The sequence below is a fragment of the Diadema antillarum genome, unplaced genomic scaffold, assembly GCF_040938485.1.
Source record: "Diadema antillarum isolate AM-2024a unplaced genomic scaffold, OU_Dant_1.0 seq00001136_RagTag, whole genome shotgun sequence".
NCBI lineage: Eukaryota > Metazoa > Echinodermata > Echinoidea > Diadematoida > Diadematidae > Diadema > Diadema antillarum.
The window spans coordinates 1-126,438 of record NW_027271948.1 but is presented as its reverse complement, the minus strand read 5'-3'; the positions used below and the strand labels follow the sequence as shown (position 1 = coordinate 126,438).

General features: G+C 38.5%; 5 protein-coding genes across 5 annotated transcripts; 3 read left to right on the top strand and 2 right to left on the bottom strand.

Annotated features, from left to right (window-relative positions):
- Nucleotides 1-32,110: 32,110 nt before the first annotated feature.
- LOC139744087 (uncharacterized) lies at nucleotides 32,111-34,748 on the bottom strand. Its single transcript, XM_071654544.1, has 2 exons — nucleotides 34,418-34,748; nucleotides 32,111-33,228 (listed from the first exon to the last, which is right to left on the bottom strand). Exons 1-2 carry the CDS (start codon nucleotides 34,746-34,748, stop codon nucleotides 32,111-32,113), a joined length of 1,449 nt encoding a protein of 482 aa, XP_071510645.1.
- Nucleotides 34,749-64,419: 29,671 nt separating this feature from the next.
- Nucleotides 64,420-84,773, bottom strand: LOC139744098 (acyl-coenzyme A synthetase ACSM3, mitochondrial-like). Its single transcript, XM_071654554.1, has 15 exons — nucleotides 84,461-84,773; nucleotides 80,542-81,152; nucleotides 79,831-79,927; nucleotides 79,052-79,164; nucleotides 78,500-78,695; nucleotides 76,904-76,958; nucleotides 76,050-76,171; nucleotides 75,198-75,354; nucleotides 72,320-72,448; nucleotides 71,368-71,442; nucleotides 70,450-70,632; nucleotides 68,128-68,255; nucleotides 66,656-66,755; nucleotides 65,505-65,624; nucleotides 64,420-64,685 (listed from the first exon to the last, which is right to left on the bottom strand). Exons 2-15 carry the CDS (start codon nucleotides 80,999-81,001, stop codon nucleotides 64,593-64,595), a joined length of 2,028 nt encoding a protein of 675 aa, XP_071510655.1. The 5' UTR covers nucleotides 81,002-81,152; nucleotides 84,461-84,773; the 3' UTR covers nucleotides 64,420-64,592.
- Nucleotides 84,516-94,868, top strand: LOC139744086 (xaa-Arg dipeptidase-like). Its single transcript, XM_071654543.1, has 8 exons — nucleotides 84,516-84,733; nucleotides 87,550-87,778; nucleotides 88,942-89,148; nucleotides 90,484-90,632; nucleotides 91,312-91,454; nucleotides 92,335-92,489; nucleotides 92,995-93,226; nucleotides 94,705-94,868. The coding sequence occupies exons 1-8, from the start codon at nucleotides 84,516-84,518 to the stop codon at nucleotides 94,866-94,868; spliced, it is 1,497 nt and encodes a 498-aa protein (XP_071510644.1).
- Nucleotides 94,869-99,702: 4,834 nt separating this feature from the next.
- Nucleotides 99,703-106,144, top strand: LOC139744084 (xaa-Arg dipeptidase-like). Its single transcript, XM_071654542.1, has 7 exons — nucleotides 99,703-99,888; nucleotides 100,422-100,628; nucleotides 101,381-101,529; nucleotides 102,006-102,148; nucleotides 104,401-104,555; nucleotides 105,074-105,305; nucleotides 106,005-106,144. Exons 1-7 carry the CDS (start codon nucleotides 99,703-99,705, stop codon nucleotides 106,142-106,144), a joined length of 1,212 nt encoding a protein of 403 aa, XP_071510643.1.
- A 5,597-nt stretch (nucleotides 106,145-111,741) lies between these two features.
- On the top strand, nucleotides 111,742-118,818 carry LOC139744097 (xaa-Arg dipeptidase-like). Its single transcript, XM_071654553.1, has 8 exons — nucleotides 111,742-111,819; nucleotides 112,518-112,724; nucleotides 113,344-113,547; nucleotides 114,301-114,449; nucleotides 115,304-115,446; nucleotides 116,219-116,373; nucleotides 117,277-117,502; nucleotides 118,062-118,818. The coding sequence occupies exons 2-8, from the start codon at nucleotides 112,554-112,556 to the stop codon at nucleotides 118,220-118,222; spliced, it is 1,209 nt and encodes a 402-aa protein (XP_071510654.1). The 5' UTR covers nucleotides 111,742-111,819; nucleotides 112,518-112,553; the 3' UTR covers nucleotides 118,223-118,818.
- The last annotated feature ends 7,620 nt before the right edge of the window (nucleotides 118,819-126,438 follow it).

Here is a 126,438-nt window from a genome sequence, read left to right as displayed (position 1 = left end):
ATTTCAGGCGAATGAAGTAAATGCGACAAGCAAAACACAAACGTCGCTTCAAGCTGCTGGAGGTCCGTATTTTTTAGAAAAAAACCCCACAAACAACACGTACAACGTTTTTCCTCTGTCATCATCAAATATACAACGAAACAGTTTCAATACTGATTCCAAGCCTTACCAATTATCTTGCAAAATGATTATCATAAATACAACCTTTGTAGATAATGCCAAATTCCTTGAGCAGAGACCATTAAATGACGCGTCTTAATATCAGCAAATGGCAGAAGAACGCAACAACGTTGCTCCAATCTGAGGCATTTTATCAGCACTTAACTGTTCGGACAACTTCAGTGAAAGTAAAATATATGGACGGATTAACCTCGCAATACACGCATACATGAACACATGGAAAATAATTCTTCATAACGGCAAGATACGATGACATTAGATGAATTTTTAAGAAAGATAATTAGAGTTACCAGAATCACACAGGTGCAAAATATAATGTTAACAGAGTTTAAATGATTTAACCCTGTCCAAACCCACTATTCTACTTGATACTCTTGACATTAGTGCAATTTCTAGTGGTGCTGGCAGAATTAAAGTAATGCCAGACGGATTAGTAATACTATTTCTTTAGAGGAAAAATTCAGTGAACCTTTGTCCAAAATATTCAGAATCTAGAATGACATTTCATTTATGCCTTGAGCATCCTTTACAATCACTAAAAACTAAATTCTAATCGATGCACAATCTTCTACATGTCATAGGATCTACCATCAGTAAGTCAGTTCCTTCATGTTGATCAATTAAATCTAACAACGAAATACTATAACAACGAAAATACACTACTAATGATGAGACACTATACATGTGATGTGGACGGATAATATTTCTGTTATTTTTTGCAATATATATTGACAATAGTTAACTCAAGTCGTCGTGAAATGAAAATGGAGTGTACATTGTACGCATATTTTTTAGATAATATTAATTGATTACAAATATAGATTGCAATCAATAATGTACTACATTCGACAGTGCATTGAATCGAATTTGTGACATCAAACGTGTCAAATAATATAACAAGTTTTATTCATTTAGGTTAAACAATAACTATAGTTAGTATTAATAATTGTCAGTTCAGCGAACCTTGTCTCTGCCACGCTCTCATTAGATGGCGAGGCTGCAAGATTTTCTGGCTGCTTACGACTACGCAGTCGAAGGACGGCTCCCACAGCGTCAAGGGGATGGCGGCATGGGGCTGCTTTCGTAATCGACCTTTTCGCTTCGCTTTGCACGATGGCTCTTGGAGTCCGTCGTCGGCATTGTTCGTCGGTAGGGGTTCGGAAGATGATTCGGCTTTACGTGGCAACGCTTCGACTCCGTACCGGACTCCGTCCCTGTCATTTGCTTGGTTGAACACGTCATCATAACTTTCGTCCTGAGAGGGGAGCACGAGAATTTTCGACGACGGCGACTTCCTCGGCGTCGTAAATGGGGAGTCCTTCGGAGGAGAGGTCAGGGATAAGGGGGAGATTCCTACTTCTTCAGGCACACTCGATCGCTCATTCTTACCAATCGAATGACCGCTCTTTTCGCCGGCGTGATTTTTCGGCGACATCGTCGTCAGCGGTGGGAAGCGAGTTTCCGAGCCATTCGACGCGAGCGCTGCTGGTGTTGATTGCGGCTGGAAGGTGACTTCTTTGCGAGACGATCTCGGTGGCGAGGAGTGAGTAAGTTCGCGTCTACCTCTCGGCAAGGATTCGTAGAGCGATCCTAGCGTGATGCCGTCCAGGTCGAGCTGGGAAGAACCACTCTGGCTCCGATGTCTATCCTGACGCTTAGCTTTCGACCTCCATTTCTCGATATATACGTCTGTCTTTGATCTGTGAAGCCAGGTGGGTGTTGAACCTTCACTCAACGTTTCCCTCGGGTCTGTGAGGGGCAGTTTTCGGAGCTCACTTTTACTCCTGGTTAGGCCATGAAATGTCTTTTGCCTGATCACCATATACTTGTCAAGGCGCTCGTTCACCGACCGCCCGTAGATGTCACTATCCGAAATCGTCTTCGACATGTTGGACACCGAGTTTCTCGCATTCGGCTTCAGTTGTATCCGGGCGAGGTCGATTGGGTAGTGGTGGTGATCGCGAGAAGTCCAGTCCGATGGCGAAAATCCAATTGTCTCTGGTACGCTTGACATCGTTGAATGGGCACCCGACATAGCAGAGGGCATCGGGGTAGCCAAGGCCTGGTCAGGGATGGAGTTCACGTTCCCCCCGCCCTCACCGCCCGACAGGCTCCCCGTGGGCAAGGAGTGTCGGTACATGGATCGGTAAGACGAGATCGGAGGCGCTGTGGAAGTCGACTCAGCATCATGGACATCGGCTGGAGTGCCGGCATCCAAACTCCAGCGAGTTTCAGCCATCGTGGGTCCACGAGTCATAGTAATGTCATTTCCTAGCTATTCTCATTTTGCGAAAAATAAATGAGTGTTTAGCGAGTAAACGTTCCAATTCTCACCTTCTACGAGATTCTCAAAATCAATTCTTGCACAACAGTGAAATTGTAACCGTAATTTCCATGGGAAAAATAACTGTTCAGTGTGTACCGGCTTTCTAATGGTGCTGGATAATGGATTTTCAAGAAAGATCAGATCGGAATAGATTCGCCGATATCGTCAGGTTGTTGAAATCCATTGGTTAATCATTTCACTTTCCCGGTATACTCACACATTCCCATCATAACGGGCAGTTACTGGGTGGCACATTAATATTTCCCTTTCTTGCAATTTGATTTTAAGTGTGGTGTCCAGCAATGTCCTGCAATGATGGCAAATTATTCCTCTACTGGTGTCGAAGATCAACACAAACGTGAAAGCAATCACACAGAGTGCACCAAGATATATTTATTCTTCGCGCATATCAAGTACCACTGAGGCTTACTAGTATTTGCTTTGTCCCACGAGTCCGGTTTGACGTCTTTGTCCAACTGATAAATATCCTCCAATTTTTAGAATAAACAGTGGTCAATGATTCCTATAAATGCGTGATTGAAGTCCTGTTGCCGTTGGTTATCAGATCGATGACACAGAAATTTTGTTTCCACTTCTGAACATGGTTAAGTTATACGATAGGTCAGAGCTCGCGTATACAACTAAGCAAAGGAAGGGTGGACGCACACACTCCAGCGGTTACAATGTGCACGGTCGAACGCTGTCGGCGGACGGAAAGCATAGCGTAGCCGTAGCAACCACTATGCTCGCAAGATGTGCACAGCGCTGAAGGGGTACGTTGTTTTGAGGTGGCTTTTGTTCCGTGTTAAGCGCCCATTCGAAGGGACTAGTGAAGCATATCTGAACTTTGAGCCCCTCTACCGATCCCCTCCCGCCCTCCTCCGCGGAGTGTCAGGGGTGTAACACGCGTGACCTTAGGGGGTGAAGTGCAACTGTTCGCTCATATATCGGTGACAGGAAAATTATGCCATTCACGAAATTCTACGCACTAAATTGCTTGCATGCCACAAAAAAAGTTTTGACTTTGTTTTCTCGCGGGCACGTTCGAACTCGATGGATTTTCTATCCAGCGCCGATGATGGCTCAAGAAGTCTTCTTCAATCTCCACCAAAGAGAGCACGGACTCTTGTTACCAACCTCGCTCCAACCAAGCTCCTTGCTCCAACAAGTGTTTTTCTCCAATCTGATGACGGCGAGAAGTATTCTACCCCCTGTTATGTATCCTTCAGCAGCACTAAGAAAATCCAATCCCTGCGCAAACCTGCGAATTTAGCCTTCAGGCGGTTTTCCTCTTCTCTCCCTTCTCTCTCTTTGTATGCCAACAAGGATACAATGCACTTTCGCTCAGTGAGACCTTCTCCCCTCTCTGTCTCAACAGGAACCACCTCACAGCCGTTCGCACCCCTCGAGAGCTATTGTTGAGTTCGGCTCACCTATTCATGACCGATATTGATTAGATGGTGGTTTTTACCTGTCTTTCCCTCTCTTTTTTTCCTTCTCGCCTAACAAGATTGGACGAAGAGGGTCCTTCCTTAGGAGGAAGAAAAATAAGAAGAAAGAAAGAGATGTGTCAAGAGTGGATGCCCGGAGGAGAGAGGAGAACGCATCGTGTAAACATCTTGAGATGAGCTCCAGAAAATTGTTCTTTCGTGGCACAGAGAAATCACTTTCTCAATTTTAATCTACAATTTAGAGAGAGATACGAGGGGTGCGAAGAGGAGAGAGAGGGGGAGATGGGGGGGGGGGAGGGAGGAGGAGAGCCATTATCGCATTCAAAAAAGATATGCTGAATATACGCTTCACTCATATGAGTGTATAATGTTGTCATTATTAACCAACGGTATCACTATCATCATACAATCTTTGTCATCGATAGTTGTAGCAGTATCACTGTCGCCATACCTCTACCAGAGCAAAGGTTTATTCATATCGATTATGATTATTACTATCACTGAAATTAAGGTTAGTTTGCTTCACGCTACTTGGTACTAAAACGGCTTTGATAAGCAATTATTTTAGATTTAGTTTTTATTTTTCATTTTGAGAGAGAGATAGAGAGCATTGTAATGCAAGGACTAGAATTCTCTGCAACTCCCACATGATATTATGAGAGACAGACAGACAGCTTGATTGGTGGATGAATAGATAGATAATAATAGAGAGGGAGAGAGAGAGATGGAAGAAAGAAGAAAGGAGAACTAACTGCAAAAGTGCATGGAACTTAGATTGGTTAAGAAAATAAATGGTGTCTTCGTACGTCGAAATTGATACTATCAATTACAAAAACATGGAGAGATTAATGGGGACCGCATCACAATTGCAAGACTAATAACAATCACCTGGGGGTGTTTCATAAAGCTGTTGGTAAGGTTACGAACGACTGGTGATCAGTTCTGATGTGCTATACTTATTAGAATTTTAATAATCAGCACAAGAACTGATCACCAGTCGCTCGTAAGTCGTTCGTAACTTTACGAACAGCTTTATGAAACAGGGCCCTGGAGGCATCCATTTCTTTATATGATAAAGATCTCGGATGATGTAGCAGAGTTTTTCCATGGCTACACAAAATATTTACACCAATGCTGCGTTGTAATTTTCTTTTGGGTTTTTAACCTTGCATGGGACTGATTAGAAATAATCTGGCCATCTTTATTTGGCAATAGTGATGGATTACATTGCCCTTGAGTGAGAAAGAGAGGGAAAGTGAGACAGTCTTTGTGCTAGTCATTAGCCACTGGTAGATTATTATAATAATGGATGTGGAACTTGTGAGTTATCAGGAAGCCGTTAAAGGTAGAATAGGGTGCTATCTGCCAAGGTAAGTTTGGAACAAACGATCAGACAGAATGCGGGTTGTTTAATACTCGGGAGAAAGAAAGACGGTGGTAGATAGAAAGGGAAAAAAGAGGAAGAGGGGGTGAAAACAAAACAAAAGAAGAAAAATCGTTCAGGAACCCATATCACAGAAGAGACTGGGTGGTTAGGATTTATCCGCCGGGAGGATGTGTTCGCAGTATTATTTTATTTTCTCTCTCTCTCTTTTAATAAAATAATTTCAATTCAATTCATTTATTTTTATTCGCATCTTTTTTGTTGTTGTTGTTGATCTGTTGATTTGCCGAACTTGACTTCGTAATATGGTATGCAGGCATGCAGTCACAAATAAAATCATATCGACTGTGAAACTGTTCTGTGTCTTTTCTTTTACTAAAGCAAGTACGCCTAAAGTGTGTAGAATAATTGATAAATACATTTAGAAAAAAAAAATACTGGTTAACAGATGAAGGGCTTTTCTTCTGGTGGTTTCCAGCATAATTTTATTAAACGCCTAGGTGTTGATGTTCTGTGTCGTTTTTGTTATTATTATAGTGTTCGAATCGTAAAGTATGTCGTGTATGTGATTATGTAATGGGTCATATAAGCTGGACTAAATAAGTTGTAACTTGTTTATCCTGTCGTCGTTCTAACACACAGACATCCAGACAAACCGTGACGGATAGGGGGTGCTTGAGGGGGAAGGGGTGAGGCCTTGGACAAAGTGCAACCCCGCCCCCACGGGGAAAGAAATATCAAGATATACACGTTATACACTGTAATGCCGTAAAGTGTATTCAATCTACATGACAAACAATACGAGGGGAAATTGCAAGAAAACACAAATAATAATTAATCAAGCATTGAAAAAAAAAAGGTTAACGGGGAATCAGAGACTACTTGTAATTCATGCTGCTATATAAATTGGCAGGAACAGGTATACAAGTATGCCTTTGTAATGTAGTCCAATCGTAATCTCCAAATACGAGATTGGAGAACTAGCAAAAGACGCTACTCCTTAGAGACAGGAGCAATATCGCCAATGCTTTAGCAAACAATTCTTATAACAAACCTATCTATCCTGTAACTGGTAGACACCTCAAGAAGAAAAAATGAGAAATATTAGCCCAGCGTAAAGCATCCATACATTGTATATTATAGTTACGATGAAGCCTCTGCAGCGAATTACCGATGCCGATGAAATGTGAAACATTTTTTATATGAAAATTTATCTACACAGATTTTGTTTTCTCAAATAGCATTAACAATGATAAAATGACAAATCTGCACATATGCACTTGCACCCTAACTCACCATTGCACTGATGCATTTTATAGCTACCCTATTTGGTTACACAATTTGATATGTATTAAATGATTTGTCAAGAAATATAAGCCATATGCTTTTCCAGAGGCCGCCATCAAACTCAAGCTTCAGCTTTAAGATGACGGTCTCTTGCATTTTGTATGTATTAACTCGATTGAATAATCAATGATTTTCCAAATGTTTTTGTATGATTATAATTCACCTATACTATATTTCATTATTAGTACATTATGACTGTATTTCTATTCATCTTGTGTTGGAAATAATATGATACAGTATTGGAAAATTGTTTTTTATGTTGTATATACTTTGTGAAAAATGTAGAAATAAATCAAATCAAATCAAATCAAATCAAAGTATCAGTTTTTATTACCCTGAACACTGAAATGATTAATGATTCAAATGATAATTAACTTTCATGCCCCATGTCAATATAATTACAATATCTTAGCCATGAATTGGGTACTGATACAACCGAGGGTTATCTTATTGAGATGTATTGTCTTTATCATCTTTGGCCGTGAGATGTGAATAGCTTTGTTGTCATAGTAGTTGGTATGGAAATTCGAAACGAAGCTAGACCTGTAAGTCATAGCACATTATTTGTGGAAGGGTTTCTTTGACATGTCAACATAGGCCTACTTGCACCACTCCAGGCAGGTGCGACAGACTGTTTGCAGACGATTGTTACATTCGTTTGCCGCGCAAATTGACTTTCGCTGGTATCGTAGCGTCTGTTCAAGTGGTGAATAAGGTAAAGCAAAGTGAAACCCTTTTAACCCCACCTCGATGAAAAGCTGGGACATTGTTTCCTCTGAGAGGGGTGAAATGTTGCTGTTTGTAACACCTAGATCCCCTGGCAAATATTTCCCTTTGCTCCTTGTAGACGTTAATGAGTTTGCAAGATGTTTTATTTGAATTAGGACTTGCGTATTTTCTTATTTGACGATCTGTAAAAGTGTTTTTCTGAGTGTCTGGACTGAATCAGATCACCAGATTGCATTTCACCCAACCAGTATAGCATACGTGCGGCAGTGTCACGATCATCTCTGTTACACCGCACTCGTTAAAACTTGACTGTCAAATCTAATTGATTGAGGGAAATGTTATTTGGAATAATTGGTAATAAACTGTGATCTCCATATTTTATCAGCTAACACCGAACGCCATGATGGGACGAAATCGTTGTCGATTGACGAATCGACCACGGTACAACCCGCGCATTGAATCGCCCGATTTCCTCGTCACAAATTCGTTCGCTCTTCAGTCACTGATCTCGGAGTCGAGACAAACAAAGTTCTGCGGTGGTCATAGAGAAGATAACTCTGCCGGAGCAGGCAATCAAGTTGTAAAAACTAGTAGACTCACACGGACAGGCAGGGCTGGATTTCAGGACGCTGAAACTCGCCAAAGGGAAGCAATTGAGTCTTACATTCGACGTTATGTATCATCGGCACCGGCACAGTCCACTTCGAAAAAAGAATCTGCCGACAAGATCCATGGGCCTCGGATGAGAATCAACGATAGCGTGAGGATATTTTTCAGCGATGATCGACTACCGAAATCCTTGTCGACTTCGTCGCGCTCAACTTCAGCGATTCCGATTAGAAACTTTTCATCAATTCACCACATCGCCAATCACATACGCAACGTAAGCATGACATCCACACGACCCCGGAACAAGACGATATCAGAATCTCTATCGCACGATCCACTGAACGATATAAAACGTGTTTTATCGGACAAATCTACCGATCTGGACTCGCGTAAAGACCATGAGCAGACGTCCTCTGAGATAGCAACGAAAAAGAAGGGTGTGCAACCGATACTGGTCGCCAAGCGAATTGATTCCACACCAAAAACTGAAAGCAATGTCTTAGCTACAAACACAAATGGCCGACCAAACTACAACGACAATTCCTGTCATCATGAGGAGTTACCTCGTGAATTCCCAGATGATGCAAGGGCAGCAGACGGTGAATGGGTAGACATTGTCATGCCGCGCCAAATATTTACTCAAAATGAAATTAATGTAGATGATTCCCGTCATCGTAGTTCAACTGCTAGATCTACGAAAAATGTGACAGAAAATGACTTTGCTTCTAAAAGGCTGGGCTCTCCCAAGCAACACCGCAATCCGCGTGGAGTACCCATTGGTCCACATGATTTTACTGAATTTGGTATGAAAACTTCTGACATTGCTGTAAGTGGAACTGACATCATACAATCATCGTCAACTTTGATGTCTTCGCGGGATCAAAAATCGCCAAATCATCTCAATTCGTCACATCTGGAAGTCGAGATCTCCGATCCTGGGATGCGCATATCCTTCAGACTTCCATCCGGTATCGAGATCGAGGGAGAGAGTCTAAGCTGCTCTCCGAACGATAGCGCAGACGACATCGATGGATTCGCATCCGCAGATGACAAAGGGAAGACCGAAGCTGAAAATGACCCTTGTGCCACCTGCCCAATGTGTGTCGCCCAAAAGGCGCTTAATCAACAAATTCAACGCGTTAGTTACAGCGATGAGCAAGAAATAGACAAATCTATTGACGATGCCGTCATTCAATTCGAAAAGGACACGGAAGGCTTGAGGAAAGGCACTGAGGAAATCCATCTCAAACACGTTGAGGCTTACGACGTCGATACTCTGGGATCATCGCTAGAGGGCGGGGCAATGATAGGAGAGTCAGCTGAAAACAAGGTAGGATACAGACTCTCTTTGAAAGACGTAGGTTCAACGCATCAAAAGCAGACAACATCAGAAAGCTCGACACGCCGAGGGTCATCACCACGAGACTCAGATCAAATGTCACTCCGTGGCATTGAGCTTCAGCCCGCCAGCAGGTTCTCTCTCGTTGACGAGTCACCAATAGCCGGATTTCCCACGGCTTCCGCCAGGGGCAGACAGCAACTCCCGAAATTCAGCTCCAGTCCCATTTACTCCGAAAAGTGGGTTGTCGAAAAGTCCAACCCTCCTCCAAAGTTAGTCATGGCCGACCAGCAGGTTCTCGCTCCGAGTTCCACAACGTCCGATAAGTCTCGAACATTGCGAGAATCGCCACCGGCTCAACGGGAATCCATCGAGAACGAGATACTGAGCGTGAGGATTCCTTTCTTGATCTGGAAAAACCAGCAGAAGAAAGCGAACATGATGAAGATGAGGGTGAAGGGCACCGGAAGTTCTTTCACGCTTGCACCCAGAACCGTTCGGAGCGGTTCCCCGTCACGAGTAAGGAGTGAACGTCGAAGCGCAACGACGGATGCAGAACTCATGAAGGCGGAGGAAATTCTAAAGCAAAGAGACAAAGCCGAGAATGTGGACGATGCTCATCCATGTCCCCCGAACAGTCCCACACTCGGGCAATCGGCCAACGACACGGCCAATGCCGAATCATAAGTCAACAATATACTAAGAATAAAACAGGTTTTTTTTCGACATGTTTGTTTATTTACAGATCAGCAGTTGCGATCTTGACAAATTTAATTTGTAGAGGGAGACAAAGTGAAGAAGCTAGCATCTGAACCTTCACCCCTCTGAATAATATCTTTCTTTCAAAACAGTTTTTTGTTTGAAAATGCATTAAATAAACGGAAATCATTATCAAAGCATATTGAAGAGTCCCAACATGATTATAGCAGTCACGACACTTGCATGGTAGTCTCATAACAGATTAAAAATGAATTTCGATCAAGACGTTCTTGATTCTATCCTCTGACCGTAAGTTAAGAATTGTAAGTCATTAGCCTTTCCATTTCTAAAACAATAATGATTGTACGATGGAGCCCCATATTACTAGAATATTGTCATGGCTGTTTTGGCTGTTCCAACAGACGTCTTCAGAATGTTGTAACTAAATCTTTCCTTGATACGTCACATGGTGTCTTTTCTAGTCTTTAAATGTAGAACTTCACGTATGTATTAAGTTAGCGTTCAGCAAACATGTAGCCAAATTATAGTTAAATCTGTATAATCATATGCATCCGTCAAATATGTTTGTTATTATGTTAGTTTGACTGCGCAATCATGTTTAGTAGAAACCCCCCCCCCCTGCTGTCCAAAAGTCGTGCTAGAATGATACATAAAACCACGCTGAATTAATTCAATCAACTTCTCTCGCGATTGAAAAATTTCATTAGTTTTGGAACTGCGCTTTCACGATATAGCATCAAATGCTTTCATTTGACACATATTTCTGGTTTTTGTTCGCACTTCGTCACTGTTTAATATTCTGTAGTTGTGACATTAAAGCAGTCACAAGATTGTTCGATACGTATCATACTAATATCGAGGTAGGCCAAAACGGTGAAAAGAGTCTTTGTTGACATGATCCTGTCGTATAAAACGTTTACCTGAAAAACAAACAAACAAACAAACTGAAAACTCAGGTAAACTCCATGATGCCATTGATTTTCAACAAGACAGAAAAAAAAATGTTAAAGAGGTAATCCCAGGTTGCCGAGATCAATAGTTTCATGCAACAGGTCAAATGAAATCAAACTACCTGAAAAACTAAGAAGCTATCTCGATGATGATGACATCGTCGTAGAAAAGATTAACGTAAAACGGAAATGTAAACGAAAGTTATAAAATGAGGACTATAGAAAATTTGTCTTGACTTCACTGACACTCCTTAATACTGGCTGTTCAACGCGGAGCTTCTATTTCTAAAAACTTGGGCTGCATTTATTCAATCATGGTCATGTCTACGATACTGTCTTAAGAAATGATGCTATGTAAATGATTCGGATTTGAAATAATCATTATTATTTTGTTAAAAGAAAGGTGAAAATGTGTGAACAATCGGATTTACCAACTTCAGCTTTCCCATGGGCATTAAACCATTCAAACGTCTATTAGCTGGTAACAAATACCCATAGATGTCTCTATTATCACTGCAGAGCAATCTCTTCCAAATCAATGTGAACCTGAGTGTGCCTGTTGTTGTTTGTGTTCATTTTTTAGCGGAAAATTGAGCAAAGAAAATGGGATTCCATCGGGAATCCCATTTTCTTCACTCAATTTTCCACTAATGAATGATATTCATTATGGTCAGTTTTTCTGTTTGCGTTTGTTACATCTTTTTTTTTTAGTAACATTATGTATCTCAGTCAACCACGTTTGATAATTTTGTAAAATGCGCCAACAGTGTTACTGGCGTGTCATATACTGAAGTAGGTGAATATGGTGATATTGCATGATGGGAGGGCAATTGACAACTCAACGAACTCGCATTTTATGTTGATATCGCACTGACATGCTGATTATGTTGCTATTTTTAATATCCTATGAATTTGTGCACGTTTATATATAGCTAAATATTTGTTATTTTATTGTAAGTGAGAAGAGCATGAAAAAAGAAAACATGAAAGAAATTTGATTGAAGCAAGCGTCTTTGTTATCCCCTTTGTTGTTGTTGTTGCTGCTGCTGCTGATGTTGTTGTTGTTGTTGTTGTTGTTGTTGTTGTTGCTCGTCTACAAGAAAGAAGCAATGTATCGGACAGGTGAGCAGGCAGCAGGGAAAAGGAGCAGAAAGCTAGTTAAAGACACATATATGTATTTAAATGGACGAATATATACAGCTGTATTTGTAAAAAGTGTTTATATTATCTCCTCCTCTTCTCCCCGTCTATATGTCTATTTATCTCTCTGTCCGTCTATCTATCTATCTATCCATCCACCTATCTATCTATCTATCTATCTATCTATCTATCTACCTATCTATCTATCTACCTACTATCTATCTATTTATTCATCTATCTATCTATCTATCTATCTATCTATCTAAACACAAACATATTATAGACAAACAGACAGATAGATAGATATAGATAGATAGACGGGTAGGTAGCTAGGAAGACGGCTACGTATAGAAATAGATAATTGTATGGATGTATAAACATACAGAAAGAGACGGTGAAAGAAGGAAAAAAGAAGGAAAGAGAATGTGAAGAAACAACGCAGAGAGAAAGTGGTAAGAGAAGGATAAGTCAAGAAAAACGGAACTAGGAGACTCGGAGACAGAAAAGAAAAAATGCATTATGTATACAGGAGATGTCGAACCCTAACAGTATCATTTAGTGTAAACATGACTGAGAGGGAGAAAAGCAAGAGAAACTGTGTATGAGAAAGTTTGAAAGAGATAGATATCTATAGGAGAAAAAGCGTGAGGAAGAGATCGAAACACATATATACGAGGAAGAGGAGAGAGAGGGTTATGAAAATATAATAGAAATAAAATGAGAGGAAGATTGAAAATATATTGAGAGAGATAGGAATTGATTTCAATTTCAATTCACGTTTCATTAACTATGTTTTATTTTTCTCCATCTCAACATAATCAATAGCATGTATACGTACAACATTGCACAATGTACACGAAAGTAAAGAAATATCAACGTTATAGACTTAAAGATAAAGATAAACATAAATGGTTGAGAACATAAAGAACATGATCAGTTGAGAAGAAGAGTGATGAGCAAGACAAGTAATGCATCTACGTAGCTGAGACAACATAACAAAGACAACTGCAGAAATAACAACGACCTGAGAGAAGGATTTCATTAAAGGACACTGTGATTTAGCAATGATACTAACCTTGATTACGGCCGATGATTGGTTTGGTCAAATCGACTGCGATCATTGCTGTACTGGCATTGAGTGAGCATTGATTGACCGACTGATCACAGGCTTGGTCATTGTGATTCTATCATAGTGACCTCAACAGATCAATAGAACCGACTGAAAACAAGTTCAAACTCATCAAAACACATCAGCGCGCACGCACAAACACATAAACAAATATTACACAACCCGCTTACACCTTTCGCTCCTCTGTGTCTGAAAGAAATGTAAATCATTATAATGTTGGTACTTAAAAACAGGTTTTGTTTTTTTTTATTTTCATCCTTGCTAACCTAAGCTCTTTATGTGATTTTCGTTTATAAAGTGATCGGGTGGAGAATTCATTCGATATGTTACACTTGTAGACTCGTATTTGTGAAAGCGGAGACAATGTTATCATGTGGACTCGCTCACAATTTTTCATACGTCGCTCAATAATGTTAATAATATTCACACACATTATTTCTCGTTAATTCTCGCATGCTTACTCAAAGATAGTACGGAAGGTTTGCGTTGATACAGAAACCTCATAACTCTCTACTCTAGTTAAAATAGTTCTGTGTTCTATTTTTCTCGCGACCTATACTCGGAGATACAATCCAAAGTTTGAAATTCAGTTCTCCGACGATCTTCACTAGATTAATTCATTCATGACTGCTAGTCTGTATAATTTCTTCCACATAATCCATTGGTTCTGTTCGCTTACAACTCTTTCCTTCGACTCTGTATCAAAGTTGAAAAAATGGACGAAGAACTACTTTAAGGTGGTTATCTAATAACTGTCCATTGTTCAAATGCCTCCGATTAAAAAAAACAAGGTCAAGTTAAAGGCATAATTGTTATACCAAAATCACATTTTGAGCTGCGGGTGTCTCGAATTTTGTGTCGACGCTATTGTTGAAGTCTATTAAGAGTCTGGAAGTGAATAGGCGCTCACTGACGTTTTTCATTTCCCCCTCCCACCGTTTTAGGCAGCAGGTGACAAGAGGCACCTCATAATCGATCATCGTGTGAAAGGGAAGAATGCACGGAAGACGAGGCCCCGCCCACCGGAGTATTATCAGACGTGAATAAAAGATAGGTTGTCCGGAGACGCGACAGGAATCAATACGGTATCTAGGCAACGAGACGCCACCTGGTTCTTGTTCGTACCGCTGATGATCGACTGCTTTTGTTGCCCCTGCAACTGCTGTGTTGGTTATTTTCTTTACACCCGCAGGCAGAATGGAATGCTCCGTATCTTCTTCATTCGAAAGTTCTGGCAGAGCATTGAGCTTGAGATGGAATGAGGGTGGGGTAGGCGAGACTTGTCTACCACAGAATCTACAGAGGGCGGTATTGCAAACGAAGCAAAGTGCAATTTGGTACAAAAGAAACTGGTTCTGTAGAAACGTTATCCTCTAGTGAAAATCGACTCATTGTTTAAGTTCACCTCCTGAATAGAGTACAACGGAAGGTAACAGTGAAAGTAGGTTTTTTTTTTGTTGAACTCTTATAATATAAAAAAAAAAACGTTGTGAAATTTGATAGTCACACACATGTGCAAGAACAGTGATATAACATCGATATCTGTCCTTAGGATTCTAAACTTGCAAATGAATCTTTACAATACATGTATCATGTTTCAAACTAATTAAGAAGAGAATGTAACCTGTACATTTTCTTCTAATAGCTATAGTTGTAACGAATCAGGGTTTATAATCATGTAAAGTGTTGGTTCTGGCAGCTGAAGTATCAACAAGGGTACCATTATATATTTCCAAACCAGAGGAAGAATTTTGAAGCAATGACATTACAGTATCGTCTTCTCAGATTTGCTCATACAACTGTGGACAGTGTCACTGTTTTCTGCAAAATGTGTCCGACTGCATAATCCCACAACTTTCCTATTTTTAGCCAGAGTTTTATATGCTTTGTGACTCCACTGATAGAATGACACAATGATTGACGATGTTTCCAGTTTGTAAAATCTGAGTTGCATGCATGGTATACATACTACCAGATATCTCCAATGTTCAACAGATATGAAGCTATGAAAAATTAAGCTTAAAGCCTAACTCTAAATGCTAAAAGGAAGGAAACTATTCATAGTGATAGACCGATTTATGATACTCAGTATTTTCCATAGACAACATAGTTAAAATGAATGCAGATCTCTTGTTAGCGGCAACATAATTCTCAGGTTTTGGTATAATGGAGCGTCTGCTTTCTTTTCAGACATTTTATGTCATTGTACAGCTCAATCAACAAAACTTGGCAAATTTCTGCAACTAAGCCACACTTTAAAACAGTCTTTTATCAACATGCAGTGAAGTTTCCCATAAGGGCTAAAAATATATATTTTTATGCGCATGGCACAAATTTGCGAAAGTCTCTTTTTCCAACAGGGGATATCTGTTTGCGCATATCTCTTTTCACATTGAAAACTTGAAACAATAACAATGCACTCAAAGCGAACGTTTAGTCCTAGTGCTTTTGTCTGTCCACAGAGCCGGTCTCTATTTTCCACGACCTCTCTGCCTGTCCACAAAAGAGCGCCATCAGACGTCCAGAGCAAGTAATACTACCCCATGCATTGGATAGTAAGTGTTCTGTCACCACAAACATTTTAGTCATGCAACTCGAGTAAGAAGTATCATGACTTTGTCTGGATGGACAGATTTGTTGAGTCTGATGTTTGGCCCCAATTCGAAAGAATGTATGTGTGAAATGTGTGCGAAACTGAAGACTACAGTTTGAAATAAATGCGTCGGTCAAAAGAATGTTATATCGAATGTTCTAATTGTTCTCAGTCGTAAGTAATGTGAGTTTCCTTTTTGAATTGCAATTGGAGACTAAAGTCGTTCTTGGAAAGCAAAGAATTAAAAGAGTTTATAACACGAACTTCTACTAACACACATCTCCCTAAATAGACTGTTCCACTGGTAATTTTGACAGCTTTATAAACACCCACACCCACCCACACACACACACACACACACACACACACACACACACGCTGATATCAAAGTGCTCAATTGCGAATTTGCCAATATCAACAACAACAACAACAACAAAAAGGTCACGCCAAGTAGGAGTCAATCTGCCTTTTAAGATGGTTGCATAAACCATATAACCTCAAACAGGACATTATTACTTTTGTGTGTGGAGAGTTTGTGGTGTGATGCTATGTGATACTCCTTGGAAAGACTGGATGGGATCTTTCTAGGTAGCTCCAGCCTCCGAGAAGAGATCATGAGGAAGCTTTACCAAAGTTTTTTAGTAGCTGAGGACCTGCTCAGGAGTGTAGACGTTTCGGAACAGATCGACTGTCCGTCGTCAGGTCTTGTAAGAGATACTTAGAAAGTCAAACAGTCCTATTCAAGAATGACAGAAGGTGCACCGCAAATTTTTCACAAGTTCACACATACATGTTAACAGTTCACGTCCTCATCATGTAAACCCATACTTTAGTGTACTTTCAAACATTACCTTTGTGGTTGTAATCACTCAAACTTGCACAACGTCCTCTCAAAGCAAAGTGAGATAATGGGTACAGTCTTTTCATGTAATAAGTTGTGACATTATCAATCCGTCACAACATTAAGCAAAATAGGGAAAATCAAATTGAATAGAATAGGAAATAAAGTTTTCTCACGATTCGATTCAAATCATCCTTTTTTATATACAAACGAGCTTTTCAATTAAGAATTACATTTGCTTCTTTACGAAAACTAAATACTTTTCATTGTTCTACCCTACACTTCATTTTCAATAGAGATATTATTGATGAAGTAGTGATAAGCTTTCAAACTTTGGTCTCCAGAACTCCATGGAATCATACAATGTCACTTTGTATTACATCAAAGGCAAGAAGGTGAGTGAGTTCATTGTTGATTCAATTCGCTAACTTAGGACAAGAAAGGCAAATACCACATTTACAAGATCGATCAGTACAGAGATTTCAGATAATTTAATCTGTCACATCGCAGGTGCATGGACGGTAACAACGACAGGTCTACGAGGCACTTCACTACTCTCATCGAATCTATTCATAATGGAACACATTTACCGTGGGGAAAGTACTACAGTACTGCACAATTATACACAGGAAACATTGGCTTAATAGATTATTTGTGTGTTCTACTCACTTCAAAGGAAGTCTATACATGCAATCGTTAATATTTGTTGTATTTGTACAATCAAATTCGAAATATTGGATACTCAGTTTGAATTCATGTGTAACAATAATGCCTGTTTTTGATCCGTGGTTCACTGTCAAACTGTCAAACGGCTTTGGAAAACAAACTTTTTCCTTTGGTTGACAAGGGTCATGATTTCTCCACCTCGACCGTGAGTGCGTATTGTCCACTTTTCGAGTATAGGATAAAAACAGATTGGATTCTCTCTCAAATGGAAAACACGGTATAAAAAGTTTTCTATTTACGTTTACCTAGTGAATTAATTCTTGATAAACCAAAACAATACACTGTCATTTATTTTGCAATATCACTATACTCCAATAATGACCATAATGTTTGAGAAGTATTCCATGAAAAGTATTAATCCCATCAAAATTGATAAGTCATTTTGAAACGTAAGGCTATTGTCTTCTTATATCTTTTTATCTATTGCTTTTGGTTCTACAGGAGAGGAAGACACTCGAAAAAAAAACCCCTGATATTGTGATCATTACCTAAAATCTGATATGACATTGTGGTAATGCAAAGTCAACATTGGCGCTAACAATCTTTCAATTGCAATTCAAAATGCAAGCGAAATGATAAACAGGTGAAATGTTCGACACTACGTGCATGACGTGTGAAGTTGAAAAAAAAGCAAAAGATTAGGCTCGTCTATTTTTTGAAAGGTGGTTGCATTAAATTGCGATAATGAGATATTTCTGATTTTAAGTTACGTGATAAACTGATAAATCATGCTCCCTTGCAATAACACATTCTATTCTATGGCATGTCAAATAACAGTGTTGAATGAAATATGCGAAAATAGTGAGTACACGTATGTGCAGAAAAGAGCGATAACTTTTTGATAACCTTAACATTATCAGTCATCGTCGTCATCATCATAAAATCGCCCAACTAACCAATAGTACCTTCACCTATACTTCTAAACAACAGTACCGAAAGACTCTATTCTCTTCAAATTCTCTTCATTCCTATTATATATTCCAGAAAAGAGAAGTACACAGAGTGATATTGCACTAAAGAATACTAATGAAAATGATACTACATTACACTTGCCCTAGCAGCAGCATCTTATTTCGTGCCGAATTCTAAAGAGTTACGCTGGAAACCTTGGAGATAGTATCGTTATGCAAATCTTAACATCACACTGCCACATTCAGTTTATGCATTGAAGAAGATCTTCCGCCCGGAATAAGAGCTCAGCAGCAGTGCTATAATCAGAAATAAAGCAAAAAAAAGTCTGATAGGACAAGGTAATTGATTTGACATGGTTTATACCATTGTGTTTGCTGCAATATAGCGACGACGCTGTATTAGAATAAAGACAAAATTGTTGTGATTTTTTGTGAATACGTGATCCTTTTCAAAATAAGTGAATGCATGATCCTATGCAAAATGATTAGCTCATTATTTCAAATATTACCTCTTTAATTCCGACTCTACTCACTTCATGATGGATTTTATTTTACACTATTTATCAATGATGCAAATATAATGGCATCACTCTTCATAAGCGGCAAGATTATACAAACAGAAATTTTGAGATTGAAATCTGTGATACCCTTCCTGGGGGTGTTTCATAAAGCTGTTCTTAAAGTTACTAACGATTTAAGAACGACTGGTAATCAGTTCTGATGTGCTATACTTATCAGAATTTCAATAATTCGGCACAAGAACTGATCACCAGTCGTTCTTAAGTCGTTCGTAATTTTAAGAACAGCTTTATGAAGCACTCCCTGAACAATTACAATTTTATTATCATGATAGTCTGGACGGACATAATGAGACGCTTTACAGCTGTTTCGTCGAATTTGGGGAATTTGGTGGGCAAAAGTGTCCCGCATCGGATGATTCAAAATCAGAACACGGAGGGCGCCCATCGCTGCCATGGCTTGCGGTATGCCACTCGTCCATCGAACCATACCCTGACGTCCCGCATCGTGACGCCGTAGAAGCGCTGGTGTGTGCCGTCGACGCTGATGTCGAATCCGTCGACTGATGCTTCTCGAGAAGTTTCTGCGTGGCGTTATCGATGATGTCGTAGAATTCATCGCCCCGCAAGACACTCTTCCGCGTCCGTATCTTGGCGGGAATGTTAGTGAGAGTTGTGAGATGGATGCAGTGAGTTGTCGGAAGGAATTGATCGAAGTTGATTGGCGATGGCGATGGGTTAGCGTCAGCATCGCCATGGGAAGTGACATTGGTGCAGCTGTGCTTGCGTGAACCCCGAAGATTTGCTCGCTTCCTTTTGGCCGCCAATTTGTTTAGGATTACCCTCTCGCGTGGCGATACCTTCTCGGATCCTTTATTAGAGATGCTGGTGGACGGGAGTGGTGACAGTCGCCCCAACGGCACCTCGCTGCAAGGAAGCATCGTCTCTGGTTCTGATTTCAAGGGCGTTGTCACCGGGGTCGAATATTTTAACCTACCCACTGGCCATCGAATAAGGCGGCCGAGTCGCGAGCTGTCCGAGGGGACGTTATTTGAAGACAAGCCGCCAACTTGTAGCGACCCTACAAACTCGGACGGCTTCTCATATTTTCCCGACGTCCGCTCCAGCCTTGTACTCAGCGAGTCGACGTCCGCTTCGCGCTGCTCGATGGTAAGAAACCCGCCACGTTCAGCCATCTTCTGCGCTTCCTGGACGAGACTGCTCGTGTTACGGTTCTTACCGCGGCGTTTCTTGCCCGGTTTCCACGATTTGCTCGCGACGTTATTATCTCTCTTCCACGAGTCTCGGTCGCGAGCTTCGACGGTGAGGCCACATGCCTCCACTCGAATCTTTGGCAAGAAAGGCTCGTTGCTGCTAGTCTGCTGCTGGCCAGAATCTCTCACGGTCCTAGAATCATCGTCGCGTTGGACGGCCATGAGAGCAAACGCAGCGGTAGACGCGCGAGTCTCGTAGTTCGTTCGCACCTCTGAAGCCATTGCCATGCCGACAATTCTTCTGACATACAGCACTCATCCCCGCAGCCTATATTTCATGTCCATTGCATCAAAATCAAATAACGACTGGTCAATCTCAGTATTCACCCAGACGCAACCGATTCAATTGCTCTCACTGCCATAGACGAACGCTAGTGACTGGCACCTAAATGCAACAATCGGTTGCTGTGGAGGCGCGATCGACTAATTACTGTTTGTTCAGAGCTCAAAGCATTTGTATCACGCGTTTGCTCATTGATATCACGTTAGAAAGGTGTTAATTAGGACGCTAAATCCAAGATATCTCGAGATCTTGTTTACCCTGCGTAGCCGATGAAATCCAGAGCAGACCTATCTGCTTTGTTTGTCCAACTTATCATTCATTAAACATAAACTGTTATGTCACTTTGAAAAATGATATTCGGCACAAGCATTGAACACGTGACCATGAAGCATCAATGTTAGCAATAGCAGTGACACTTCTACCTTGGCTTATTATTTTTTTCTGGATGATATCAGAAGTCAAATACAGGCATGGCAGGACTATCAAAAGTCAACTTGGGCGTGAGGTCAGCACGGCAGGTGTAGTGGAGAGTGCAGTGCGGTGCACGGAGGTAAGGCTCTCACCTTACCGCAGTGTGTCGACAACGTTCAGTAGCAAAGTACCATCGCTTCACGTACCCACCGCGATACCTCTCGGTCAGTCGAAGGCGGAATTGATGATCGTTTTTCACACGAGACAGACACAGATATGGCCAGGTACTCGTCTGTTGGTAATAAGAGGTATATTCCGTACAATAGGCCGTCGGATGTCCGTGTTTGGTAACGTCATAGTGATCACCACTCATCAATAACCGTCTCCGGTCCAATCCTGTTAAAAAAAAAAACACGGAAAATTAACACAAATTGATGATCAATATTTCAAAGCCATAATACTATGACTTTAGCATTAAAGGGCAGATTATAATTATCATGTGTTTATGGGGTCCTCTTCCTCTTCAGGAAAGCTGATTATGATCAATCATCTTGATTTCAGCGGGATGACGTCATTTCTGACGCAGATGTTACTAACGAGTCTGAGCTAATTATGCTTGACATTTTGAAACAAAAAAGGCAGCAAAAGAGACGTAAGTTTACCATTAAAGAGAAACCTTCATCTGTATTGATCCCTGGAACTAACTTGTTCAATCTCGAGTGATCTGTTCTCGTGTTTTGTTTTGTTTTTTGTTTTTTAGTGTGTGATTTGGCTCTTGCGTCGAATTTTGTGAGGTCTATCAGCTGTATCTGCAACGAAGCTTCGTCTTCCCACGACATCGCGATGAACTAACAAGACATGGAGAGAATAATCAATCAATCACGTCGATGCTAGGTCCTTTCGATGAACTGATAAACTTAGTCGGAATCCTTCCCAAAAAGATTCCAGCATGAAAGGAAGACAATGAGTATTGTTTTCTTGTCAATTGAGTGTTGTATCTGTTTGTCGCACGGACGGATGCTCACACACAGAGCGGACCGAACATGATAACAACAGTGCTTCCCACAAACCTTATACCTGATACTGACAAGATCTCTCCATTCATTGTCAACCTCACGACTTGTTTGGCCGTGTAGAGGGTAGATTACACATTGTTCATTAACCAGTTCGCCTTCTTGAACCTAAAGTGGCGTCTGTACAAAGTTTAGTATCTCGTGATGGGGATGGGGTTAACAACGTTCCCTTGGATACCCATCTTTCTCCCCATGCACTCCCTCGATGGGTGCAAAGATGAACGAAGATAAACTTTGGGGCAAGCTCAGGGGGGTGAAAATAGATATCAAATTATGCAAAACAAACACACTTGAAACCAAGCAATCGAAAACAAACACCGAGCAGAACACCACTTCTGGTGAAGCGTATCACGAATGCCCACTCCCTCATCTTCATCTTCCAGTTAGTTATAACCAAGGTAGAATCAAACAAACAGGTTAACAGAACTTTTTTTCTTCTTCCAATATCGGACATTAAACCATTAATCAGACGTAAGATAAGGAATTTTAAGCACTTGAAACCTTCACATGTTTGTCACTAATCGTAAATATTTTAGTCGTACCCACATAATTATGCAGATAGAATGATATTATGTTGATCCACCCCCCCCCCCCATGGCTCCTATTGACCTAGACACAACTCTATACTACACGGATCAGAAAGGATAAAAAAAATAATCCCTACCTCAACATTTAATTAATATAATTATGCTGTTTTTAATAAACAATAATGGTAACTTCGAAAGGGTATAGGTTTAAGTGATACAGCAAATCTTTCATCAAACTTCTGCTCGAAACATTATTCTGCCCTCTTCAATTGGTTTGTGACTAAAACCGGTTGTCGCTATATACTTCACCAATGATTAAAAAAAAAGAAAACCTATATTTTCTTACATTGTCCAACACGTATGAAGTTTCTGTCATTATGATTTTGTTAGATTTTATTTTACTCTTTCTGTTAAAATCAGTTTAATAATATAGAGTGCAATTCTATTATCAACAAAACCAAAAAAAAAAAACCTTTTTCAACACAGATTCCTAAGGAAGAGGAGAGGATCCTCTTTTTTTTCTTGATTCTCATCCTTTATACTTTAAATTATTACAGTTAACACTACTTTGGTTTGCACTTTCTTTCTTCATTCTTGAATAAACTTTAATCATCGTACGTATGAAAAAGTGGAATATTTCTTTGGAAAGTTTGCAGAGTCCGTAAAAAGGCTCTGTCAAATATAGGAAATCGATGACGTCTGGTTTGTTCGTTTGTTTAGTTCAGTTTCAGTTATTTTTTTAGTTCACTTCATTTTGTTTAATCGTGGCAATTTATTTCGACAAAAGCTATCCTTCTGCAAGTCCTTGGACAACATAAAAAGAGCAAGAATATGTATAACCTGCACACAATAATAGAGTAAGTGAAATAACTCGAGTAAAAAAAAGATTAAACAGTACAACGAAAAAAAAAGACATATATAGGCCTACAGTATATAAGCTAACATTGAACAAGATTTTAAAAAGAACAAATAATTCCCGCGCATTTGCTTAAACTAAGAGAGCCGTTCATCAGTGAATGATTAATTGGTTGATTAATTAATTCAATTAATTCATTCATTCATTCAGTCATGTTCTTACTTATCATATCCTTTCATTCATTTATTCATAAGATATGGAATCTGGATGTAAATGTCGTCTGACATATTGATAATAAAAGAATTGTAAGTGGGGATAGATATCAATCAATACCTACATCCAATCGCCTCGATCGGTCCGATGTTGTGAATAAAGGTAATGAAACTGAATCTGCACGAATATGAGGATATGAGTATCATTATGTCAGTATATGTTAGCATACGGAAGAATAACGAGTTGTATAAGAAGAGAAAGTCTCAGACCCACACCGATCCCAGAGTAACAGTACCGTACAAGGCTATACACAGTCTATTTGCGGCGACTGATAATGAAGGAGCGAGAGCGCACTGTTTTGTGCAGGGGCTGTCTCGGCTTCGATCAATCGCCATGACCTCTCAAACACCTGCCTCCGGTGTCTAAAAATGGCGGAGTCGGTTCCACTGATGGTGGTACCATTGCATTCAGCAAATTTGCCATGAACTTCTTACATATCCTTCATTCTCACAGCGCTAAACAGACATGTGCTAGATATGATTTTCTGAAGAAGCTGATCAGGAAGTTTCTAGGACAGTTCTTATCTCCATATTCATTTTTAATCCTCAACCAAACGTTTGACGTTATAATGTTTGTGACGTGAATCCAGAGTCAACTTATCTTTTGCTTAGAATAATGATAATAATACTAGTAGTAATAATAATAACAATGATGATGATGATGATAATAATAATAATAATGATAATGAATAAATGATATATATTCTTTTCTACAGCGCATTTCCAGTAAGCTGATCAGTGCGCTTTACATTAATATTCAAAGTGAAAATAAAGATCAACTAAATAATATTCTTTTTAAATATTGAAACTGAGGGTGACAGGCGAATTTCCTTTAGTTAGGTATTCCAGGTTCGTTAGGTTCGTTATTCCGAAAGTTTGTTAATCCAAAAATGATAGGGTTCTAATTTCAAATTTGCGTTATTAGGCACCTTTTTTTCGGGGGGGGGGTGGAGGAGGGGAGGGGAGGGTGTTAGAAATGCCATTTCATTTTCGGATTAACGAACCTTGGAAATAACATACCTTCGGAATAACGAAGCTTATTTAATTTTCGGGAAAAAACGAACATCAGGCGAGCTGGAGGCCATGTGAGGAACGAACTTGTCACAAGTTACGTTCTTTAAATACTTGACTCTGTATTCAGTCACCCTGCTCCTCCATACATATTCAAGATTCAAGATTCAAGATTCAAATTTATCTTCATTTCCATCAAATAAACAGAGGAATTATGTACAATGTATAAGCACAAGATATTTGTAAAAATTGAAAAAAAGAGTGATTTAACAAAGTACATGTGAAAATGGGTAACAGATGAAGAATACAGATGAGGGATTGCCTGTCTCAAATGCACAACTGGAGGGTAATTTTTTAGCAAAGAGTGATGAACGCCAGTGGATTATCATGAAATGTTAAGACCAATGTTAGGCTATAGGTTTCATCAGTCAGACGCCGTTTTACTAAGATTTGCCATAATCATAAATCTCTTAACCAGGTAATGACGAGGCAAACCTTCGACGAAAATATTAGAAGAAATGATTAGCGAATTGTCTTCGGAATTTCGAGAGCTTTTGTACTTGTTTTCACTACGGATTAAATGAATAATAGAATATGAAATCGCTTTTAACAGCAAAATATTCTGTTTCTCTCCGACAGGGATAAATTGCCACTGATAAACACGTTGACAAAGAGAGTGTAGAGACAGGGTAGCCTGTTCGTGTTTCTTGATTATATTCACCGAGAAGATCATTCTTCTAGTAGCAGCTGCTGCTATCAGGCTAAAGTCTTTGGTTACAGCACGCATGCATGATAAAATATTCATCGCTCGGCTTTTCGGCTCCGTGAGACAGTTTATTCCTTCATATCATCGTCGATGGGTTTGTGCCTCAGTTTCAACCAAAAAACAAAAAAAAAAGATGGAAGTGGTGGGATTTTGGAGGGGATTATAACAACGTTGATTTCCTGATACTGCCAGAATCTTATTAATAACAATGATAACTAGAAAGGCACTTTTAAAGCGCAAACTTCCGCAAAGCAGCTCATTCCCACCCTATATCACAGTCCTACATTCATATCATCTGCATTATTAGATTCTCTACCATCAAAACATAACCTCATTATTTCGAATCACATTGACATGATTGTTAGTCAAATAGCTATCCACAGATGACTTTATTTCCCGATGATAAAGAATCCTTCAAAATAGAAAAAAAATCACTGAATTCAGACTGCGACCCCAAACACTTCGAACATTAGAACGTCTGCCATGTTCCTCGTGTCATGTTGAAGTTTTCCTGAAAATTTTATCCAAATCCATCTATAACTTTTTGACAAACAGACAAACAAACCAACGGCAATAAATAATCTCCATGGCGGAAACAAAATTTACAAATAATATTATGTGAATAAATATGTGTCAATAACAATGTGCACACACTGAATACAGAGAGGATGAAATATAAAAAAAATCAGCAAAGGATGACATAAGAGTTAACAGGCAAGTTGATATATCTGAGTGCAATATCTTATAATAATACTGTAACAGCAGATGGATTAATGATTCTCTGGTTCAGGAACTTACCAACATTGCTGTTTTTCCAGTCTCTCCGTCACGGCAATGAAAAATGTTTTTTTTTTTTTTAGATTTCACTTTTTACTCCAAACCCTGCTTTGTGGCATCAAGCTCCGTTTGTTTGGTTCCCTTTTCTTTAGTAGTCTCTCCTATATACCTCACCACGATGTATCTGAACCTCTTAGAAGAGATGAAGATTGATTAATTCCCAATGTATCAGACATGACAACTTTGCGGTGTTTGCGGCAATGTCGGAGGAACAATACTCTAACATATTCCCTGTCGATAATCAAGGATGCGCTATCCCGCGTAGTAACGAAAATCTAGAAGGGAGACCGTCGGGTAAGTCCAGTTCGCAGGGTCGGTTCTGTTGTTATACCTGCGCTACAACATCCAGGCGAAGTTGTACATATAGACCAAACTATGGTTCCCGTGATTGCAGCTCAAATATCAGAGTTCCAATTTGGTTGCCCAACACGAAGTATTTCTCGTGTCAAAGTTTCTGACTTCCGCGGCCCTTCAGCGGCACCTGTATCAAGCTCACTGACAACTTATTAACTCCCACCTCTCGACCGCAAACATTTGTCTTTGTGACGAGGAGTACACACACAAAAAAGGGGGTTTCGATGGTCAGAGATCTCACCGGGTGTGTTGGTTCAAGGATCAATCCAGTATTTGTAGATGGGCTTGGCTTTTGTTTCATCTTGAATTGTCCAATGCAGTCGGGACTCTTCTTTCCAGAGACGCAGAACGGTTATCCGAAGTTTACTGCCAGTTGGTTCGATGAGAAATGTTTGTTATATCCGCACCTCACATAGTGTCCTCAAGTCGATTGCAGGCAATATTGTACCTGCAAGAGGGGCTATCTATTACATTTCAAGCTCCAAGAGCTTTAGGAAATTGATGGATCACGCTTCTTTATCCTATGATTTGGGATTTGGATTATTGATAATCATGTGTGCACAATCGCGAAGGAAAGAACATCATGGCGCACACTGCTGGTCGATGAGTTTGCGGCTGTTTTTATAAGTTTATTCATATGTACTGGTCTTGCGAATAACAAATATTTGATTCCAGTTCACCGTGGGTGCACTGTAAGAAATCATCCTTCGAAGTGTCATGCTATCGATTTCGTCTCCGAAGAACATTTGTTTAACCGTCTCTCGGCGACTTTGCTTTATCAGTCGGTGTGCGTTTGGGCCTTGGTTGAGCATTGTTGAGCCACAATAAATCGATTAATGTGGGACAAAACAACGACAATGGCTCTCTTCAGAAACAACGAGAGCCGTCAAGTACAGTAGTCACGCTACGAGATATACGTAATCCTACCAGAAAGACTACTACTACACGGGAAAGGGAACAGCGGGTTTACCGTGCATGCAGCGACTCAGCGTCACCAGTTACCATAGCAACCAGGAAAGGGATATGCCGCCCGGAACAGCTCACGGTCTAGCTTCATTCCGGTCGCACATGTCCGCTAAGAATGTCGCCTGCTTGGTGAACTGCTTTGATTATTGGCGCGCAGCGTGCTTTTCTCTTTTTGTAGCGGAATACGGATAGGTTTCAGTTTGCACGCGAGTTGGATCGATGTCTTAGCATCGTATAACAAATCAAACACTTTTGGATTTGGGCTGCACTATAATTAAAGTGAGCCACGGACAAGAAAGGTTCGAGGCTTAGGATCCACATAAAAGAAATAGGTCGAAATCTCTGATTGCTAGAATAATACCGTCTGATACCATTGTGCGTCATGACATTTGATTAATGCTAACTTTTTTTTCTTTTAAAGAAACAAAACAAAAACAGTACTTTAAGTTTACTCTGACAGCATTGTCGTTTACACTGAAGACAACATGATCTTGGTAAAATGATCTTTCTCGAAACAATCGCGTTTAAGTGAATTTTGGCTACGCTTTCTAATTGTTTCTCTCTCCCTCTCTCTCTCTCTCTCTCTTTCTCCCTGTCTGTCTTTGGTTTTCTATGTCTTCTTTTTTCCCTTTTTCGTATCTCCCCTCTCTTCCTTTTTCTTTTTATGCCCCTCGTTTCTCTCTTTTATATTTCTTACTGTGTAAATACAAGGATAGTGACAAGTAAAAACACTACAAGCGTGACATAACAGCCATCCTGTTTTTTGTGCACTATATGTAACACCTGTTCAATTAGAGATTGACTATTTTAGTAAACACTCACAGTGTTTCATTTATATCATTTCCTCTCTCTTGTAATCGTGCGACAAGAATCTACTACAGTTCAGTTCATTTCAGTTGTGTTTATCTGTTAGAATTTATATAAAAGTCGAACAAACAGGATGGAAGACGTTTCACACAAATTGGACGGAAAACAATAAAGTTCTGGAATTTGAAAACATCATTGTGACCTATGCTATCAAGATATAGCTATGAATTCATATGGCCACACTTATCCGAAGTATGAACATAAGGTGACAAATTCAAATCCCATTACTTGAATTCCCCCAGTCGGCTTGTAAAAACACAAGCAAAACAGACATAACGAGACTTAATGTTTTTGATATCATTTCAGTAACTACAAACAACTCCCTCACTGAAACCCTCTCTATGTCACGACTGTATACAACTGATCTGAAGTGAAAGATACAATTATTGTTACTATTGATTGTTTGTTTTTTGTTTGTTTTAAAGGTGGCACTCTCATTGTGTATTTGTGACAAGCTCTGTAAAACGTACATTGCATTACTTCAAGGCATTTGGGGACATCCATTCTCATTCACTACCCCCTCCCCCCACTCCTTCCTCTCTCTTTCTCTCCTCTACCTACTTATACATATATATATATATATATATATATATATATATATATATATATATATATAATGTAATATAATATATTATACTATGTCATATTATATCATATCATATTATATTGGATAAGTTGTATTTAGTCATATCAATACTCCACAAATCATTAAAGAAAATGTCATGATATATCACATCCCAATTTGGATGAAAAAAAAAAGAAAATATATAATCTGACATACAGATTGCCATGTACCAATAAAACAATGTGGAGGAGTCTACTTGATCACTGAGCTTGGATATAGACCCCATTACGATGAAAGATATATGATTTCATATTCCGTTAAAGGCATATATATATATATATATATATATATATATATTAAAGGTATATATATATGGTATATATATATGGTATATAATATATATAATATAATATATAATATATATAATATATATCATATATATATTATATATACATATATATATATATATATTATATACATATTATATATTATATATATATTATATATATTACATATATATATGTAATATATATATATATAATGGTATATATATATGGTATATAATATATATAATATGATATATAATATATATATACATATATTATATATATATTATATATTATATATATATATATATATATATTACATATATATATAATATATACATCAATATTCAACAAATCATTGAAGAAAATGTCATGATATATCATACATATGTATGCATGTAACAAAATAAAAACAGTACTTAAAAGGGAAGATAAGGAACGAAAGAAAAAGAAAGAAATGCTAATACCCGAATTTGACAAGAACACAAACAGCAGAACTCTTTATTTCCTTCATCGCAAAGAAACGAAAACAGGTCACCTATAAGTAATCTGTCACCAAGAATGATAAATATTTGACACTCTGTTTAATGGCCTCCGTTTCGTGATTAAAAAGCAAACACCAACATATTGACATTTTTACACATAAGCGCCAGTTCCTCCGTAATTCTATAATTCTATACTTTTGTAATGTGTTGAAATGAATACACTCCAAATGTATTTCATAAAGTACATGCTTATTATTTACATATGCTGGAGCGATCGTAGAATAACCAATTTCCAAACTATAATAATAATATTGTAGTTTTTATTTTGCCACTTTTTGTTCGACTTTTGTTTCGGTTTTGTACGCTACTTCGTTCTTTTTTTCCTTCTATAGCCAGAGTTTATGATGGTATTAACGAGGAAATCAAGCAACATTCAAGCTTCAAAAGATCACAGTAACCATGGTAACTCGCAAACAAAAATAATGTTGCTCTTCTTTTTTTTTCAAAAAGCGTTATCGATACACATACACATTCCAAAAGTTTAATTGATCGTTGTGTTAGGACACCATTTTGCCGAAGAAGATAGTAAGAAAGTTGTTCACAATTTTCAAACGGTATGATGAATTGTTTTAATTGTCACAGGGATCACATAAATATTCACTGTCATTACTTTGTTCAGTTTGAAAGTAATATATTTCATTGATTTTCCTTGATACGTCGTAATTAAAGAATATGCTTGACAATACTTAATGTGAAACATAATTTCATGGTAATCGATGGGAGATGAAAACAGGTAAGTGACCAAAGTATGTTATTTCAATTTTCTGTTCTCCAAGTTAAATCATCGTTTTGACAACAAACTTTGGAGTGAATACTCATACTAGATGTTTATCGTGATTTCTATTACTTTACTTACTTTATTTCTCCGGAATGATGCTGTAAGTTTTAGCCTCTTCATCGATCAGGAGGGTATCCTCAGCTGGTTTTGATCCTTCCAATATATAGCCTGACTAATCTCATTTAACATCTTAATGTGATATTCTAAATTCTATGGGACATAGGTCCCTACACACAAGACATGGCAGGGAGGGGGAAAAACTGCTTGAGACCAAGGACCTATAAATGTAGTGTTACTCTACTCGTAATCAAATACACAATTGATTCTTCCAATGCTCGTCTAGCTTATTGTTAAAGGAACTGCACAGTACTGGTTGAGGTGGGGATTCATGTTTTGAACATTCCTAAGTGAGATAATGAGAAACCTCTTATGAAATATGAAAGAGCACGTAATCTTAAGTAGGATTCAACGTTTATTCGATGAAAATTGGCTTTCAAAAGGCTGAGATATCCAAAAAAGTGATAATAATAAAAGGCGACAGGCCACGCCTTTTATTAGGATCTCTTTGTTTCACCTTGTTTTTTGGATATCTCAGCCATTTAAAAACTGACTTTCATCAAATAAACTTTTGATACCCCTTAGAATTGCATGCTCTTTAACATCTCATAGAGTGGTTTCTGAATATCTCGTAAACCGTCAAAAGCTAAATCCTCACCTCAACAAGAACTGTACACACCCTTTAAAGGCATTGACAGAGCACGCCGAGACTACATCTTCTGGAAGAGAATTCCACATATCGACCACTCTGTTGGAAAAACAAAAATGCTTCCTCACATCCAATCTAGCATACCGTGTTTTTTTTTTTCAAGCTTCATCGAGTGACCACGAGTTTTCCCATCACTATTACTACACAACATGCCAAACTTAGTGTGATATTGACCGTGCAAATAGCTGTACACATCAACCGTCAATTATCAGTCACTGTTGTCACAAACATAGTCATTGTGTCAAGTCAAACATAGTACATAAAATACACAGAATCTTATGATGCAACGTATGGAGAATGCGTTGAACGTAGTAATTGTCATTCCAGACAGATCTGCTGTAAAACCATGCCTGAAGTGATTTAAGTATAATAACATTATTGTCTAACATATCAAAACTATAGAGGGTGAAATGAAAACTCTTGTGTTTTGAATTGATCAGATACCACCTGTTCTGCAAACATCTTTCAGTACAAAATTTTCGGATTGTGGACTAGGCTTTAGCAACAGAACCTTCTTCTTATCAGTTCAGTTCAGTTCAGTTTTTATTTCTGCTTTTCAAAATCAATACAAATCAACAAATCAACAAAATACTTACATACTTACGTTTGGATCACACATACATTTTCTTTTTTCAAGAACGAATATCATGTATAAAAGGAAGCAATAGGAAATGATAAAAATGAAATGCAGGGGACCATCATCATAAGCTAAGCTTGACGAGGAAGATGGCTACTTATGTTTAGTATCCGCCTACACAACCTACCCAGTCGGTTTTCGCATGTAGGCCTATACTCTGGGTGGGGTGATTGTATGAAAATATTGGTGGTAGACGGAGAGATCGCATATCAACTTTGATCTGCAAGCGTTTCCCCCTGTAGGAAACACTCGACGTGATTGGCGCATCCTGTAATGTGCTTGGAATTTCCGGAAAGTGATGCGCGTGGGTCGCAAATTTCGCTGGCGACGTTGGCTTTATGTACAAGCCTTCCTCAGATCTGGGGCGCAGCGAAACGGATTCGCTGTGGAGAACGTCGTGTAGAGCTGGATGCCACGCCAAGAGTCGCACGCTTGGGAGCGCTTCTCTTTCCCTCTCGGCCCTAGTGGGGCGATAGTCAATGACGTCCTGTGCACTGGCGACTGCTGCTATATGCCTATTAAAGTTTATGTCTTCTATCTCGCCTGCGGACCTTGTTTCTGCGGATTTGCAGATGACCGGAGTCGCAACCTCAAAACGCATTCTAGTTCCTGTTATAGGCCTACTTCGCGGGCTAACCCTCGGCAAATTCGAGGGGTCCATTTGCACCCTCGCCGGAGACAGTTCTGGCCTGACGCTTCGACAGCTGCTATTCCGTTGACATCTGTCGCTTTCGCTGCCGTCCTCCTTTTGACGTCCATCGTTGTCGTCAAGAGATAAACCGGAACAACCGTCTCTTTCCCTCTGGGGATCTGCTTCGTCAGCCTTAGGACCGGTGCATTCAGAGACTCCCGTAGTGCTCGCTCGACTTTGGTTTGTACGCTTATGGAGATTGTTAGAAAGGTCAAAGTCATCACTAGCTTCAAGGTCACTCGACTGATTTTTTACAGCCTTCGATGTCAAATCCATCGTTTGACCAGTGACTTTTAAGTTGTCGCGCCCTGCCTTGCCCAAGCGAAGAACGGGTGCGGATCCATAGAACCTCTTCGTTGATTGGACGAGAGGGGGCGCTGTACGACCACTGAATGCGCCATGCTCGAAACGATTAGCTCGGAGTCGCGGCACTCGCTGGTAGATCTCGGTCTCCGACAGACGGTCGAGGTCAACCTCCCTGTCGAGTTTCTCGGAGCGAACAGAAGTCTGATCGTCTCCCTGGCTCTCATCTGATATGAATTAAAAGAGAAAGACATATGTTACCGTTACTTTCTGCATGCTAATTGGGCAAAGTGCGAAAATTACAGCGTGCAACGTTGTTGGAGGTTGTGAGAAATAAATCCAACATTGTGTATAGTGACTCACAGACAAAGTAGCCGTTACCTTCTGCGCACTCCGAACTAAAGCTCTGTACAAGATACAACAGGGAGTGTCGGCGCAAGATGTAGGTTGTCTGCGACAGCCAGAAAATGTAATGAATACTGAACTTTTGAGAGCAGTCCCACACCATGTACAATACTTCAATAAGATTAGAGTTTATCGCATCAAAGAGAATGACAGACTTATCATTAATATCGGAAATAGTATAAGAAAGCGATGGGCTTTCATGTAGGCCCTATTCGCTAAATACATGCAACATGGAAGAGGACATAATGCCATACTCCCCGAATGGTTGGTACATGTACCAGAAATGATATCAGAATCATATTTTAGTCGCTTATTTTGTAGCTGCAATCTTCCCATATAAAGTCGTCGTTTCTGTGTTATATCAAAACTACAGTACAATAGTTTGATACAAATACCAGCTTATTCCTGTTCATTTAATATGAAAACAGGTAACTTTGTGAAGATTTGTGGACAGTTCAGAATTGCCTTGATTGATGTTTGAATAACCGGTGATGGCCTAGATGTGGGTTTGATGCAGACGGATTTTGGCGCTTAAAACGAATGACTGTGATGACGTGGCTTCCTGTTCATTGACTCAGAACTTTCATTATTATTTACCTGGAAATATTTGTTTGATTGACGATGAAATGAATTTGAAGTGGAAATAATGGAGTAGTTCTTTGACATCACTCTCTTTTATGTCAAACACAGTGTATATTTTGATGTAGATTATCATTCATCCAGTCAAAGCGTAAACTCCAAAATCAATATAAATCACAAAACTGGAATGGAAACTTACGTCATGCGACGTTAACAATCAGCTTCTTCTGGCGTCCTTCCAGCGGAATAATGGTCGAAACGTCGCAAGACGTAAGTTTCCATTCAGAATCATTTGGGATTTTACATCAGTGTATGTTCGTCTGTTTTTGATTGGAAAAAAAAAGTTTACGAATGACTTCATATCTTTACTTCTTATACCCTGAGCGTAATCTATGACTGCAAGAAGGTAATGATAGCTAGCAAATTACTTACCTTTTGGTTCGGTGCAGCTGCGATCGTCACGTACGGCTTTGATGTCACTGGGATGCATAAATTCTTCGCAGCCACCGGCTTTTCCGGACACGATCTCCGGGGCTAATTTCCCTAATGGTTTCTCGTAAGTTGCTGATGGCTCCCCCATAACCCGAGTCCCGTCACCGCTGTAGTGGCTCTTGACACGTTCTACCGTTGCTTTGAGATGCTCGGGACCGTAGGGTCTGGTGAGCTGTTTCTTCGTCGCCAAGACGGGCAGCGTGCAGCCCTGCTCCGATGTTGGAATACTGGAAAATGTTTTTTCGCGAACGCCCCACTTCAGGAACGGCATTGTTCAGCGATGTCGGCGAGATGCCCTTGATAAATTATTTACTTTCAGCAAACTCTGATGCAGACGAGTATTGTTCGAATCGTAGAGGTCAAGGCAGAAAACTCGTGACGTAACGATCGGGCTGGAATATCAGTGAATATCCATTTTGCCAGAATGACATCCAGTATTTTATTCCACGATTCGAGTTTTCACGAAGAAAAAAAAAAAGCGAACCGCACTCTTTGCTCTGCTTAAAGATCAACTTGATAATGGCGTATCAAATCTATAAGCGATAACATTCATGTTCCGGTCTCTGATAAAAGTACTTGTCTCCGTCCAACAAAAGACCAGTAATGTCGACCAAAATGTTGGCGCTACATTGTATGCAATGCCAACTCTGAAAGGGGGAAGCATCGCAATGCTCCTACGAACAAATTTACCGGCTGCGAGCGTACTGGCAGTGACAACACGACCTATCTCCGTTGATTGTGTGTTGATCTTTTATCCTAATGACTGTCAAGCGACAGACTAAAAGGTAGCTCTCTTTAATTCAATTAACGACTGTCATCACAGTCATAATTCACTCCGTCTTCATGGCGTATCACTTTGAATGGGACTAATTATATAATAACACTGCTTTGATCGACGTCACACTCATCTCAGAATCCCAGAATCACGGTATTGTTTAAACTCTGACCGATCTCTACCAACCAGAGGCGTGTGAATATTCACACATCCGACAACCCTAATGCATACAGCCAGTCCTGTGTAGCTAACAACTTTTAACAATGATTTTTAGCAATCTAAGAAGTCCATTGAACTGATTGGCACCTGCCCTGTGGTATAAGCGGACAGCCCCAAGACCGACAGCCAAGGGGGAACAATAGGCACCTTGCTGACCGTAGCCTGTCCTTCATGTCCGGAAACAATAAGACCGCAAGGTCAAGCACAATACGATGTGAAAGCCCCTAATGACAGATGGCCGGAGAGATTGAGCGATGGGAAGGCACTTGAACACCTTCTTGATTTCGTTAAATCCACGGCTTTTAGTGTTACCCTTACAATGTTGCCCCTTTACGATATAAGTGTGACGTGGAAGAATCTTGAATTTTGCGATGTTTTGCCGCCATTATCTTTGGGTCGCTATGGTTACTTGGCTTAAACAAGTCTTCCACAGATTAAATTCGCACCGGTAGTTTGTTTGCTTTTCCTTGTCTTTACGTTGCTTTAAATACAATTTTTGTGTGAATGTTGCGGAGATAGTAAGGCTGTAAACACTTTTCTAAGCTGTTGCGGAAAAAAAAATGTATAGAACTTACATCTCTGTTTATGATATCTGTGCTAACACATCGATATAATTTTTATTTGTTTGTTTCTGTAGTGATTCACATTACAATGTTATAGTATCACGGGATAGTGGTTAAGGCTCTGTACTTGTAAAAAGAAGGTCCAAGGTTCGGTCGTTTTCGTGTTTTCATCCTTGAACCAGATGTTATGTGCCCATTGTCCTTCTTTGAGGTCGTAGGTTAGTAAATTAATACCTGGCAATGATGGGGGAATTATGATCGCAAGGTGCTCTTGGAGATTAGGTAACGTAAACACTCATAAAGATGCTACCCTATGTAAAAAAAAAAAAATACAATAACAAACGTTATTATCATGAAAAATAGGAGCAAGCTGTGTGAAAATGGTTCACATACCAGATAACTGTAGGTATTCCATAAAGGCTGAACAGCGCCATCATGATGTCATCTCCATGATCTCTGCGCACTCGTTATCCAGTTAGTGCGTAACCAGTTGTAGTTTCTCTTTCTTTGCATACAACGTCACGTCACGTGTGCTGATGTGGATCGTGTGTGTGTATGTATGTGTGTGTGTGTGTGTGTGTGTGTGTGTGTGTGTGTGTGAGTATGTTTAGTTGTTGTTGAAGTTTCTGTCTATGAAATGGCAACGGGCACATACATAAGTACTTCACTCTTTGTCTTTTTTCTGTGTATACCCGCAGACACACATACACACACACGCACTCGCACAGACACAAACACATTCACTTATGTAATAAATAGATATCAAGAGTAAAAACAGTCGTATAAACACCGCAGGGGCCAGTTATTGGACTGACGTTTTGGTCAAAGACCTTTATCAAAGTCTTTGATAAAGGACCTGTGGTGTGGTTATACGACTGCTTTAACTCTTGATATATATATATAGATATATATATATATATATATATATATATATAGATTATATTTATATATACATACATGCCATATCCCTGTTTGTTATACAATATCATTCAAAGCTCACAAGAGAAAATGTAAGTAATGATTGTAGAAACTGATGTAACAATTATGTGTAATTATAAAGACAATTAAAACGATACAAACAATGACGTTTGGAAATATTTGCTATGAAAAAAAGTTCCCGAATAAAATAGTAAAATGTGTTTCAAGTGTGTGTTCCTACATGAGCTGTACGTTAGATGAAATAACATACCCAGCCGCAGCTCCACCCCCCTCAAAAAAAAAAAAAAAAAATGATGTATACTTTGAAAACATGAAATATTTCGGCATACCTATCGAGTACTTAGAACTAAACACCTTTCTTAAGTTAGTTAAGAGAAACGACTCGACTACATTAACACAACTACATGTAAATAAATCAGTATAAACGAATCACATTTAATGATTCATAAGCATACAAATGATTATACAATCATAATAATTATGTAAGCATACAAAATGCATTGTACGTTAAATAAACGTCATAAAATGCATTCATGTAGAATAGGCAAGCTCTTCTTTTACACTGGGGCCGTATATAGAGAAAGCTGAGACATTTCGAATTTGTCTGTATACTGAAACACTTGTTATCCGGTTTTTATCGTACTTTGAGTTTGAGACTCGATAGTTATTGCTTTCTTACACGGTATTGGTGAAAACTGCATCCGGACGACTTTATGTGCATGCCATTTCATTCTGACATTGTTCCCATATTCAACGTATACGTTTAAAATTGAAATGATACAAGTTTCATTGGATTCGAGCATAAAGTAGTAAAATGTTCGAGTGAATCATTCCCACATGTTTTCAAATAACAGTGATACTTTGCAGCCACATACTTAGTATATGAAATCATATAAGGTAATGACGTCACAACTTTACAACTCTTCCATTTGTTTGTGCATAAGTATTCTCATCAAAATTAAGGACATAGTATGATTTTGTAGCTGCAATGTAGGGATGAAATGTTTTAAGTGTTTCTGCTTAGATCCTCGTAAAAACAATAAAATAAAGGCAGTAAAGAATTGTGTGCAGGTCATGGTAAACACAATCATGAAGCGACTACATCATCCCTCCTTTAACTTGTACGTTATGTGGTTTCGACCAGGGCGACAAAACATATTAAAAAAGTAAATTCAGGGAGTGAAAAAGCATGGCAGCCAAATCATTATGAAAAATGGGATCGTCTTTTCCTTGACATGCCATGTTGGCTTCACTTTTATTTTGATTTCTTTCTTCTTCTTCTTCTTTTTTTTTTTTTTGGGGGGGGGGGGGGGTAAGACAGCTAGGATTATTTGAATAGGAAACTACTGAACTGATCACCTGAAAATTACTTGAAAAAAAAGTGATTTTTACCGAAATCTGAGATACAAGATGTTTCATCCAAGGCGCGCAATATCAGTCTTCTGTGAAAGCATGTGGATCTTGAAGAATACGTTTGATAATTTCGATAAAGCGTTGTGAATAAAACTTCTATACTTCTGTTCTTCCAGTTTAATTCTACTTATCTAACCAAATCACCTTGAACATTGAGTGGAATTTCACGTTAATCCTTTTCGTGCCTTCAAGGTTGATTGCCATAGAAAGACCCATAACATTCTTACACATTGTCCAAAGTCCCCGGCACAGAAAGAGTTAACCATCAACCATTACACACGACTGTGGTGATATTTCTAAACACAGGCAAGTATTTCAAATCACTGTTGGCATGAGTGCAATAATTGTGATGATTATGAGAAAATGAGAAGATGAAAATGTTATTTATGATATTTCTTTTCAGAAAGGATGCAAACTGCTCTCCAGAATTTATAGGCTGAAAAGAAAGCGACCTGTAGAAAGGCTATATAATAGTGAAAAAAGCGGTATAAGTAGAAGTAGAATTAGAAGTACAGGTAAACATGTTCAAGATAATAGTGATACTACCATCATTACCATCATTATTGTCAACATTACAAGAAGTGCAGAAGTAGATACTTGATTGTAATATTCAGAGCAATGTTAGCATTATTTGGCAAATGATTACGAAGTACTCTCAAACGGATCCTTCGTAAAATTGTTACGCCACAGGTCATGGTATTATAACGTAGCAAGTTTGCGTTTACATGGCCGACTGGGGTGCTTCACCATATATTATATTCAGTCGCATTATAGATTATCAAAATCAAAAATCAAAAGCATGATCCTTGTCACACCAAGTAATGCAAGAGTGCTGTGATCAAACCCTTGTCAAGGAATTCCACAAAGCTTTTAGAAAGATGATGCCTTCTAATCAAAATATCGGCTTACAAAAAAGTGATTATATGCTGCATAAATTACAATTGTGTCATCGTGTTCACACACACTTCAAATCGTGTTGTTTTCACAAATTCAGTAATATGTTGTAGTTATTGTATTTATCACTTTGGGGTTTTAACATAAAAGACACATCTTCATTTATTTATCGTGATGATAATTCTCACAAAATGAAAAAAAATCAGCCTATGTTTATATATTTAACACTTAAGGGTTTAAAGTAAAAAAAAAACAACAACTGTGTATCTTCATTAACTTATCGTGATGATAATTCTCACAAAATAAAGACGAGAAAATAATAATCGACTGCGACAATTTCATGATTATCCGTTCTCATTTTCAGTCTGTTATCAAACAGAAAGCTACATCCTAGTGTCCAGATTAAGATAATCAATCAAAGGACAATATCAGGTCAAAAAAGTTGCTAAAGAAATGTTTACAACTTTAACTTTTACAAGGACTAGAAAGTTGTATTCTAGTGAATTGGCAATATCGACTTGTCCTGAATAAGTAGCAGTGGTGGTGAAGTGGTATGTGCCATCAATTTTGTTGTAATATTGGAAATTTCATGAATCGAATTCCGAAATAATATTTCATCAAAAATCCGAGTAAAATCTTTCAACAGGATAGAACCCATAGTCTTTCCTGAGAAAATGTGTTGGACTGTTTGGTGGACAAATTTCTCCAAAGGCAGATGGCGTATAGACGTTGCAGAGCGGACAGTCGACACTGTGTGACGGGACGATGACGGGTGCTAAGCGAGATGGGCTGCCGTAGACGAACACGGTGTTGGGTGTTTTGAAACGATTGTCTGGCCATATAACATGGGGATGGGGCGGTTGTAGTTTCTTCATCACGCTTTCGGTGATGTTCTCCCTCAGCTCAAGGTTCTTGTTCGACAATGACCCGTTCATGTCTTTGATCACCGCGCTACTATGCTTGAAGATATCAAGCTTTCTCTTCGCCGAATGCGTCGGACGATCTCCCTCGTCGTTGCTTAGTGCCCCCTCCGATAGTTCCGGCGTCGAAATTTCGCTTCTTGATTGGCAGCAATCATCGCGGTCCTTGGCCGATGTCGTTGGTCTGGTCAACAGACCACTGACCTCCGCACAGTAGCCTCTCTCCTCACCTTCCCATGGGACTCGCTCTTCGCTATCGCCGGACTCCTGATCATTCTTCTCGCCTTCCATTCGCGCCAAGATGACGTCTTCCAAAGCTGCCGTGCTCAAATCCTCGTCAGTTTTTGTCCTTTTCTCATCAACCTGCGGCAGACGGCGGAAGGCAGATTTACACTGCCTCGCGGCGAGTTCTTCCTCGTCACAGGCCCACTTCTCCTTGATGGGAGATTTTGTGTGTTGCCTGTCCGAATCCTCGTCACTGCAGTTCGAGGCAGTGCTAGAACCACCTGTTACACTCCCTTTCCCCTTGATCATTCCCTCTGTGTCACCCCAGCACACCGAGTCCACTTTCGAGGCGGTGCATCTCTGCCTCCTCTCAACTTTGGCGCTCTTTCTTTGTAGTACTGAAGCCGTCAGCGACCGTTTGTGTTTCTGTATATTTTTCACCAAATCCACCCTGCTATATCCGGTTCCTCCTGTCCTCCGAAAACCACCTGTCTTTGCTCTTTCCTTCACTGACCCTTTCTCGTCCCCCTTCCCCCTCTCTCCCTCTTTACTCTTTACGTCACCATTAACTTTCTGCTTTTCTCTATCCCCCTTCTTCGATGGGGAGGCGGATACTGGTGGCACTGTTTTTTGACGAGTTTTCGTAATTTTCGGCAACTGGAGTTCGTCCTCGAGAGCTGGCATAGTCTGCGCCATCTTTGGCGGTGTGATGATGCCCGCATCTTTCCTGACTTGCTCCAACTCTTCGTTTGCCGACATCGTAAGCCGCATGAGCTGTTTTTCGCTCATGCTGCCGAGCGGTCGAAACTCGGCCCGTCGATCTCGATGACGACTGTGATTGGAATGATGACGGAGCTGTCGGCAGCTCTCCTCCTCGTCCGACTGTTCCGGGGCGACCACGCATCGGCGCCCTATCGACGTCGACGACGGAAGCCGAAACTGCTTCTTCCAACTCACATGGTTGACGGTTCGCTCCGCCGTCGACAGCGGGATGCGAATCGGCTTACAGAAAGGGTTGGTTGCCAACAGCGTCGCCGGCATTATTTCCATCTTGGATATCGCACACGGAAAAATCCAGCTCTTTAGCTCAGTAACACGTCTTCATACAGCATCAGTCTTTCTCAGAAACCAGGCATGGCAACACCTCATGCGATACAATCGATAGACATATTGTCTAGCCTCTCAAGGTCAATTTGAAGTTAGCCGAGCTCCTTTTCTTTCTCTAGTCTCTGTTCATCGATCCTCAGTAATCTGCAAGAGATGAAAACAAGTAAATAACTCATGAAACAATCGCCTGATTTCCGTTGAAATTTCATGTAATTAGTGAACATCAATCATAATGTTTATAACATTTTTATGTAAATGTACACAATCATAAACGCCGGATAGATTTACACAAAGTAATGCAACATAACAAGAAGGTTTTACAAGTACTAATAGCCATTTCAGTCATCTGACGCTTCATTTTATTAAGAGTATTCAACTAAAATACTAGTATATCCTCTTTTTATCTACTTGTATGAGATCAGTAAACTTGACGAACAACAGAACAACAGTGGAATGTTAAAAAAAGAGACTTATGCGTAGGACGTACTAAATGAAGGTCGCGAAACATATCAAAAAGTTACTTTTATTTCTATCATGAACATGTTGAAACCCTGTTTGCCCATTCAACTTTGATGAACTTCTTTGATACAAGATGACATGAATGCTAATTCTATGTTTCAAGACTTATATGAATACTTACATACTTGTATGAATTATCATATTATGTTGTTCTCAATGTATCTGTTTCATGCTTTCTGTGGCTTTTGTGGGGATTGTGATTTCTTTTGACATACATCATCATTATGAGGCGTTGTAAAATCATGCACTGAAATGAAATGAAGTGGACTGACATAACAGCTGGTCACTGCGAATCATGAATGATGACATTATTACGATTGATGCGATTCGGAAGCTGAAATGGTACGGACATTTTTTTTTTGTAAAGTTTAAGGCACGTTGTTGACAAGGCAGAAACCGAATCTCTCTGAGATTTGATGCGAGGAAGATATTGCTTCGATGATTGCTTTCAAAAATGGTAACTCCTCCACAAGAATCACGAATGTGGTTTGGAGACGATACCATCAGGGATGGTTGTTTTCCATTTCCCTTTCAAATATCATTTGTTTTGGTAACAGAAATAAATCAATGTTTTGTTTGAGGTTCGCACGGTATTCTCATTCGAAATAATCATTTCTTTCCACTATCCTTTTTACTTTGTTTGATGGCAGTTTCTGCTTCTTTGTCATTCAGTTCAATTCAATTCAATATTTTTATCTCATTTTTCGACAAGAACATATGAAAAAAAAATCACTTTCTTGTAACAGAAAATAAGGTGCGTAAAACTATGTAGGATGAAACGAATGTTCAGTGATTGTAGCACTGTACGATACTTATATATTACCATAAAACTCAAGTGATTAAAAGGAAGGAAAAAATGTGCATAATTCGAAAAATGGAGGGACCCACTAAAAAGACAAAGCTTGTAAGATGTGGGTCCCTCAGAAGAAAAACATCATTTGAAAGGAAAGAAAAAGTCTGGTCATTATCTTAGAAGGAAAGCAATAACATGAAACATGACATGCTGAATGACTTGAACTATTCACTTGTATTCACTTTTTCACTTGTATTTTAGAGAGATGTGGAATATAGGAAACATTCTTGAAAGAGAACAGCAACGACAATCTACAGTAATTACCAATGGCGTTTACAGACGTAGTCGGTCATTTCTTGTTAAAGCCAGGTTTTATGAGATCTTTAAAGACATCGCTTCACTGGGCCATAACTAATCGTCCATGGCGAAGTGTCACCCACCAAGACGACAAGAGAACTCATACCCACACTACAGAACACCTGCATTTTCTCTGAAGAGTGTCACCTTCCTAAAGCCTACAGGCTTTTACAGGGCGATGTCTTCACCGCCTGCTTTTGACCTAATCGCACCCTTGTATAATAATGAGAGCTCTTACGTTGTGGTATCATCTGATGAAGGACATATTATTCGACATGCCGAAAGTTGGTATTAATCAGGATAAGGGGCTTATTTAACCTGCATAAATTCACATAATATCACATGAAGGCCATATTCCACCTGCATAAAGATCATAATGATGAAGCCTATAAGTCTATGCACGCGTCAAAGACGACGCTTCATAGGATCTTTCCTAACTTCATAACTTTCACGTATACGCACCTTTTTGGCGGCTGCGCATGGTAAAAAGAAAATTATTTACTCAAAAGAGCCAATACAATGTGATTTCGTAACAGCCGAGCATTTTATGCTATATGAAGATGATTTATAGCAAGAGAGAATGGTATCAGTTACAAAATCAGTAAACTTTACAAGAAAGTCCGATAAAATTAAGGATAAACACAAATAATATGGGCATGACGTGCATTTCTGCTGGAGAATATGAATGGTTTGGTTTGATTGAACTGATGTATGTCTTGCATGCATGTCGGGTGTCCAGAGTGAACACTGGACTAAACAACAATGTGTATTTGGGTTGCAGGTAAAGGAAACACTTACCTCATGGCGTGTTTCTAAGCTGCTTGACCTCTTTATACCTACTTTTGATTGTCTTGAGAATTTGTAGATCATTTTTTCGATAAAATATTTAAAGACATTTCAGCATGATCACAGATTGTCAATCCTCGATCTTGACTTGGATCGAAAAGATTTGTAACCATAATGACAATGTCATCTCGTACTTATACACTTGGAACTAAGGAATTTCTATATACATATAATGCATATTCTAGAATAGATCAGTATATTTCAGGCAAATCCTTACCTCAGTACGTTGTCATCTCATCAATGGGATGATTCTTTGCTACTGTGAATCAGTCGAAACTTGAGGACAATTTCTGCCATCTCGAATTGTATTTGTGTCTTCACACTTTTGATCAGCCCTCTCATATCTAAAAGTCCGCGGCCATGTTTTACACTGACATGTACGAATGATGTCTTAAAACGTGCCTCACACAGGGCGAAACGCCTCTCCAATGTCCAAAGTCGTTATAGCTGTCATAATTTTCAAACCGTGTATAGATCACCAAACGATAAGCCGTATCATTTCTAAGACTTAAAAATGTCTGGAAAGGAGCCAAAAATGTGAAATATTTGACTTTCTTAAACTTGCAAGAGCACGGGGTCAGCGGCATCCACCACTAGCGGGTTCTTCGCAGGCGAGCAATGCTCTCTTGTCGTAACCAAAGCAATGCGCACGGCGAACACCGTTTTACATCTACGGGACCGTGTTTTCGCACTGTCCTGCTGAAAACGCATGAAAGGGAAATCGATGGGTTACAAACGCAGATTCTATGCTCCCTATCTCCATACGTTTTATTGTCCTCGAACGTTGAATCGATTTCTGCCGACCCTTTCAGATGAGTAACTATATTGCCCCGGCTTCGTTGTTTACTTCCTTTCTTCCTCTGAGATAATGCTAACAACGCATTTGGGCCCCAATAATCGTCAAATCAAAACTTGTTACGCTCTGTTTGAATACACGGACCCCGCTTGACGTAAGGACCAAACAATAACATTATTCATTTCGATATGGAGCGCGAGAATAAATATTTGTTTCCTCAACACAGATATCTAATGGTTTAATCTAATACTACCAGAAACTACCTAATCTCCGATAATTACATTGTGTGATTAGGCCAGTGACGTTACCTGCTGCTAAGAGCTCGTCATGTATTAAACAACAGCAACAGATTATTAATTTTAGTATACCAGAGCGTAGTAGAGCAACGTGTGATTTGACAGTACACAGTGCATTATTTTGATCGTAGTGATGATAATGATATTGACTGGCTTGATGTTAAAACATCTTTATGAGTAATCAATTTTCGCACTTAGATTGTAACTCGAGGTCGTCTCTGTCATTGACTTAATTATGGAATTTGGGGGAAAGAAAGAGGAAGAAAGAGAGAGCGAGAGTGGGAAAAGGAGAGAAGAGAGTTGGGGAGAAAGAAAAGAAAACGTCCACATAAGAACTGAGTGGTAGAACACGAATGCGAAATGTTCGTATTTGTCATATAGTTTACTATCATATATCAACATGACACTGCAGACATGCTAAAAATGCTAGCAATGATATTGATTTGTAAAAGTGAAAGTGAGTGTACTTTGGAGCTTGCTTCAGAGACACGGTAGTATAATTTGAACAAACAGTTGCCCAACAAACTATATCAACCTGCATTTATTTTCATTTCGTAGCTTTTCTATATTATTGGTTTGATGGAACACAACTCTGACTGACAAGCGAACTTTGTCTTATACCATCTTCGATACAACGTTGGAGAAAATATCTGAAACCGGGTTTCTCAGTACTAGCAAAGTATTTTGACATTGCTTTTTGTTTCAAAAGTATCCTAATACCACCAAGCATCCATCCATGACAAACATGATGCGATTTGAACTATTACGAATCAATATTAAAAGGAACGATCACAGGAGCGATACGAACGAAAGTTATACTGATGTCAGGATGTGAGTCACACAAAATGTGTAGATATCCAATATTTTTTTTTTGTTCCGAATGCTAGTGATTAACCAAAATACACGATCTTCGGCTCTTGACCACGGGACTATCATGCGCTTGCGTAGTACTCCTCTTATGTTCTGTATCAGGATGCAAACTTTATTGCTATTTTTTTTCAGAGCCTGCTGAATACTTTGACATCATACGCTGCTACGTTATCATTCAAAAACATAATCTTTATCTTTATTATTTTACACGCGTGCACAGTCACATCCACATACTCAAAAGAAACTTCGTCTCCAGGTACGCAGACTAAGTGGCAAATAACGAGAGAGAATAACGCTATGAGCATGGCAGCTGTGACAGATAACGTTTTCAGATATTTCCATGAGATGCAGTGACATTAAAATCATTAAAGCTTCTTCGTCATCAATCAAAATTTGATGCTATTTTAGCTGATTGGATTGTTTGCGTGTCATTACTGTTTTTTCAAACATCTCTCTCGCTCGTCCGGCCTTCTCATAAGATAAACTATCGACGGAATTGTGTAGGAAATATCTAGAAATATGTGACTACAAATACAAATAACTGGCTACCTGGAATTGAACAGAAGACATGGATGAATCGGTCTATTGTCTGTTTCAGTTTTTTCTTTTATCAATTAATTAATTAATCAATATTTTGTTTCAACACGGGCATTTGCTTAACCACAAGGCTGTTCTTCTACAAGTTCGTATATCTTTAAAAACAATTACATGACATGGTCCAGAAGGAACAAAAACCAACTTGAAATATACAATAAAAGCACAAACAACAACGAAAAACAACATCTAAATGTGAGATTACAGACTAATCCTATTAGCAGCAAATTAATCATGATAAAAGGACAGTATGGAATTCATCATTGAAGAACTGCAATAGTTTAGCTCATAGATATTTCATATTTCTTGCACGAAAACACTAGACTTAAATTGGGCATTGTCTTTCTTGCTTTGTGTAATAAGAATTTTGTCAGGCACAAACTCATTGAAAAGGGGTGAACTTCTGAATAGAAATTTGCGAAATAGACTATGAAGGTGAATACAAGTCATATGAAATCCCTAGAGAGCGATATCATTATTAGAAAGATAAATAGGATATTAATTAAAGTAGAGTTTATTAGTTGTTGCGATTGCCAAAGTGCTGTGTTTGAGAAACCTGACACATGCATGCAAAGACGTACCAAGTAACACTGTCAGTGACCATTGTTTTTCGAACTTGTCCCAAAGGAAGGGAAGAATTTATTGATAATGCCGACATTCAATTGATCTACTGTTGTGACCCCCGCGGTGCTATATTGTTCTCGGCGAGGATAAAGTGGTTAATCAAGGTTAAACACGTGGTGTCCTATTCAAGACCTCATTAAAGTTGCATCGATATCAGACGATATGAAAAAGGGCGCCGCTTACGCTCCTGACAGAGTCACGTTGACCTCTTGCCGCCACTTCGCACTTATTGTTTCGGACCTCAGCACTATACCAAGGAGGTGAGCCTCCCTGCATGGTGCTACCATGGACCTAAGGTCCATGGTGCTACCGATCAGATCGACATATATCCTGTCCACCCCCATCTCTCTTGTTCTTTTTTCTTCCCCCTCCCGCCGTTTTGAAGCATTAATTGTTACAATTTTTTTCAAAGTTTATTTCATTTTTCGACAAAACATATACGTTACACTTCTTTTGACAACAGAGAATAAGGTAAACAGAACATTATGTATCGAAAAGAATATAAAACAATTGAGGAGGACCACATAGTAATTATACATTGTAGTGAAAAAAAAACAGAAGTGATCGAAATATAGTACATGTATAACTTTGCTTAAAGTGCGAAAAATGGAGAGACTCACTAAAAAGACAGAGCTTGTAGAATGTGGGCCCCTCTGGAATAATAACATCAATGGAAAAATTAATTAAAGCATTATAAATACAATAGGAGAGGAAAAAAGAGGAAGAAGTCTGGAAGCCCAATGAGAACTAGAATCACAGATAAATACACTTACTATTACAGACGTGAACAACATAGGACAAGACTAGACAACAAAACAACTGCTGGAGAAAAGGCTGTACGGGACAAAACGGGATGGACAAGACTAACAGACGCGAAAAAACATGAAACAAGACTAGACAGCAAAACAACTACTGAAGAAAAGGCTGTACGGGACAAAACGGAATGGAAACGATGAACAAATAGAGGACAAAATAGCAAACGAAAATGCACAACAGAGACAGCGATCTTCGACAGAAGCGTATCAAGGGAAACAGAAAAATGGTTGTGGAGGGGAAAAAAGTGATTGTAGCGTCTGAAAGGAGAAAAGCAAGGAAATGAAGGGACGTGAGAACAGGAATAAGACAGACATTCATGTCTTTGACTCTTTTGGCGAAAGCGTAGATAGCAGCAGACATCCAAAAGATTAGAATTTATTCTTCAAAGAGGAAAAAGTAAGTCTGTATGTGAGAAAGAGGGCCAAATGGCTAGTTGAGTCCTGGAAAGTCATGCGACTGCAATAGAAAGGACTTCAGTCTCCTCTTGAAAGAATGTATGGATGGGGCGTTTTTTATATCATGATTCAGAGAATTCCAATAATTTGGGCCGGTATAAATAAGTGTATTTTTAGCAAGAATCGTGCGTAAGAGGGGTAAGTGAAATTCATTAGAACGCCTAGTGGGATATTCATGAAATGATTGGTTTTTTAGGAACATGGAATTAAAAATAGACGGAACAATCTGAGGATACACATTAATTTACATCATGCAGGCTTCATGAAAAATGCGCATGTTTATTTTGAACGTTAAAGAAAGTAAATAAGGAAAATTGCTCTTAAATTCATAATCAACCACGAGTAAACACAAATTATTCACGGTGAACAAGAAACGTCACTGTCCAACAGGAATTATAAGGCATGACTCTGAATCGGGTTTATTTGGAAACTGTGGGTAGGTTAGAAGTAGTGCATTCATTGTAATATATCTTTCAACGCGAGAAGATATTGAAAGTTTCTATCAGTCTTTCTTACTTAGTGTTATCAATGACATTTTTCATACCATTTGTCGAGCTGAAACGTTTGCATTGGGCAGGATTGGTGAAATCTCAACTTTTAAGGTTGGGTGAGAGCAACTCGTTCCTGCATATATTTTGCTTTTACCTTATGCATAGTAATACACGTCACAACAAAATATTTAAGAAATTGCCTTGTGCTCCTTGATCCACGTACCAGAGAAATCTATGGAGTATACGGAAAATTAATATAATGGAAGATGCAATGACATTAGGCAGGTGATCAGAGGAATTTGACTACTTCGTATTTGACAACAGATAAAAAGCCAAAACGGTACCGTCTGCATGCATACACCCCAGCAGTAATTACGTTGGTCGTGTGCAGTTGAGATAAAAATTCGCTCTATTTTTTTTCCCAGAATTGTACTTCTGCATGTTGAATTCAATGTCAGGGTTTATACTCTTCCTAAATAATTGCTCAGAAATATTCTGTAACAATTTACGTCAAAGATACTGTCAAAGGGAACTCATCTGATATGGCGCTACAGCAGGGACGGATCCAGGAATTCCGTAAAGAGGGGGCGCCTTTACAAAATTAAAGGGGATGGGCGCACGCATCCCATCCCAATTTCTTTCTATTTATTTCTTCTGTTTTAACCCCCCCCCCCCCCAAAAAAAAGGGGGGGGGGGACGCGCGTCAGGCGCGCCCCCGCATGGATCCGCCAATGTGCTACAGTCACACAATCGCCCTTGTATGCTTTGCTGACGCGAATAAGCAGTTACAGCAGATTAAACTAAACTAAACGTCACGTCACGTCACGTCCTTTAAAGGACAAGTCCACCTTCATATAAATAAGGATTGAGAGAATGCAGCAATATTAGTAGAACACATCAGTGAAAGTTTGAGGGAAATTGGACAATCCATTCAAAAGTTACGAATATTTTAAGTATCTGCGCAGTCACTGCTGGAAGAGAAGACTACTACAGTGTATGATGTCACATGCGTACAACTATATAAGGAAAATAAAAAGAGAATTTCACAAAACTTCACTTTTTGAATAAAGTGCACAGTTCTTCGACTTGTTACTGAGGTATGTTAAGGGTAATATTATTCCCCCTGCCTTCTGAAAGAGAGAAGTCAAGTGTTCTTTTGTTATGCGACAAAAATGGAAATATGTTGAATTTTCTTTATTCTTTCTTTATGTCGTTGTACTCATGTGACATCACAAGCTATAGTAGTCTTTTCATCCAGCCGTGACTGAGCAGAAACTTCAAAAATTCATAACTTTTTAACGGATTGTCCGATTTTGCTCAAACTCTCAATGATGTGTTCTACTAATATTGCTGCATTCTCTCAACCCACATGTCTATGAAGGTGAACTTGTCCTTTAACTTATAAATTGATTGTGTCACTTTTTGTTACCTTCGAAAAAGTCAGAGCAGGTGGCAATAACATTTGGTCTTGGTCCAAGGGTACACGGACTAAAGAATCAAATAATACAAGGAAAATTGTATCGTCTGCGTATCTAATTTGTCATGCCACCCCTCCCTCTGTCAACAAACAACAAAAATGGCTCTATTCATTATTGTCATTCGATGTATTTAAAAAAATAGAGAGTTAAACCAATACAATAATGAGTATTACTCCTGAGCAGAACTATGAGGAGGGAAAAAAAGGAAAGTCGAGGTGTCACAAGAGCTCTGATCTGCATCATAACAATATCCAAAGACTGTCAATCACGCATCTAATACAATGACCAGTTAATGAGGTTTGAATAACGGCGATTGCCAATGGTCATTACACAGAAGAACAAAACAAAAAAACAAAAAAAAAACACACGAACAATGGAACATCGAGAGGCGTCGGCCATTGTGCATTTCGGGCTTCTTTTTTCCATGCAACTTTCGTTATCTTTGAGGAGGTCATAGATTCAGTGTCAAGTTCAACCCTGTCCACGTTTGTTTTATTGACATCCTGTCAAGAAGATGATGATGCCGTCATTAAGAAAGGAGATCTTCTTGGTTTCAATAGAAAGCTTTCTGAGGAGGTGTCACCCGTGCCAGTAATTGACTTACGCAGCTGGTTGAGGAGCAAGGCGTCTTAGCTAAGCTGTCCCTCATCCACTTGCCGTATACACCCAACTTTTGTTTCGTTTTGTCCGTCATTGTTTTCATCGTCCATTCAATCTAGAGTCTCGGCGAAACTATTAACTTGACTTAGCATGACCTGCTCTTGATCAGCATCGTGATCAATGAAACGTAACTTATCCATTTTCACAGCTCGTCAATCAATAGTGTCAATCAAACAGGAAGAATAAGATTAGCTGATGGGAAATCGGATGACATGACGAATGGTTCTCAACTAGGTGTCAAGCATGTCAAGCGTGAATCAATGAAAGATTAAAAAGTGAAAGAACGACATTGTTCTTCCTTCTTTTTCCACTTTCTCTTCTGACAGATGAACTAATGAACTTCATCTCTTTGCACGTTCAAGATTACAATGCACAGCATTACCACACACACACACACACACACACACACACACACACACACATACACACACACACACCCACCCACACACACACACACACACACACACACACACACACACACACACACACACATCCTTACCCGGCAAAGTCAATTCTAATTAAGAAAAGAGGTGTTCTAATCTGTGATTTTAGTGCATGAAATATTCTCTGATTAAGGGCGAAAGAATTCATTTGATGGAAAAGAAAAACTGAGAAAACATTTTGTCGATTACAATAGCTTGAAAAAGAAAGAACTCATAAAATTTTTGAGAAGAAGTAGAGTATACTGAATTGACTGCATTTATACAAATCAATGACTTTCAGACCATCAAACAGTGTTCAATGATTAGGAACTGACTAGTACACATACTCTGCAAACATGATATCAAACGTTACTACAGGTGACTAGCAAATACTGTATTTTCTGCATCTCATCATAGACTATTGTGGATGAGGTAAATAAAATAGCAGGTCGAAATTATTTGTACGACATTGTGTGGCATCATGGAGGTGAAATTCCACGAATTAGAAACAAAGTTTCAAAGACAGACTTTGCCATCACCGAGTAAAACATAGTAATTACATGAATTGGAAGATAGTGCCTTGACTGTATGACAGACTATTCAAGATGAGATAATGATATGTTGACCGCATCATATCTCTCACGTCTCTGAGGACACAGACGAACGGCTTTGTGATTTTGATGAGTAGTACTATTCTAATGAAACTGATAATAAAGGCGATGAAATGCGTCATTTCGAATGACATAGGAGACATTGACTGTCTGGCAGAATATCTTGAGCAAGGCAGCAGCTAGCACATTGCAGTGTGTAACAAAATGCCTCTGACGTCATTGAGGAACCAATGTAAGGATTTGATGGGGTAAGAACCAATAACAAACAGGGGCAATTCTGTTTATGCGACCAGTTATTGCCCGCCTTCTTGATAGGCCCAGAACTGATCGAGTGCCTGCAGTGACGCACATCTTTCATCCGCAATTCTCGACTCGCTGAGTGGGTCTTTTTTTCGCGTACATCCTGAACAAAAGCCGCAACGGCCCCTGTCACGCAGGACAGTAATTACCGGGGGACAGGGGTGCTTGCATCCTTTGTGTTGCGCCTCTATATTTAAGGGTTTTATCCGGAAATAGAAAAGAAACCAAAACAGGATAATACCCTTGATTGAACAAGGCGAGAAAAGAGGGTGCGTGTGTGTATAGGAGGGGGATAATAAAGTGCAAAGTCGTGTAGACATGAAGTTAGTTGAGAGGTGTCATCAGCTGTGCAACGGTTGCTACAGGAGAAGTCTCGTGTCACGAACACTTCGCAATCTGGACCTATTTTCCACAATTTCTCAAAAGATTTCAGATCACTGAATTTGAGAGCACGAGCTTCCAACTTCATATTCTGAGACACACTTCCACAAAGCTGTACCGTCAGCCAGCACGTTACTCCTCTTTTTTTCTCTCTCTCTTCTGCCAATCCGTATTGAGATGACAGACTCAGGAGACATTCGTCGGGGTGCAATCATCGGCAAGCGACCCCGTTCACCTCCCGAGGAGAAAACCCGGTGCGAGAGAGACACCAAGCGAAAGGATGCGAGCAGCACGCCAAGAACCTCATCCAGACTCCGTAGTTTGCTTTCTGCGAATGACAAGACAGACTTCCACTTCGAATATGACGTCGACGGCGTCGAGACTCGAACACCAAGCCCGTCGAATCACAACGTCTCTGGCTCCCCGCCGCCGCGCAAGCTGCCCAGCAGACTCAAGCGCGTCCTCCTCTTCGAGAACGCCATGGAGCAACGCCTTCTCGATCAGCAAGTGCGCAGATTCGAAGCTCAGCAACATCGTGAAGCAGTTGCCATGGCAACGGACATCGCTCGTATTCGAGAGTCGTCGGCGAGGATGATGAGAGAGGCTGCGAGATTCACGAGAGAGAAATCGGCTAGCAGTACAAGGACCGGGTGTGCCAGCTTGCCTCCCATCCTTCTGGATTCAAGTAATTCGATGGTGTACAGTCCACAGCGTCTCCCGTCCAGCCCGACGGAAGTCATTCGTCAAAGGGCGTTGAAAAAGAAAGCGAACTCGGCAGGTCTATTCCTCCCCAAGTTGTCACACGACGAGAAAGCGTCACAGCGCAAAGGCACGTCCACCAACAAGCGTGGCATACTAATCACCTTGCCCCAGGTTTTAGACTCAAAATACGGCATCACCAGTATCACCACCCGCCCAGGGAGAGCATCACCCGAGGTGCCTCCTACTCGTTCGGAGCAGGACACGCACGCGGCCCTGACGGAACGATGTCTGAACGACGACCGCTTCAAACGACTGGAGGAAAGTCTGCTACCGATGTCGACTGTTCGCGACATCGAGGAACGACTGGGACCAAACATTGCTAAACATCCAAGAGAAATGGGCAGTACCGATAACAACAGTGGGTACCTCACCTACGACGAGTACTCCGACTTCGACAGCGAAGACGATGAGGACGATGAAGACGAAGACGATGAAGGATTGGTAGCTCCATGTCCATCACGAGCTCATCCGAACACACCTGTGACGGGACTGCGTAGACTCAGCTATGATATAACTGTGAATGAATTGTGAATTAAAACGACAGTTGATAATCACGAAAATATCGAGACTTTAAGAACATTGCAACTGCCTAATTCTGCTGTACCGTTGCATGAAACAGCGACGAGTAGCATTTGGAATTATCGAGATGAAGTTTAGTGAGATGTGCCAAACATTAATGATATATCCTGCGAAGTGGATATACCCAGTTGCTTTACTGAAATGTTTGTTATTACTAAAAGAATTATCATTACTTGCGTCGCCTTTTTGTGTATAATAAAAAAACCCCGAAAATCACTAAGTCGTCTATATGAATGTCAAGAACAATCGTGTGATGGGTCCGTCTTTTGAAGAAAAAGAAATAGAAGAAAAAATTATATATACTTTTAGGAATAGAAACGTTCAACTCGTGCATGTGTTGTTCAATTATTTTATCATGATTTTTGATTGAGAATCCTAGACAGCATCTGATTGCTCTGTCTGTGCTGTGCTGTAATTTTACACGTAATGACGAAGTAACCACAACTAGACTTTTGCTCATGATATGTGGCGGAAAAACAAAAATGTATGTGTATGTGTGTGTGTGTGTGTTAGATTGAGTTTGTGGTGTGTTTTAGAATCCCACGTCTGTGAAGCATTATGTGCGTGAGAGTCGAGTCTTGCCTTAAGTATGCTTGCATAGAGCTCATGTTTCGTCTGTTGAAAGTTGAAAGTTTATTGACTCACTCACCCCATTTGGCGTATGCGAGTTCAAAATCAATACATACACAAAATATGAAAACATACACAAAAATATGTATAGAAACGTTGCGCGGGCACCGCCTGTGAGCACTAAAACAAGAACTCATAGATATACAAAAGTAATTTCCTAATACCATAGGCCTACCAACTGAATCATCTTTAATAGTCATATTTACAAATGTATTATATATATATATATATATATATATATATATATATATATATATATATATATATATATATATATATAGTGTGTGATGATGCTGATATTCCTACCGCACGCCTCTGTCATCTTAAGTGAAATTATAGTTGAGACAATGTAGATAACAGAAGATGTCGCATGAAACCGGCAGAGTTGTGAAGCTTTCGACCGTGGTCTTCCTCAGCTTTAATATCTGTTTGTGAAACGAAATATATGTTTTTGAGCATAACAAATCTGAAGTCATAAACACAATATATTAAATATAAGTTGAGCATGCGTTAATAGTTACATGACATACTTGGCAATATTTTTTGGCACTTTGCAACACACTCAACAATGTATAACTGTAAATGAGTGTATAGTGAGTATATATAGCATACAAACATATCATACAATACAAATTATCAAACATATATCATAAATAAACTAAATAATATGATTACCTGCTAAGCAGACGTTTGCGTTGCCTGGATGTCTTGTGGCTGTCTTGTGGCGGGATGTGAGTGATCATGTGATACAGGTATTGGGGGAAGGTTTGTGTGCGGTGGTGCATGTCAGGCAGGAGTGGGGTAGTATAAAGAATTAGGTTCAGTGTTACAAGTGTGTCAGTCGTGTCAGTGCAGATAAAAAATTGTTAACAATTACGATACAATAAACATTCTCGCGGTCATTAACCCCTACAGCTGATTTACCAACAATCAAAGTAGCAGGCATGGAACCCGGGTACAGATAGAGTGTGGATAGAGAGTGGATAGTGTGTTGCCACTTGTCCCTAGGTACATAACACAGAAATGTACAATATACACATTATTTTATGTACCAAAATTATTGCTGAAACAATCTTCATACTCTTGCCACATAATATAACAAAATTGTGTCGCACAGTATAATTTTTCTGTGTACACCTCTATCAATCTATCTATCAATCTATTCATAATTCATATTTATATATATTCATATTGAGATCGTACATATATATATATACATACTCTCTAAAAAAAATCGAGTGAAAATATTCACTCTTAAAAGAGTGAATACAAAAAAGAGTGAATTTCGAGTGAAATTGGAGTGAATTTTGAGTGAAAATGTTCATTTTCACTCATTTTGGAGTGACGTCAGGGATCACTCCAAAATCTTCGAGTGATCCCTGACGTCACTCCAAAATGAGTGAAAATGAGCATTTTCACTCAAAATTCACTCCAATTTCACTCGAAATTCACTCTTTTTTGTATTCACTCTTTTTGGAGTGAAAATTTTCACTCGATTTTTTTAGAGAGCATATATATATGTATATATATATACATATATATCCATATATGCATGCATACATACACATAAACATCATATACACACATACATATACATATATAATTATATAATTCCTTCTATCCACATTATATAATACTAGTAACTGAGTATATAACAATACCTATCAGTTAACCAATACAACATCAAAAAATCGCAATCCTTTACAAACATTCTATCTTTTCCGTAGATACAGTCTCATTTTACATAAAACCCGGGTAAAGATAAGGAGGGGATGATGTTTTGCCACTTATCCCTAGGTACACAACACAGAAATAAAATATATGCCAAAATTATTGCTGACAAAATCTTCATGCTATTCCCACGTGATATAACAAAGCTGTATCGCACAGTATTATATATGCTGTTTCTCTGGTGCACAACTCTACCTCTCTCTATCTATAATCATAATTTCTTATACATATCATATGATATTCATGCACCCATGTTATGATCATATACACATGCATACATTATATATATACATATATATATATATATATATATATATATATATAAATAGATATCAAAGCTGAGGAAGACCACGGTCGAAAGCTTCACAACTCTGCCGGTTTCATGCGACATCTTCTGTTATCTACATTGTCTCAACTATATATATATATATATATATATATATATATATATATATATATATATATATATATGTACATAAACATGTTGAGAATTCAGGTATTGGCTCCACGAAGAAATGAAGAAATAAACTGGTAATGCATTTTTTTTTTTGCCAATATAGAATGACCTTATTCGACTCAAATTTGTTAGGACTCCTGAAGAAGGCGGAGGCCGCTGAAAATTTGAGTCGAATAAACTCATTCTATATTGGCACAAAAAAATGAATAAATGAATATATATATATATATATATATATATATATATATATATATATATATAATGATTAATCACTTATCAAATATTCAATGATAACACTTTACAGAATTTCGTCATCTTCACCAATATCTCTTTAGTAGTGCATGGGGCACATTTATTACTTGTGTGTGATTTTCCATGTGTGTGTGTGTATTCTGCGCTTGCGTGTGTCTGTATTAATGCGCATTGCCAAATTATAATTATTATTGTTTTTTTTTAATGAGAAAATGTTTGTGCTCTCAAATAAATACTGAAAATATGTTCGTAAAAAGACAAACAAATAACTGAAAGGAATCTGAATAAGATCATGGGGAGATAATAATGGTCAACACATTATTCTTCGAACCATACACATACCCGGCGTACTCGATTCGGGGTGCGGTACAACAAGTCACCTCAATGGTGTCTACATTGCTATTGGTCACCTGTACGGATAAACTGACAAATCAGGGAGCTTGAACAGCTTCCTGAGTTTACTATTGTACACTGTCTCCAGTTACACTATACCACGTCATACATTATACTCTACTGTCGTGTCTGCGTGTCAGTGTCTGCCAGTAAATCCACCTTTTCCTCCTTTATGTTTTCTGCTTGTCCATGCAAATACCTAATTATGCACAATTAACTCATTATAGCTTCACGAATATGCGCAATCCATGCAAACGCCCAGTCATCACAACAAAGCTCTAGGCCTATACTCTCATACCACTAATATTACTTACCGGGTATTTGATCAGTAACATTGATTTTGTTTGTTTGTTTGTTCGTTCGTTTCTGTGTCTTTTTGTGCGTGTGTGTTAATATCAGTGTTAAAGGGATTGTATAATTTTGGTCGAGGCCTAACGTCAGGTTTATAACTTTTTTTGGTGAGATAATGAAAAAGCTCTCATATATTGAAACATGAAGGATCACGTAATTTCAAGGATTCAACGTTTATTTGGTGAAAATTGGTCTTGAAATGGCAGAGATAGCCAAAACAGAGCGATCTTAATAAAATGGTGGGACCCACCTTTTATTATGATTGCTTTGTTTTACTTCGTTTTTGGATGTCTCGGGCATTCCAAAACCGATTTTCATCAATTAAACTTTGAATTCTTCGTAGATGGTATGCTCTGTAGAATTTCATGAATGGTTTCTTGGTATTTCGCAAAAAGTTAAAAGCCCAATCCTCACCTCAACCAATACTATACCATCCCTTTAACCTCAATGTCCCTTATTCTGTGTATTGGAATGGGTATGCGCATGTGGGATGGGTTCACAAATGTCAGGACCAGAAACAACAAATACCGTAATATGACTGACACATTGGTCACAGGCTAATCATTTGCTTGTACATTGCAAAGTCAAACAACCAGTATTACGAAAGTACCTATACAGTGATTTTATGATACTCATTGCATATTATAGCACCCAGGGTAGTGAAATTTTGCATTTTTATGACTCCATCAGATATACAGCCGCAAGCATGTGAGTGCCCACGTGCAACTCGATGTGGGAAACTCTGGAGAGTATCTATGCTTTGTGGTTGGTCGAAGCATACCTTGGTATGCAACCTGATATCAAAGGAGTAGCCTATTCTACGTACATGAATAATACGAGTCATTAAACAAAAGCGGATAGTAGTGCGCATGCCTGTCTCCATGCGGGGGTTCTCTGCAACCGGCCATTTTCGTGATTTTGTGTTTTGACGCGTGTGTTCCCACGTTGGTGCTGGTGCATTTTCTTGTACGATCTCATTAATTCCCGAAGTAAAAATATCGTAATTTTTACTCAGCAAATTGGCAACTCTAAAAAAGATTCATATCGCAGATTGGAGACGGAATCAATACATCAAATTTACTAAAATGAGCACAAAATCAGAAAACTACGAAACTATACAGATGTTTAAAACAGGAAGATAAACTTAAGGTTTAAAATGTGTTCCCAACTTTAAAAAGGAAATGAAAAATTTAGGAAATATAGAGGCTTTCAATAATCTTGCAACCGAAATAAACGTTGTATGACCAAAATGTGGCTGAAAGAAAAAAAAACTTTTTTTTTTCATCCTAAAAATTACTAACAATGGATGGCAAAAACAAGATATCATCAAGATGTATAAGAAGTTGGTTGGGGAATTTAACGAATGAAACGTTACAAGACTACTATCACCAAGAAAATTTGCAGTGGGAGTATCTTATCCTGTTCCTTTGCATGCTGAGTGAAGTAATCCACTACATACTTCATCATCATTAGTTATGCGACTAATGTTCTAAGTATTGTCTTAAGAAGGCAGTAGGGCACTCGAGGTAGGGTTGGGTTCTCTTTTGCCATCATATCTATACAGGTCTTAGCTGCAAATTTCAAGTTCATATTTTCTCTATTTACCCCTCTCTGTCGGTATATCTCACTATGTCTCCTTTCCTCTCTCCCTCCTGTTCATATATTATGTATTTTCCTACTCTCCTATACTCTCCATCTCTCTCTCTCTCTCTCTCTCTCTCTCTCTCTCTCTCTCTCTCTCTCTCTGTCGTCTCTATCTCAATCAATCTAGGATCTGCTCACGTATTTCATGCAATCTATCCAATTTATCTCTGGATCACTACCTTTCAATCTTAAGTCTGCCTGTCCCTCTCTCTCTCTCTCTCACACACACACACACACACCCACCCACACACACACACACACACACACACACACACACATACACACACACACATTCACTTCATCTCTTCATTTCCTACAGTGCAAAAACTGTACGACCAATTCTTCCTCCCAAACAAACATACAAACAAAAACCCAACAATCAACAACTAACAAGGTTCTGCCACTTTCGATACACGCCTCCTATACAAAGTCATATCCACCAAACGCTTGGCTCTGTGAAAGACATTATCAATCTATGACACAGAATAGATGGCAGCACCGCGTTTATTCCAGCTGTGTCAAACACATATCCATACAAAAATATAATTCCATAATTTTGGATTAAAAAACACACATCCATTTTGCAAATGATTGTTCTTTTTATTTTGATGACAAACTTAATGCATCTGATCATGTTTGGTTCAAACCTCCTCTTGAGAATTTGGCATTAACATAGTTTACATGAGATGTAGATACACCCGGTGTGTCCTTCAGTGTCCGTAATGGAGTGATCTTTACAATATTATTACAAGACAAGACAAGACAAAACCAAACTGGAAACAAGAAGAGACTCTTGCCATGTGGATGACACGAATGTCTGACATGAACAGCAGTAGACGCTAGGAAGAAAGAAACTGACGAGATTGATACTGGTACATGTACTGCCTGACAAAGTATCTGATTTCATCAAGGGTCTGCTGAGAAATACGGTCATTGTCTGTGCAAGATTGCTCACACTTTTTTTAATGTGTGTTTAGGCTCTTTCCTCTAGTTGCAGGAATTTGCATAACATTTACAGGTAGTATCTCGTTTTCCGTCCTTAAACGGGTAGCCATAAAACTTAATCATCTTAATGGCATGAGCCACTGGGCATTCTGAAGGAAAGGGGAATCTGATATCAAATAACTTTGTGTCTGATTTCTCACCAAAAGGTCAGATCTTGGCTCTAACAGCACGAAAGATTTAGAGTCGTCAACAAGTTTGCAAAATCACCTTCAGCTTCCAATTGCAGCTAGATGGAGTCCCTTATAATCTGAAGAACCCAAGCACCCAATACTGATTGTCCAAGTTAAGAATGTAAAAAAAAGAGAGAGAGAAAAAAAAGAAAGGAAATGAGTGTCATTCATAAATCATCTTGTCCACTACTTTACTAATGAAACAAGGACAATTTTTTTTTTTTTTTTTTTTTTGGGGGGGGGGGCAATAATCCTCTGCAGTATTCCTTTCTAAAGAAAGAAAAAAAAAACCCACACACATACATGTATATCAATCACATATCACGATTAACTCATAGCCACCACAAGAGCAAATACCATTTATATACAATATTAATAATAAATGTAAACACATCTAAGGCAGATTTATGGTGCATAGAAAAATAAGAAAATATATAATTCTCATTCAAGGCAAACATGATTATGAAATCGGATTACATGACAGCATAAAAGAGTAATTACACAGAGAAACGATTCAAGAAATCTGCTTGTTGACTATGAAGACTAACTTAGCCTTCTATCATTCAATTATTTCAGTGACATGAGATTTATCATTTGAGCGCAACATTATGACATCACCTCATGTAGTCATATCGTTAGGTGGCTGCTTTCATATACAAAGTGCATAAAACAGCAACATTAACATTACAGGATAAGAGTTCATCTAAATATCTGCCTTTGATTTTGCCAGAAAAATTTTACCTCCCTTGTTTCACATAGCAACTTACATTCCAATGAGACTTCCAACAGCATTTTCATCTTGTTTGAGTATGGCTGCACGTTGCTTAGCAACCTCATGAAGAACAGCATCTTCATGACTTCTCTTTAAAACCTGTCAATCAACCGAATCTTTGCTGGAAAATCACTTCGGTGAACTCTCTGGACACCTTACAGTGTAATGGCAGCATAATGGTCAGATCTGGGCACTATCTTTCCTTATCTTCGTTGAAGAATATTCTTATGAAGTGGAGACATTGGAAAATCGACTGAATTCACCCCTTCCCTGAATTTCTGGTAATTTACAAAGATATAATGACTTATCCTATTTTTCTTTCTCACAATACAAATAATAAAATGATAATGTCCTCACGAAAATGGTTCATTTATTTCCATTTCTCATATCAAACTACACACACTCTGGTCAAGTATTCAGTTACTTTTGCAGTTACATGATACCTTACAATGTAGATCTATCTTCACACTGTTAGTTGTTTGTATCAAAATAAAATTCATTTCTTAACCTTAATAATCTCAATGAACCTAAAGTCATCTAAGTCCTATATATACAGTTTAAGGCAATTTTACAATGATGTAGACACCCTTACAAATGCACCATTTGTCTAAGCTTCCTGCCTAGATATTAAAAGCACATAGGCAACGACAAGTCCAAAACTTGGTTCATGAAAACAAACATCATTACAAACATCCTTTTTCTTTCATACTTGCAGTTTGTGCATAGGGAAAAAACAGAAAAGAACCTTTATGTACAAAAACATAGAACATTCAGTCATTGTAAATTTCCATGTAAAAAACATCTTCAGACAGTCACATTTGATCCTGATCAGTAGAAAAATGTGTGTGCATCATCAAAGCTAATAATCACAGCTCCCTACTTTACAATTGTAGAAGAAAGCATTGATTTAAAGCAATCATCTCATGCAGGATGTAGATGAGCCTTCGTCAAAAGTATTTTTTTCCTCAAAATATACATCATTCATCTCTAATGACTGTATGCATGTACCTGTGTTTTCTGTAATATTTGCCTTCATTTGTCCTTTTTCTGATGCTTCTGATACATGGCAAAATTAGTATATTTAAAGAAATAAAATTCATTTATCTATGCATAGCCCATTCTTTAATTTAGAAACTATTCCACTGTCTGTGCAGATAGAAATGAAACATAAACATAAACAAAATCCTACATACAACACAATGTGACAAAGAAGTATAATGGTCATAACTACTCTACACACTGAAGTTGATACTGGTATGTAAATCAAATTTTCTGGAATCATTTAAAGGGTGTGTACAGTTCTTGTCGAGGTGAGGATTTAGCTTTTAACTTTTTGCGAGATATTCAGAAACCACTCCATGAGATGTCACAGAGCATGCAATTCTAAGGGGTATCAAAAGTTTATTTGATGAAAATTGGTTTTGAAGTGGCCGAGATATCCAAAAACAAGGTGAAACAAAGAGATCCTAATATTTAAAAGTTGGGGCATGTAGTCTTTTATTACTATCACTTTTTTGGATATCTCAGCCATTTGAAAACCAATTTTCATCAAATAAACATTGAATCCTTCTTAAAATTACATGCTCTTTCATATTTCATAAGAGGTTTCTCATTATCTCACTTAGGAATGTTAAAACCATGAATCCCCATCTCAACCAGTACTGTACAGCCCCTTTAACACTGAGGAAGGATCACTTTTAAAGCTTCCCTCATCTATACATGTAAATGTTTTATATTTTTTCTTTGTGCAGTAACATGTGAGTTGCAAAAACTGTGGCGTCATATAATTCACCTCTCCCTCACTATGGGGAAAATGTTGTAGTACTGTTCCCACTGATTTGGCAGTCTGGAAAGGGAGGGCCATTAGACAAGCCCAAGACATCAAATTTTAGAATGAATCAAAACTATGTACAAATATCTCTGTCTTCTTACCCAATTTCTTACTCATTTACAGGTCTGTGTCATCCATCGTAATACTATGAACCAAACACTGAATGTATCCTTCAGGGGCGGATCCGGGATTCCGTAAAGGGGAGGTATCTTTACAAAATTAACCCTAACTAGGCCGGGCAATTTAGGTAGATGATAGAGCCGGGGGGGCCTCCCAGGTCCCCCCTCCAGATCTCGGCCGTTGACTGCGCGATCGCGACAAAAATTGGCACACGCGTTGCCTATGATGTAATCTAAAGTACCTTGAAGTTAATTTTGCAAAAAATTATCATTTAAGCTAAATTATGCTAATTTATGCATAATGATGCATGAAATCAGACAATTTGGCATAAATCACTAAATAAAGCTCAAAACAGGCATATTTTTTGTGTAAATATTCTTTTTAGTGTCCTTAGCAAATGTAAGAGAACAAACATTGTGCCATCAAGAAAATTTCTTAAGTATTTTATTGTTTTTTGGAATTTCTTATGTATTTCTTTTTTTCGACTCTATGTTTTTCATTGTTTTTTCGATGAAATTTGTCCATGACAATGTTCTGAACAAGAAAATATGTAATTAATTAATTTTAATCAATAAAATCCCAAAACAATCATGATTTTATGAAATTTGCCTGTAAGCACAGTTTGAAATTGAAATTGTACAGGAATTCACGTTTTTGAGCAATTTTTGGTCTGACATGCATGTACATATTTATGCGCAACTTCAGAACTGCGCGCCCGGGCATCGCAAATTTGGTGTCAAAAGATGTGGGAGACTCAAAAGAAAAAAGTCATGAAATGTCGCGGCGATAGCTTTTCGCGATAGCGATACATCACACGGAACGTTGAGGGCGCAATTTTTCTCTTTTTATTTCTTTTGTTTTAACAAAAAATACAGAGGGGGTGTGCACCCGGTGTGCCCCCTCTGGATCCGCCACTGTCCTTCTTTATGCATTAATAAAATACAGAAGAGAGCATTGCTGATGCACTGATGCACCTCGAAAGGTTTTCTGACATCTGTTTGAAATAACTCCGCGTTAATCCTTGGAGAGAGAGAGAGAGAGAGAGAGAGATACCCTATGTGGAAAGGGCTGCCCATTCTCTCTGTCGCAGCTCCACTCGTCGAATCTTGCCACTCACTGTCTTGGGTAGACCTTCCACAAACTCAATCTGGCAGCATCGAGAAAGAGATGGAGAAAGAGGAATCGAACAGACGGACACATGTTCATGCACGCATTATTCAAATACAATAATGGATGAAAGGAAAGCTAGCACTAGCACGCATACGTCATGTACATGGAATACTGTATGCATATTGTCAGTGGGGCGACAAGATCTTGTATCTCAAAGTTTGGTGAAAATCACTTAACCTCTGTTAGTTATCTTCCATTTTTGGGGTGTCATGTGGTGCTCTTTGTTGGGTGTTTGGGTGTTTCATGAAAAAAAAAATCACCATCTGCTGCATGAAAATCTATGACTTCTATTACGTACATAGTTTTAGTGCAGTGAACTCTCCTCCTTATAAGGTCCTAATAATGCTTGCCGCAAAGTTCTGAATCTTTTACTTCACTGTTTTTCAAACCCTGATGTAACAAACATTTGCTCCTAAAGCAACTTTACTGTTCCATCAGAGTGTGTTATAATGAGAGTCAACAGCAAGCTTAAGTAATTAGTATTAGTTGGCTTGAGTTTTTTTCACCATTCATGCTATATGAATATGACTAACATTATCATTCTGAATCATCTTGTCCCCTGTAGCACTATTCATGTTATCTGTTCATGAGTAACAGTTCTCCAACTCATTTTTTTCTTCTACAAGTTAGTTCCTATTTCCAACTTTATCTTACATAAGGTCTTGCTTTTCTAGCAAGACACCCCATTCAGAACAAATCACTGAAAGTTTCTATTCAAAACATGTTTATCTGTTCAAGCTATGAACAAAAACATATGGGGTTTTATGACAGCGTGACTGCAAAGCGCAGAACTGACCTTCCTTGGGTACTTGTACGGGGCAGTGATGGTCTTGACATGGTCCTGGAGCTCATGGGTCAGTTCCTCCTCGGGCCGGTCCTTGTGGCTCTCTGCCAGCACGACAAAAGCCTTCACAATCTGGACAGCAAGAGTGGACAGCAAGAGTGGACAACATGCAGAGGAGGTTGCATAAGAAATGTTTGTTTTGCAAGACAATGCCAAGTTATAGTTGAAGTTATGGAGGCATGTTTACAAGCATATCAATATCCTCTGAGGGGCAAGGTCTGTTTTCAACATTGCAGAAGGAAAAAAAAATGAAGAGTTGAAATGAGGCAGTCTATCGCTTCTGGTACAGATCAGCACAACAGACAGGTTCCTTTGCAACATTGCAGAAGAAAAAAAACTTAAGTGTCTTCTCACAAGTGCAAAAGAAAACAAATCTAAGAGTTAAAAAAAGGCAGTGAAAAATATGCTTCAAGCACAAATCAAGACAACAGACAGGCATTTCTTATCATCTGAAGTTTGGAAACAACTTGATTTATTCTTTTTCTATGTCAATTTGAAGGTGAAGTATGCACTGCATTAGTTTAAGCATTCAATTAATAGTTTCAATCTGTTCAAACAAGTTATTTCAATAAGATTCATTTATCATTCAATCATTACATTTTTGTAACAAAGTGTCTGTCCTCGGTCAAAAATCTTTGAGCTTGTTCATCTGAGGCTTGCCAGGAGACATTGTGATTCGTAACAATATGTAGATGAAAAAAAAAAAAGAGTTTCATTGTCCCAGCTACAGTCACATAGATTCGACACGTCCCCGTGACAGAATCATTTTACAAGAAAGGAAAGAAATTTGCAGAAAGCATGATATCTCACTTTATTATTTGTAATTAATGTGAAAAAGACAGAGAATCATCAAAGAAGAGGTGATCCACATAAGATATATACTGTAAAGGGGATCAGTTTGGACATCATACAGAAGCCATAATTCCAGCAGTACAGTCAAACCCGTCTTAGTGACCACCTGTCTATAGCAGCCACCTGCTGTATACACCCGCTGTATAAAGCCGTTTTAAGGTATCTTTTAATATCTAGTATACTATATCTAAAGCATTTAGCCACAACCCTATCAATCTCTACCAATTTGCATGATATTGTGGTGAACTCACTTCCCCTCTTATGGGGTCTGGGGAGCTGACGGCAGCAGATTCAATGACAGCTGGATGCTCCAAGAGGGCGCTTTCTACTTCAAATGGTCCAATGCGGTACCTTTAACACACATACATACACACACACAAAAGATAACAAAAATAATTCCCATTACTATCAGCGCAGAGTTGTGGCAACCAATATGAAGATCTGGTATAAACCTATGAAACTTTGAAAATTCACATCTTTCTAACAACGTTTTTCGATATCTGGGTTTGGAGAAACTTCCATCATCTATTTCATCTAATTTTGCTTTATTAAAGCCAACTTTCGACTTGAACATTGCATGGATGTGCGATCAAAGAAATATATGAAAGTGTTGAGCTGTGCATACAATTACCAGCCTGTCTATTGGAATTATGTCCACTCTTGTTCTTGCCAATGTTTTTCCCTTTATGTTTTTATGTTTCTTTGTTTGGTTGTTTGCTTGGTCAGATGGTCACTTCATCATTCATCTTCCAGGCCAGTCCAGATGCATACCAGCAAAATATTGACAGCAAAAAGCTGCCACCGTATGCACATGGTCAAGTCGTATGGTCATTCCGTGTCTAAACACCTTTCTCATGTTACCAATGACCATCGTGTGTGCCCTCATGTGCAGATAGCCTGGCAGACCCAGGAAACCTACCAGCTTGTTTCCCAGCACATCAAAAGAAGGTCGTCAACGCGATGTCTGATTTCTTTGCACAATATTGAAATGATCAAGGCACCATGCTGGTTTGCTGGCAGAAAAATTCCGACGCGATAATCTTATGCTAATTGCTAATGGCTCTTTGACTCTAACAACAATGTGGAACTAGGAGTAAATGAGACGCAGAATACCTAGATCATACATGACTTTTGTTTTGTTTTTTTCAAATGCCAATAAAGAATCAAGCAGATTCTGGATTGTGCCAACTGACACATTCTGATGCAAAAAGTTTCCATGACAACAGCATCACAAATTGGAAATGGCAATTGCTGTTGCTTTTATAACCTTTCTTTCACAGCTAGTCAAAACTACCTGAGAGAAAATTAAGAGAGGCAGTAATTTTGCATTGTCAAGGTGTACTCTGAGTTGACCTTGTAAAAGGATATTTCAGGGCTATCAATGATGATACAGATGCTAATTGTTGACAACAAACATTAATCGTAAATGTTTGGATATACGTTTTCACTTTCATCATGTCTCGGTAGTGACTAGGGTTGTTGGATTTCTATTTTCTGTAAAGAGTTCTTACAAAGAGTGAGCTGAATGCTCCAAAAGCTTGACAGGCTTGCAAGGGTTAAACACTCCCTTCCGATTTCTGATGACTTCTTCCACTACCAGTGCCACACCCTTGGGGTTGGGGGGGACAATTAACCTGTTCCATACTGAATTCTGAAATCTCTACAGACACAAGACACAGACCACCAGGTTCCCATATGGAACGAGTTGAAGCACCCAGCTCACCCTGCTGATGAGATGATGTCATCGTTCCTCCCCACAAACCAGATGTAACCTTCCTCGTCCATGCGGGCCTTATCCCCCGTCAGGTAGAAGTCACCTTTGAATACCGATGCAGTACGTTCTGGATCACCCTATCAGAATGCATCATTACAGAGAACTTTATTCGTCTGCATTATAAATTCATAGAACAGAATACAAAAATGCAACACATAAACACACTAACATATGTATATACAAAATACAAACATATCTAATAATGACAGCAACAATAATGCCAATAACCGACTGACAGCTACAAGTTGCTGTACATGACATATGATAGTTATTTCAACAATAGGGAAGATACAGCAAGTGTAATGTATTGTACTTTTCTTCCACAAAATACTTTCATGCTGTACTTTTTTTTTTGTCTGTCAATGCTTATTCGGGTAAGAAATGTTTAGAAATGGTATGAAGATGTCATAAACACACTTTAACTTGTCAAAAGTTTGACACAATTGAAAAACTTTTCCTCTTTATTTTTCTTGTTGGAGAGCCTAGCATTTTTATTGCAACAAAAGACGACATGAATTTTCTAGCTGGTTTCTCGGGAGATAGCGTATGTGATTACATTAGAAGCATCATTTTACTACAAGTTCCGTGTCAACTTCAAAACATGATACACATGCACTGGTACCTGTCAGAAGGTTGTATGTCAACAGGGACATACAAAACGGTAGAGGTTTAATGACCCATGGATGAGTGGAATTTTAACCCGTTGAGGACGAGTCTCAAGTATACTCGGGCAAGTGTCTATGGGAATTCGTGTTGTAGCAAAATCAGCATGTCCTCAATGGTTTAAGTTTTAGTGGTGTGCAAGCTACTGCACACAAGCAGTACACTAGTGAAGATGGTAACTCATACTTGCAGAGTGAAGCATTGTCTTTATGCATTTAGGGGGTCATACATGTTCAGCCTATACATTTTCCTTCACTGTTACTACTTCATTCTTTGCAAGCTTTGCTTATTTCAATCATAGTAGTTGTTCAACAATTGATTCAACCCATCACAAAACAAGAACATTAATTTTTGCCAAATGACCTGGTTTAACAAGAATTTTGCCACAGCTTTGCCTCCACTTCCCCAACTCCTGCCTGACTCTTTAGTTGATGAAATACACGTGTTACATCTTTGGACTGCTTCACCATGAATGCGCCACATTCCTACCATGTATTTTATTCATTTGCCAAAAAAGGGTCATTTTTATGTTCTCATTTTGCATGTGATACAGTCATTGTTTATAACTAGTGATCTTGATTAATCATATCACATGACTGAATGATTCTGTATTTCCAGCAAACCCCCTGGTATCTCAGCTCTACTTGTTTGTCTTTTTGTTGGCTGGGGTCAGCTCCTGTTATTCAACCTAAATATAATATACAACATTGCGTCAAGGATACGACCTTCAGTTCTGAGTATTCAGTATCAGTTGGCTGTTCACTGCTTGTATTTTGCTGTCATAAATATCTGGTGCAAGCTGAAATGCACAGTAGTGGGTAGCAAAACATAGGCAAAAAATAAGGGGGAGATAAATCTACAAAATTGACTCCCTCCATCCCCCCCCCCCAAAAAAAAAAAACAAAAAAAAAACAATAACAATGTTCCTGGACCCTTGCAACACACAGGATGTAATCTCGCGAGAATGTTATGAGTTGGCTCAAAGTACCACACCATTATGCCTCACATTTTGGCCAAAAATGGGCTTTGGACTTGACAGTGTTCCCTGCATTTTCCTGCACAAACTTAGCTTTACCAGTTCTGAATCAACTGAATAGGAAGACAAGGATTCTGTTTGTTCGTTTTTTTCTTTTAATAGCTGCTCTTGGACAGATGACATCAGCCATTTTACCCCGCTGAGGGTGGGCTGATTTTGCTACAACTCGCATTTCCCAGAGACACCTGCCAAAGTATGTGTATACTCGGGACTACTCTTCAACAGGTTAATAAGTGGTTCATGCTAACTAATTGACACCAACTGGAGATTTCCAAAATTTTCATTAAAAAATTATGTACATTGCTTGGCACAACCACATTACTTCCAATCACAACCCACAGAATGAATAATCAAAACAGTATTGTGGAGCCCATGGTCTAGTAAGCCAACAAGGATCTAGATAACTCGTAAATGTTACCCTGCGACTACAAACTAGATGTGGGACTTTACTTTTCATTACCCAAAATGAGCATACTTTTGCTTTACTCTCCACTGAAATTCTTTTAACAGGAAAGATTTTCATATCCCACTGTAAAAAAGTAAGAAATAATCTTGACTTGTACATCACCCACCACATATCTAGTGAAGAGAGACACCGGTCTCTCGGGCTTGACCCGGATACCAATGATGCCTTCTTCACCATGAGGAAGTTCATTGCCGTCTTCATCCACGATGGCCACGTCATATCCCGGTGCTGCTTTACCGCAGGATCCAGGCTTGGGCTGGATGCAACGGAAGGCCCCACAGACCAGCACCTGTTGTGTTGTCGTTGTCGTCGTCGTTGTCGTTGTTGTTGTTGTGGTTGTTTTGGGGGGAGGGTGAAAAAGGCAGAAAAAGAGTTATTAAAATCAAAGTTAATCTAATTGATCATTATCACAGCATTGTGTCGCAGAGTTCCATCCATCACTCCTAGTTTTTATTTTCATGTAGGCCAATGCTAGCTTAAAATGGGCTCTCCCACATCAACTATGCTTCACAGATAATGGACAGTCTTAAGATTAAGCAATCAAAGTGATGAATAGTAAAAATAGTCAGGTGTTTATGAGTTTCATGACAGAGCACTGTTTTCCATAGTAAATGTACACAATATCACAAAATTGTGCCCATTTTGGGGTGACATGCCGTTATGAAAATGGGCATGGCTTCATAATGGTACACATGGACGTTGGAAATTTGATTTCAAAAGTTGTGCGAGACTTGAAAGAAAAAACTCATGAAGCCTCATGACGAGGTCTTCTTGTATTGCAGAATTATTGCGTGAATATCATGAGGTGGCGGATTCTGCCCCCCCCCCCCCCAGCCCTGTTAGGGTTAATCTATTGAGGATGAGTCCCCAGCATACTCAGGCAGGAGTCTATGGGTAATGCGTGCTGTAGCAAAATCAGTCCATCCTCAATGGGTTAAGTTTACTGGCAATTGCATGGTCTTACATCAAAATTCACAGTTAACCTCATTTCCATTTGCCCAAGCTCACTGATTGACATGCTTACCGTTTCCGTCTGTCCGTATCCCTCTCTGATGATGCCACCAGTTCTCTTTCTCCAAACTTCCATCACTTCTGGATTCTAAAAGGAAGGTCATCATCCCAGTCAATGCTTGCAAAAGTAAAGTGCAATTTGTTTCTGCTCACATATTGTGATTCGATGGATGGCACATAAATGTACACAATCAGTTGCTATAGCGGTCAGGTCAGTATGCCAACCGTACGCTACGTGCAAATGAATGAGGTGATCTCACACACCCGTGCGCAACATGCAGAATCACACTTTCGCTGTCCACACGTGCACTTCTGGTAATGTTAAGTTACTGTGCAACAGGCATATGCAGAGTGCATACGTGGTAATTATATCTAATTTTCCCCTTTCTATCATGACTTAAGTATTCTTACTTCACAACAGACAAGCATTTTCAGAGCTTGCAGTACATATTTCTTTTTCCAACAGTTACTAAGAGAACCAGCAAACTACACTGTATTGTAGTTTCACATAGTACTCTGTGTTATTTGTGTATCATCAAATACAGTTCACAGTGTGCATTGGCACAGCATTGTCAACTTAATGTTATAGAAATCAAATAGCGCTGCTGCCATTTGAGTTTTTATAGTTACATTGTATAGGCAATAGCAAGAATTCTGACAAATGATACAGGCATTTCTGAACAGATCAAAATGACATTATTCTTTGCCTTTCTTTCCTCTAATGTCTTCTACAAATACATAGATACATTGTAAATTTTCCATCTTGTTTGCCTTTAATCTTGAAATGTTATCTTTTCCTTAATTTGTGTATGAGTACTCTACTTTTCCACTCACCCAAAACAGTTTGTTTGTCACAATTTAGTCAAACATGCCTCTACAGCCAAAAAAATACACCCTAAATCCCTTTTATCAGGATCCACAAAAACATAGCCTCCCTCACACAGAAAGGTTGACCATCCACTCACCAGTGGTTCTCCAGCGCTTAAGACGTGCCTGAGTGAGCGCAGGTTGAACTTTGACATGTCTTGCTGTATCATCAGCCGATAAGCAGTGGGTGGGGCACACAGCACACTTATGGGATAGTCACTCACCACCTGTCGTCACACCAAAAGAATTGCAGGGAACTTGACAACCATAGCATCAATTCATGTAGCACTTTCATGTATTATTACTTCTCTGAAAATGTGATGCACTGGAGTCAAATATAATAATTTTCTATCCTTTGCAGTAAATTCAGTAAATTCTAAGTCACATGTAATTGCCACATTGCCTTTCATATTACATAGGCCATTGAATAACTTCAAAGCATCTGCTAATATTATCTTGTTTTGAGCTGGTTTCATTTTTTCTGGTCAATCTATATATATCTTGTTTCATGTTTGTTCGCGTCTGTTAGTCTTGTCCATCCCGTTTTATCCCGTACAGCCTTTTCTCCAGCAGTTGTTTTGTTATCTAGTCTTGTCCTATGTTGTTCACGTCTATGATAGTAAGTATATTTATCTGTGAATCTAATTCTCAGTGGGCTTCCAGACTTCTTCCTCTTTTTTTTTTCTCCTTTTGTATTTATGATGCTTCAATTAATCTTTCCATTGATGTTATTATTCCAGAGGGGCCCACATTCTACAAGATCTGTCTTTTTAGTGGGTCTCTCCATTTTTCACACTTAAAGCAAAGTTATACATGTACTTTATTTCCATCACTTCTGTTTTTTTTACTATAACGTATAATTACTATAAGATTCTTCTCAATTGTTTTACATTCCTTTCGATACATAAGGTTCTGTTTACCTTATCCTCTGTTGTCAAAAGAAGTGTAACTTATATGTTTTGTCGAAAAATGAAATAAACTTTGAATAGAATTGAATTGAATTGAATATATGTCAAAATGTTTGATTTCATTTGATGAAGAATTAAAAAGAGACTAGAGCTGCAACACTCTGATCTGAAGCATACTTTGTGTGTCTCCATGGGGTCGAGTGAGTCTATCTAGTAATACCATGGAGCTACTATGTAGTAGGTCCATGGTGAGACTATGACCAAACATTTGATGATAACAAATACACAAAATCATGTGCCTCAATCTATGCAAGAATCAGTGACACAAAATTGTGACAGCTGTTCTAAGTTTGTATGCAGACAAGACTTTTCAAATCTTTGGTTTTATCAAAACAATGGGCAATTATAAAATTCTAAAATTTCAAAGATGTGTTTTCTATGTATTCCACTTACTTTGATATCTGATGTAAGTTAATCTTTCAAAACATTTTGTTATATCAATGTTAATCATAGCATGCAACTTCATTCCAACTTCCTTTTCTTTATCAGATTTGTTATTTATTAGGTATTCCAGGCTTGCTTTTCGTTCTTCTTACAGAGTCATTCATGTCAGGGCTATTCTTGAACTCATGAATTATTATGCATCATGTGCATCTTGTGCATTGTTACAGTACTGTATGTTGCTCTGGTGACAAGGAATCTTGTAAAAAGCTTATTACAGGTGGCTATCTCGTTATTTTCTGATGTATTTGGTTATTTGTTTCTCTTGCTTTTATTGTTCTCTTTTCCTTTATGTCCCTTTTCTTCTTTTCATAGTTTTTGTTACCCGGTTATTCGTCTAAGAAGACCAACATTTTTATGTAGGGACCTACAAATTGCAACCTCTGCTTTTCAGTAGGTCTCCCACATTTCATGTTTGCATAATTGTCTTCTCTTGTCTTCTTTTTAATTTCGACGCTATGTCTAGTCTTATGTTCCATCTATTATATTATGTTATTTGTGTTTGAAATGTGAAACAACAATATCAAATCAAAATCAAACCAAATCAAACATATTCATTTTTCACTGTATCAACTGGTTTGCAAGTTCATTCATCCCTTCTGAGGTTGCATTCATCTTGCTGCTTGTTTATCTGTTTTCTTACTTGAAAATGCAGTAACAAGAGCAGTCAAGACATCTACAAGTAGCCATCTATAAACAAGCTACTGTTAGCACCTTGCCAGTCACATGGTCGTGATGTTTTGCAACACCTTGGCGCTTCTTGTGTTACCGAGGACAGTCCATGGACTCGCATTTTAAAAAGATTGGCACAGTTGGCCAGCGAAAAACAATTGTCATCACATTCCCATAAAAGCCAAGGGCATTTTTGCATGAACTCTAATCACTCATATTAGTGTGGTTTGCAAACGTAAAACTTTACGACTGTGGTCCTGACGAGATGTGGGAGATACTAAAGAGGGTCAAAATTGTGAGGAAAAAAAAATAAAGAGAGGTAATTTGTGACTGGCGAGCTCAAAACACACAAAAAAGTAGGCCAACATGAATTTCCACTGTTCTACAAAGTTTAAAATAGTAGACTCTAAGCTTTAAAAACTTGTTGAAATTGCACCATCCCAATGCATTAAAAAAAACCAATGGAAATAAGAGTTGAATCTTGCAGGACATGCAGTTTCAAAGACAAGGAAAAAAAGAAGAGAATTTAAAGATCAGAGTCACTCAGGTATGCTGTGCAGGAGTATCAACAAAAACATATTCTATTTCAGAGGGAAAGCGGCATCTGTCTGAAAAAAATATGTTCCAGAAAAACTGTTCATATCTCGATTTCTGTACTGTTTTAAGCTGCCAAATTTTCACGGTAGGTAGAGAAAAGATTGCTCTAATAGGTATGGCAAACTTTAAAATTTGAGTCGGTCAACCAAAGTGAGACATATTTTGAGAATCCTAATCGGTGACTTTTTGTGGGTTTCGAGCTGACCGATCACAGTTGAAGTTTGAAAAAATTACGTGGAAAATCTCATAGATATGCTGGTGAAAGTAACTCAAAACAGCTACTGCATGAAATCCTTACTTGCAAAGTTCTGAGGGGGTCAAATTTGGGGGAGTGGTCGATGAAGACGCAGCCTCCCTGGTACCATGGGCCAAAGACATTGCTGTAGGCAGACTTGGCCCAGCCAGTGTCCGACATATTCCAGATGATGTCCGTACTAGACATATCCAACCAATACCTAGAGTATGAATAGGAAATTACACAGCTTTTACCTCTATTTGAATCTTGCATATGTGGAAAGGCTTACGGCTCACATTAGAGAAAGACAGAGCTAAAAAAAAAAAAAAAAAAAAAAGGCAGACATGAATTCCACGGAAATCTGGTTAAGCAACAAAATATGACACTGCCCTATGGGTGCTTATGGCAACAACATTTTTCTTCTGTCCTCATGTATGACTATGCAACATTTTTTTTTTCTATCCGCACAATTTGTTGAAAGGGCAGGTAATGCTTCTACTGTAAAATGAGGAATGCTTGCGTGCATTTTAATTTCGCGAATTTTGCGAGAACCAAGATTTGCAAAATCAAAATGCACATGAAAGTTCTTGTCTGCACTTATAATTATGCAGTGCATGTTAGAGGCAACTCGCGAAAATTTCCTGCTGCATAAAAGGCTGTTGGCTGCAATTCGCAAAAATTTCATGCCGCGAAAATATTGTGTTTTACAGTAATTAACATCAAATTCCTCTGAAGAGTAGATTCATTATCAGTACATACTATTCATGATACTATAACATATGGCAAAGATGAAAAAAGATAAAATTATATTTGCTTGATCCTTGTGTGGATATATAGCTTATGCTCTACTATATCATACTCATCATATGGCTGAATATCAGTATTTCATCTCAGTAATATATCCTGTGCACTCACTTGCCAGTTATCATGTGTCCAAGACCATAGCTTGCATGGGTGTGTTCTGCCATCTTTGGACTGCCTGTAGTCCCACTTGTAAAGAATACCGTCATGGGGTCATCGCTTCGAGTTTGCACACACTGTAAAATACAAACAAATAATTACACCACTTGGAGCGGACACCATGAGAAGTTGCATGCATCTACAGCAAATACAAATAAATATACAAAAGATACACTGTGGCCACTTCAGCTCTTAATGGCATTTTTTTTAAACAAAAGAAATCAAACATAAGTATTATGTAAATGCTAACTTACTAAGCATGTCTCGTTGTTCACTTAACAGTAACAAACAGATTAATATTTGAATTGATGCAGTTTTTTTTTTTTTTTTCATTCTAAAAGTAGTGATGACCTGATAAAAACTAGTTTAATCCGTTGAAGACAAGTCCCGAGTATACTCGGGCAGGTGTCTATGGGCAATGTGCATTGTAGCAAAATCTGTATGTGGTACACATGTGCTTCATCTTTGGATGATGCTTTCATCAATTCAAACAGCTTGACTTTTCAAATGTGTATGTGTATGTAAAAGAAAGTGATGAGATACAGATAGAGAGGTATGAGCTTAGATGTCTCTGTCTCTGCGTATGCATGACACAAATATTTTATAAGCAAACAAATAGATCGAGAGAGAGCATTAGTTTTGTGTTTCTTTGTCTGTGTTCTGTGTGCATGAGAGAAAAGGTAGAGAGGGAGGGGGAGAGAGAGTGTGTGGATGTGTATGTATGTATGTCTGTGTCTGTGTTGTGTGTCTGTGTGGGAGAGAAAGACAGAGGGAAAGACATCAAAGGTATGTATTACTGTTGAACCTACCTCATGTTGCTCAGACGATCTTTCATACAAGCTTCTGTAATCCATCCATCCAGGCCTGGAATTAGATCAAGGTTAATGAGGTGACAATGAGACTTGAGATAAAGTTATCATTACCAAAGTGCTACTGTCACATGACTGTGACAATAACAACCGTATGTGACCCTGCACCACAAAACAAACAAAAAGTCGCCATACATGAAATTTTAGTTAAGAGCATATTCTGAAAGAGCAGACTTTAAGCTTTAAAATGATGTATAACTCAAACCAAATGGACTCTCTTGACCTATCTAAATATTGGAAAGGCACATAATCAGGAAAGTGTAAACTGAGAAAAGAGGCTCTGAAGTACAGTGTCTATCCAAGTGCTTAATCTTTACCAAGCCGTGCTGGCTGTGCGATGAATGGGACAAAAACAAGGATGTAAACCACTGGAGTAACAACAATGAAGGGATTATCAGATTTAATTGAAATTGAGCATGCCTTATTGACACATTCTGTCCTTAATTAATGCCAACTTTCAAAGCAGTAGCATCATCCTTTCAAAAGTTATAGGAGTTGAAAGTGAAGAGAGTGTACAAGGTTTTTAAGAAATGAAAAGGGGACTCTAAAGACACACTTAATCACACTATTCTCCCAAAAAATGTTCAAGATAAACTGCTGAAAAACACACTTTCCCACCCGTTTTATGATCCCACATTTTAACATAATGTAGAAGAAGACTTGCTCTTTCAGAAAATACGAAAAAGTCTAGATCGGCTCGGTTGACCCATTTCACCTATTTTCAGTACTCACACAAAATCATTGTGTGCGACTTTTTGTTCATTTTGTGATGTACGGTCACATACACAGTGCACTCCCATTATAACATACATGGTTATAACAAAATTCCTGTTAAAACAAAGTAAAAATTCAGGCCGCAACATTATCTCCTCTATGCGTTTTTATTGCTTATTTGTTCGGTTACAACAAAATTTCGATACAACGAAAGAAAACTACCAGTCCCGAGTACTTTGTTATAACAGGAGTCCACTGTGTAAGTATGTCCTGCATTTGTAAACAATCATTCTTTTAATCAAAATCCTTTAGAAAATGTATCAAATCCCTTCCTTTTAATTTGTATAGACAGTATGACTGTAAGAAACTTGAACACAAGTGTCAGGACAGTACACTAAATCTGTCTCATCATCTATCTGTGAACTTCTGATTTTTTTTGACAAAGAATTTTGCATTGACTTGCAAGAGGTCAACTTGTGAAGGGAGATACAACTCTGCCCCATCTGATAGCAACTTTACAGTATATCTTTGCCTATACCCAGTCAGTAGATGAGATTATTCTTACTCAAAATTTGATTTTACTAATTATGTGATTTCATTAATCCAGCCAGGTGCGAAATTCACAAAAAAGTTCAAATTCACAAAATGATCACTTTCCTGTAATGACATTCATGCCAATGTAATGACATATGGAATGGTATCATGGAAGATGGGTACATCATGAGGGTTTTATCACAAAATTGAGCCTTAAATAATAATAACAATAGTGGTCTCTTATGATGTGCTGAAGTCCATCAAGAATGATGCTCATGGCGCTGTGACATAACCATATTGTGTCTTCTTCTCCAAAGTTTCTCATTCACAAGAAGTTTGCACTTCAGCGACTCAAATTCTCCCGCCTGGTCCACTGAGGGCGCCATCTCCTCACTGGTGACGATGCATACCGACTGCGATCTCTGCAGGCGATCCTTGATGTCCCTGGTCCGCAGCTGCATGGAGCCAGGAGTCAGAACAGCACCTTGAAGGGTAAACAAACAAATGCACAAACAAACAGAAAGACAAATAGATAATTTAGTAGTGTTATCTGTTTATTGGTTTGTACAACATACCTCACATGTGCGGCAACATCTTGACAGCATTCACATAGACTTCACAATGTACGTGTACAATTATTCATATCTAAATTTTACAAAAAAGGACACAGGAAGGAAAATAAAGGTTATAGAGAAAAACATGTGCAAAGCTCATGATGCAAGTCACATTTTCGATACATCAATAGAGAACTTCAGACCCTATCAAAATACCTAGATGGTAGCTACCACTTTTAATAGACAAATCAAACAGATAAGATGACAATATAAAAACCATAATTACCAATCCTTAAACAGGCAATGTTGAAGAGCCACCACTCTGGAATGCGAGGTAGTATGACCATCACTAGGTCTTTGGGTTTGACACCGCAATGATTCACCAGCAAATTGGCAACTCTGGGAAAACAACAATGTTAAACTAAAAAGAGTGAGATTCATCATATAAGTCCTGAACATGGCAATAATGTGCTAACATAAGGACAGGTTTACAATCAAAACCAAATTTGATATCACAACAAAAGATTTGCTACACAGGGTATTGCAAAAAGTACACAAGTGCTTACTCTCTCAAGCTGAACTCAGGCAAATTTAGACAAATGTACATTTCTAACTTTGGGTTCCAGGGCTCAGCTTTAGTAAGATTGACATCAGCAGCATTTCATTTCCAGGCCACATGACTCAGCTGTCTAAAACGTGTTGTAACCTTCGTGTAATTTTTTTCATTCACAAATGACTATATCTAATCAATTTTTTTTTAAAAATATCTATAAATCAGTTAGGTATCAAATATATGCAATATTGGTTTCAGTCAAAATACCTGTCCAAGTCGTCTTCTTCTTCTTCGTATGTACTGTCCAACACCCCTTAGTAGGGGGCCAACCGGACAGGTCTACTACTGAGAAATTAGTGCATCCATTATTCTCTTCCTGTTTTGACTTTCTCTTGCATATGATTACTCCTGATTTTTTCGTCCAAGTTTCACAAACTTCAAAATGCAGCAGCTTGCTTAGTAACTCTGTCCACCAAATGCACCCACATTACAACTTCACAGCACAGACTTACTTCTTTGACTTCAATTCCAAATCTTTGAATGTCCATTTCAGTTCATTTCCCTCAGCATCGATCCACCAGAAGGCTGGAGGATTTGATGGACGTTCTCCTCTCTGTTGCGTGCAAGGGAATGACAAGTAAATATTATTTGACGTAAACCAGCATCACAATTATATGCAATCATTTTAAAACCATGTGCCCCTTTTACCTGACTTTTCTATGAACATGGAGTCAATTCCTCCAAACTGAACATAATTGTAAGTTAAAAAGTCCACTCATGCATAAAAAGTGCCTCAGTCCCACATACAGCCCATGATGACACAATGGGGATTACAAGGATTCTACTTTCATTGACAGTTACATGTAGTTGGAAGGCATCTGCACCAATTAGCAAAGTAAGTACTCAAGCAAATGTGCAAATTGTAGGAAGAAAATCACTCAAGTAGAGTTGAGAAAGAACAAATAAGCAGAAGATACTGATACTACCAGTATTCCCTGAAATGTTGAAGACATTCACTCTTACTGTCTTTTTGAATACCACTTCTGGAAATATCTGAAATTTGTATAATTCAAAGTGGGTCATACTTTGTACAATGTGAAATTGTGGTGACTCAAATTATCTCTGGAAATCATTCCTGCATCAAAGTTTTCAATATCAGTCATTGATTCACAGATCATATTCATACCTTTCAGGTTTAGAAAGTTGAATTAAACACACTGCACCAACCTCCTCCCTCCTTGCCCACTCGTCCATAACATTTGCGAAGTTGAAATATTCGGGGACATCCAGTTTGAATCTCTGGCGACCTAACTCGTAGTCATTGAATCCCGTCACGGAGACGGCAGACAAGAAGCCTCGTGAGGGCTGTTGCCATGGTAACAACGCCACCTTCCCACCATCCTTCAGAGTACATTGGCTCGATGAGCGGCAGAGGCTGTTGTCAGTCACATATGAACGATTCTTGGCTCCTGGTAATGAAGAGGTATTCCTGACGACGGAACCATTTTGTGAGGGAGAGTGCAACAGGTAATCACCCTTGGTTGTGGTAGTAAATCCAGCTGGTCTCATTCCTCCAATCAAGGAGGAGGACCTGGTCCAGCGACACGCCCCTGGTAACCTACACGCCTGTTTCCAGCAGGATAGCATCCCGTTCAGGGAAGACAGCTGTAGTCTGGGCAACATGATGAGATGACGAATCGTGTCTGTTTCAACGCGTCACGTCATCAACAATCCCCATTCACTGGCAAACTTGCTTGTCAGCATCAAGTGTACAGTTGTCTTCTGCATGTAGTGTTGTTGATGAATCTAAAAATCAGCATGTCCTAGCAAAAACCTGCAAAAGAAAAAAAAGGGAATGTGTCTTGCTTTCTCTAGATTTTATAATCCAACTGCCTTTAAGTATTTATGATTCTCATTTGTAATTGGTTGATATTTTGATAAATAATGTACAGACTCCAAAGGCTCTAAACAACCTGGTAGGAAGGCGGCTCTTTCACTCAAGTTATAGTTTCAGGTAATCCTTCATTTTCATTCTTGTATAGTTTATTTCACTTGTTCTGGTCTGGTTTAAGATGTATTTCATTTCACCACTTTGTGCATTCCACCACCACAAATAAAAAACAAGCAAACCATAAACATAAATAGCCAGTTTCTCCTGAATTATAACTAACCCTAAACTATACTGATACAGCAACTTTTACTACAATGGCTTAAATGCACGGGTGTAATGATTAGATCAATTAGGTCAATATGGGTCATCATAAATGAATAATTGTGCTTCACGAGCAAACACCAACAGGAGATGAAGAAAGCTTACAGCTTCCATCAAGACGCACAACAATACAGAATTCCTTTTCTGAGTTTGCAGAGAAAAACAAATTACAGGCACCTGCAGATGCTCCACACTGCAGATGGGTGCTTGCTGTCAATCTTTGAAGGTTAATCAAATTACAGCTGGCTAGCTTTTGGTCATAAAATTCACTCTGGGACATCATGCAATTAAAGAGCCAAGAGTAATGCTATTGACAACGTGACCAACACAAGGCACATTCCAGACCAACAATCAAAGTAAGGTGATATTGTGGATACCCTCTGGGAGCCATTTTGCTGGTACAAAGCAAGAACTCCCCACCCCTTCCCCCAAGGAGAGATACAGGCACCCTCCTGACTGACCTGGGAAAAGATTGATCACTTGAAATGAGCTTTCACTTGAAATGAGCTTTCACTTGAAGAGTTGATGCATTTCACGATACACTACATCTCACAATGCCACATTTACTCGTCCAATGAAAACAAACACAAAAACAAAGGGAAAGAAAGAGAGGGGAAATATGATACAGGCAAACACGATATTGGCCCATTTACATGTACCAGCCTCGTGAGACTGGACCAGACATGACCATGTGATGTACCAGCTGCCGAATCAGGCTGCAGTAGGTGCAGCAGGGTATATATCCTGTATTACCAGCCGCACCATCGTCATTCCACTGATGTCTTGGTCAGCCTCAACTTGACAAGCTTGACAGCTTTGAAGGGTGTCTAATCTCAGGTCAGCCTCCTGTCATTTCAGGCATCTCCGTGCAGCTTGTTTGGAAGCTCTTGTAGATCAAGGAAATCATGGCGACTCTCAGGTAATCTTACCATCCTTTCATACTTCATATACTAGCGGGATCCTTCCTTTTTTGCTTGAACTAAGATATACAGTGACATAAATATTTCACAATCCATCTTGTTTGGATTCTTTGTCAATACATCCATTTCAGGATGTACTGAAATATTCTATAACTTATTCTCACTTTAAAGAAATGGCAAGTAATCCAAGTGCACTTTCGTGGTTGATCTTCCAAGAGTTTTTAAATGCATGGGCATTAAGTCTTTCTGAGCTAGTGGTGTTTTGCCCTCCACACACAAAAAAGTTAGAAAGGTTAACAAAATAATGCATCTTATCTTTTCATACATATATGAATATTTTGCATTTGATAGAAATGCATTAAGAAAATAGATGGTGATATCAATCACTGATAAGGTAAGGTGAATCATCTAGTGATGAAATTATATCTACACACACCAAAAAAATTAAAAGCTGAACCTAGTACAACTTGACAATATATGCTGCCATTAGCCAGTTTTGCCAATTGCAGCAAGTTTTCAGGAAACTTTTCCCCTCCACCTACTATTGTGTCAAACAAGAAAATTTGAATCAAGATCCTAGAAAGACTGCAAGACATTTTGTTACCAGTACGATGAAAATGACTTTCATCAATTCAGTTCAATGCCTTACTGAATGCATAAACTTCAATTATCTTTTCTCCTTCATATGTAGTTGAAAAAAAAAAAACGTCAGTATTTTGTGTGGCAAACTTTGCTGGTCTGCCATATAATTTCATTTTTGCTTCTCTTTCTGATGCATATTGTAGCTGGAGCATCAAAGAACAGATTCTAGGTCTTTCAATGCTGTTTGCCCATTTCAAATCAATCATTTAAACTGTTATCATTATTTTGAGTGACTGGGATCTTCCTCTTCAAATCTTACAGAAACTCAGTTTCTTTTACTGTGAACAGTCTTCAAAAATTTTCCATGAAGAACCGTATGAATTATTTGCATAAGATTAATGAGGATATTGTCGTGCCAAGATGCCTGTATATAAATGCCACTATTTGAACATTTCATCAAATGTTTCCATCGTTAGAATTGCTATTCTGGTTCGCATGAAGGATACATTTGTATATCACAGGGAGTAGAATTTCATGGGATAAACCTTTTTCCTCTGTTTAAACAGCAGCAAAGAACTTTGCCTTCATGTCTTGATTTACTATCTCTTCATTTGGTAAAGGTTTGTGACTCGGTTCTATGGACATCAATCACACTCTATCAATCATTTCCACTTTCAAATAGTAAGAAATCAGTAAAATCATTAAACCAAGATTTACACCTTCAAGTTCAAAAATACCTTGAATACAGAGAATACAAATATTTTTTGCTATTGCAAAGGCATAAATTCTAGATATGAATGAATATGGAAGTGAGTGACCAAGAAGGGTGAATTTTTTAATGTGGTTATTATCCTATACCGGTACACTGTATAGGCCCTATCCATTACAGGCCTTAATGTGTATGGGGCAATAAAACATTTATTATGGCCAAACAAAAATACAGTAAAAGCTCTTGGATACTTTCGCTTGACTATATTTTTCACGCTCGGCCAGCTAGCTAAGAGATTTGCACGTTTTTTATTCCGGGGAATCAAGACATCAACTACAAGAACCTATATGGAAAGCAAAAATATTATAGAAAATAACTGAGCTGTGCATACATTAACTTTCATGATTAAGTTTACTCATGATCATCGTCATTCCATAGATTCGAGTCCTCAAAGCCCCTTCATTGGATTGGCCCAAACACTACAAACACCTGTTCACATTTGTTTGTAACCAGTATGCTTCTAGTAGTCATTGCTAGTCATACCCAAAATCATTCTGTGCACTCCAGCTTATACTTTGTAAATTACTTGGCTTCTTGCTTGGGTCTATATGGCGGAGGTAGGACCTAGGCCTATGGCTATGTACCACTGGGCACTGCCAGGCCAGTGCAGTGCACAGTGCCCTGCTCAAAGAGAAGAGAAGTGTCATCATGATTGATACCTTTTAGTATACGCTGGAATGCTCTGCATTTAGACCCCAAGTGCGGCTCGATGCGATGGTCGAGGGGGTATCTAAGCCGTTTCCCGACGATGGTACAGACCGGTTCAGATTTCTGGTAGTAGTATCTGGTATCACAGCGTACTTCGATGATCCACGCCTAGACCGATATGTGCGGTGGCCGCCGGAATCGAGTCTCTGGCCAGCCTTGCCCCACCACCTCGCGCCCGATAGCTTCCGGGGATCCCCTGGCCCTGACCAGCTCCTGAGTCGCCTGTGCTAGAGTGCTGTGCCTGTAGCTGTGCTGGTGCACTACACAATACGACCGAAGAGTATAGAAGCGCATGGAAACGACGTCCACAGCATGCGTAGTCTAACGATTCATGGCTTCAGTGAATGCTATAAATGTTTAAAAAACACATGAGCTCGACGATTGCACGTATAGCAAATCAAAGACGATGGCATCACTATGAAATGCTACATTGTACTGTCTAGTACATTCCTCTTTCATATCAATAGAGGTTGGAGGTCATGGCGAGGGTACGGGAAGCGTTTTTTTTTAAGACGGCACAGATTGGGGCATGGCGCGTGTTAAACCTATGGGAAAAACGTTGGGTTAGGGTTTTTGGTTATGGTTATGGTTAGGGTTAGGGTTAGGGTTGGGGTTAGGGTTAGGGTTAGGGTTAGGGTTAGGGTTTGATGGTTAGGGTTAGGATTAGGATTAGGGTTAGGTTTAGGGATAGGGTCCCCGATAGATTTTTAGTTTCCCCAATCTGTGCCGTCTAAAAAAAACACGCGTACGGGAAGGGGTGGGGTGGGGGCGGGGCGCGTGTTTTTTTTAGACGGCACAGATTGGGGAAACTAAAAATCTATCGGGGACCCTATCCCTAAACCTAACCCTAACCATCAAACCCTAACCCTAACCCTCACCCTAACCCCAACCCTAACCCTAACCCTAACCCTAACCATAACCAAAAACCCTAACCCAACGTTTTTCCAATAGGTTTAACACGCACCATGCCCCAATCTGTGCCGTCTTAAAAAAAAAACGCGGGCGGGGCGGGTGGTAATAGCTGTAGTCTAGATTCTAAACCTTTTTTTTTTTTTTTGAGACAGACAGTACACTTCTTCTTCTTCTTCTTCTTCTTCTTCTTCTTCTTCTTCTTGTTATTCATGTATTCATACTACATACATGGTGTATAAGAATGCACACCATGGTGTGAAGAATGCACACCACGTAACTGGTCCATTTACAAAAATAGATAACTAGTGTAGATACATAGATAGATACTAGAGTAGATAGATGGATAGATAGATAGATAGATAGATGGATAGATAGATAGACTGGGATCCAGATATATGAATAAATATGAATGAATAAATAGATGAATAAATAAATAAATGAATAAATACATAATAAAAAAATGCAGATCATTCTCAGATAGAAAGTTTCTCAGAATCAAAAAAAAAAAAAAAAAGAGTTAGAGAGGGCAGAATCCAGACTAGATGATCGTGTACTTTCTCCAGGGGGCGTTTCATTAACGAGTTCGTCGGAGGTTTTCACCGACAAATTTGCTAGCAGCCAATCAGACGCAAGGATTTCAGTAGCTTTTAACAGTTGTCAGTGTAAATCACTGACAAAAAAGTTTCATCCCCTGGGCATCACTGTTTGTGCTAGTCTCATTCCCTCTGGAATGAGATTTCTTGTCATATTCGGTCCGTATACGCAACGATGATGAGTAGGACCTGCTCTTCAATGTTTGTACTGACAAATGTTTAGTAGTGAGTCAAGGCATGCATTAAGAAGTTACCATAGTAACTACTTTACCTTTGGAAGTGTGAATGAGTCTCCCAACTGTCAGATGTCACTGTTGAAGCTACAGCCGCGAGTGCTATATCGTCTGTGTCTACCAGGAGGCCCTATGATTTAACTGGAAGTCTTGCTAACATAATTATTTCCACAAAAAAAGAGAAAAATATTATCGAACCTTATCGCTAGACACTAATAGTTTTACCGTAGACTGTCGTTGTGATTCGTGTGGTTAATATAGGAAAAAATGATGTGCAACGTAAATTGCAAGTTTAGTTACGGTCTGTTCAAGTTGAGACTAGCTGAACTTCGTCCCTCCAGACTGACCTGGGAGGGGAGGGTCCTAGATATTAACATCTTATTCCACATCTGAAACCGTTTTAGCTGTCTTTAGGTATCCTTAGGGCTTAGGTACGTGTGGGCGTAGATGACAAAACAATGAATTTGTTGTGCGCACCGCGCGGCACCGAAGTGAAAGTGCGTTGCACTGTGTACTATCAAGTGACCTAGGTCACATGATAGTCCACAGTGCAACGCACTTTTATTTCGCGCGTACTCATCTTGCGTTAGGACTCACGTCTGTGTAGACTGTGTGGAGATCAGCGAAACAAAAGGGACTATCAACATAGAGTGTAACGAACTTTTTTTCTCAGGTGATGTGATGGGCAAAACTACGCTTCATCACGTGATCAGCTCTGGACCAATCCTATTGCAACATTCTTAGTACGTGGAATGTAATAATTTATATACATGTTAGTAGTACAATACACTGTACTAGTAGTCTGTTATTTCTTATCATGTGGAATACCATCTATTAGGTATTAAACTACCTGATCAGTGCTGCTTCACTACCGAACTCCATAAAGCACTAAAGTCTCCGAAGCTAAACGGTTGAGGCATTGACGTTCCAAGCCAAAGACCCGCGTTCAATAATTCCCGGAGGAAACCAAATTTTCAACTCATGCCGTATTAAAAAAAAAAGATAAACAGTAAAGGGTATAATAAAAGGTGCGCACCGTTTTCTCTTTCCTCGTATCTCATGTATACACACGCAGACGCACACACACATAATATAGGCCTATGTAATTACATTATATACATATACACTGTACATGTTATATAGTCATATATAACATTCACAAATTTGACAGTTCTGAAGTTTGAAATTTAGATTGCAATAGCTTAATACCTTAATGCATTGCGGTAGAGAATATCTTGTAAATTTTAAGGAAGACGAGGACCACCTTTGTATCTTTCATTATATGATATTTCGCTTTCTCAGAGATAAACTGCGGAGAGCCATCTCCCTGGAACAGTTCATCGACATGAACGGCAGCCCGTTTTCTGACGGAATCAAACAGACCCGCAACAAGGTTCAAAGAAAGATCGATGATTCTGCCGAGGCCCTAAATAAGCTCAGCCAAGAGATCTGGTCTAATCCGGAACTGGCCTACCGGGAGACCCATGCCCACAAAGTCCTAACAGACTTCTTGGAGGAAGAAGGGTTTGAGGTAATAACGAGAATGATGATTGTATTAATATTATGGTCTTCTTTATTCAGGGTAGCCTCTTCAGTATTGACACTTAGCCCTGCCATTATCATAATTTTCCCTATAGCATTGCCAGTTACCCATTTATACACCTGGGTCGAGAAAGACATGGTGGGTAATAACATCTTGTCCAGGGAAGTATAAGCATTGTACTGGATTTGAACTCGTGTCCACTATGCCACAGTGTCCCCCCCCCCCCTTGATGGGCCCCTGATGCAGCGTAGGTTTAATGTAAAATGTGATGAGCATGATCGTAAAAACTTGTTATGCGCCATTTTTTAACCTTAAAAGTAAATCTAGCATCAAATAGAGCAAACCCCCTTTTCAGTATAATAACGCACTTGCTATAGATAACATTAATATGATATTCTTAAAATTATGATTAAAATTGTCATATATTTTCTTTGTTATTTCTTGTTTTCAGCAGCTTTAATCGCAAATATCTCAAATTAACAAATGAAATGGACTCGTTGTGTGATTAAAACTCTTTGTGTACAGATCTCCGGAAATCATTGATGCTTTACACCACCTGCATCGTGGTGTATTGTATACCTATTGAAGAATAGTAATATGTGTATGTATGACATGCATATAAATCTTGTTAGATGTATACTTTTTGAAGCACCATGTAACTGTTGGAGAATGGTACGCATCTTATAAATCTTAATATGATGTAATTATTTTTGAAGCAGATGAATGTATAATGAGTTATGTGACTTTTGAAAATTTATTCTATTTTGGACATAGTATATCTCACCGAAATGCAACGAAATGTATATCTTCTGTATATTTCTAATGGTTGTTACTCTTCTTTTTTAAAGAGAATTATAATACTATTGTCACATTTCTTTGGCTTAGGCATAGTCAGTTTTATAATTATTGACAGTTTGATACAAAGCATTTAATTTCTGCATGCCAAATTGATTCCCTGTCCATGGGTTTGTGTGTGAAATTTGTGCCCATTTGACTCATTGGCACAGATGAGATATGGAACATTTGAATGTTTTATAAACATTCAGGTGAATGCTTATTATCAATTCTCTCAATAATCAAGTATTGAGTGGAATCGAATAAAGAAGAAAGCAGTAAATATGGTCACACCTCATCATTGATTTGCCCTATAGGTAACAAGAGAATATCACCTGAAGACGGCTTTCAAGGCCACATTTGGAGGAAAGGCAGGCATCCATGTCTGTGTGATCTGTGAGTACGATGCTCTCCCTGAAGTCGGGCACGCCTCTGGACACAACCTCATCGCCGAGTGCGGTGTTGCCGTGGGGCTTGGGGTAAAGGCCGTCTTGGAGGAGCCAGAAAATTCATCCGTCGGAAGGGTAATTTTCAGTGCATTTGTTTCACCTTCAGTACAGATTGTGTTGTTAGATTTTATTTATTTATTTATTTATTTATTTATTTATTTATTTACTTATTTACTTATTTATTCATTTATTTATTTATTCATCTATTTATTTATTTACTTACTTATCTATCTACCTGTTCATTTATCTATTCATTCAATTGGTCTAGCAGATCTTATCGCTATGTGGATAAAACCACAAACTTGTGCATTGATTCATAATGAATTGTAAATCTTAAGACTTTTATTATAAGAAATCAAGATTATGTTCCTGATTCATGAGGCCCTGCGTTTATACTAGTATCGAACAATTTGAGCAGAAATATATGTATACCAAAACGTGATTTTCTACCCTTACGAAATTGACACAGGATATATATTTTTTTCTTTCATGAGATGCATTAAGTTTGGGTTTTCCCCAGGGGTTTTTAGTAGATTTATTCGTATCTTGCTTTTGTGTATGATACTCATCAGACATCAGATATCAGACAAAACAAGACCGTCAAGTGTGCCCTTTTCTTACATATTTGGTTCTCTTCTTTGATTCTATACTGCCATAACCAGTTTTATGTTAGCCCCCCCCCCCCCCCCCGAGTTTGTGCTATTAAGTTGTATCAAGATCACAGTACACATTATCTTATGGGTCATTAAAACACCTGTTTGTTGTCAATTACCAATAGCAATATTAGTTTGCTTGTCAACATTTTCAGTTTATTTTCAACTGCTATGGAGGTGAATCGTCAATAACTAAATGCAGAATATGTTCATATTTCTTCATTTGTCATCATTTAGATATCTTGATCATATCTACATTTTAGCTCTTCTGAAAGCATATGATGATAACAATTAACAATTATAATAGTTATAATAGTTATGATAATCAACAATTGATAAAAATCAACAATTGATAAAAATCAACAATTGATAAAAATCAACATTTTCAGTTTATTTTCAACTGCTATGGACATGATGGAGGTGAATCGTCAATAACTAAATGCAGAATATGTTCATATTTCTTCATTCGTATTTTGTCATCATTTAGATAATATCTTGATTATCTACATTTTAGCCCTTCTGTAAGCATATGATGATAATAATTATCCATTACTCTGAGGAAATTGTTTAGATTTTTGGGATGACTTTTTTTTTTGGGGGGGGGGGAGGGTATTGACATGATAGCAAAATCAAAGAGGTGGTAGTTTAGGGCATCATAAACCCGTTGCAAATTACTGAACAAATCTGAATTGATTTAGACAGAGTTAAATTTTGATTTTTCTGGTTTTGGTTCTCTTTAAAACATCATAACAAACAGGTAACAATTCTGGGCACGCCAGCCAAGGAGAGTGGAGGTGGCAAAATCGACCTTATTAAAGCCGGAGCCTTTGAAGGGGTCGACGTCGCTTTGATGGCTCATCCGTTTCAGAGCAATATGCCCAAACCAATCTGTCCTGCCAGTGAATCGTAAGTTTTCCTTATGTACAGGGCGCGATCTATTTTTTTTTTTTTTGCAAGCTCTTTTCAAAATCTCTGCTAACTTAATTCCAACTAATGATTTTATGTCATGATTCGGTACAACAAAATTTTGTCTGTTAAGTTTCAAATTTGATTACCGTCGTTAATATCAGTGCATGAAGATAGATAGAATGATGCACATTACTCATGTATAGACCGATTCTTAATCAGGACCTTTTCAATGTTTACTGGTACTTTTGTGTACCCAGATAACTACACCTGTGTAAATGTATACATGTGAATTCAGGAGGATTTTTTTAACGCATTTCACTCAACAAATTAATAAGAGGTAATAGCCATGGCTGCTCGCTGTGTCATTTTATACAACGTTGTCATAAATGCTTTTAGAGAGCTTGGATGGTTTAGTGAATTCCACTACGTGTAATTTGGTTAAATATATCAAAGTCTTAACACTTGCGGAATGTATAGGCCTAAGATAATGCACATAATTTGGTATACAATACCTCTGAATACAATTTGATGTTATTTACTTGTTGTTGTTGTCACTGTTGTTATTGTTGTTGTTGTTGCTGCTGCTGCTGCTGCTGCTGTTGTTGTTGTTGTTGTTGATAGGTGGATTGATGCAACATCTTATTTTTCTGTTTCTTTTGATTCTCTTCCCATCAAGGATGAACGTTCACTTCACCGGACGGGCAGCCCACGCAGCATCAGGACCCTGGATGGGACTGAACGCCCTGGATGCTGCTGTCATGTTCTACAACAGTGTTTCTGTCATGAGACAACAATTCAAACCTGACTGGAGGGTGCATGGTGAGTATCTTCTCGCCTTTCTGTCTCTCAAACTGCAGTTGTGCTCTCTGTTTTGACACTCCATGAAACTCTTTGAAAAATGACGTAACTGTTTACGGCATAATCAAGCTTCTCCTTAAGATGCAAGAGACCTCCTTCTTATTCCTGTGTTATTAAAGCAAAAGCATGATTTTGATGAAATTTCAGTTCGATTTTCAATCTTTCTTTGATTTCATACCTCTCATAATCATATATCAATATTACATCAAGAGTAATAGCACAAGTTCTTGTACCTTGTCAATAATGTACACGTACATACAAAACAAACAAAACAGTATACATGACACACACGGTAATTATAATGATAACCGGTCGAAATCTCGGTTCGGGTTGTACAAAGGGAAGTATGGACGGGACCTACATGAAAGCAAGCTTGTTTGGCTGTAAGGCCCGAATAATAGGTGTTTGTTAAAGAGAAACGGAGAAACGGATAATAGTTTAGACCAGGTGATTTAATGATACTAAATACTTATTAAGGGGAGAGGGAAATGTCTACATGGTTAGAAAAAAGAAGAAAAATGACGGCCCGACTAACATCTAAAGTACATGACATGCATGTGCCAAGTGAATTAATGTTTATCTTCTCCAAATTGCTTACACATGAGAGAAAGAGTAATGAAGTAGCGATAACTGTTTTGTAAGGGGGTATGTGTGAATTAATGAAAATAACCATATTTATTATGTTTCATGATTGAATGATAGAAGACTATCGAAAAGGGGTACGAAAAAGAAAAATGAGAAACACAGTGAAACACATATTACTGTGTTCTGACTCATTCAGTTTTGTGCTAACTGTGAGGGTACATCTGGTTCATTTGATGATCTCTCTTTCCTCAACCAGGGACATTTATCAAGGCAGGGGATGTTTCTAGCAGCATTCCTGAGGAATCTGAGCTACAGCTTTACCTTCAGACAGTTGACAAGGAGGACGCCCCCAAACTCAGAGAAAAGATAACCCAATGTGCTAAGGGTGCTGCTATATCAACAGGTTGCCAAGTAAGATTGTGAAAAAGTTGTTATTATTGCTTATTGCTAAAGAGATATGAAACAGTCAACAATATGAGGATATTGACGAAACATTATTTATGTTAAGAAATCACTTCATTTTCGTTTTGTTTGTGTACGTGTGTGTGTGCATCTGTTCGTGTGTGTGTGTGTATGGCCCAGGAAAGTAGTACATTATTCTAAAAACAAAATTGTGCGATCATCGATCATCGATCTGGTGCCAGGTTTTACAACAGCAAAGAATACGAATTTTATTTTTCATTATTTCTTAATCTATTTATTTTATAATCATATCATTATTATTTTTTACGAAAGGAGCTATGCTCTGCAAAGCTTCAATAACTATTCAAAATACAGCTATCTTGAGTACCATACGAGACCTTATATCTTTGCTTTTCTTAGGACAAAAAGGCATTATCATACTGAATGATATAGCACTAAATTCTGCTTTGAGTTACGGTATTTATGATTCTGTACTATTTTCATCATATTTTAGGTCAAATGTGAATGTGATGGTGAGAACAGTTACGCCAGTCTCCTAACCAACAACACTCTGGCCTCCCTCTACGAGCGACTGGCTGCCAGCCTCGACGTCAGCTGTGTTCCCGGGGAGGTTACATTCTCCACAGACATGGGGGACGTGTCTCGTGTGGTGCCTAGTATTCTCGTCCTATATAACATCGGAACTAAAGCTCCCAGCCGCTCAAAGGCTTTCCTTGAAGCAGCAGGTACATAAACTATTTGATTTTTTTATTAAAGTAATAATAATAACAATGCCTTATTTACCCAGGGTAACCTCTTCAGTGTTGCCAATGCTCTACCAGAGGGCCCTGCTATTATCATATTACCCCAGCGTTGCCAAGTATATACCTATTAGAGGGATAATACAGTATTGGTGAAGTTGAGAATTGGGATTTTAACTTTTTGCAAGATACCAAGGAAACACTTATGAAATAGTACAGAGAATACCATTTTAAGAGGAATTCAAAGTTTATTTGATGAAAATTGGGTTTGGAATGACTGAAACATCCAAAAACACAGTAAAACAAAGCGATCGTAATAAAGTGTGGGTCCCACACTTTATCAGAATTGCTTTGTTTTGGATATCTCATCCATTTCAAAACCAATTTTCATCAGATAAACGTTGCATTCCTCAAGGAATTACATGCTCTTTCATATTTCATAAGAAGTTTCTCATTATCTCAACATAAAGTGTTAGAAACCTGAAATTAGGTCTTAACCCAAACTATGCAATCCCTTACACCTGGGTCGAGAGGGACATACACTTTGTAGTGGGTAAAAACATCTTGTCCAAGGACGTAAGCATTGGGCGGGATTCGAACTCGGGTCCTCCGATCGGGAGTCGGCAGTCTTATCCATTATGCCACAGCTGTGCGACCCCACCCCCTTTATGCAAAATCATTGCATCTAAAACTTTACTATTTTTTTCATTTTCCAACAAAGTAAGGGAAAAGTATGAAAAGGAATAGTAAGAGAAGAATGCGCTTCTGTGACCAGTTTGTATTCATACTGATATTTGTTATTCGCATAGGTCATGATACTGCAGTTACCATAGTAATAGGTGCAATAATGGTGATTATTGTGATAACTGCAAACTAGGCCCTTGGTTGAGAGAGAGAGAGAGATGCTCGTCATCGCTCTATGTTGAAATTGAAGTCCAGTCACTGTATTTGTATATCTATCTCTATCATACCCCTACCAATTATTGTATATTACGAGTAGTTGTGGTAAAAGTGTCAATAGAAACAGAAACGTTACTATCATTATTAGTTTTCATGCATGTGGCATACATCCATACATCCACCACTCGGAGACAGTATCTCTGAGTAATGGGTGTGTGTTGGATAGAAAACAAACAGAAAAAGAGGAGCGACCATGTTACTCTTGGCATACACTCAGATGATGTTGCTATAGCAACATCAGAGTACCCACACAAATGATGTTGCTATGGCGAAATCATGGTATACAGTCAATTGATGTTGCTATAGCAACATCATCAGAGTGTATACCAAGAGTAACATGTTCGTTCCTTGTTTCTAAAACAGAAGCAAGCTTTACAACAACAACAACAACAATAACAACCACAACGACAACAACAACGACATATTATGATTCCTGAATGAGCATACAGACTGTAACTGTCATGATCAGTAACATCTACTGAATGAAAACTTCTATATCTCAGGTGCGCCAGAGGCACAGGCACCGACTCTCCAGCAGGCAAAGGCCCTGGCCGTCACAGCTCTGGACTTGATGCAGCCCAACGGTAACACCATCGTGGAGAGAATCAAGAGGGAATTCAACGACCACGTCGGAGAGAAGAAGAAGATAGACAAGATACAGGAGTGAAGAGAAATATATCATTTTTTATATAAACAAACATGAATGTGAATACTTATGTGTGCGTTATCCGATGATGTACACATTCTACCTGTAAGTACTATATTAAAAAATATACGTTTTATCAGAGGATCTCTCATAAGATGATTGTGGAAAGACTAGTGGCCCACGATGTTGATATGTGAATATGACTGTATCATTCTATATAAATTGTTGTATGATATTAATGTTCTATACAGTGTAACATAGTTGATTGTTTTGCACCTGCAAATAATTTGACGTTCTACTATGTTGGACTTACTTGTATATATACAGTGGAGTTTGCTTGTACTTTGTACGCTTTAAGTGCAAATTTCATGCCATTTCAAGACATCTTTAGTGTTTAGTGAGTAGAGTCAAACGAGTTGAATAAAAAGGGAGAGATTTCATAAAACATCAGACCTGACGGAATTTAAACGTTTTATTAATTATGCTCACAAAACAGTGATATATGAGACAAAGTCGTATCGTTCACATGAAGTTATTATCATCTTGTAATAACCTTCCTAGAATGACATGTCAATAGAAAATTGGATGTAGCTGCTATTGTTATCGACCAATAATAAGTCTTCCACGACGCACGTATCTTTATGTAGTTACCATTGGGGGAGATGTGACTTGATAGCATCGTTACTTCGTTTTATAATCTGCATGTCTATAGTTGCATCCGAATTCTCTTTTCAGCAAAAGTTGTGAAATTCAAATTCCTTACTTCTTTTTGATAAGTCGTGTCCAAGTTTGATAAAACTTCTACCATTCCATTCGTTGGCCATGGTCATATTCAGTCATTTTGTTATAATTATGTGATACGTCATGATAGAATTGTGTACACTCATGCTAAGGTACAGTTAAACAATTTTATGTCATGATTATCGTGCCAACATTTGTTTTTCAATTTGTGTGTTTATAGATATTAGATGCATTAGTCATTGATTATTTTTGTATATTGCACATGTGTATATAATATGAAAAAAGGTGATCAGCAGTGAGAGTAATTGGTGCACATTCATAGTGAATCTTTGTTAATATGCAATATATCTACTCAATTGAATCAGCATTTTTATTTGTTATTGTGATTTTCTTTATGTGGTCGATTAAGAAGGCAAAGAATGGTCGTAAGCAAGTGACTACCTGACTGGTAGCTGTCTCAAGTCCCCTTCATCAGAGTCGTTGACGGACTACAAGCCTCTCTATTGTTTCGCAAAATGTACAAATATGATTTTATATCCCGACTCTTCTTGTATGGATCAAGTAGATATGTGTGTATTATTCGACAAAGTACGTATGAAATATCACATATTTCTTTGTACATTCTGTTGAACAAAAAGTGAAATAAAGTTTGAATGAATTAATGAACAAATGTAAAAAATGGCTGTGGGATGTTATAAAAATTTCAAAGTAACGAATATCCACATAATCATGATAGAGAAACTGTGAAGGCCTATATATCTAGTAAAGAAATGCCAGGTTTTACTAAATTTCCGAACACATCATATTATTTTCACATTGGTGGGAAAGCTTTCATCTTTCTTTTAACATTTGAGTGATGTAGTTCTAGAAAGCACACACTCGGTCATGTATACATGCCCTACAGCTATTTATCATAACTGTCAGTGGATATTTTTATTTAAAAAAAAATCCATGCAATGTTCTTGTCAGATCCATTGAATTAAAATTAGATTTTGACTTCATTTTCTTTTGCATTGTCTCGCGCAAATTTTTGTGGTGATATTACTCTTATGCATAATATACATAATATCTGAAATTATAAAACTTTGGTCAGTTGGTATTTATAACGTAACGTAATACATATAATCCTTATTGATGTGTGTGTGTGTGAGGGTGTGTGTGTGTGTGTGTGTGTGTGTGTGTGTGTGTGTTTGTTTATTCGTTTGATTATCAAAAAAATATAGGGGCAATTTCTTTGCTAAGCGGGTTATGGTACACAGGGGTAGGGTCGATGCGTTTAGGGAATGATGTTTCACGGGCGTGAATGGGGTTAGGTGGTTATATAATACTTATGGCGATAGAGTAATGATTTGTCAGGATGATTAATGAGCAGTATGGTTTGTTTGTCTGTTTGTTTGTTTGTCTGTTTTTGGTTAATGCAGCAAGCATACATAAGTGATTATTTTGTTTAGTATAACAAAATCTGGTATTGGGGTAGGGTGATAGATAACAACAAAAAATAAATTTCGTTCGCTTCATCAAATTATGGTTTATGAGATTCCAGTATACTATGGACAGGCTTCAGTGAAATGTATTATTGATTGTGCGTTTTGTGCAATTCGGCAGATATTGGCGAGTTTGATCAAGTCAGTCAAGATGAATTTTAGTATTATGATATTTTTATGCAGATTTTGTATCACTTTTGTTTGCTTTTGCATGATAAATTTCATTACATCCTTTGATTTAAAAAAAAAATGTGATTCAGCAGCACAAGTTGGGAGAATATAACTGCTCTGGTTTTCTCTATAATGAACTTCGTTTCATTGTGAACATGAAGGTGATATTCGTAATGAAGTTCAAATTATAAAAAAGTCATAAAAATGTGTGTCAGTGGGGGTGGTTGGGTGGGAATATTGGATAGGATTGTCTGCATGCTTGTAAAAGAATGGCGATATCAACACAAAACATCGGATAGATAATTGGTTTGACAGCAGCATAAGATTGATGTTTAACAAGAAAAGAGAGGGAAGCAATGTCAGTGACCCCTTATCTAGCATCGTTTGGTATATATATATATATATATATATATATATATATATATATATATATATATAAATCCAGACTAGCTCTACTCTCCAGGGACTCACTGGTTGTGTTACTCCCATGTCACTTTTAGAATTATATATATATATATATATATATATATATATATATATATATATATATATATATATATACATAAATTGTATATATCATTCTTGACAAAAATGAGAAGACCCTGTACTTAGGTGATATTATTTAGGCATACATTAATAAGTTACCACAGCAATTCCGTGGTCTACAGTAATTAAGATTGTCTTCGGGAGTGTGAATGACTCCCCCAACTAGTCCAAAGAACGTCGATAAAACTAAAGCCGCTGTGACCATAAAAATATGCTAGAATTAGAAGTCTTGTTTACACATTGATAAATTATTTTGAATTGAGAAATTATTAAACCTATCGCTTGACACCTATCGCTTTATTCTATCGTTGTCATTCGTGCGGTTGATATGTAAGACAATTATTGTATAACACAAACTGTGATTTTAGTCACGGTCTGAGGAAGTTGAGACTACACATAACTGAACTTCGTTCTTCTAGGGAGGTGAACTGACCTGGGAGAGAAGATAATCACGTAGAATGATTGCAAACTCTTTCAGACAGAAGAGTGTATTGTAATACAATTTATTCATGGATGCATCTTTCCCTACTTCTCAAGGATTCACTTATTAACTAATCGTCGCTATCCTAAGCCTCCGTCAAGCTGTGTGGGTAATTATTGTTAACAAGGGCAACTTTTGTGAACAAAACATGCTTAGAATTTGAATTCTATTGTTGATTGTGCCTCTATAGGCTGTACTTTGTACCTTGCACAATGGTAGGGTCCGTGCTTGCATATACACACACCAAAGAGGCACAATATCATAACACATAATGGCAGCTATATAGAAATATCCTATCTATATAATTATGGAAGCTATAAACGCCAACGAAAGACGCGATCATTCCTAGCCTTCTCGAACCTGCTTCTTGAGAGGGGGAATATAAAATCTCGTCTTCTTGGCTTTAATTCTCAGTTCCTCGAAAAGGAGCGAGAGCTAGTTTTAATGTAGGCCTATCGTATATTCTCAACTGCTCAGGCCCGAGTAAGCAAGACTACGATGATAATTATGTATAATCAGTTCTGCTTTCTCCAAATGAAACAAAACCCCGTGTAACATATTCTACATGGCCAAAATGCTGAACCCTGTTTGACGCTGCACTTGGGACAGGTGACTATCACTGTCAGTCGTTTGAATGTAAGTAAACTTTGTGAATTAAATGAACTTATACATGATAATGATAGCATGCGTTAATAATTTATACAGGGTGTATCTGCGGTATCGTGAAAATGGAAATCGTCAGGTTTCGAGAACAGAAAATTAGTAATAGTAAGAAGAACAGCAAGAATATCAAGGAAGGGAACATGAAGGGGATCTTGTAAAGTGTATTCCAATTTTGTATGCACAACATAGAGTAAAAAAAAAAATCCCTAGCAACGCCAGAACGCTTGTATATAATAGTGTATAGTCAGTGGGTTAATTGACGTTTTGATACTGTAGCACTGTGTTAAAGAAACATAATCAGGACCTACGCACGTGTCTGCACTGCATGAAGAGCACTTGCCGTGCTTGCAGGGGCTGGGATGGGGGACAATAGCCTGTTGAAACTGAATTTGTATACGAGGCTTCTGTTTCCTCTCTATTTGATTCCAGTACTTCCTGTCCTTTTTGCTGTTGTGTTTTGGAGCTGCCACCTTTTCCTACTCACTTTCAATTGTTTCTTTCTGTGCAACATAGAGGTGTACTTTAATAGTCACAGTGCACATTGTACTTTCAAAACTGCTATATGCAAACATAGTTTACGTGTGTATACAGTATAAATTATATGACATTTCTACAGTTTGAAAGTTGGGTTGTGATAGCTCCATAGATAACGGCAACGCGTAGCAGAAGAGTGTTCTTGGACATTAGGATGGAAGGGAAACACCTTGTATTATCTATGTGGTTATAATCTCCCTCTTTCTCAGAGAAAACTTTGGGACAGTTCATCGACATGAACGGCAGCCCGTTTTCTGACGGGATCAAACAGATCCGCAACAAGGTCCAAAGAAAGATCGATGATTCTGCCGAGGCTCTGAATAAGCTCAGCCAAGAAATCTGGTCTAACCCGGAACTAGCCTACCAGGAGACCCACGCCCACAAAGTCCTGACAAACTTCTTGGAGCAGGAAGGTTTTGAGGTACAGCTAGTGGGATCTATTTACCCAGTAGATCTCTGAAAGAATACGGTGCTTTACATTTGCATCATGTATTGTAACTGTATAGGAGAATGTAGTAGATGGATGTATTTTGAATCTGCAACTATGGTGCTTTACACTAACCTTGTATCATGTATTGTAACTGTGAGAGAATGTAGTAGATGGATATATTTTGATTCTGCGACTTGTGAATAGATAGACTGTTGAACATACTGTTATGCAACATAATGTTTCTCTTCGGTTACAATGGTTTTTCCCTCTCTTTGAAAGTCTTTTTAAAGGCAAGTCTTTTTTAAGAGAGAGAGAAAAGTATGCGTTGTCATATATATATATATATATATATATATATATATGTGTGTGTGTGTGTGTGTGTGTGTGTGTGTGTGTGTAAGTACATCGGACTACATAATATATATATATATATATATAATTTTCTCCACAAATCACCAAAAAGGAAGTAGAAACAATGGTCATATTATATACCTCGATCGTCATTGATTTGCGCTATGTTGCAGGTAGCAAGAGAATATCACCTGAAGACGGCTTTCAAGGCCACATTTGGAGGAAAGGCAGGCATCCATGTCTGTGTGATCTGTGAGTACGATGCTCTCCCTGAAGTCGGGCACGCCTGTGGACACAACCTCATTGCCGAGTGCGGCGTTGCCGTGGGGCTTGGGGTAAAGGCCGTCTTGGAGGAGCCAGAAAATGCATCAATCGGAAGGGTAATTTTCATTTTTTTTCCACCTGTGGTAAAGTTGTTACAATCTTTTCAAACAAATCTTATCCCACTATGAAAACCACAGTTATACAATTTTTTTCCAGTAAAAAAAAAAGTGTAGAATAAAATAAATACCGTGCCTTTGTGAATGATGTACGTGATTTACTTCAATAGATATTGAAAATTATAAGTCAACTGCTTATATAGTTTGTGTTTTTCCTTGATCCTGATGCCACGACCAATTTCATATCAGGAAAATAAAAATGTTCTCATAACTTACAAATCTATGCTTTCAAATTGTATCAAGGAACACAGTGTATATCTAATAGGCTCATGGGTTATTTCTCACCTGTCACCTGTTACAATTATTCAGAGTCATTATACCATAGCATTTAGTTGCGATTTTTTGTTTTAATCCAAAATTTCAGGCCCTTATTATGTGATATGACTAAATCATCACAATGAATCTAGAATGTGGAGTCTCTTCAACTTTCTCTATAAATCTTAATCTTCTCAATTCTAGTTGTTTTGAAATTATTTCAATCCTATACAATATCCACTCTTTGAGAAATATGCTTAGATTCTTGATATGACAGCTGATTTTCTTTTTCATACTTTATGATACCAAAATCAAAGAGGAGGTTGCTAAGAACATTATAAAGCCAAAGTCATTTACTCAACAAATCTCAATTACTCTTGTGAGCAGAATTAGATTCTGATTTTTCTGGTAACTGTCTTCTAAACTCCAATGAACAGGTTACAATTCTTGGCACACCAGCTGAGGAGAGTGGATGTGGCAAGATTGACCTCATTCAAGCCGGAGCCTTTGAAGATGTCGACATCGCTATGATGGCTCATCCATTTCAGACGAACATGCCCAGACCAATCTGTTTAAGCTGTGAACCGTAAGTTTTCCTCGCGTGCATATTAAAATATAATTTCCACCAAAAGATTTCATGTCCCGATTGGTGCTTACATCGGAATTGCATTTGCTTAACTTTAGAATAAATTATAAAATAATAAAATATCGTACATAAATGTAAATACAATTTATGAATTCAGGTGGGGTTTTCCAACATATTTTCCTATGATTATACCACATGAAGCGACAGCCATTGCCGCTGGCAATGAAATTGTAGATCAGCAGTGCTAAAGAAGTGTGTTTGTTTGTTTGTTTTTCCGGAAGTTAAGTCTCTGATATCTTTTTAAAGATTTTATCTAAAATTTCAAACTCTTCATACTTACAATGTGTACTGTGCATATTTCTAGATGCAATTAATGTCTTAGTTGATAGATTGATATACATTTGTACGTGTGTGTGTGTGTGTGTGTGTGTTTCTTTTGATGTTTGTTTTTTTTTTTTTATTCTCTTCCCATCAAGGATGAGCGTTCACTTCACCGGACGGGCAGCCCACGCAGCATCTGGACCCTGGATGGGTCTGAATGCCCTCGATGCTGCTGTCATGTTCTACAACAGTGTTTCTGTCATGAGACAACAATTCAAACCAGAATGGAGAGTGCATGGTGAGTGTCTTCAAGTGTCTCTCAAACTATAGGTGTGCTGTCTTTTTTTCCTCTTCCTCATCCCTTTTGATAGGTAAATCCAATATTTTCTTCGATCTTTATACTAACCAAGTCTTATTCTGTAACATCACGTCTGACTCAGTGATTGGTGCATGCTCCTTTTGGGTGTTGATTCTCAATGACTATCTTTCTTTGCTGATCCCACTTTCTGTAGCATTTGTTGTGGTGGGGTGCTGTTCGTTATTCCGAAGGTTAGTTATTCCGAAGGTTCGTTAATCCGAAACACCCAAATTCCCTATACCATAGAGGTTCGTTAATCTGAAAATGAAAAAGGGTTTGGTAATCCGAACATTTGTGGCCTTATTCCGAAGGTTCGTTAATCCGAAAATGAAATAGGGTTCACTATTCCGAAGGTTCGTTGATCCGAAATGATACAGGTTCCGTAAGGAATCTTCGGAATAACGAGCTTTGTTTCAATTTCGGATTAACGAACCTTCGGAATATCGAACCTTATTTCATTTTCGGATTAACGAACCTTCGGAATAACAAACCTCATCACATTTTCGGATTAACGAATCTTCGGAATAACGAATCTTCGGAATAACGAACCTTCGAACTAAAGAACCTTCGGAATAACGAACCTTCGTAATAACGAGCTGTGACCGTTGTGGTGTTATTCAGGACTATAACTGGTAGCTGATAAATTAACTTTGTGAATGGTCAAGAATGAAATGATTCTGTTGCCTGGCATGCCCAGTCTGTGTCTGTTTTATCATGTTGTTTGGTCATCAGTCAATACGATGACTGATTGAAGGTACAACAATATTTTTGTAGGCTTCTTCATGTAGTTGAAACTATTAATGGTTGTCTATTACATTTTCACTTATAATGCATATACTGTTACAATTTATGCTCTTAGCAGATTGGTAGCACTCGCACATCCATTGTATCAGTTCTGATCGAGATAATTATAGATTTTTGCTGACCTAACAGCTGGTTTTGAAAAAAAGGTCATCGGGTATCGTTTTATAATAGCATCCCAGAAATGGAAGCTATCTATTTACAGCGAGGAATTTACCTATCTTAACATCATAACATTAACCCTAACCAGGCCGGGCTTTTTGGGGTGTTCTGTGGCCGGGGAGGGGTTGATTCAAACCCCCCCCCCCCCCCCCCCCCCGAGATCTCGGCCGTCGATCGCGCAATGGCCATGAAATTTGGCACGTGCATTACCTGTGCCGTAATCTACCAAGCTATACAAAAAGAAATGGAAATTTTCGTCATAATAATTAATTATGCTAATATAGGCCTATGCATAAAATCATACATTTTGCTCTAAATCAGAAGTTAAAGCTCCTAGAATCCTAATTTTTGGTGAAAACATTCTTTGTAGCATTCCTAACAATGTAATGGAAGAAAATTTGGTATCAAAATCAATTCTTATGTATGTCATTGCTTTATGAATTTCTTATGTATTTCCATGTTTTTTCGACCTTTTGTTTTATCATTTTTTTCCGCAAAATTTGTGACAGAACCTATATCAAGCATAATTATGCTAAAATCAATTAGTTTCAGCCTATAAAAGTGAAAATAATCATATCTTTATGAACAAGAAGAGAAAACTCAATTTGCATAGACTTTACACACAAAATTACGTTTTTGAGCCATTACCGGTCTGACAGGCATGTATATAACGTTATACAGCGTCGTAGCGATACGCACGATTTTCGCGAAAATAGTGTCAAAAGATGCGCGAGACTTGAAAGTAAAAAGTCAGCGAACGGCGCGGTCAAAAAATTTCGCGCGGCGGAGTAGTTGCGAAAAATGTCGGGGGGGGGGGGTGATTCAACCCCCCCCCCGCCTTTTTAGGGTTAAAGTTGTTAAACTAGTGGTCTGAGATTTTCAAGATTATCAAGGACTGCCATCCAAACAAAAATATTTTACATAATAACTGTATGTAGAATCTAATTCATTTGTGACAATATAAAGACAATGGTTAGTTCATCAAATAAAATCCACAGAAAAGAGAATTTTCAGTGCTGATAACCGTTTTGTAAAAGGGCATACGCGTAAAAGTTAGAGAATCATAATTATGTTCCAGGAAGGAAACGATCGAAGAGTAACACCAAATTAACTGAAAAAAGGGGAACTAAATGGCGAAATGAAACAAATAATTTTCCTACACATTAATTTTTGTCCTGACTGTGAGGGTTACATCTGTTTCATTTGATTATCAATTTCTTCTCAATCAGGGACATTTATCAAAGCAGGGGATGTTGCTAGCATCATTCCTGAGGAGTCAGAGCTACAACTCTACTTTCGGACGGTTGACAAGGAAGACTCCCCCATTCTTAGAGAGAAGCTAACCCAATGTGCCAAGGGTGCTGCTATATCGACAGGATGCCAAGTAAGACTGTGATATAGGATACCAGGAAATATCACATGAATTATCATAGGGCTAATATTGGCAAATTCGAAGGTGACCTAGTGCGATGTTGACCTAACAAGTGCAAAATTTCCCCCTGCATTTCCATGAGATAAAACCATCCACACGCAGTAGTGTATCATTAATCATTATCTTAAGAAGGTATGAACCATGTAGTTACTTAGTACTTGTTCTCACATTTTAAGTAGACTTTGATCGTGCAATAATAAGTGGTACTTTGCACTGGAAGCAAGAGTTTTTAACACGTGTAATTGATGCCCTTTTGCGTCTTTTCTTTGACAAAGGAATCTTTGCCCTGCAAAGATTCAAATTCCACATAGAGTTACCTTGAATATCATTCAAGAATTTGTATCACATCTTTTCTTTGTGGGGGAAAAAAGGCCAAGACTGCATGGCATTGCCATAAAGTTTACTTATTAGATACATGTATTAGATATTCCGGGTTTTTTTTTTCATCATTTTTCATTGATCGATCCAAGGTCGAGTGTGACTTTGAAGGGGAGAGGAGCTACGCCAGCCTCCTAACCAACAACATCCTGGTCTCCCTCTACGAGCGACTGGCTGCAAGTCTCGACATCAGCTGTGTTCCCGGGGAGGTTACATTCTCCACAGACATGGGGGACGTGTCTCGTGTGGTGCCCAGTATTCACGTCCTCTATAACATCGGAACCAAAGAAGCCAACCACTCAAGAGCTTTCAATGAAGCAGCAGGTATAAATGTTTTTAGTCATAACATATCGGGGATTTTTTTTCTCAGCAAAAAACAAAAACAAAACACAAACAAACAAACAAACAAACAAACAAAAACAAACAATAAAAGCCAGAAAAGAATGTGCTTCTGGGACCTGTTTCATGCTGAAATTTGGTGAGTGCATGTCATGGTGATTGCAATTACCACAATAATAACTGAAATAATCATGCCTCATTATTTGTTGCTCAACAGATACCATAACTGCTACAATTATTGTAATTTGCCACACCTGCAAACAGGCCCCGGGCTGCATGAAAGAAAAAGGTGCTGATCATCGCTCTCTGTCTTGAAATTGGTGTCCAATGTATTTGTATCAACTGTCTCTTATATCCATATCACATTCCCTACTACTGCCACTGATATACTACTACTTGTAGTTTTCATGGCTGAGGTGTACATTCACTTCCTTGAGACAGTATCATATAATATTTATACAGTCTGGGTAATGACACAAGGGTTTCTATATAGCAACGTCATTGAAACTAAAGACTTACCTAGAAACGAAAAAGTGGCGAGCATGCTACTGATGGTATTTATAAACAATGTGATAATGTTGCTAGTTGCACAATACAAAAGGAAGATCAAGACAACTTCAAGATTCCTGAAATGAGCATAACCGTCATTGATCATCAGTATCTTTTGAATCACATATATCTCAGGTGCGCCAGAGGCACAGGCACCTACTCTCCAGCAGGCAAAGGCCCTGGCCCTCACAGCTCTGGAGTTGATGCAGCCCAACGGCAACACCATCGTGGAGAGAATCAAGAGGGAGTTCAACGATCACGTCGGAGAGAAGTGATAAGGATATTCAGTTCAACTACAGTTTAATGACAAGACAAAGTTTTCCTGGACCCCACCAGTCAGGATAGTTTCGATCCCCGTTTTATGAAGTATTTCACACTTTTCTCACTGGTATTGCTGAATGGTGTTGTATAGGAGTTAGATTGCAAAACCAGAAAATGTCATGAAGTCTTTGACATTTTAAAGTTAGTTCACCATCAGATAAAGAAAAAAAAAATCATTTTCAGTGCTATCTTACCTATATTTTAAAGCAAGGACATTTCTTGAAGTCATAGAATGTCATATGTTCTCATTATTTTCCTTGTTTCTTTCGCAGGTTTCATCGCAATTATAATACGTTGTGATATAAAAATGGTAACAAGTCTGGTCTGCGTCTGTCAAAATAACAAGTTTCCATTCACACTAGCTGTCTACTGTTCATTTCAGAGTTTGGGGTTTTGTTTCATAATACAGTTCAAAAGAATTGCCAACCTAATATCTGCAGCAGCCTATTAGCAACAATGAAGTCATTGCCTTGATAACTGCAATCAGGAAAGTAGTGCATATAAAATACAAGTCATTACAAATGTTTTGTGATTACTGACGTAACACAAAAATTAATCGTTATTATCATTGTTATTGTTATTATCATTACTACTACTACTACTACTGCTGCTGCTACTACTACTACTACTACTTCTACTACTAACCCTACTACTACTCGACTACTACTATCATTATTATTATCTAAAGACAAAAGTGAATGATCAATCAGCAGACATACAATCAAAACAAGCATAAGAAGGGTGTTAGTCCGGCTTTCCCCGATGTGTTCCCCTAAGTTGTCGGGTTGGAAAAAAACAACAATCAAAGTCACTATAGTCTATGGTCCTTGGGCCTTTCCAACCAATATACATAGAAACAATCAGATTAGGTACCGGGTAACAGATTTTGATATCAAGGCAGTTATATATCAATTGTGTCATCGGCTTGTTTGCTGAATGTGAAGAAGAGGTTGCGGTTGGAATAAGAAATGCGGCACAGCTTGATGAATTGCTTTAACACAGAATGTTATTAAATCTTTTCTACCTGACCCTGTCGGAAATACTGGTCATTATGCCACATGCAATGATGCTCTCAGGAATTCTATACTCAAGGCAAGAGTCTTTTGTTTGTTTGCTTCTTGTCGTTGTTGTTGTTGTTGTTTGCAAGATTTCGATTATCAATTTGACCAATTATACTCATATTTGTTAAAAGCGAAATATGATTCAGACAAGTAAACCTGCAAAGTTGCCGATGTATATTACTTTAGAATAATTGTAGACAGAGAGGCAAGAAATGAGAAAGCTACTGCGGTGTACTATATTCGGGCCTACCATGCCATTATGAACATACTGTAATGGCGAATACTGTTGTCAGAAAATAATTTTTCCTTTAGTCTCTGGTAAGATGTTTGATAGAAAGTTGTATTACAATCCTTATTATTCTCTGAAATGTTTGTGAAAATATACATACATACATACATTCATACATCGTGTTTTGATTTGATTTATTTCCGCATTCAACCAAATACAAATTGAATACAAAGTTCAAAAGCACAGAATGTTAATAGGTTGCTTTTATGCATCTGTCTCACATCTAACTTTTACTGTGGTAATGGCGACTTATACTTATCTACCATGGAGTTTAATTTTTTACGGTGTGCTTGAAGTGCAATTAATTTCCACGTCATTTTCAAGGAAGCTTTAGTAGAATCAAACAAGTGGACTAAAAAGGAACAGATTTCATAAAACATTACACCTCACACATGGGTAAGAAAGAGGCTTCATATTGATTATGCTCACAATACACAAACCAGTGATAACATGAGACAAAGTTGTATCCTTCACATGAAGTTATAATTAAAATAACCGTTTCATAAGGATGACATTCCGATGGGAAATTGAATGTAGAAGTAGACGCATTTTGCAGTGCTACATTATCATCCATCAAAAATAGGACTTCCGTGAAATTTTCAGGTAAGGTATACACCGACAGCGCCACGTTTTCAAAAGTGGAGGGGGGCACTTGTGGGATTCATGAGCTAACAAACAAACAAACCAAAAAAAAAAAGACACCACAAAAAACCACAGAAAAAAAAACCCCAAACAAACAATAAACAAACACACAAACAAAATAACAAAGGCCTTCAGCGCAACTTCCGGGTTTCTTCAGCTGACAAGCAAAAGAAAAAAAAAAACGGTCTTCAGCTCATCTTTCTCATTCCACTTCAGGGTGTTCAGGTCACTTAACTCTTTAAAGCCCAAGGGGGGGGGGGGGGCACATTGTGCCCCCTACCAGTTTTTCATTCGCTACTCCTTCGCCCTTAATTCAATTTTTACTAAATTTGGTGACTTTTCCTAAAATCTTATCCCAAACATTTTGATATATTATTTAGCTATATTTGATATTGCTGGTTGCCATGGCAACCATAAATTGACAACCATGTCAGTCAGAATTTGCGTATTTTTCTGTTCCAATTCCAATTAACAATATCATAAAGTATGAAATGGACGTTTCTTGGCTGAAATTTGCTGAAGAAGCAAAATGTGAAGTAAATAATGGTCCTGAAATGTTTTTCCTATCATTTCCTTTGTTTTTCTCTGAAAACGACATAAAAATAGATATAATAGAGATACTTGAAAATAACAGTATTTTCCAAAGACTGCCGTTCTATTTTTGTCATTTTGATTCTTTCACCCAAGTTATATCTCTATAAAATATCATTTGTTTATCACATTATCAATCTGCAAACTTAAAATTCCAATATTATGGGAATGATAACTATGCATGTACCTAACTCAAACAATACATCACAGGTCTCATAATGTATTTCTTTATTTTGTTATGAACAGCGCCCCCTTGTGGTGACCTTGAGAAATTTCAACCATAACAAATAATGAGCTTTGATTTGCACATTATTTTTGGCAAATATGAAAAATATTGGTCTATGACAAGAACATATATATACTGGGGATAAAGAAATTATACAGAAAATCATGTTTTTAGCATATTTCCTATGTATTTCTTTATAAATTATTTTATTAAAATAGCGCCCTCTATGGGTGACCTTGAAAAATTTCAAGTATTTTGTCATGTAGAGTATGAGTTGCTCTAACCATGGGCCAAATATGGACGATGAAACATCAAACAATAACAAAGTTATAGGCCTATAGGGGGCACAATGTGCCCTCGGGGTCCCACCCCCCCCCCCCCGGGCCTGGGAAGGGTCAAAATAGCTTGGGCTTTATAGGGTTAAGGTGCTCAAAGGTTTCACCCCCCCCCCCCCCCCCGTTCCGTCGGCCATGTAAGCACAGACCATTGGAAGAGTTATGAGTTGATGATAGCATTGCAGGGCTGCCAAACTCTCACTCATTCAGAGTGAGACTCACTCATTTTGGTCCTTTCTCACTCTAAAACTTAATTTAGACTCCTAAATTATAGCATTGGCCTATGGGAGTCTCACTCTCTACTAGTTTCCAATGTTGGCAGCCCTGTCATTGCCTCATCTAATCAGCAGGATTGGTTGCATCAGCACTGTTCAGTAAAAACATGTGAAACTATCAAATCCCATTCTTTTTTCAAAAGTCATGTCCAAGTTTCATGAAACTTCTATACCTTATATTTGTCGGATTTTGGCCTGTCTTTTAATCTTAATCACGTGCAATGGTGCATTTACATCATTATGCTAAGGTACCATTAGACTAATATCAATGTGCCAAGTTTGTTTTTCAGTGTTCAGTGTACTCGTATATGAAAGACATTAAGCAGAGATTAAAAACTCGGTATCGCCTTTAATGCAGGGCCGGCGCAGCCGTGGGGCCGTGGGGGCTCGGGCCCCCACACTTTTTGTGCACCATACAAAGGAATACATAAGGTGCCATCACTTTGGGCCCCCACATGCACTGTTTTCAACCCGGAAGTACGTAAGTGGCACAAGAATAGAAATAGATATATTGAAGTATGGCGGCGGTAAGGTTATGAGTTTTCTCTGAAGACCTTTTTTTTTTTTTTTTTTTTTTTTTAGTAATACACGGAAATGGGAGGGGAGAGAATGAGCTGAGGACCTTTTTTTTTTTTTTTTTTTGCTTGTCAGCTGAAGAAACCCGGAAGAGGACAGGGAGAGATGAGGTGAGGACTTTTTCTTTCTTTCTTTTTTTTTTTTTTTTTTTTGCTTGTTTTAGCTCATGAAACCCGGAAGTGGGCCCCCACACTTTTGAAAACACTGCGCCGGCCCTGTAATGTGTCATATTGTAAAATTACTGGGTAGGCCCTAATCAACAATGCCTGTGAGCAGTGGCGCAAATAAAGCAAATAAAGCAAAAAAACAAACAAACAAAAACAAAACAAAAACAATATGGGGGCCCAAAGTGCACGGTGACACCCGCGGGTGCAGAAAAAGTTCTCTGAATATGGAATCATTGCAATGGATAATGAATCAATCCATCAAAGAAAATCCTTTTGGTCTCGTTGGCTTATTGGTTTCCTAAAGGAAAACAAAAACAACTAAATGATTTGCAAATATCAGTGAGAATATTTTTCCTATATTGCACGCTTTTACAAATAGGGCCTATAATGGTGACAGCGACATGCTACAGTTTCAACATAATTATCTTTTGCATGTTGTTTCGACCATCAATGGAGCTATACAACCATTTAATGTGTCACAGGTATGTCTGTAAGTATATTTACTCTCTTAATCTTTCAAAACACGATTTCACAGTACATAATCATGTTAACATTTTGGAAGAAATTAAAGAAATGATTTACTAACCATAAAGAAAATGTATCAGTCAGCAGTACATAGGCCTATTGGTTCAGAACAACACATTTATAGTGAAAACAAAGTTCTGGTAAGGGCTTGTTATGGATGGTATGACAGGTTTAGTCATCAATGCTCGTACAGTACTTGAAACGGCTGCCCCATGCGCCCCGATTTCTGGATATCTGAAAGCCATTATCCTGCCATCGCTGCGATGGAGCGAGCCTATTGACCGTTCATGTTTATGTTCACAGTGCGACGCTGCTAGCACACACTGACACTGAGCACAGCACTGTAACTATCTAGATCCTTAGTCCACCTTTTTCTTATTTTCAGCTAAGCCGAATGGAGGTGTACCAGACTAGTAGAGGGAAGCCTTGTATTTCGTATAGGGGCTTCTCGTATACCGCAAGGAGGCGGACAAAAGGGTTCATCTATTGGCGTTGTCGGAATCGGAAAACCTGCTCGGGGACCCTTGTCACCCGCGATGTGGTTGGGCCCGATGGCTACGGGCAGCCGAAAGGGAACGTTTGTCATTCTCATCCTCCGAACGTGGATGCCGTGGCTGCGGAGCTGGCCAGATCCCGAGTGAGCGAGGAAAGTTACCGTGGCATAAGTTGGTATATTGTAAATCTTATGTTATCCCCGCTGACCTTCGCCAAGAAAGATTGTTTAACATGATCAGGAGGGCTAGAAACATGTAGATACCACAACATTACATTATCATTAATCAAATATTGCGCGAAAGCGGGTGTGTCGCGGTTGGTCGGAAGGCAAAAAAGGTAGGTTGGTGGAGCTGGTGCCAGTCGGAGCTACAAATACAATACAAAACCGGACAAAACAACCCTCTCTAACCTTGGTGTCTACGTCTACACCACAGTCAACGAAGTTCTGTAAGTTTCGCCTTTCAAATGATTCAGTGTATGCATTACGTATCATAGGAGTATGAAAATCCAAAACCCGATTCAAATCTCAGTTGATTTGATAACAATGTCTTGTGTATGAAAATATTTTCCTCATTGTTGTCTGGCTGGTAAAATGTCAATAGACAATCAAATGTATTTGCGGAAGACCAGTACCATGGTATGCATGGCATAGGTGTAGACTTTAATGCCTAATGACACATTGCATGATTGACATGCATTTAGGCCATAGGCCTAGCATGAAGTAGCAAGAGATTGATCATTTTTTTTTTTAATTGTTATTAAATTATTTATTTTGTAATATTATAGATATTAAACAAAGGCAGCATTCATTTTGTAAAGCAAGCCGCCCATTAAATTCGACCATAATGCCATCCAAATTTGACTGCTGGCTACATGTAAAACCTATAAATAATGCTTTTGCATATGGCCGAATTGTGGCATGGTAAGTTGAACCTTGGTGCATTTTTTTAATTATTTTTTATTTGTTTTATTTTTAACCCAGTTTTGCATCACACATAAGTTGGATAAGATTAATATTGTAAGAATAGATATCAGTAAATCATATCCTATAATCAGTTACTGGTAGTCCTGAAAAAAAATGGCATTAACACATCTTTTTCATTTAGATGTTCTCACAAATCTTACTCTTTCCCAATACCGTACAGATTTTCTTCAAAGACGTCTTTGGAGTTGACCAAGTTATGGACGTGGACTGGAGCAAGAAAGAAGAGAAAGCCCAGAGGAAGATTGATGCTGCAGCCTCTGCCCTGAATAAACTGAGCCAGGAGATTTGGTTGCATCCAGAACTCAACTTTGAGGAGCGACATGCCCACAAAGTTCTCACAGATTTCCTGGAAAAGGAAGGATTCCAGGTAATTGACTCCTCTTAGATGCAAGTCTAATATCATATCATTTGACACTTTGGAGAAAAAGCTCCCCCTCTGACCCCCCCCCCCCCCCCAAAAAAAAAAAAAAAAAAAAAAAAAAATGGCAGGAATCCTACATAGTTGATGAACTTGTAAACTCATACTCAATGTTGGCATGTTTCATGCTTTCCCACCTTTAGCTGTCTCCTTTTATTTTTTGTTTGTTTGTGTTGTTTTGTTTTTTGGGGTATGATAATTGCAAACATCAAAGAGACATGTCTGACATTATATATATTTGTGTGTGTGTGTGTGTGTGTGTATATGAATGTGCATGTGTGTGTGTGTGTGTGTGTGTGTGTGTGGGATGCTAGCATGTACATATTTTTGAGAAACACCATGGGTATCCAAGTACCGGGTATGTCAAATGATTGAAATGTTTTTGGGTTCTTTTTGGAAAATATAGGAGACTAATAGTAAATGCAGCTGCAATACCTGACAGTGATTCATCATGCATGTTTTTTTAAAATTTATTTTTATGTAATTTTATGTCATTTCGTGCTGCTTGTGTTGAATCGGCTCACTGCATTCGATTTTCATGTGTTTGAATCCAATCAATGCTGACCAGGTCACAAGGAACTTTCATCTAGAGACAGCCTTTAAGGCGACCTATGGGAGCGACACTGGCGTCCATGTTTGCGTCATATGCGAGTATGATGCTCTTCCCGAGATTGGACACGCTTGCGGACACAACCTCATAGCAGAGTGTGGAGCTGCAGCGGGATTGGGGATAAAAGCAGCGCTCGAAATGGATGAAACCCCAGTTGGAAAGGTTAGAAAATATAATGTAATTTCATTGTTAACTGAAATTAAAAAAGAAAAAAACAGTTTGATTACTGATTCTGGACTTATAGATGATTTTGTGATTTATTGAAAGTAAAAATTAGAATATTCTGTAGCAAAACTAGTTTGGAAAATTTTGACCAGACTGGAATATATTCACAGTGTTAATAAATGTCAAACCAAAGTTTACAGACTAGCATACACTCACTGGCTATAGAAGTTGGATCGTCATGTGAAATTGCTGAACTGTTTCCACTAACTTGTATCAGGGGTGGACTCTACCTGGTACTCATTTTGTGTTCATCATTACGACACAGAGTAAAGATGCAATTTTGCATTGCAAGAAGCATGTGGAGAACTAAAAGCAGCATGGACATTAAAGTATCTATTTTGTTGAACGATGTATTGTATACGGCATATATTTTGCGAGTCTAAATTTTTGTGAATTAAGAATTCCCGACAATTTCGTGAGTGGTTAAATTCGCGATCATGGAGTCTTGTACTGAACGGAGAAGTGTACATGCATACGTCACATTCACATCAGGATCAGAGTCAATATTTTCGTGTCTTTAATTTCGCAAATATCACCTGACTCGCAAAATTCACGAAAATAAAATCCTCATGAAATATTCGGCATATACAGTAAATATACTGATGTGGTCACTCTGCCTTCAGAGTGAGAAACACATTTGGAACGTAACTCTGGTATCCAGGAGAATGACTCTGTCCCTCTGTTTCCCAGGTTACGGTGCTTGGAACACCAGCTGAAGAGGGCGGTGGAGGTAAGAAGGACCTCATCAAGGCTGGCGTTTTCCAGAACATCGATGTTGCCATGATGGCCCACCCATTTCAGCACAACATCTCACGGCCCATTGTCTTATCATTGGTTGAGTAAGTATTTAAAGCATCCAGACAGCTACTCTGTTATTTTGTTTGTTCATTGCTCGTATTGTCACTAACCAAGGAAGCGCATACCAACATCCTAAAACCAACTCAGATGTATTGGTTCTGTTTGTTATTTTTGCTATGATCTTGTCACTCATAGTGTAAGCATTATAATAGCATCCTGCTAGCTACTGTAAAATTTTGTTATGTTGGATCCCATTTCAAATTCAAGTAATTGCAATTAACATATTTTATCTTGTTGTGGTGAAACTATCAGGAATCAATGTAAAGCCACAATGTTGTGAACTCCATCCCTGATAAACTAAAAAACAAAAAAAGTATGCTTACAAAAATCTAAAAAAAGAATGCACATCAATAGAGCACACTTCCCTTTTTGTCAAATGATTAACATTCTAATTTGACTGCAAACAAACCTCTCTAATTTGAAAAGACTCCCCCTTATAAACAAGGATCTTTAGTCATTTTCAGAGTCAATTTCTTAACCTAGACTCTTGTTTTTAGTATTTTTGTGCCATGTTAGTATGCTCTATGTATCCTTGCAATGCAATGTTCACAATGGTGAAGATAATAATTGATTACAAGATTGAGGGGAGTAAATCAAATGTGTGATGTTTGTGGCTAATGCATTAAACCCAGAGTCTATTAAACCACCTGTCGTAGTAGAAGTATCATAAAATCATCTTGTCTGTTACAAGTTACAAATGAAGCATGTGCAATGCTTAATCATCTGAATGACAGCAAATGAAAACAGCAAAACAAACTGACAAGTTGTAGAAACGTATATAGATGTATGTAGGCGTGAATCTTTTTAGTGACATTTGGGTTTGTATTTCATACAGGGTGGCCATTCACTTCACAGGACGCGCAGCCCATGCTGCAGCCTCCCCCTGGCTCGGACAGAATGCCTTGGACGCTGCTGTGATGTGCTACAACAGCATCTCGGCCATGAGACAGCAGTTCAAGCCAGACTGGAGAGTGCACGGTGGGTGCTAGCCTTTTCCAGTGACCCTCAGGCTGTTGGCACTGAGAGTCTTGAGCAAAGAGAGCTGATGCTGAGTGTGTCACTTCAAAAGCCCTTTTATTGAATTCAGTGATTTATGTGACTTGTATTCGTGAGCTTGTGGAAAACCGAACTGAAGCACCTCTCCTTGTGAATAGAGGAGTTGGTCACTCTGACCAGTTTAGCTGCTAGATTCGCCCATTTGCTGTCAGTGTGATACAGAGTATGCAGTTTTAGCTTATTTGAACAGGGCTCTGCTGATTGGTTGTGACTTTAGCTACCAAATTCTGCAGTTTGGGGAATTTTGGACAGGTCTCTAAATGCCCTCAGGCATTGGCTTGCCTGTCACAGGTAGCTTGGCTCTTGGCTAAACAATATGATATTAATTAATTGAATGTTGTATACTACAACCAATGGTTTCTTTACAGTTTGTCACCTTCCCTTAAGATTGGGACATGACATTTGCTCTACCGACAATTATTTTCTCCAAGGACTTAGGGTTGGGGTTTGTGGTTCAGGTTATAGGTTTAGGCAGATGTTTCATGGGAGCGACTGTCATAGGAGCAAATGTCGTGGAACTGCTAAAGATTTGTATAGGAATATCATAATATGTTGTGTCACATGAGAACCACAAAACCTGCCATCTGAGGCTGCGAGCATCAAGTTCTTGTGAAACTGTGCCATGCTAAAAAATGAGGACTAAAACATTTGCATTCATTTGAGAGAAACTGTACCTGTCTCTTCTCGCCTGAAGGAATCTTTTCTAACGGTGGTGCCAAGCCAAATATCATCCCAGAGGAGGCTGAGCTCCTGTACTACATCCGGGCTCCCAACGAAAGAGAGCTAGCAGTGCTCAAGGAAAAGGTGCTGGGGTGTGCAAGGGGTGCAGCAGTGTCTTCTGGATGTGAGGTAAGGGGGGAAAAATATTTTGAAGGGACAACATACTTGTAAGAGTTCAGCCCAGTGAGAAAGTGAACTTAACTAATTTCAAATTGTAAGTTATTATTTGACTTTTGGAAAAAAACACCAGCCCAGTATTGTCAAATATAATACCCCATGGAGATGACAGGTATTATGAATTAAAGAAAAAAAAAAAAATCTGTTAAAATTTACAATTCAACTTTGAGACCACAGAGGTTTTATCCATAGAGAAGTATTATCAGTGGTCCAGACTAGTACTGTATAAGTGGTTATTTTCGCGAGGGTTTGATTTTTGCGAATTTCGCGAATTACAGTTGGATCGCAAATTTAACAACACGCAAAAATGTCGCCACACACTAGAGTAACAATACATGCAAGATAGCATTGGTGTCAGTTCGCGAAATCAACATCTCGTGAAAATGTCTGTCACCTTCTAATTTGCGAAAATATCTGTACGCAAAAATAACAGCTTATACAGTATATGATTACCCTTAAATATACCAGTCAAATTTTCAAGTCATCAGCGGCCTAATTGAAAGTACTAATCCTCCTGAATTATTATGTAGAGATGAAAAAAGCAGCAGCTGTTCACCCCAGCAAAGAAGTTTTTTTTTTTTTTTTTTTTTTTTTTTTTTTTTTTTTTTTTTTTTTTAACACAGGCAAAAAAAAGAAAGAGTGGAATGCTGGGAATGTCATTGAAGCAGGCAATCAGACCTGCGTATGCTACAACCTGCAAAAATTACTGGAGTCGATGATCGTGAATGAATTGAAATGTGGCTCCCCGCTGGAGTTGGCTAAACATGATTGCGGCACGTTAAGGGATATTAAACCTGAACAGACAAAGTTCTGAAAAGTCAAAATGATGTATCCTTCTTTCTATTTGTGTGATAGGTTGATTTCAAGTACCACTGTAGCTACGCTAATTTGGTGAGCAACCCAACCTTGGCCAGCATCTATGAGCAGAAGGCACAGGCCTTGGGGGTGGAGCTTGAGGAGGCACTTTCTGCGGGTTCCACGGACATGGGGGACACGTCCTATGTCGTCCCCAGTATTCACCCTATGTACTACATTGGAACAATGGAACCCAACCACTCACGAGCTTTCACCCAATCCACAGGTCAGCAGCAGTAGGGTCAATGTTGATAAGAGTGACTGTTCATTCATTCATTCATTCATTCATTCATTCATTCATTCATTCATTCATTCATTCATTCATTCATTCATTCATTCATTCATTCATTCATTCATGCATTCATTCATTCATTCATTCATTCATTCATTCATTCATTCATTCATTCATTCATTCATTCAAGCATAAGGCACAATGTGCTATATGCTTAATACAACATAGTGTCAGTGAATAGGTGATTGATATGTTGTGGATACCTATCATTTGTGTAGTATTTCTATCTCTGGGAACAGCGAGAATGAATTTCTTTTCATTCTATACCTTCCTGCTGCTCTTCATGTTCTTCTCGCCAAAGGTTCAGTGTTATTCATTTAAAGAGAATTTCTGTGATTTTTTATTCTTCTTCTCTATCTTCTTCATCCACTAGCTTTACTTCCTCCCCTCCCAAAATAATGTCCAGCTGACTCCATTGCTCTTTTTGCTGTGAATCACTCATATTAAGTAATGTTTTGTTTTGTATTTGCTGGTCCACAAATTCGTCCTACAGGTGCCCCCGAAGCCCAGGCTCCAACACTAGTCCAGGCCAAGGCCCTGGCCCTGACAGCCCTAGAACTGCTGCGGCCAGGAAACCAGCACCTCATGGAACAGATCAGGCAAGACTTCAGGACACAGATGGATCAGGAAGACCCCAAGGCATTAGTTCATTAGTGATGGCAACAATTTGGTTTAATAGATTAATCCTTGCAATCCAATGGGCAATGCAATTATATACATTGTTAAGAGGATGTTCAATTTGTTGCCTAGTGAGAGTTAATGGCAGAAGGTACCTTAAAAGTATATGGTCCCTGTGGTTTAGTTGAATGCTTGCATGGGTGCGCGGTGCAAGTTTCCTATAGAGACCTATGCTATCGACTCCTCTTTAGCACTTACGCTTTTACCCATTTCCCCAAGTCCGAAGAAGTCCAATCCACTGTAGTCAGTGGTCCGATCACAGTTCAGCTCATGATTCGACTGAGGGGGATGACAGCTTTAGCAAACTTCTTTTGTGATGTCATACTAAGAAGCACATAAGCACGCTTCTTGGAATCACTACAGACTACGTGACACGCAGAGAAGATAACGAAGGCAATGTTACCAACCAACACCTACGTGCTTTACTCTTGATGACAGCTCAACTTCGGCAATCTTTGTATCATGCTAACGGTGATCGCAGTATCATCCAACAGCGCTCTCGCACCCACCTGGACTATGGTCCTTTAACTTGTCTTCCGATGCAGTAAGGTCAAGTTGCTCACAAGGTCAGCTCTGCCGTCCTCCGTCATAACAATTCTTTCTTTTCCCCTCACATTGTGGGAGTGCTAGGGGGACATTTCATAAAATGCATTGCCTTCAATACAAATTGGTCAGACAAATTTGCTGTCAGCTAATCACATGCAAGGATTTCTGTAGCTTATAACAGTTTGTCAGAAAAAATATCTAACCAAAAACGCTTCATGAAATGCCCCCAGGTTGTGATTTTCACACCGTGATCTCTTTCAGATGTTTCAGTGCCATGAGAATGCAGGTTTGATTCTAGTTTTTCATACATATGTGATGCAAAGTATATGCTTTACTCAATGTATACTTGCAGTGATGATATGCAGTGATGATTATCCTCACATCAGAAAACATATCGGCCAGGTGGATGACCAGTTTCACTAGCTGCACTTTAAATGTAGATATTTAGCATTACTCGGGTAGATGATTAGACAGTACAGTTGAACCTCTCGTATCCAGACAAGTCGGGACCGGGGCTCATCCGGATAAGGGATTTGGCCGGATACGGGAGACTCGATGCTTTATACATGTACATATACATACACATGTACTGATGTAGCCCATTGTAGTACCACATGTAGTAATGTGTATACTGCAACCTTTTCATTGTTACACTCAGTAACAGACCCCAAAATAGGGTTTCGTGTTTGCAAGAATGAAATCATTTTCTTTTATAAATTCTTGGGATGATTTACCTAAATAATTATTAAGAAATGTATCAAGTATATGTAATTCATGTGTGTTTGTGTAGGAGTTCTCAAGGAGTTGGGAATCCCCCTTTCCTCCCGTAATTATTTTTAAAAAAATTACGGCGAGATTGCGTCCGTATAATAGAGAGATCCGGATAAAGGGAGGCCGGATAAGAGAGGTTCAACTGTATATTTAAAAACAAAACAAAACAAATCATAGAACTTGAGCAAACTTTCATTGATAGCCCATTTGTCAATGTACACAGAGAGGTGTTAATGCTCAGATGACCTGCCAAATTTATCTGAGGTGATAAATACTGAAGTAGTATTATCAGTGTGGTTTATGATACTCAGAGAATACTATTGAACTGATTTACTCAATGCACGTTACAAACATTTGCTATGTTGCATTTATAGTAACCTAATGTGTCAAAAAACAATGTGTGAAGGCCTTCTTGCCTAGGGAATGTGCAAAAAAAAAATCCACATTTATCATAAACTGGACATGAAGTGGTTTGGGAAATGATTGTGACAAATATCAGGTATAGTATTATATTGCTGTTGTGGAGTTGTAATCATTGTCTCACACACGTTTGTTTTGTAGATACTAGAAAGAGCACTATGATACTTCAAAAACAAAATTGTTTGTAAATAATATTAAAAAAGAGAGAGATGAAGAATAACTTTTTATATGGTTATCAAGGTGGAAATCTGAGAAATGATAATTGAACATTTGAAATCTTGTTTGTTCCTGAAGAGTTTCGCACCGGAGACAGAGATATTGTATAACAGAAAACTGTTGACAGTAACATTCAGTTTCTTACATGTAGCGGTGTGCATGAAATGGATTGCTCTTCAGTCTAGTCAGATTTTCATTTGAGAAACCTTTTTTGAAACATTTTTCTTTGAGTAATTAATGTGGTGAAGGATGTTGAAGTCAGTTCTCTTGAAGCCTACTTTCACACTCACACACACACACACACACACACAAAATGCAATGCCACTGCCAAAGTTGTAAATACTAACCGCTCAAAACAAGTACAAGTAGAACCACTGACATTTTTTTATGCCTCTGCCAACGAAGTGGCCGGAGGCATTATGTTTTCGGGTCGTCCGTCCGTCCGTCCGTCCGTACATATGTCCGTCCGTCCGTCCCGTTTTGTTTTTGTCGATATCTCAAGAACCGTGTGGTGGTTTTACATCAAACTTGGTATGAGGGTATAACCTGGGGGGATAATACTTTGTGTAGATTTTAGGGTCACGGGGTCAAAGGTCAAAAGTCACAGATTATTTTGTGAAAAAAGGTTGAAATTTCATGTTTTTCTCCATATCTCGCAAATGGTTCAAGGTATCTTCATGGAACTTAGTATGTATGCATGTACCGATGGGCAGTGATTATCTAGGGAAGTTGGGGGTCATGGGTCAAAGGTCATGGGTCAAAGGTCAAGGTCAACTCCTCAAAATATCACTACTTTCCTTATATTTATGCAATGCCTAAAGGATTTTTTTTTTTAACTTGATGTTTGCATGTATAACCCAATATATATTCTGTGGGAAGTTTCTTGCCAAAAGGTCAAAGGCCAAAAGGTCAAAGGTCAAGTGAAAGTGCTAAATTGCACTTCTTCCTCCATATCTCAAAAGTAACTCAAGGTACAGAGACTCCAACTCTCCCGTTTTCGACGGGAGATCTCCCGCCGAAAGCCCATTTTTGCACAATCTCCCGTTCTCCCGTTTGAGATTTGATTTCTCCCGCCCTGGCTCTGTGTCTCCTGGTGGAAAGGATTTCTTACTTATTTCTATCGTATGTTGAAAAAATAAGCCTTAGATAGCACCAGAGAACATCTAGAATCCTACGAACTTCGCGCTTCGCTCACATCAACTTGGAGTCTCCCGTTTGCTAGGGGTTTCGGGGGGGAGAATCTCCAGATCAGAAGGTGCTTGGGGTTGGAGTCTCTGAAGGTATTATCATGAAACTTACATATTTATGCATGTTCTACCTAACAGTGATTCTCTTTGGAACTATGAGGTCAAAGGTCAGAGGCCAGGTTTAGATAATACTATTTTACCATTTGATACTGAAATTATACTTTTTCTCAATACCTTGAAAATGACTCAATGCATAAACTTATAAAAGGTTCAAAAGTCAAGTAAAAATCATCAGTTCCCTCAAATACCTGCACTCTGACGTTTTAATCATTCATCCAATTGAACCTAGTTCTAGGAAAGTGAACATTCAGCACATTTGTGGCAAACCTGTCATTTTAATATTTTGCCAATTGTGTGAAACTGTCATCACACATTATCAAGACATTGTACTATAGACCTATAAGGAGAACCATGCATTATTGCGGAGGCATACACCAGTCGCCGTAGCGACATTTCTAGTCTCTATGAAATCTATTTGTGTGGGTCGTCTGTGATTGTTATTTGTGAAGAAACTTCACAATATGACTAATCTTCACCTTCTTATAGCAGAAAGAAGTGAACCCACAGAATTGAAACATGCTAGAAGTTCCCTACCATCCATGTAAAATCTGCCATTTTATGTAATCTCTATTCCCCACGTCTCTATTTTTCAGCCAACCTTAACAGCATGCAAGAAACCCTGAGCAGAGTTGAAATTTCCTGGAGGAGCTTGAACTCAGTAGCACATGATGATACCATAGCCTTCATGTGTGCTTGCCCTCCTTGTAATTCTACTTCTTACCTTGTCACTGGAGACCGAAGTTTTCGAGTTGCAGTTGCAACAAATATCATGGAGTGTCCTATCCCCTGTGGTGAGAGTACAATACAGTTTGTTGCAATCCACTTCCATTGTAGCTACTTGAGCAATCATTTCCCCGCCAGATCAACTCATTCTATATTTTTCCAAGTGTTAATATAGCCTATGTATGACAATTAGAGTGTAATGTAGATTTCAGGGTCTGATACCTGGGAATGGCAATGGTCAGCAATTCAAACTGAATACAATTTTGTATGTACATGACTTGTGGACAAACTGAATAGATGATTTCTTTTATTTTTGTATTTTGTATTTTTTTTGTTAGGTTGGTCATTTGTCCTCAGCGTACAATGCAATTTAAAGTACCTTTTATCTTCTTTTGTGGTTTCTCCACGAACGAAGAAAATTATGAGATTCGCAGTTTGTGGATATATATCATATGTGACCGTGCACCTCAAAAAGAACATAAAGTCGCACACACTGATTTTGCGTGAGGACTGAAAATAAGTTAAATGGGTCAACCCAGCCGAACTTGACTTTTTCATATTTTCTGAAAGAGCGGGTCTTCTTTTACATTATGCTAAAATTTGGTATCATAAAACGGGCAGGAAAGTGTGGTTTTTTAGCAGTTTATCTCGAACATTTTTGGTAGAATAGTGTGATTAGGTGTGTCTTTAGAATCCCTTTATCATTTCTGAAAAACCTTGTCCACACTCTTCACTTTCAACTCTAATAACTTTTGAAAGGATAATGCTACTGCTTTGAAAGTTGGCATTAATTATGGACAGAATGTGTTAATGAGGTATGCTTAATTTCAGTTTAATCTGATAATCCCTTCATTGTTGTTACTATGGTGGTTTACTTCCCGTTTTTTGTCCCATTCATCGCACAGCCAGCACGGTTGGTAAAGATTAAGTGCTTGAATAGACACTGTACTTCAGAGCCTCTTTTCTCAGTTCACACTTTTCCTGAGTTTGTGCTTTCTTTCCAATATTTAGCTAGGTGAGGAGAGTCCATTTGATTTGAGTTAAATACATCATTTTAAAGCTTAAAGTCTGCTCTTTCGGAATATGGTCCTAACTAAAAGTTCATGTCTGGCGACTTTTTGTTTGTTTTGAGGTGCAGGGTCACCTATGTACATGCATTACTTTTTATTCTTGTTATTCTTCTGTGAAAATAAATTCAGGATTCATGTCAGTGTGACTCCACTTTGATCCCATGCTTATTTGCAGCTGAGAATGGTTCTGATTTTCAACATATTCCTGCAGCGTGATTGATTTGAGTTGAAGATGTAATGATCAAATGAAAGAGATACAGATTTTCTCATGACTGTGGTGATGTAGAGAGAAATCAAGGTTAGAAAAGAAAAGGTGAAATAATTAAACCAATGAATAAATGAAAGAATAATTACAACATACATGCAATTACAGTTGAACCTCTCTTATCCAGCCTCCCTTTATCCGGATCTCTCTATTATACGGACGCAATCTCGCCGTGATTTTTTTAATAATAATTACGGGAGGAAAGGGGGATTCCCAACTCCTCGAGAACTCCTACACAAACACACATGAATTACTTATTTCCTTCCAAATTGCTTACCTTCAGACATTTTAACATCCCCAAACATCCCCAGATCATCGCAAGAACATGGACATCGCATTGCCACATATAGGTCCATACACAGCCGTCGATATGACTAGATAGACATGCATTGTTTCGAGTCATTGGCTGAGTAACAAATGATATTGAACACTCAAAAATTGTTCACACACAGTACACACACAAAGAGAGAGAGGGAGACCATCTAACAATGGCGACTTACAGTCGACTTTGCCGAGCCATGATGATCGAATTTTGAAGCGTAGTTTCGTCGACTCGTACTGTTCATTTTCAAGATCTACTTGAGACATTTCTTAATAATTATTTAGGTAAATCATCCCAAGAATTTATAAAAGAAAATGATTTCATTCTGGCAAACACGAACCTCTATTTTGGGTTCTGTTACTGAGTGTAACAATGAAAAAAAAAAGGTTGCAGTATGCACATTACTACATGTGGTACTACAATGGGCTACATCAGTACATGTGTATGTATGTACATGTATAAAGCATCGAGTCTCCCGTATCTGGCCAAATCCCTTATCCAGATGAGCCCCGGTCCCGACTTGTCCGGATACGAGAGGTTCAACTGCACTCAGAAAAGAAGAAATAATGTATAATACCTACACACACATATTATATATACATAATCGTACAATATATATGTGTATGGATGTACACATACATGTACATGTATGTAGACATACATGTTTTGTATTTCCTTTATGTTCCTCTTCAGTCGAGTGTATTTGCATTAAAGCAGAGACTCCAACCCCAAGTACCTTCTGATCTGGAGATTCTCCCGCCTGGAACCCCTAGCAAACGGGAGACTCCAACTTGATGTGCGCGAAGTTCCTTGAGGCCGGGGTCCAGGGTCTTGGAAGCTCTACGGTTCTAGACGCTCTCTCGTGCTATCTAAGGCCTATTTTTCAACATTCGATGACACAAAGTAAGAAATCATTTCAAGCAAGAGACACAGAGCCAGGGCGGGAGAAATTAAATCTCAAGCGGGAGAACGGAAGATTTTGCAAAAATGGGCTTTCGGCGGGAGATCTCCCGTCGAAAGCGTGAGAGTTGGAGTCTCTGCATTAAGTCACTTTATATTTTTTTTTCAACATACAAGGTGTGCTGACACACACACACACACACACACACACATATGCGTCTATGGTGGAAATTGAGAACGTTTTACCCACAAGAATTTTACCACATAACCGAGGACCTGTGTGTAAGTAGGAATCTGGTCAACCAAGGACTCATTTGGTGTACATGTATTACCATACAACCGAGGACTTATTACATTTACCTTTTATGTTAATCAAGGACCTACAAACATTTCCCTTAAATGCAAAAGCAGACCATCTGGAATGGTCTGCGAACTGAGGATATCCTCGGTTCCCTGGGTGTCCTCGGTTTAAATGTAAAGTTTGTGTGTATGTCCTCATTGTCCACCATGGGTAAGTGCACACACAGACACACACACACCCTTGGAGATGTCTTTAGTTTCATTTTCAGAATTTCAAAAGTATACAATTTCACTTACAGAATGATGTAAAAGAAGCAAGACAGAATATGATACTGGATTAAAGAAGTGTTGGGTTGTGAATTGCTGACCTCAATTCAAGCAAACACACATCTTCATTTTGCTGGAGCAATCATATTTTAATACATGTAGACATGGAAATGTGACAAGATGGTTTCATAGCTTTTTCACACCCATATGCATGTATGTTTGTATTCTTCATAGAATATCATCATCTAAAATCCATTGTGTACACCAGTACTTGTAATTACTGCAGCGGATGGTGCCAATTTGAGAGATTGTAATATGCACCCTTTCCCTACTAATTCATGCATCTGTATCTTCATTTCAAATAGGCCACTCCACTTTAGAAGTTGAGCTTCAACAAAAAAATGAAATAAAAATAAATATAGAAAATTATGAGTGGCTCTTTTGATATGTGATAAAAATAAACTTGGTTTAAGAAACTGCACACTAATTATCAACACCAGGGGTCCGTTTCATGAAGCTATCACATAAAAGCTATCACATAAATCTTAAAATGGCCAAGCTGCTCCTAAGCTAGGAGAGACTTTCACAGAGAAGTAAAAACCATTTCACGAAGTCTCTCCTAAGCTATGAGAGACTTTAATTTTTTCAATCGTCATGTTCGAGGGTAATATAATTAACATATCATTAGCATATCATTAACTTTTTCTCTCTATTGTGTTACATGCGTTGAGCACTCGCTACGTACGTAGACATAGCACGTATACACACAGTGTATACAGCGCAGAGTCAACAGATCTACGACGGAGGCAGGATCCTAGAGGCTAAGTTGCATTCTACACCGCTACCAGTACATATTTCTATTAGTGAGTATATTTAAAGCTGTCTACAATTGAAAAGTAATGCATGTGGATTCATAATGTGATATTATTTGGATATATTTTTGTTCGAATCTTCTACAATTCTCCAAAGGGCTAGCTAGATGTAGATCTAATCTTACCGGTAGTAGCGTTATCACAATAGCCCCACGTAGGCACATCGCCGTTTGTTTGAATGACCAAATAGCCAGCTGAGTTAGGTAGTTTGAC

Coding starts and splice junctions, on each gene's coding strand:
- LOC139744087 (XM_071654544.1), bottom strand. CDS start 34,748: ATGCCGTTCCTGAAGTGGGGCGTTCGCGAAAAAACATTTTCCAGTATT. Junction 33,229..34,417: donor CAGCTGCACCGAACCAAAAG/GTAAGTAATTTG, acceptor AATTCATATCAG/ATGAGAGCCAGGGAGACGAT.
- LOC139744098 (XM_071654554.1), bottom strand. CDS start 81,001: ATGTTGCCCAGACTACAGCTGTCTTCCCTGAACGGGATGCTATCCTGC. Junction 79,928..80,541: donor GGCAAGGAGGGAGGAGGTTG/GTGCAGTGTGTT, acceptor CGCAACAGAGAG/GAGAACGTCCATCAAATCCT. Junction 78,696..79,051: donor CATTGCCTGTTTAAGGATTG/GTAATTATGGTT, acceptor TTACCCTTCAAG/GTGCTGTTCTGACTCCTGGC.
- LOC139744086 (XM_071654543.1), top strand. CDS start 84,516: ATGGTCGAGGGGGTATCTAAGCCGTTTCCCGACGATGGTACAGACCGG. Junction 90,633..91,311: donor ATCTGTCCTGCCAGTGAATC/GTAAGTTTTCCT, acceptor CTTCCCATCAAG/GATGAACGTTCACTTCACCG. Junction 93,227..94,704: donor GGCTTTCCTTGAAGCAGCAG/GTACATAAACTA, acceptor TCTATATCTCAG/GTGCGCCAGAGGCACAGGCA.
- LOC139744084 (XM_071654542.1), top strand. CDS start 99,703: ATGAACGGCAGCCCGTTTTCTGACGGGATCAAACAGATCCGCAACAAG. Junction 100,629..101,380: donor AAAATGCATCAATCGGAAGG/GTAATTTTCATT, acceptor TCCAATGAACAG/GTTACAATTCTTGGCACACC. Junction 104,556..105,073: donor CTATATCGACAGGATGCCAA/GTAAGACTGTGA, acceptor GATCGATCCAAG/GTCGAGTGTGACTTTGAAGG.
- LOC139744097 (XM_071654553.1), top strand. CDS start 112,554: ATGGACGTGGACTGGAGCAAGAAAGAAGAGAAAGCCCAGAGGAAGATT. Junction 115,447..116,218: donor GCCAGACTGGAGAGTGCACG/GTGGGTGCTAGC, acceptor TCTCGCCTGAAG/GAATCTTTTCTAACGGTGGT. Junction 117,503..118,061: donor AGCTTTCACCCAATCCACAG/GTCAGCAGCAGT, acceptor TTCGTCCTACAG/GTGCCCCCGAAGCCCAGGCT.